We start from the raw sequence: 110571 nt of genomic DNA, 5'->3' as shown, positions 1-110571 counted from the left end.
CTTTGTTCTGTAATTCCAAGTAAAAACTTCGAGCGACAAAGTTGTGGAGAAAATAATGAAATTATTTTTTATAACCACTCAAAGGTTCCCAGAAATATTACTTCCATGCATTTGGAGTTTCTTTTTAACCCGAACCACGTGCGAAGTAAGGAGACGTTGTCTGGCCATCTTGAGCTGGCTCACCGCAGCATTCCGGCTAATCACCACCAAGTTTTCGAGTTGTTATTTTATTTCCATTCAGTAAAAATATTAACTTCATGCAGTTTGTTATAATAGAATTGAAATTACTTAAATTTAATAATTGACAATTATTTCCAATGCTGCTGTTGTGAGCAACATTAGTGCTGTCGCAAATACACGTTGTTTTTGTTTACATTACTGTCGACATTAATACTGAAATGAAGATCACCTTTCAGTTTCCAACGTACACATAAATTCATAGACACCATATTAACCTTTGAAAGGCTTTCCAACACGTGACAAAATATGGGGCTTCAAGATAGAAATATGACATGCCTTGCTTGAGTCATTCACGTCTTATCAGTTCACGTGGGCCATAACTCATTTGTTTGTTTGGGTTGCAACTTGAATCTAACCCATGTGCCAGGTTCCCCTTACTTGAGTGAGAGATCTGCTTTGGTCTGTTTAGACTTTTTTCCTCTCTCGAAAAAGTGTTTTCAGTTGTGTGAGCGCTCAGTGATTTTTACTTTTTTAAGTGATTTCTGAAGTGTCATATTCGTGCATTACGCTCGCGTGTGTAGTGATCGCAAGGATCATGGTAAAAAGGGTAACTGTAACGTTCACAGTATAATATTAATATTTACATATAATTATCATTATATATACAAAATATGTAACACCTTCGTTGTGAAGGAAGGTCATCATTTCCCGGCGACATGAGCTAGCGCTGTATTGGCAACACTGTGCGGTTTCTCCATAAGCGCCATTGTGTCTTCTGAATGTGAAAACGACGACTAGCTGAGGGAATTTTTGGTTGAGCCTTGGGACTAGCTGGGTGGATGTTTTGCAAAAAAAATATTGCAAGCTAGAGGAATACCACCCCTGGATTTTACCCTCACTTCGAGCACGGATTCTCAAAATAAATGCCTGTATTTATTTAAGTCCTATAGTAATTTTCTCGAAGGAGTTTCATGGTGGAAGAAACAGGGTGCTGATCCATCATCACCAGATCCAGTGGCAGTGCCAAACTTTCTACTGTGAGTGGGAGGCTGTCAAAGATATGGATGAGCCACATCTGAAAGAGAATGTGTATTGGTAATTGCATTGCACGTGATAAATAATAGAAAGCTTAAATATTGGAGTGGAAATTACACAAATTCAAATGTTGCCTGTGAAAATGTGGTATGAATGTCAGAACTCCATTATCCAGGGATTAGTAGACTGCTGCTCCAAAACCAGAGATCCTGGTCTCGAATCTTGTATCCGAGTTAGAGTTTAAAGTCCACTTTATGCACACATGAAGACTAAAATTGGTAAACGCTGTAAGTCCCACAATAATTCAAACACCGTTTTCCACGTTGAACTGTGAAATGTGCCATGCTTTATAATGTGGTAAACGTGAAGCGTGGCTGGTAGCCCTCTAAGTAGTTCAAAGGGTTTCTAAAGAGGCACTAGTGTGAACGTTCTTATGGGCTGATGTGCTGAATGGTGCGATTTCCCAACACTTTTGCTTTTGGCACTTAAACGTTTACCACTTTTAGTCTTCACTTATTGAGACTGGACCTACAGTTTGAAGTGAGATCCAAGCCACTATGTACCTCCACCAGGTATTAAATCTGGAACCCCTTGATTACAAGAGAGAGCGTTACCATTACACCATTGGGGTCTTACGGGCTTCAATATGTGATGCTTAAAAAGCCGATGACGTCAAAGGATTAGTCCTATGTTTTGGTGAAATACAGGGTTATTCAGTAGCCCTTTAACACCCCCTATAAAATGTAAAGGAGTTGTGCTGAGTACAATTAATAGTGATAGAAACTGGTTAGATTCAGGAGGAACCATAGTTCTGTGTATCAAGCCAAGTCATGACTTCGTTCAATTTTAACAGACAATTTCACAAATATATATTGTGGATAATTTTGTATCTTTGTACTCAATGTGAATAGCGGGCCTCCCCGATGATGGAGTGGTAGCATCGTTGCCTTGTAATCAAGGGGTTCCAGATTGAATACCCGGTGGAGGCACATAGTGGTTCGGATCCTACTTTAAAACTGTAGGTCCAGTCTCGATTATCCTTAATGTACATAAAGTGGACTTAAAACACCAACTAACTCAATCAATGTGAACGTTGGATATTATATTCTTCTTTTGTATAATATTTCTGTGAGAATCCAAGATCTTTATGATTATTGCGATGTAGTTAATGAAATATGTATGTAAAAAATGTGTACTTTTGCCACAAACCAGCATTTAAGGTCTCTGGAAATGTAGAAGGAAAATCTGTAGACAAGTTCGTATTTGCTGGATTTTCATCTTACAAGGGGATAATATAATTATCAACTTATGTGTCAGTGAATATAAAGTTATATATGCTCAGCAACTATCAGTTCAATGGATTAAGGAGTATACTCTCGAATTTGTAATCAGGTCCAAGTTTAGATTGCAGGGTAATTTTACATGCCACAATGAAATGAGCACTGTTATTTCTCAAACTTACAGCCTATCCTGAAAAACAACTTGCATCATGCATTGCCTCTCGATTTTTACCACTACCTGACTTGTGTACCGAAGAGGTATATAAATTATAGGGAGAAGTGAGACCCATAGGTGTAATTGCCAGGTGCAAAATGAAGGGGGGGAGGACGACTCATACATAAAATTTTCACCCTAGCAAGGTGGTTTTTGGCACCATTCTATTTTTCCGCTCTGCCACACACGCACGCATACACACAACCACCTTTCACCCAGGAGTGCCCACAGGGGGACTATGGTGCAGACTTCGATATCGAGATTCTTGGAGGGGATTTTTTCCCTTTCAAATAATATAAAAGTCAACATTTTATATTTTTTTCTTCTAAAATATATCCAAAAATTTTACACCTTAAAATGCACTATATTTAATCCATTAGATGAAGAAAAGAAAGTACTTAGGGGCATGGGTGCTCACAGGGGGTCCACCTAAATTTGGGGGGGGAGCATTATTATGATGAAAATTTGACGTGAACAATTTAGCATTGCTGTACAAATAGCAATTTGTAGAATTCCAAGGGAATTGTAAAGGGTAATATGTATTATCGGAAAGGGGGTGGGGAGGGAAATATCCAACTTTTAAATATTAGACCTCAAATTGTTACGTAGCCAATGGGACCAACTCATGTAAACGGTTTGCCGAGGTGGAACAAAGATGGCAGCACAAGGTGTGTAAGATTGAAGATTAACACGAGACAAGTGAATGGCAGTGTAAATAAGTGCAGAGTAGTTTTGAAAGATGAACAACAATAGAATCCATTATAAGAGGATGAAGGAAAGAGATAGAAACAATAAATTAATGTAAATACTTAATAAATTAACTGGTTCCCATATGTAAATATACTGGAAAACTAAAGAAGTGAAAACATTGATACAAATTCGTGTCTTTTAACAGATCTCGAATCTGTTAGCTTGATTTACCATTTCCCTTGGTGGAAATTTTGATTCATACCAGTGGCGGCATGTTCCAGTCGCGAACCATATTACCTTTGGTTGCACGTCCCAGCCATTGCACCTACTTGGATGTGTGTTTCAATCATCCAGCACCAAGTATACACCTTGTTGGACTTATTTTTAGTGTTGGCATGTTCCAGCCGTTGCCTCAAGGGAGGAGAATAGAAATAGACGGTGTAGATATCAACTCTTACCCTCGAACTCGTAACCCTCTGAGACTTGGTGCGAATGAAGAAAAAGTTAGGTGTTACTAGTTGTTGTGAAAAAAGGACTTAGTGAAGAAAGGAAACCTACATATAAAAATACCAAATGGATCGGCATAAAGGATGCACGTTCGAGGGATTGCATAAGAGTCCAGAAGGAAGTCCAGTTCCAGATTTTCCACAAAGAAGGAAGTCCAGATCCAGATTCCCACAAAGAAGGAAGTCGAGATCCAGAGTCCCACCAAGAAGGAAGTCCAGATCCAGATTCCCACAAAGAAGGAAGTCCAGAAAGAAGCCCATAACTGAATTCCCACAAAGAAGGAAGTCTGGAAGGAAATATAGATGAAAGAAGATTATACGAATTAGAAAGAAGAAATAAATTCGTAAAACATACATTAAGATGAAAATTGAATGTAAATAAGAATCAGAGAAATACGTAGCTCATTATGTAAATAACCAAATCCATGTATCCTTGTCTAGATAATATAAACGTTTAAACGTCTCCATTGGAAGGCTTACTGTCTGGTTTTGTTCTCTTACAAGAACCGTACCCTGAAGATATTTTAGCCGTGGTTTAATATTAAGGTTAATGCACCCTGCACAAATAGAGGTAGCATAAAATAATTGGCGACCAACCTTTGAGGCTTGAGAATTAGGAACCAGACAGTGAGAAGAAAAAGAATAATTGAAAATGGAGCATAAAGATAAAGTTGAGATTGAGAATGCAGAAGCTACAATGAAGGAATTTGGAGAAATAAAGGAAAACGTTCAGCTGCTGCGAAGAGGGAGGAAACAAGGAAGAAATTATCCTGTGTAGTACATGTAAGGAGATGAAACATTGGATAAATGAAGGAGTCAGAAAGGAGAAATACATAAGGTTAATTGATAGAGGAGAAAGTTATACATGTAAGAGTTGTAAGAAAGATAGAGGAAAAGGAAGAGAAAATGAAGGAAAAACGAAACAAAATAGAATTGTTTCAAAAAATGTCAATGCAAATGGAAGTAAGTAGCAGGAGATTAGAAGGAAAATTCGAAGAAAGTAAGAAGAAACTAAAAGATATGATAGAAGAAGGAAGAAGAGAAAGTAAAGAAATGTACATAAGAATAGCAAATGCCTGTGAAGACAACAAAAGAGTTTTGGAGAAGAGAATTAATGAAACAAACCTGATGATCGAAGATGAAGTGGTAAAACTCGTAAAGGAAAGTAAACGTCTCGAAGAAGTCCATGGAAAATTGGATGTAACCAATAAGAAAACAATCAGTTTGACAAGGAAAACCATGGAAAATAAATGTCGGATAGAAGTGGTAACTTTCAAAATTGATGAAGTAGAAAACAAGATGAGGAAAACTAGTTTGATATTAGAAAAGGAAAATCTCGATATAAATAATAATATTGAAAAGAAAGTGTTGAGACTTAGAGAGGAAAACACATGACAGAGTTGCGAAGTCCAGGACTAATTGGAAGCAAACAACAATAAAACACTCCATCTTGAGAAGGAAATTGTCGAAAATGTCTCCATACTAAATGTAATCGCAGCTAAACTAAACAAAAGGGAAAATAGATAAAATGGCGAACGGAAGCGGGGCAAAATTGAATGATACAGCTTTCAGAACAAATAAAATAGAAAAGAAAGTGGAAGAAATAGAGGAGAAGTTAGGAAAGCTATTGGCTCAAGAAAAGGTGGCGAGACTTAGTTTTCAAAACAGTGACCAAGATGAGACTCATTTCAAGAGATAAAGGATGAGAGTTCTAGCGATGAATCTACAACAGAAGAAGAGGAGGAATATAAAGATCTCTAACAACGAAAGAAGAGAAAAGGGAAGAGCAGTGAACTTGTAAGCAATAACGAAAGATTCATAGATATATTAGATAAGGAATACCAAGGGAGTGAAAAATATAAAACTAGAATACCTAGACCCCAAGAATTGCAGTGCCTACCGAAGTTTAACGGGAACATATCAGAGAAGTGTCCAAAGAAATTCCTGAAGGAACTCACTACAAACGTCCGACTCATGAGGATTCCAGAACATCCTGATCCTAAGCCTCATAGAAACATGTTTCGAGCAGTCTGCAGTGGGATGGTATCAACTAAATCAGCACAAGTTCAGAAATTTCAAAGAATTTAGCAGAAAATTTCTGAATTATTACTGCAGTGAGGACACAAAAGAAAGGCAGTTAGAAGCTTTAAAGAGGAAATATGTAGATTGGTCCAAAATAGACAGCCTAGAAGAACATACATGGGAGACGTTAAGGAGTTTTAAAAATCTGAAGGAAGGATGCAGCGAAGAAGAACTGGTTAAACAAGCTGTGCAAACATTGCCTTTAAGAATACAGAGAGCTATAGCAGGAGCGAAGATAAAACAAGGAAATGACTTGATAGATTACCTGAGGACTGAAGACATATTGAGTAGAACCCAGAACTCGTGGGACAAAGAAAGGAACGACAGAGAAAGGAGACCTTATGGGAAGAGACAGCATATACAGAAGGTTGTTTCACGTTGATGGTAACGATTTCGATCACCAAGGAGCAGCACGTAGGCACAGCACAGAGCAGCCAGAGCCAGTAGGACGAAAGTACTGTGTGTTGACTTTCAAAGACGATGGTTGGTGTGTGAGTGAGTGTTTATATGGCACCAAAAATTCCAGTCTTTTGGGAGGGGTACATTTGTGCCCTTTCCGACGTTGGTTATAGTTATAGCCAGATAATTAAACAGTGCCACATGAAAGCATTCCATGTGTCAAAGAAGGGCATCAATGCAGTGTTGAATCGCCATTAAGCTTGCACCGTACCTGTTGCTGGAACCAGTCAAAGTGGGCCTCGGACATATCGGAAGCCCATGCGTTCCTCCGATGTTGTGCGGAAAGTGAGATCCTTGGTGCGATGTGAAAACCCTGCAACGCAAAGAGTGATTGCACAGGTAGTGCAATGTTTCCCTGCAACTGTGAATCGCATCATAGCCCAAGATTTACAACTTGTGCGGAAGCACAAGGCTCAAGTTCATAAGTTGCGTGCCTCACATGTCCAGAAGAGAAAGAACAACAGTCGGAAGCTCTACGAACGCCATCTGGCAGGGGACCGCTGGAAGTATGTGGTGTCTCTGGATGAAGCATGAGTGTATCTGTTGGGATGTGGTAAAAAAAGGCCATCTACTATCGTCCACGTGATGCAAGAAGTCAATCTGAGTGGGTACGTGAATGTGCTGAATGTTTTCCACGCGGGTTCATGGTTGTTGGTGGTTACTGCCATAACGGCAAACTTCCACTGCACAGAGTGGAAAAAAAGGCTAAAATAAATGCAGCATATTACCAGACGAATATTTTGGAGCCACTTTACAGACATGATATTCCTTTTGTCTATGGCAGCGACACATCTCGTGTTGTCATCCACCAGGACAAGGCTTCCAGTCATACTGCAAAGTTCACGCAGATATACATGGATCGGATGGCACGTGAAACGGGCATTCATGCAATCCCCTTTACAGACATCCCCCGATGCCTCTTCCATGAATTTTTGTGGGTTTCCGTTGTTGAAACGAGCCTTGGGAAGCAGACGGTCCCGCACAATTGAGGGTCTTTGGAAAGCTTGTCAGGAGGAATATGATCGTTTGGACCAATGTGTTCTTCAACGCAGTCTCCTCCAATGGAAACTCCGCTGCAGGGCCATTGATGCAAGTCAGGGGTATCACGTGGAGCACCACCGCTCGTGACGTCACGGTTTTTCTTAAGATGAGGTGGGTTCTAACTTTGTTACCATGGACGTGAAACGACCATCTGTAGAAGATGAGAGTCGTCAGGAGCCTAAGTTTCGAAGACAGGAATTTGGTGTGAAGCATGTGGAAATAAACGACACACAACGACACAGAGAAAGAAGAAAGTCAGGAGGAAATTACAATAACTATGAGAGGTATCATGAGTCTGCAGAAGAGAGGACAGATAGAAGATATCAAAGTTCATGGAGAAACTATAGAGGTCGTAATAACTTTAGACGATATGGCAGAGGAGGAAACCCAAGATTGAGAAATGAGCGAGATGAGAGTCAATACCAGGGACATACCTCGAATGAAGAAGATGAAAGACAAAATGCACCATTGGAAGAAGACAGAAACGAAGGAATAGAGCTGACGAGGAATTACTTTAACGACGAAAGAAGGTTTCCGGAAGATTGCAGGAAGAAGATCGCCGAAACCCACCAGATAGAATGGCAAACAGATGAAAATATAGTAATATCGTTAAACTGTAAATAGAAGAAATTATAGTTGATCAAAGAATCTATATAGATAAAACAGATTTTGTTCAAAGAGGAAAGTATATGTTGAGAAGTTAAATAGAGGCCAAAAAATTATTCAGATACAAGATTCACAAGCTCACATGAAGACATCGGAGAAGGATAAGATTAAGATTAGTCATCGCCGTAAAAAAAAGGGAATGTGAAATCATAGGAACTGTTGATGGGAAGATGAATCTCCAAGGAATAAGTTTCACTGATGATTGTCAAAAAGCTGGATGGTAATGCCAATGGTGGAACAACGTTTTGAGAGAAGTAGGCTGGACATGATCTACGTTAAAGAAAGGAAGGCAAGAAGACAATTAATGTAAATTAACATGCTACGTGTTCCTATGAAAAAGAAATTATGAAGCGAAATAAATAAAAATGTTCATTAAAAATGAGAATCTTATATGTATAAGAGAAGAGTAACATATGAGTTATAGAAATGAACAGTGAAAATGAAAGATAATTATAATGCATATGTCAATGATACATAAAATGAAGATGATGCACGCAAGAATGTCCTTGAAGTCAGGGACGTCGTTAGGGGGGCACTGGTCCCGGGAAACTGTTCTGTATTTGCTGGAAATTTTACTTTGATGACAAATATTGCAAAATAATTCTTCAGTAAATTTTGCTTGCAGTTTGAAACACTTCTTCAAATTTCAGTAGCACAAACCCAAGCAAGGTATTTCTTTCCTACTTCCCTGTTTCTTGCTTGTTGAACACAAACAGATGTATTGGGAGGGGATGCAGTTAATGGTTTTGTGGTCCGCCCCCATCAGTGAAGTCTGAGACCTATTGAAAATGCACTTTTCCTCCCTGCTGCACACCAGATCCAGGATCCCCCCAAAACCCGCACATTCTCTTCATCTGGCCCTGTACTGGTACCATGGGCGCCGAAAAGACTATACAAACCGGAAGAATTAGCTACAGGTGGCTTAAACTTTCTGCGTTAATTATTTTATGATTCAGAAAAGATATCCCCATGCGTTTCAAATTCCAAGAACAGAATTCTAATGCTTGTCCCTTTTTCGGCGCGGGAATGAATGACATAGCGGTTCTTCTCACATGCACTCAACCCTCCTGCTAATGAGCTGCCCTGCAAAGGAGGGAAAGGCCATTTTCTGAAAATTCGGAGAAACATCGAAGGGGCCGGTTCATCTGTTGATTTGGTGGACAGTTGATATCTGTCAGATAGTTTGAAGTAGGATTTGTGGTCCGAGCGGTGTAAACTTCTGTAAACGCGAGAAGATAGCATCACAGAGTGTTTGTTATCTCGTTTTCCTATATCGCGAATAAAATGTCGAATGAGAAGCTGCCAGATTGTCTTCCTCTGGAAACAAAGGATCGGATCGACTGATCGACCAAATATCCAACATATTGGCATTCTAAAAGAGAGTCTGACTACCACACATGATCCTGGGTTCGACTCGCAGTGTGATTGATCTCATGTATAATGAAGAATAAACCACGTTTCAATTAAGGAAGGACACTAGGTATGTAGCAATTGTTTTTACAGCCATCTGCATGCTCTATAAGTATTATGTTACAAAATTTGTATATATTTCTGACTTTCTGTGATTTTTCTTCATTTAGCCTCCACCTGCAAATGCGGAAGCTGCTGCTGCTTAGGTGGCTAGACATACAAATATAATTAATCCCTAGTCATACAGCGAATAATACAGTGCGTCCATTTCGATCTTCAGCCGAGAGATCGGGAGAAGCGTGGTGGGCGGCGCTGACGGAGATGCCGACATTTGCGGCCTGTAATGCCCGCATATTTTTATGGACATATGACATTTATATAAATATTGCAAAACGAGCACTAACCTGTATTATAATTCATCATCTGTAATTCATCCAAGTTCTGCCCTTATATACACAAAAAATACGCTTTAGAAACGATGTTAAGAGCCACAGATAATAAACATTTTAATCATAGTTTTGACCAGTAACGTCCTGCTTAAGTTTATATCCTTGAAAGAGTTTTGTGTCGATGGGGATCGTTTGGAGGTTTCGAATGTGCAACACTGTATCAAGATTACACTGCAGACGAAACCGTTAAAAGTCAATGGTTTTCGTGAGCTTGCTTGCAATCCGAAATCTCCGAGCTCGAGTTTTTTGTTCTTTCGCGACTAGATGAAGACAGAGCTGTGAATATAGTGGCGAGTAGATGTAAACCAAGAGCGTGTTAATTTCGTACTGTGCGCAATAATGTTATTCTTGGTTTAATGCCGTTACTTGTTTGTGTTATTGCAGTGTGTATGTGTGTAGTGTCAGTGAGACGATTGGAATGCCAGCCGCAAGGTTGACGTTACGAGTGGGGGGGGGGGGGGCTGATAAGTTCTCGGCCCGACCCAGAAGAACTTTAGCTACAGGCACGAAAGTTTTAGGCTATTCAACGTATTCTCCCCGAAGGTCTACACACTTGGCACTTTGTTGCTCCAACTTCTCTAACCCCTCCAAAAAAAAAAAAAAAGATTTCTGCTGGTCTGCAAAAACTGGTCGGCAGCTGCTATAACCTCGTTATCACTTCTAGATTTCTGTCCTTTCAGAACTTTTTTCAGTCTAGGGAAGAGATAATAATCATAGGGCGCAAGGCCTGGTGAGTAAGGTGGGTGGTCAATGCACTGAAACCCTAGGTCCTTCAGAAAATCCATTGTTCTTCCAGAGTCTTGTGAACGGGAGGATTGTCCTGCAGAAACAATACATTACTTCTCAATTTTCTCCGGCGCTTTTCTTTAATAGCGTCCTTTAACTTAGCCATAAAACTGCAGTAATCCTCTGATGTTAAGGTTTGTCCCTTTGGAAGGTAGTCTGATAACAAAACACCATCCTTATTCCAGAATATTGAGGCAAGCAGACCTGCGGACCTCTGTGCTTTGAATTTCTTTGGCCTGGGAGATCCTGAGTGGCGCCACTCGTATGATTGCTGTTTGGTCTTAGGATCAAAGTAGTGGAACCAACTTTCATTCTGGGTAACAAGCCGATTCAAAAAATCGTCCTTAGAGTTCGCAAAATACCGCTAAATCACCTGAGAAGATGCCACACGTTTGCGTTTCTCATCGGCGTTCAAACGTTTAAGCACCCATTTCGCGGAAAGTTTGTGCATGTCCAACTGATCATGGATTATTGACCAGATACGTTCTTTGGTTATGTGCAAGGTCTCAGCTATCGCTTGAAGACAAATTAGTTTGTTACTCAAAATCAGGTCATGAACCTCATCCACTTTTTCCAGAGTTGACACTGACACTGGCCTCCCACACCTTTCACCATCTTCTGTGGAAAAATCACCACGCTTAAAGTTTGAGCACCATTTCTTCTCAGTGGAGTGTGAGGGGCAATGTACACCCAATATGTCTAGCATGCAACCGTGGATTTCCTTCGGCGACTTCTGTTACACGAAAAAGAACTTCATGACACCTCGCAACTCCTTCTTGGTAAATTCCACATTTGGCTGCACCATGCTTCAATCAATGGCTTGTAAAGGAAAAACCGTTAGTGATACGATCATCCCAGGTGGCACTTAAACTTCCAAAAGTTCAATGGTTCAAATGCAATGCATGATTTCAGGATGACATGTGCGGAAGGGGGTCAGGCCGAGAACTTATCAGCCCCCCCCCCCCCCTCGTAGAACAAAGAATTGTTATGTTTGACACTTACGTGACTCGTGTCGAGACGTGTGTAGGCAATTTGTACAGAAATTCCCAGGCGTTTCACCTCCACATAGAGACACGGTTAGACATCTTGTCCTTAAATTATGAGAAACTGGATCGTTAAATTGTAAAACACCTAAGCAAAAACGACGGATTCTAATCGAAGCAAAACTCGATGAAATTGGTGCAGCGTTAGAACGTTCTCCAAACAAACCTCTACGCCGTGTTTCACAGGAGATGGGCGTGTCAAAATCATCAGCACATACAGCCACTAAGCTACTAAAATTAAAACCGTACAGAGTTTCTATAGTGCAAGAATTATGGCCCCCTGACAACGTAAGTAGAGTAAATTTCCGTAATTGGGTTTTGCAGAATATTGTAGATGGTATTGTTGATCCACAGTTAACATTTTTTTCGGATGAGGCATGGTTTCACTTGCGCGGTCATGTTTGTTCACAGAACAATAGATACTGGAGCACTGAAAATCTCCGAATAATACACGAAGTTCAGTTACATGATGCAAAAATTGATGTGTGGTGTGCTGTAAGTGGAAAAAGAATAATAGGGCCTATATTTTTTGAAGACCCAATAAATTCAGTGAGGTACCGCACACAAATACTCCCGCCGTTTTTTCAGTTGTTATCAGATAATGAGAGAGAATATGGGTATTTTCAACAAGATTCGGCCACAGTCCATACCGCCGCTGATTCTTTGGACGCTATAGGGGAGGTGTTTGATGACAGAATAATTTCTAGAGGTTTATGGCCTTCACGTTCGCCAGATCTTACGTATGTGACTTTTATTTGTGGGGAACCTTCAAAAATAGAGTCTACCGAAATAACCCTCATAGCATCGACTAAAAGACAATATAAGGGCAGAACTTGGAAGAATTACGGAATAAGAACTTTTGCGTGTGTATCGAAATTTAATCAAACGATAGCAGAAATGTGTGAATGTAGGTGGACATCAATTTGAACAACTCTTATAACACAGGTTAGCGCTCGTTTTGCAATATTTATATAAATGTCTGGATATGTCCATAAAAATAAGCGGGCATTACAGGCCGCAAATGTCGGCATCTCCGTCAGCGCCGCCCGCCACGCTTCTCCCGACCTCTCGGCTGAAGATCGAAATGGACGCACGGTACTTATAATATAATCATGAGTTATGGAGAAGCAAATAACTTATCAAGCATTTTCTGTTTCTATTTGTTGTGAAGTGGTTAGCAAGGTGTATTACGATGCCAGGGGTCCCGGACAGGGCGTGTGTGTTATGATGGTCCTCTCATCAATTTCACATCACTCATTTTCATCTTCATCTTCACGATTAGCCAAAAAGTGTCAGAAAAGCGAAGTAAAATAAACCAAATTAATCATTTATATATTTATATATTACGTCGCTTTTCTACTTCTTGGGTTAAATGCGACGATGAGGATGAATGATGAGCCGAAGGAATGGCGATGGGACAGACATGATACAAACATACCTGTCCAATGTCCGAACCTTTGACCTCTGATTTCGTAGCGTGTTATACTCAGTGGTTACACTCAGTGGAATTCTTAGGAAGAAAATCTGTAAAAGTAGGGTGAAAAGAAGCAAAGTTGTACGATGCATAAAAAGCCATGTTTAGTTCTTCTAAAACTTTCCAATTATCGAGTTCGTGTTTTAAGGCCACTGTATGCACAGTAAGGCTAATCGGGGATCCGAACCACTATGTGCCTCCACCGGGTATCGAACCCGGGACCCTTTGATTGCAGTGGCGTCGCGTGCTGTTCACATACGGGTGTTCACAATATTTTTTTTATACTGATTGGAGATTTACTACTCTCCTTTGTAACTTCATCTTCAATATTGAACAAGTAAGAATAACAGTTCAACTTATTTTCAACAATTTCCCCCCAAAATCACGCTATATCTGAAGTAATACAATACTTTTTTATTCAATTAACACCCTTTTAATTACGTTATTTACAATTACTGATGGCTAGTGCAAACTAATTAGTATAACATGCAATCTCAGGTATGTACAACGCAAGATTATCATACTTCGCAATCTACTATCTATTACAGCGACCATATGTTAACCAACGACATTCATTCAGCATTGAAAGCATGTGCATCGTTAGCGGGACAGAGAGGAGGACGCGTCCAGTCCAGAAAAAAAAATGTATATAGTATAAGATATTTGGGTATTGTACAGAATGTCCCCTCGCCCCGCCCACAAGAACTCAGTTGTGATGCTTGTGATTGAAGTATCAGTCAATGTGACATTGCTTGTATTCCTTCTTTCCTAGTGTTTCGTATTTTTCCTCCTAGCCATGGTTCAGAGAGAGATTGATTTTCGACCATTTAAAGAAAGGATTCCCAAACTTGTTTGCTTCACGGCTCCCTTTGTTTTTTCAAGACTTTACCGCGGCGCCCAAAATGTATCCCTCTCTAACACTTGCAACGCTCAGTTACTTGTAAGATTGCTTGTCTTAAGTTAAAAATTAAACACGTATTTCAAATTCAGAAACATTTTATATGTAAAAAAAAAGTACTAAATAAGCAGATATTTGAAATATTCATAGCATTGACTAACGATTCAGTGAAAATATCGGAACATTTCGTAACGCCCCTGTAAGCTAATCACGGTGCTCCAGGGCGCCGCGGCACACACTTTGGGAACCACTGATTTAAAGCGTGTAGTAACATCTGTTCGTCGTTGTCATTAACATATTTACTAGTCGTCGCTTGTAATCGAGGGGTTCCGGTTCGAAACCCGGTCGAGGCACACAGTGGTTCGGATCCCACTTAAAACTGTACCTCCAGTCCCGATTAGCCTTACTGTGCATAAAGTGGACTTAAAGCACCAAATCAATCAATCAAACATATTTACCATCCTTGATCTTATACATTGCACGAAACGAATCGTTCCAATCCAGATGCAGTCTCTTTTGAAGGGAGTCGCATGTGCAAATGGTAACAAACGCCCAGGATGTGTCCTGTGTTTGTCCATGAATTGCCGCCTCCAAATAATAAACAAGGAAGACAAAATTGCGCGTTCACAACGTTGCACCCACATAACCAATTGTACTTCGTGTACTAGTAATTTTTGAATGTTCTTTTAATAACGCATTTGGGAGTACTTACCTCTTGTACAATGTAGAGGTCCAGCTGGTGAGGGCCCATCCTTTTTACTTCAGTTCGTTCTGCTTCGCTCAATCGCGAAAATGACTTTTCTTTCAAACTCCTAACAGTATTCATAGTGTACAAAACACAACACAACACTACACTACACACACACGGCACAACACACACGCACGTCTGAAATCCAGTGCCCATAAATTCTCCCAACCGCTTGTCAATAGATATCTTGCTCTCGACATCGACACTAACCGCCCTTTACCCGTTGCCGCCAAAGAGCATAGGCTTTTTTGTTGCCCCGAAAACCTAAAGGTACTTGATCTTTCCAAAACAAACGTGATCCCTTGCAGTTCTTCCACAACAGCAGTGTTGCCAACAATTGAAACGCAGAAGTTTCTAAATCTTCAACATGCGCTAATTAAAAATCGCTGAATCAAATTTGCTGGTGAAAAATACTAAATGTAGTTTTAAAAAATGCTGTGCGGAACAACTTACACCAGGTTTATTGAATGTATGTGCGTTTATATGTACATTAAAAATGCATTTAATTTCAATTGTGATAATTTAAATGCATATATTATTTCAACTTTCTAACTTCAAAAAAGAAAATATATGTGTAGCAAAAATACAGCTCTAGTTTTCTGAAAGTTATATTTTGTTCTTTACAATAAGCATATTCTAATAACGTAGATAATAGTAAAAATGATTTTCTAATATCAATTGATAACTTTTTTCGGTAACAACTACAGTGTGTCCCACGAACGGCCCAACTGGGAATTAAGAGTGGCGTTACTTTGTAACCGAAACCTGTACATACATAAGTCATACACCAAATGTTAGCCCTGTCCAAGTAGATATTTTTAAACATAGAAACAACAAACGGGGTGCAGTGTTGCCAAATGTAAGTGAAAGTGTAAATTTATTTCTCCACAAAGCATGGAAAATTGCATGTCAAACATTCGTACGGAAATTTGGACGTCAATTTCCACGTTGGGTAGGTGGACTATTTCGCCATCTATAGTTCAGAGAAGAAAACCGATCGTTTTCGCGTATAGCCAATCCTGAAATGCCTCGTAAAGGCGTACCGGTCCAAATGGGTGTTTTAAAAAAATTATGAGGTACAGTGGCAACAAAAGGTGTGTTTAGTGATGGTCTATGACATGGAAATACTGGAAACAGGAAAAAAAGAAAATGAAAATTATGGTGAAAAAAGTGTTACTTACCTACTCCTGGCAACCATGCAATGCGATAAGAGCGCCCACCGAACGAGAACAAAAGAATCAGTTAGTTGTGTACTCAGAACTGTTTGAGCCGTGCATTTCGCATTGTTCGTAGGGGAAGATTAGAATTGTTCTGTGAAATGAAGTACTCTTTGGAAGAGAGAGTGTTCATTGTGGAACATTATTTTTGTTCAAAATCGTACGCTAGTGTAAAAACTGTGTTTCGCGAGAAATATCCGAATAACAGTGTTCCAGAAAATTCGACTATATATCGACTTGTTTCCAGATTTCGTGAAACAGGATCAGTTAATGACAAACCCTACCACAGACAACCACCAGTTTTGACACAAGGTGTGCTGCAGGATGTGGAGCAGAGAATATCACAATCTCCCAGGAAATCTGTTCGTAAACTTGCTGCACAGTCAGGTGTATCAAAAACAACAACTCACCGAGCGTTAAAACAATTGCACCTACGTGCATATAAGGTACAGGCTGTGCAAGAACTGAAGGAAGCAGACAAAGGTGCACGTGTAAGATACTGCCAGTGGTTTAGAAATTTTATTAGAGTAGGGGAATCCCTGCCGCATTCATTTTCGACACGCGATTTGTGCATCATTCGCTAGCCCAGGTGTGTTTTCTTTGGGGATATCGTGCCGCATCTTCTTTATGAGTACTATTTGTCGGCATATGGAGGTGTGAAGTCCATTTTCACACGATTTCGGCATCCTCTAGCTCTGACACGGTGCGTCATTCGACAAAATTCCATTTACATTTTCGCCTTCATTTCACTTGGCGATTCACCTCCTCCGCGTTGTAAACGGAATTTTGCACCACCCTGTATATATATATATATATATATATATATATATATATATATATATATATATATATACACACACACACACACACACACACATATATATATACATATATATATATATAATGTATGTATACAGTATAGGACTATATGGTGTATAAATAGTTTGTTAATTTATAATAGTTTGATAGAAAAAGACTAATATTTGTCGATAAGAAAAGAGTTGAGTGTTACCGAAACTATAGAAATAGAGCATCTTAAGAGAAACAAATGAGTTCCTGAAAAGAAGCAAAGAAATAGAAGCCAAACGAAGACGATGTGAAGGCTAAATAGAGTATGTGAAATGGAGAGCTGTGTAAACATAGGGCGCGTTCCGAAAGTATTAACGAAACGAACGAAAGTAACTGGCCTCGTGAACATGGTGAAACCAGTTATTTTACAGACTTATGGGACGCTCTAGACGAAAGCGCAGGAGCAGCGTTTTGTTTAGAGAAAGTTTCCTTATAGCATCCAGCGGAAGGCATGTCCTTCTGGCAGAAATAAACTCTGCTGCGAACACTGTTACTCATTTCAATCACATTGTAAGAAGAGTTAAGGCACACTCATCTTGCGCATGTTGCTTCATATCACTCTCTGTTAAAATTATAATACATTTTCCGAACTAGTGCAGTTTGAAGTCATCATACACGCGCATTGTCTGCAGGCAGCAGACGATTCTCACCGAACAAACCAGCCTCCTGGTCCGTGCGTTTGGTGCATCTCGTTCTTTCACGAGACGCACGGAATGCGACTTTTGGGACAGCATAATAAACCTCACGAAACGCACGGAAGCACTTATGAGACAGCCAGTTACCATAACTCGTGTAACGCGTTACACCCATGCGACTTTCGGAACGGGCCCAGGGAGCTTTTTGAATCCAATGTGAAGATTGATGAAGATCAAAGAATAGTTGAAGGAAAGAAGAAATTTAGAAGGAAGATTTAAATATAGATGTACGTACGTGTAAATTAGGAAGAATATTTTTTTCTATCTCCATATATACAGGGTGTCCCAGAAGTCTTTCCCTGATTACAAACTTTATTCATATCCGCTATATGCCATGTAGAGATGTGAAAGTGGTGCCAAAATATTGGAAAGCTAACCAAGTTTTTTGTTCCAGGTTTTAGTAACGTGGCTGTAGTGTAGCAGTGTCAGTGCCCAGAAAACCGGAATAGTGGAATTTCATAAAACCCCCAAAAATTTCAAAGGCACGTACGTATCTCTGCCCCTAATTGAGCTAGAGTGGAAGCGATTACAGATTCGGAATATGCACGTCAAGACCTTTCAATAGATTATATGGAAGGGAAAGGTCTACGATCTCATGCAGATTCCATTGATTTTTTATTTATTTATTTTTTTATTTATTTTTTGGCGAAAATTTAAAATCACCATATTGAGCTAGGAGGATGGTTGATAGCTCGTTGGACTCGGAATCAAATCCTCTTTCCGATTCTACAATACAAAAATGGGGGTTTCCATTTAAAATTTCACAGTTGCCCCCCGCGCCACTCCCAGGGGCCGGGGGTGGGGAATCAAGTGTGATATCATTGAATAGCTTTCTTTCACTTATTAAACATGTATTTTTTCGTTTTCCGATTCGATGTGTATTCCTCACGATATGTGACCGTTTCGGGACTTGTGGACCACCCGGTATAACGAAGGTGATTCTGTACTGAGAGCGAAGCATTTAATTATCATAGGCAAAAATAACACGGAAAACTCAGATGAAACTAATGTATACGCACTTGTTCTTCAAAGCAGTGCTGTTTCATCTGCACCTCGGTTGTAAATGGGGCTCTCAGAAATGATTTGAAAATAAAGCAATTCACCTGTATTGCAAAGCTTGGGCAGGAGAAAAATGTAAACCTGCCGTTGCAGTTCTTTCCCCAAAGAGGCATGCTGGTTTAATAACAACACAGGATAATAGTAATAATAATTAATAACAACAACATTTTCATTGAGGCTATTTTCAGTCTTTACTGAAAATTGACTTCCTGAATGAAAGAGCAACATTAGCATGTCAATTTCTTTTTTCTGACTTACCTTTATGATTACACACATTAATTAATTCTCAAACTATTTTCATCTTCGCACTCAATCGACTTGCACCTGTTCCAAATTACATGCATAATACATTGTTTTCGAAAAAAATGTTATATTCATAAAGAACAAATTAAAACTTACTTTCATTGTAATATAATCATCTATCGGAAAATATAGTGAAAGGACTAGTGCATTCTTCGTAATTTGCTTGCCACATTTCAGTTATGCCAATCTTGTCAAACAGTTTTGATTTCCCTGATTGATTTACAAATTTCATTTTGTTGATTCCACAGGATGGAAAACACATGTAAGCTTTTCACTTGTCCTGGTCCACAAAACGATTTAGAGCAAAAAACTGAACAGTAGACGTTACTTTTTCGCATGTTCCCCATGCTTTGAACGGCTTTAACACAGTGAAGCTCAGCGAAGTGTCCTACGTGGAGTGGTTCCTGAAAATCTCACCAGATAGCATATCGGATAATTTTAATCGCGAATAGTTGCATTACAAAACATGAACTACATTCTTGATATTGATTAATAAGATCAGTTCTTAAAATATAATGCTTAGTTTTGAATTTGAATTTGAATTTAAAATTGTGGGTGCGTCAGCACTAAGGCTATTTTGCACCCGTCCAGGGACATCGTTAGGGGGGGGGGGCCTGGGGGGGCTTTGGCCCCGGCAGTTGTAACTCTGGCCCCCGCAAACAAGATTTTGATCGATTAAAAATTATCCTAAATTAATACTACATATTATTTTCTGGTAAATTTGTAGCAGAGTTGGAAACACTGTTCCGAAGAAAATCTTCGGAAGCAAATGTAGGACAGCAAAATCCCACCCTTTCGTTGCTTACCAGTTTATAACCAAAGGCATAAAATGCTTTGAGGTTATTACCCTTGCCCTACCCTAAGTTTGTGAAAACCTTTTGCCTTTTGTTGCAAATGACCCTTCCGTTACAGATGGAATCAAAGACTCCGCCGAGGCCGAGCGGTCAACAGTAGGGGTCGAGCGACATATGGAGAGAGTTCTCCAGTACTGACATTGTTCTAAGATTTAAAATTGCTCCTTGCTTCAGCTTCAGAGCCACAGATTAGCTTTGTGTTCTTGCTTGCGAGCAAGGTCTGCTATCGGGTTGCTACCGTCACTGTGTTTTTATTCGTGTGTGGGAAGAGTTCTAGCGTTGTTGTGCATTTCCATTTTGAATGGATAAATTTATCAAAACTGGATATTTTAAAACTATCTCAAAACATGTGGAACATGACGACAATGAAGATGATGTTGATCCAAGTTCTGACGTTCCAAAGTTAGGCAAAAACAAGTGAATGTACTAATGTGAAAATAATTACTGATCTTGGTGTAGATAATCCTAGGCAACCACTTTTGCAAAACTATCCAAATACTACGTTCGGAAAGCGAAAGCGATTATTTCAAAAATACTGGTTTGCATCTGCGCCGTGGCTAGAATATAGTGTGGAACTTGACGCATGCTTTTGTTTTCCATGCCGTAAATTTGGCACAGATTCAGGATATGCAGAATCAAGTTTGAGGAAAATAGGGATTCGCAACTGGAAGAAACCATGTGAAAAAATTAAGGAAAACGGAGGAACGTCCTATCATCTAAAATGCCTGGAATTGTGGGCGAATTACAAGGTGAGTACCAATCAGTTTTGTAAAACAATTATATGTGTGTGTGTGTGTGTGTTCCTAGTTTAACTTAAATAATGAAATATGTATATGTCTGTATATCGAGTGTTCAAATTGAAAAAATGCTGAGGAGAAAAGTCATATCAGCTTCCCTTCTCAAATTTTGAGATTTGTACCTAAAACATACGGACTGATGGTTCAAAGTAAATAACACAAATTTTCCAATTAATGTACAAGAGTTCAGTAATCACTGATCTCGTCTCAGTGGACTTTTAATTCATATCAGAATTATTTTTCTTAGAGGAAGGCAAATTAATCCGGAAATATTTTCTCATCAAATACATATTGTAATTTGCAAACCAACAACAGTATTAATTTTAATGTAAAATTCAGTACAGAAACTGACAATTTATATGATGATATTAATGTAATATTTACTTGAAGTTGAAAGAAATGATTACGTCAAATTCTTAGCAATAGCAAAATATGATCGAGAATATTTAAGAGGAAAATTCTTTACCTGGTCAGGAGTTAAATTAAAAATTTCAATTTGAACACTGGATGCACTTTGATTTTCGTTTCCTGATTTTACATTACTTTACTGACACTTCTGGCTAATGTCAAAGATATGCAACGGTGATACAAGAAATTAATGCATGGACAGTAACAAAAAGAGCGCCTGCCTCTCCAGGCGAGGACATCGCGTAGCGGTAATGTTGTCACCATATAATTAAGAGGTCCTGGCCTGGGTTCGATATCTAGTGGACGCACATAGTGGTTTGAATCCAACTTTAAACTGTACGTCCAGTCCCGATTGGCCTATCTGTGCATGAAGAGGACTTAATACAAAAACTCACGGACTCGAACTTAGATCAATTTGGGACAAAATCGTAATTCGGTAGCTAACGTGCTCAGCCACTGAGGCGGCTAGAATTCAATAGGTTTTCATTTTGGCTATTTTACCTTTTTTCCTACCTCGTAGGTTAATTTTTAGAAGTCGATGTGGATGGATGAATGATGGACGGATGGAAAGGTGATGGGAGCATAGACAAAGAGAATGAGTCACCAATGGCTGGTGGAGGTTTGAACATGGGATCTCTGATTCCGTAGCCCTTTACGCTTACCACTCCGCCACGAACACTGGAATAAATGAAATAAGTAATGCCATTGTTTAGAATGGATGTCGGGGAGAGTGGAAGCCTATCTAATAACAATGTACACTAATGCATTGTTGGCATTGCCAGCAGATGTTAACGGTCTACCGATACCTCACACAACGAAGAAATAATCTTTACCTATATTTGCATTGTTTTAAAAAAAATATATAGCACTGACGAACGAAAGAACAAAGCTAATCTCTATGGTCTAGACCAGGAATTTCCAAACTTTTTCGTTTCGCCGCGCCATTAGTGTTTCAAGATTTTTCCACGGCGTCCAAATCAGAATGTAGGCATATCTAATACTTGCTTTGATTGATTGATTGATTGAATTGATGTTTTAAGTCCATTTCATGCACAATAAGGCTAATCGGAACTGGACCTACAGTTTAAAGTGGGATCCGAACCACTATGTGCCTGCACCGGGTAACGAACCCGTGACCCCTTTATTACAAGGTGGCAACTCTAACACTACGCCACCGGGGAGGCCCTATCTAACACTTGTAACGCTCTGTTAGTGTGTATAGGTTGCTTTCCTTAAGTTAAAAAATAAACATATATTTCAAATTCAGAAACATTTTTTATGTAAAATGTTCTAAATAAGAACATGTATTTGGAACAATCATATCAATGACTGAATTTTAGTGAAAATATTGGAACATCTCGCGGCGGCCCCGTACGCCTACCAGGGCGTCCCAGGGCGCCGCGACGCACACTTTGGGAACCACTGGTCTAGAGATTACAATTTCTGTAAAACTGAGTCCGAGGTTTGAATCCTGAAGGAGATATTATTTTCTTTCACTATTACAATAACTGATCCCATTGTCGTCGTAATCAAAAATAGTTTAAAGTCCATTTTATGCTCAAATAGATTAATTGGAACTGGATTTATAATTTAAATTTGACTCCGACCCATTGTGCAATGTGTCTCCATCGGGACTTGAACCTGGCACTCTTTGGTTACAAGGCAACGTGGTAAACCACACCGAGGAGGTCCGCCGTGGTAAATATGCAATATAAAGCAAAAACATGAATTTATTCTTGAGAATGTTAAAAAACAACAACAACAAGAAACAGAACATTTGAGTCGCCAATAATATTCTGCATATTACATATCATAATTGTGATGGCGATTTGTGAGTTTTCCTTCATTAATTGCCATTCATTTGATTTGATTTGATTTGTTGTTTTAAGTCCACTTTATGCACAGTAAGGCTAATTGGGACTGGACCTACTGTTTAAAGTGGGATCCGAACCACTTGTGCCTCCACCGGGTAATTGCCATTCATGATCGTCAACATTGCGATTAACTAAAAGTAACAAAAAATCGGCACAATATTTAAAAAAATATAATATACGTAGAATAAAAAAAATAGGTGTGAAACTGAAAAATAAAGGTAATAACAAGTTGATATTTACTAACTATTTTTTGTGCTTTTTGAAGTTGTCAAATTTTGTCATTTTTGGCGCCAATTTATCTGTCTATTTAGCATGCTTTGTGGCTATTATAAACCCGCTCCCTACTGATAACACGAACTCAAGACAGAAATAAACAAAGTGTGAAAACACCTACTTCAGTGTCTTTGTGCATGATACTTGCACAAACCATCAACGTCGTTTTGCGAGAATGCAGGGTGCAAGTTAAGAGGTGCACAATTTTCGAAATTGGCGCAAAAAAAGTGGCACGCATCTATTTTTCCTACTACATCTCGAGGCACTGGTGTACACATGGGGGAACTGATGCGGCTATAACTCTCCCGAAATTTCTGTCTTTGAACAACTTTCAAAAGGAAGCTTAAAAGTTGTTAATTATGAAATATGTTATACTGTCTCTCCCCCTCCCCTCTGAAAAAAAAACCTGCACACGTTAGTGTCTAGAGGAGAGTTACAAATCACTCGCATAATTTAAAGTGCTGTTTGCGCTGGAATACTACTAAATGTGCTAGAATTTAAATTTGACAATAATTTCAATGTTAAAAGCGTCATTATTAGTATTATTATTATTATTATTAATGTTTTTATAACGTCCTATTATTGTTATAATTACGTCCCTGCCTAAATTCACAGCCAGAAATAAGATTGATTGATTGAGTTGTTTTAAGACCACTTTGTGCACAGTAAGGTTAATCGGGACTGGACCTATAGTTTCAAGTGGGATCCGAACCACTATGTGCCTCCACCGGGTATCGAACCCGGGACCCCTTAATTACAAGGGAACGACGGTACCACTGCGCCATCGGGAAGGTCCAGAAATTAGAATAAAACGCGATCTTCTTTCTTCAGGAAAGCAACATCTTGACAGGCGGCCCTAAGACCAGCACAAAGCTTGAATGGAGACAATACAACAAGCTTGTTCAACAAATGTTGGCGAGATGGTTGCGGACAACCAAAGGCGGCACTGCGTCCCAAATACTCTCTGAACTGCCCGTCATAAAATGTTCCTGCGAGACCTATTTCTAATCTGTGGTCGTCACTGTATGACTAGACCCCTTTGTGTCGAACCTGACAAATTGCAGGGAGCGGTCTTTCATGACATTCAAATGGCAGGGAAGACTTATCCCAGGGTTGAGTTATTGTACCCCTGCTGTTTCAGTGCACCGTTTCTGTAAGGCAATACGCAAATACGGTTAAATTTTCCCTTCCCCAGTAAACCTTTGTTTTCGATTCATTCGGCTAGATTTTGCTTCTATCCAGGGTGCCAAGTACCAGAACAGTCCAATGACCTCGCTGCCTTCGAGCAAGCAATAACTTTAGTGAGGAGGCAGGAGGGCTTTGGGGGAGGGAGGCGGGGCAGATGCAAGAGGACGAAGAAAATGTAGCAGTATTTGTTATTGCCTGTTTGAAAGAATGAAAGGTATGAAATTAGTAATATTATTCTTGTTCGCTTCGCTTTCAATATAAGCGTTTCTCATAAGTAACAAGTTATAATTGTTACCCCAAAAAACTGTGTATATGTGTGCGTGTATGTAATATGATTTGTTAATGATGACGTACTGGATACCAAATAATGAAAAAAGTAAAGTAATGTGCTCCCCTGTGCTTTTCGCTATGCCATGAAAGCGTATAGGGGTGTGTAGTTAGGGCTCCACACTTTCTTGATCACGGCCGAAGGTGGAGGTGATGTGATCAATCAGCACCACGTCCCTGGCCTCGTTTACCTGCCAGAGTTTCCTCCATGTACCCACTTTATACGTACGACGCTGGGTGGGCACCGGAGCCGCTCGAACAGGTGAAAAAAAAAATCCCGGTATCCTCCAGAATGAATAGGAAAGATCCTACACATAATAATATATCAGTTTAGCACTTCCACAGGGGATATAGTTTCGATAAAAAAAGAAGAGGTTGTCATTGAGACAAGCAGAAAGTAAAATACATTAAGGAAAACTGTAAAGTAATAGTTTAATAGTAATTACATAAATTGATTTGCTTCCTGAAAATTGTTGAACTCTAATTTTTATTTGACCTCCAGTATTCACATATACGTATATTATATACACTTCTTAGTAGTTTAATATACCAATGCACTATATATGTAGCAATATTATAATGTAATATAATATTATATATATATATATATATATATATATATATATATATATATCTGTGTGTATGTGTGTGTACATTACACACACAGAGTTATTTACCTTTACTGTCTGGAAATATTTACATAGGAACAAATTTCAGATTTGGCCCCCCCGAACTGATCAACCTAGCTACGTCCCTGCACCCGTCACATTATACGGGTTCCAGCCAGTGGCGTCTCCTGACCCTGAATAGTGTTGCCCACGAGACGAGACGAGACGAGACTTTGGTCTGTCCCGTCCCGTCTCGTGAAAATGCTGTCTCGTCTCGAAAATATTCGTTTGTCCCGTCTCGTGTCCCGTCTCGAAGGGTTCTGTCCCGTCTCGTCTCGTCCCGTCTCGTTTTGTCTCGTCTCGTCTCGTAAAAGTGACCCGGGATATCATGCCAACAAAAGTCAAAAGTAGCAGAAACACGAAATATTTTTCCGGAAAGTGGGATAAAGCTCCAAATATTTTATCCATTGCGTGGTGAGAATAAATAAGGTTCGTTAATCATGAGGACATTAATATTAAAAATGCAGTTTGTTGGTTACTGATTGCTAGGTATATTATGAAATCTACCTTGTGGTTTTTCTGGCTTCCATACAAGAGTGCTCTTTTCATTACTGCTATACCTTTTGGAAGTTTTGAAATGTTTTCCATTATTTCTCATTATTATAAGTAGTAGTGTACATAAATCTTCATTGATACTGTCATTCAAAGCCGTATGATCGCAATAAAATCCTTGTTCGGCATAAAAAAGTAACCCTCGATTATGCTAAAGAAATATATTTTTGTTTACCTAGAGCAAGGCCCCAGGAGGATGCAAGAAACCGTTCCTGCAAAAGCGTATGTTGTACGAAGCGAAGAAACGTGACAAAACCAACACGTATGGAAGGCAAACCTGCATATATTTTATATCGCACATTTACAGAGCCGTGCCTGCTGAAGTTATAAAAATCCCAACTTCAATGATTCTTTTAGACATGCTATAGTTGAAAAAAATATGTTTAGATGCACCAAAAGTGCATCATTATCAGATTATACATATAACGTGTTATTGGAATCAACATATTTGTGTATATTGGGTGCCTCCCCGATTACGTAGTAATAACGTCGAGGTCTTGTAATCAAGGGTCCCCGCGTTCGATACCCAATGGAGGCACAAAGTGGATCGGATCACACTTTAAACTGTAGGTCGGTTCGCGATTTAGCCTATTTGTGAATCAAGTGGACTTGAAACCCAATATCAACCTTAAGAATAGTAGAACTCACTAATTCACCCGCAGCTAAGTCAAATTTCACATATCCCTCTTCATCCTCGTTCATAGACTTCCTGCAATACTCTTGTGCATGTTGGTTGCATCCCACCAGGTGCGAGAAATGTGAAGAGTTATTCTTTCCCTGTACTGCGTTATTTCTTTTCATAAGAGTAAGGCTAAATTCTCGTTTTATCTGAACTTTTAAAGAATGTGCAAAATACGTCTCTATCTTTAAACAACCACCCTTTCTCATGTATGTGTAAAATAATCCCACTCTGTCTCAGAAAACCTCTTCCTACGATCAAATGAAGGAAACAAGTCTCAAGTCTCAACAATTATAATTTTTTGCTTAAATTTCCTATAATTTATACAAACAGTAGCACACATCACGTCCTTTGGTGCAACACTGTCAACAGCTAATGTTACTTTCCTCGTCCTAATAAATTTACTTCCAACCAGTGACGGCGCCAGGGAAATGTGACTGGGGGGGCGGAAGGCTGGCAACAAAATATTGTAAGGGGGCAGTCACATTAAAACGCCCGAAAACACTACACATATATAATAATACTTATAATAATAATTATAATTATAATTATAATAATACTAATAATTATTATTATTATTATATTCATGTATGGTGTTTTGTGTTTGTCTTTTATTTAGAGTGGACGTTTACTGCCTAAATTTACTTCTTGATTACGAGTTTATCTCCACATGATTCGTTTTAATAAAGACATTAATTCTCTTTTATTGATAAGTTGCGTTGTCTCTAGTGGCCTATTTCAGTATTGGAAGACATTCATAATTTTATAATTCATCGTCTGTCTTGAGATGAAACTACTGATATAAATATTTTAGTTATAAGATAATAATATAAATGACGAAAAAATGCTTCGAAGAGTTTAATTTTCTTGCAAAATAAACGTGACGTTGGAAGAAATGAATCTTCTTAAGTATTAGAAACAATGTGAGGCACTTCTCCTGTAGGAGAATTCTGCTCTATGTGCATTGGAGAACACATTACCCACCTTTGGTACGTCCAGGACTTGACATTTTTTTCTCAATGGCAAGAACAGCCAAATGAGGCAGTTTGCATCCAGCATCCTGTTTCGAGCAAGCCTTTTCAAAGATTTTAAGGACAACCATCTTCGTAATGCTGAAGAGTTTTGGGCAAAATTTGTGTTTCACCTTTCAGGGAAATGTTATCACAGGATAAAAAAATCAGACAAAGGTTACAGTATCTCATAATTCAAGAACTATTCTGACCCTGGCATTACTTACTCTCACTCTACCACTCCAACGTACGTCTGTGCTACACAATTACAGGCACCTATGGGGTTCGTGGGAAGAAGTTCTTCGATTTTGATATGTACGAGAAAGAGCGAACCTGCATCCAATGATTGAAGAGTGGCAAATCCTAATAAGCATTCTTTTACCTGCCCGCGATATGTTTTGAATCGAATTTTAAGTGTAATTTGCATTTTAAGGTTCACGTTCAATACATTTCCAAATAATATCCCCTCATTAGCTTCAAGAGTATCGAAGAAATTCCCTTTCTTACGGTTTCCTCAGACTCATCATCTCGAAATTCAAGTCCCTGAATAGTAAGAAACCGCGATGAATCCACAACAACTGACATGGAGTGTCGGGTTTTCTTCGATCACCTTTGATCCTGGGTTCGATACCCAGCGGAGGCACTTTAAACTGTAGGTCCAATCCCGATTGGCTTTTCTGTGTATAAAGTGGACTTAAAACACCAAATCAACCAACCAACCAAATCTTGAATCAACTTTGAATGTCTTTTAATAATTAGCGTTGTTACTAACGACCACGATTAGAATAATTTGCGCGTACTACAGATGATGTCTTGTGGTCCTGAAAATATTCGTGATGTTTTAAAACCATCCACATTCAACACTTTTTCCCAGTTCTTAAGACTGGTTAAAACTTAGGTTAATCTCGGCTATTACAGGACATAAATGAATGAGAAATCACCTATGCCCAGGTCGGCGCTCGAATCTTGAACGAAAGTCACATACACATAGCTATATATACACTAAACAGATTACAGTAATATTTGTTAATCAAGTTGGTATTATAAGCAGGAAAGTGATATCATGCAGAATACACCACTTTGAAAAGGTGAAAATCGTCATACTCTTATAAATGAACTCTCTTATTATTCGATATTTAATTAACTTCAGTTGGAGGGCACGGGGGGGGGGGGTGGCGAAGTGTCTGACATGGGGCGTCCCCCTGCCCCTCCTCTGGCGTCGTCACTGCTTCCAATCCTCTAATAACTTCGCTGCTGATAGCCTCACCTTCGAAATGGAAGCTTGTGTGTTGGCGAATAATACAAAGCACTTGTGTTCACTGTCCCTCTTTCATTCAAAGTCTTCCGTTTTCCTTTTCAGCTTTTCCTGCAAAACTTCCTGTCAGCAAGCAAAGCAAATTACAGAATTTTTATTGCCCCTCCCTTGCATCAACCTTCATTCCTACTTTAGGCCTGGATTTATGGCACTTACCCGCTACTGCAGGTCAACCTCGCCCCTATGTTTGGTGTTTACCCCCTGAAGCAACGGTGTCCATTGTTCAAAGCGAAACCTCTGTCAGTGAGGAACGGCGAGAAATAGTCTCAGAATACACCCTGGCCGTAAACAGGCTCCCGCCACCCTGACATTGGTGTCAGCTTCCCTCTGAAGTTTGATAAAACTACTTTGTGAAATTTGTTTAGTAACGATTGAAAATGTAGACAGTAGATACTACATGTATTTTGCTCATAAACTTGAAGGCTAAATTCACAGAATAAAAAGAACAGCTGCAACATTCCTTCATCTGATTTACACAAAGGCTAATCGGGACTGGACCCACACTTTAAAGTGGGATTCAAATCACTATGTTCCTTCACCGGGTATCGAACCCGGCACCCCTTGATTACAAGGTGACGACGCTACCACTGTACCATCGGGGAGTCCCCATAGAACAACGTTTCCTTCTACGACGATTATACAGAACTTAGTGCACTTCCTTCATTTGAAATCTATAATATATCAGGCTCAGTATTTCGTTATTACAATCCAAGGAATAGTATTCTCCTTAAATAAGAAATAAATAAATGAAAAAAAGCATTGGAAATAATCTTCAAACGGACGTAAAAAAATCGAATCAAACCACCTGTAGAATGCCTGAGGGAAACAACAAGAATTTTCTCAACAAAGACATTTCCGAAATTTCCATAACATTCTAAAAATTTTGCAACCCGTGCAAATAATCACGTGGTAAAATCTTGTCATGGTTCCCTGTAAACACTAAAATCACCAAATTACTTCTTTCCATATTTCCCGTATTTTCTCCTCCTCTTTAGCTCTCAGCTGTTCGGAGTGGGATAATGCAAGATTATTATCTCTTTCTCTTAGTCTTGCTAATATCTTGGACTCCTTAATAACTTTCCCAACAACTCATCAATTTGCACTGCCATGTTTCCCACAATGTTTTTCCTACTTCCTAATAACATTCACTTCTGTACACCCTTTGATGTAAAAATTAAATAATAATAATAAACCCTATTCGTTGGTCCGTTTATCTTTCCAACCTATAGAGCTGAGACTATGTTTACAAGATAAATCTCGGACTCAGATACCCCACGATCTTTTGGCCCCTCCTTCCACCTTTTCTACCTGCCCTTTTACTAGATGTTATTCAGAATTGTATTAGTATCTGGAGAACTATCGTAACATAAAATTATTAACCTGGAATGTATTGAAAAATAAAAATGGGGAGTAACCCTGTGTTTCGAAAGAGTATTGAAAATAAGTTTCGGTATTCATTCATTCATTCCTCTCTCTAGAATAGTCTTCTTTTGACTTAACACGCACTTATCAACGTTTCTAATTGAAATACCTTTTTCCAAGCAAACAAGTATTTGCAACTGATTAAATATTTTGCTTTTATTTTTTCGAGACATTCGAGACGAGACGAGACTTTTCAAAAGCCGTCCCGTCCCGTGAGCAACACTAACCCTGAACTTCAAGCGTTGGCGAAGAAGGAATGTTAACCCCTCCCCCTCTCATTTCTGTGAGCCAATATTACAAATTTTCTCCGTACCTTTTTGGTGTAAATTTATAAATATTTAGAAAGCATTAAATTACATAAATTATTTTAAATGAAGTAAATACTTCATTTAAAGTATTAATGTATTTGAAGGATAAGGAGAAAATTAATATGTTCAATACTTCGCATACAATTAATTTTTAAAGCACGAGTTTGCAACCAGAGGGGTTGGTGGAACCTATCACCCCTAAAAAACACCGTGGACATAAGAATGAACCTTTCATTGCAAAATCGCTAAAATGCACATTTCCGGTTTTTCCCCTTACCCTTCATTTATCCTTCCAAAAAGTAAATTTTGAAAAATCAACTGCTCATTACTTATAGTTACTTGAATTCCAGCTCTATTCTTCTTTCTTTAGAGAGAAATGCGCTGATCACCGCCTCATAAAATTTGGATTTATCCCCTTCTCGCAGCTTAGAAAGTAATTCTTTCTCGATGGAGATTAAGACTTAAATTCGTCATCCGGTTCTGAGTTTGAGTAGAGCGGCAGAATGTGTGGCTCCTCTTCAGTGATGAGAACGATCTCTCGACAGATGACGTCGTGGAAGGAATTGTTGCGATCAACACTGCTAATTTATATATTTCCGTAAACTCACCCACTAGATTCGTGTCCAGTAGATAATTTACAATCTCAATTGGTGTTTTCTCTGATCCTTCAGTGGAAGCATACCAAACATAAAGTTCATTCTTCTGCAGTTTCGTTAAATTAAACACTGCCATAAATTTCCTACAATTTATGTACGAGATGGTGAGGAAAGTTTTCTCTTTTATTCAAGTAGCCCCGTTTTGTGGGATTTAGTAAATCAAAATATTGCAATTTTTCAAATGATGCGAATCTAATTGTTATTTGGTTGCTGATATTATCAATGATTTCAAAGTAAAGTCTCCGGCAGTGGTCTTTCTGTGATTCGTTGTTCAGTCGCCTCCTTTTCATTTCAACAACCTCTTCCTCTTCTACTGCACCAGTTATAGAATTCCATAATGTTTCGAAATTCTCACTTTCCTTTTTCAGCTGTTGTTGAAATTCAGTTATTTTATTACTGCAATACAAAATATCAACATTTTTAGACTGCAATATACTGAATAATACGTCTGAAAAGGCAAGCAAGTTGGATAAAGCCTTTTTTAAAAATATATTTTCGAAATCCTTCAGGAAGCTAGAAAATCCTCTTGGCGTCATTGCAGTCAAATGATCGAAGTCTCCACTTTCACTAACATGTTCCAAAAACATAAGCAGTGCTTCTCTGTTGTCATTGACTGTCCACACTAGCCTAGAGGTAAAATTTCATCTGGTAGGAGCTAATGACGGGAGCTTTCTGGACATGAAAGCAGAAAGTTCGTGTAACCTCTTTGGAGAATGAGATTTAAGTGATTTAAGACCACAAAAGAACACCTTAAGCTCTTTGTTACATTCTAACGATTGTTGCAGCACCAAGTTCATGACATGAACATAACAATGCGTAAAAAAAGCTTTCGGATAATTTTCCAAAACTTTACTTTGAAGGCCATTCAAATGACCACTCAATACAGAATATCCATCGTATGTCTGGGCAATTAATTTATCCCCACACTTATATTTATCCATTATTTAAGTCACGTGACTAAAAAGAGCTCCTGCAGTTTTATCGGCGCTCCATGAAATCCAAGAAATCTTTCAATGGCTTTTTTCTGTGAGGCCGAGAAAAAACGTAACACTGTTGACACCTGAGATTTTTTGCTAATGTCTGATGTTTCATCGACCATGATAGCCACAAAGTCTGTGTTTTGAATTTCATTGTAGATTTCATCTCTCAGAACATCCGAAACTGAATTTATTAAATCATTTTGAATGCCTGCCGAAGTACCGCGAAAAACTGTAGAATTTAATAAATGTTATTTTAATGAGGGATTAAACTCGGCACTTGCAATAAGGAATTCCATGTAATTGCCCTTATTTAGAGATGCTACATTTTCCTCGTGGCCTCGGAATGGCAGTTCTTGCTTTGCTAAATAGCAGACGGCGTTAATCAACCTCTTTAATATTTCCCTGTTCTCTTTTACTTTTTCATTGTGTAGCTCTATTTCAGCTTTTCGTTGAGTATCCAAAAGAACGTCAATTCTAGTAGGAGTGGCAACAAAACTAGAAACTATAAAGATGCAATTCAGACTCGTTGTGTTTTCTCACTGCAGTATTGACTCACTATCTTTATAGTTTCTTTAAATTCTATTGAGATGATTCAAATCCGCATACCCTTCATAATTCCCAACACCTTTTTTTAGTCTAGAATAATAAACATGTCCCAACAGTAAAATTTATTCACCACATCACACCCGCAAAGCCAGTCTGAAATTTCATAGAGTTCTTTTCGAAAATGTCTCTCAAAACCTTTTCCAGCACAACTTTTTCCTTCAACACATGTTGACATCGTGAGATTCGGAGATGGTCGACTATTGTCAATCACTTGTTTCTTCTCTGAATACGAAAGCGAAGAAAATTAATTATTTAAATACTTTTGCACAACACTTTCACTATTCTCCATCTTAAAATAATCACATCACTTCACACCACACGTTTAAAAAATAATGCACAACAATCACGAGCAAAACAACGCGGAACGCGGGGCGAATGAAAGCCAAATCGTTGGGAACAAATACAACGCCTTGAGAAGGTAACCATGCTGGTGGGTGGCAGGGTGCGCATGCGCTGTCATGCTATGTTTTGGCAGTGGTAAGACGTTGTATTTCCTCTTCAACGCCCTGCCCGTCACGGACCGATCTGCCTGCCTGACAACCACTGCGCGCTGCGCCGCGTTCGAAAACTACCGGGCGCTCGAGACTGACAATTGAAAAAAAAACGCTCAAAATCGTAATTTATAAAAGTACAGATACTTTCTTCTTTATTTCATTTTCCTTTGGCCGTTGACACACGACTTACACACCCAGAGAAATCGCCACTGGTTCCAGCCCCTTATCGTTACACATAACAACTCTAACGTTGCATAACTAAAATCATAAAATATTAAAATCTTCTGACTTTCGTTAAAAGCTGAGGCTGTAAAGGAGCACTCAGTACGAATAAGGACAAAACACAGGACAACACAAACAAAATTATACTGGCCATGGGGCCAGTCGCCAGAGCCTCGTTGGTCTGCAGTCCAGGGTGTACTACGTGGAAGTGAGGTTGTCTATTGGGTGCACTACGTGGAAGGAGCACCCCTTACACCCCTATAATGCTTAGTGTTTGTTTTGTTTGATGTATGTACTTTTATTAGCAATATTATTGTATTACTGATTTCCTATATGCTGTAATAGTTGTACTAAGTGAACTTCATATAGTAGTAACATCTTGCACGTTAACCGATAAAACAGAAAAATAAAAATAAATAATATCATATTCCTTTGCATTTCTAACATCTTGTCGCAGGACAATTTTACTTTAACAAGTAACATTTGCACTGAAGATAGAATCCATGTAATTATTGCTATGGATTACTAAAATAATTATATTTACCCGAAGGAGAGTGGGTGTGTTCTTTGAAGGAGGGACCGTATTAAATTCTCGCCATGAGCTTAGGAATTTCTAGCTAAGGTTCTGTAATGTCTCGTGAAACAATAATTGAATCGGTGACACGGCTGCAGCATGTTATTTGGTTTGCCCAGGTTGAATTTTTTAAAGTTGTGTAATAATTTGTGTTAAATACTCAAATTGTGGGTTTTATAAATATCATGAATTTTATTCTCCATTCACAAACACTGTTTAAATGCTTGTTTATATAATTTAATTTATTGCATTTAACCAATGTTCTAGCTTTCCGTTATTTCGAAAATTGAACAATTAAAAATTATATGGACAGTTTAATATGGAATTGTATTCAAATAAACATAAATTATTACGTATTCGAGTCCTGGCCTGGGCATGAATGTTTGAGAGTGTCATTTCATCATATAATCACTCATCCCCATCTTCGCAAATTAGCCAAAAGTGGCACAAGAAGCGAAGTGAAATGAAGCAAATCAATCAATCATCCAAGCTATTAGGATTGGAGGGGGACTAAGGCGTGATTCACATCTACGCTCAAGCAACACTCGGGTCACTCTCCCCTAACGCTCCGCTCACAGTCAGGGGGTATATCCACACTAGCGTAACATACAATTGTAAAAAGCAAAGTGTTAACATACAATTGTAAAAAGCAAAGTGTTTCTTTTTTAAAATCTAATATCTGTAAAATAGGGGGAAACTGATAATTTTAATATAAAACAATTATGTTCATTTTATATGTACTATATTGTAATGGACAAAAAAAGGCATAAAAGCTGTTAGGTTCAAAATAAAGGAATGAATGAATGAATACGAGGGGGTATCGTAAAGTTTTGACAATCACCATGAAGTTTTTTAGCTATAAGCGTGAATTTTTGTCATTAAACGTATTAAACCCTATGTAGCTAATAGTGCAAAAACCAAGTGATTGTGTTTTTTTTTGTTTCTTCAGAAATCGCATGAGTTAAGAGGAAAGTGTGAGATGGATAAAATTGAAGCCCGAAGTGTGATAAAGTTCCTTCATTTGAAGGGGAATAATGCCCGGCAGATCCATGTTGAAATGAAAGCTGTCTATGGCGATGATTGCCCATCATATGAGACTATTGCGAGGTGGAAAACGAATTTACAAACTGGCCACATTTCACTGACAGACGAGCCAAGAAGTGGGAGACCGTCATGCACAGACGTTGCTGTCAATGTGAAGAAAGTGGAGTGTCTTGTCCTGGAAGATCGACGTGCAACCATTCAAACAATAATGAACGAAACGGAGCTTAGTTATAGTAGTGTCTCAAAAATAATTCACGAAGAATTGCACATGACAAAGGTGTCTGCACGCTGGGTTCCACGCTTGCTGACTCCTTTCAAAAACGCACACGGTGCGACCTTTCCAGGCGGATGTTAACCCTTTTGGAGCAGGATGAAGATGATTTCTTTGGTCGTCTGGTAACCATGGACGAATGTTGGGTCTACCAGAACGATTCAGAAACCAAAACCATGAGCAAGGAGTGGAAGCACTCCCATTCCCCCCACCCAAGAAGGCAAAGGTGCAGAAGTCGGCAGGGAAGGAAAGGCAATGTGGCTATGAAATCTTGCCGCATCCACCCTATTCTCCCGATCTCGGACCAAGTGACTTTTTCTTATTCCCTGAAATGAAAACTCGTTGCGGGGTCCGCGATTTGACACCACAGATGACGTCGTTATGGAGGTTGAGCTATGGTTTTCGTCGCAATCTAGGGAGTTCTACAACGAGGGCCTTCGGAAGGTCAAGAAACGATGGGAGAAATGTGTGTCTATGGGTGGTTACTATGTAGAGAATCCAAAGTCCCTCAATATAAAACACCAATTCTAGCTCGTTTAGAACAGGGTGATTGTCAAAACTTTACGATACCCCCTCGTACGTATCCTCTGCAACGGGGCTAAGGACTGCTACTGAACCGTATCAAACGTTCACATCAACGATCGAGCTTCGCAAAGTCAAGCTTCGCCCCCTCACGCTCCGGTCAAATATTCTTTCCATCCGCGCGACCGGACCCCGAGCTGAGCGCGAGCGAATGAATCTTGACCGGAGCGCAAGGTGTGAATGTTTCTCTTTAAAAATCATTGAAAAATTCGACAACAGAACTTCTGTCGTCTGCTTCTATTGACATCAAATGGTGTAACCACGCTTACAACAGAGGAACGTGCAGAACCGAAGCACGGAATTTTTGGCTAGAAGTCTGCAGGTTATCTTGAGGGTTATCGCCAACTGAGACGCCGGAAGCGAAACTGTTCCGTTCTGTTGCCGTGTCTCAGTGCGCGTCAACCTTAACACGGTTTTTGTCAGCTGTTGAAAGCTTGAAAACTCCATCTCACAATCAACGAGGAGACGCTTACTAGCGACATTGCGGCAGAATTGAAAACTCTGTGGGATACATCATCTTGATTGTCATTACAAGGTGATGATCGGTCTAGAACATGTTTTTTCACTAGGAAGAGCAATGACATAGAGAAAAAGTTTAGGCCACTCTATTATTTCAGTATTTTACTTTTGACTGAAATAAGGCGAGTAAAGTTGCTAATTAACATCTTCATTTTGTTTAGAAACACACAGTGTGTTTATTAAAACGTGTATGCTGACAAAAATATTTGATCGTGTAACAAGACTTATGCTTTATAGCATGTTGACGCTGATTCATGATAAAATTCCTTTCTTAAAACTCGTACATTTGTGGTATCATATCGAAAAATCTTACGCCTGTACGTTTTCCTGATAACCTAAACAGAAAAAAAGTTATGTTGTTGAATTAATACATGTTGTGTTAGTCTTCGCATTAGTATGCGTTTTGTGTATATATTTGTCAGGACATAATTACAGTTTTAGTTGGAATTGTATAAAGATGTTTGGAAACTGAACACAAGTAGTTTCTATACCCATAAATCGAAATTAAAAATAAATAAATTTTATAGTGAAAATTTCTGTTCTATGGGGAAGGATGAGTTTTCCAGTTTTCCATCCACATTGTTTAAAACAGGAATAATGGTAGCAAAGCGGTGCAGAAGGATGCTTTTCAGCTCTGCACACTCAACCTTCATCACAATAATAGTAATAATACAAAAAAGGAAAAAATGTATTAGATCAGTAGTAGATATTAAAATAAGGGTTCTTACGTAACCGAATGGCCACCTTTGGAAAGCGAGAGAAGAACAAAATTGGAATACGCATTTATTAGAACTATATCTTTCCGATGTTGTTAGTTACACATCACACGTCTCGTAGTACCTTTCAGATTCCCTAAAAAAAAAAATTAGAGAGAGAAGTGAGATCCATAACTTGGCGGAGACAAAAGGTGCACTTCCCACCGAATTTAAAGTCTATTAACATTTGTAAGTTGGGGTATCTTTGTTAACCTGCTGGGACCTGAGGAGCAATGAAATAAGGAGCATTTTCTATGATTTCGAAAATGTAACAGTTAGGTAGCAAAGAGTTTTCGGTGCTCTTTTTATGGGATGGAAAACTTTTCGATTCCGCCCTCCCAAAGATAAGTCTCAAGTTCGATTCTACCCCCTCCCCTTCCCCAAAGTTACGTCTCAAGTTGCGCAGTAAATTTCGTCGTATGAGAACCAGAGAACGTATCTCAAAAATGAAATTTTCAGTCGTGTTTAACGTATCTTATCTGAAGATTTCTATTTGGAGCAAGATCGACGTATCTCCACTTCTAATCTTAAGCTGGCCGACCCCGTGGCGGAGAGGTTATCACATCGCGCTCCAATGCCAAGGGTCCCGGTTCAAATCCCGGCCTGGGTATGGATGTTTGTGAGTGTTCATTCATCATATCATCATTCATCCCCATCTTGGCAAATTAGCCAAAAGTGGCCCAAAAGCGAAGTGAAATAAAGCAAATCAATCAATCAATCAATCTAATCCTTGCAGTTAGGTGGAGTCACGTATCTCCAATTTACTGACTCTTTTTAAGTCAGACATATTCCTGTCCTGTAAATTTGATAAATTAGAGTTACGTCCGTCTGGTTCTCACACGACGATTTGTTGTATATACTGATCTCAAGTTGGCAGAGAATGCTGGTGCGTAACTTTAAATGAGTTTGTAAGCCAGAGTTGCACGCGGGAGGGTGTTGTGTAAGTTTTGACTTAGATTTTCAAATATGCTTTTATTACTTTGCAGATTGACAATGGAATCGTTTATTACCCAAGGACGAGCGAACTTTAACCATATCGCAAATGCACCTTTGGAATTCACAGTAATTGTTGCAGCAGCAATTATATGCACTACAATAATAATATGTACTCCTCTTACTATAAAAAGATACATATCAAGTTTACAGACATCAGGTAAGAATAGTTAAATATAAACATTATTACTGAGTCTGCAATGAAGTAGATAGTTCGACCTAAGATAATTATATTCCACGCCTGGTGCATGCATCTAAACGGGCTGCTTTATATGCGACATGAAGTAATAATAAACTATTATTATGATATGATAGGTGCTAACAGTATAATTGAACATATATTTAGAAAGTTTGGCCAGCTGATCTTGTTATGACTTTGGCTCAATATCAACATACATGACTGAATGTAAATCAACGAAATGCCAGTTTCAATTTCAGAACGGATTTTTTTTTCTAATACGTCGACTCGCAATGGAAGTTTTTTCGATTACCCTATATACCAATTATAAAATATTACATATCGTCAATAAACTGGAGAAATACTATGAATATTTCACGATCGAGATTTGACCAAGTAATTAATTTTATTATTCATGAAATTGTAGGCTACAAAAGATTCGCTGCGCTTGTAATAGTTCTATTACATCACATGAAGTGGTGGATATATTTGTGAGAAAGGTGTTTTTCTCAAATTATTTTTTCGTTTTCCAGTGCGTTTAATTTTCATCATTTCTTCACGGGGTAAATAAATCCTAAGAATTATTGTTGCACTTATGGTGTACATACCATAAACTTCTAATCGACTGGCAGAAAATTCATTTCCTGCTGGTGTACGTGAAGCAAATGAATCCAGATCTACATGAAAGGAAGAAACTGAGCTTCAACATTGCACATCCGGGGAAAGAAAGTCATATGATCTTGCTATTCTTGCCTACATGATATGGCTGCTCTATTGGGTTTGATCTAATCATCATTCATCTCATTGTTGCTACCAGCTTTAACAAAAGGCGTAGAGAAGTGGCAACACATTGCATTTTTAAGGCTGCAATTCATTCCTATTGCCAGCGTTAAATTGAGGAGACAGAAAAGCAATGGAAAAGAATGATGTGATCGTGATGCACTTATTAACTCCGAAGGGTTATAAATGCGTCTGTTGTGCGTAAACTCTTGTGCTTTTACGTACAAGGTCATCAGAGAGATGCGGCGATGACAAAGCAAAATAATAAAAATATTGCTTTTTAAATATTTTAGGGAAGAAGAAAAATAAATCAGAATATTCGCATATGAGCGAAATTAGTCAAGTAACACCATTAAACAGCTACATAGAAATACGCAAGAGATTCGCTAAGTTTAGCGCATCGAAAGGAGAGCCCAGTTCTACACCCCTTTCCCCCGTGCGCAACCGTCCCGCTGCGTTTCCGTTGAGTGCATTGGTGTCAGGTGGGCCAGCTCATCGCAGCAGGTCTGCGAATCCAAGGTCCTTCGACCGCTTTTTCCCTGCTTTTCAAGGTCTGGTCATGAGATACCTTTTTTTTCCAGCCTCCTTGTTTACAAAACACGGCAGGGTTTCTGTGACATCAAGATGAAACTTCTCATAATGTCCAGCACTGTAAAGCATGCAACGCTCTTGTTTTTTTAAGAGAAAAAAACATATTGGAGAGCATCGCAACGCAACTTACACAGAATACAAGATGAAAGTAATAGTGCATAGAAAAAATATAAGTAAGCAAAAGCATAAATTTCCCCACGGTTAGTGCTAGAAAGAACTGAAAGAAAAAGCAGTTCTGGATCCATTCTATTTTCTTCATAGTATTTCTTCTTTTAATTTTTTTGGATTCTGCGGTTCAAATATCGAATTTTTTGGGGAAAAAATGTTCTTGGTTTACAAAACACGAAGTACTTCCTGCTGTTTGTGTTTACTATGCTTACAAATGACAAGATTGATCAAGATTTTTGTTCTCGAGGTGATAAGACACTTACTCAAACAGAACCTTTTCCCTAACATATCTTACTTTCACACCAGGGATGGCCAAAAATATCAGGGTTCCGGAAAATCTAAAAATCTCGATTCAAAAATTCTACTACCCATTTTCGGAAGCAATTTTTTTTTTTAAGAATAGATTTAGCCATCTCTACTTCACACGTCATGTACGAACACTATCATCATCATTATCAATGTAGGAATGCCCCCTTCCCCTCCCCCTTCCTGGGTTGAAAGATTGACCCTGACGTTTGGCAAGTCTTGCGATGACTACGTAAAAATGTCACGCTTCGCCACTGAAGGTCATCCATGACATGCCGCTCAGGTTTCTTTGGTGACGACTGGAGAAGGCATGAAGCTTTCTGAAGCGCGGGAAACAGCATATGAATCTGGGGGATGGATTTTCCCCATTGGCAGTTTCTTTCCTCTTCCCTGGTAACAAGTTGGTAACAAGTGTTACTTAATATAGGCTTCCTCCAGCGAAAACACAGGACCCTGGGACTATTTATCGCCGACTGTGGAAGACTATAAAATCTTGCAGAGACGCGTTTTTTAAACATTCTCTGCGGAATTAAACCAATATCCTGCTTTTCTTAATTTTTACTGTTACCGCAGGTAACAACGCGCCCCTGGGCATTAGGCATAACTTTGTTGGCTTCCCGCCATTAAGTCACGTGGACGCTGTTTCCAATGTACTCACCCCGTCTGCGGTTTTGGCGGAAAGACCTCTTACCCTACACGTCTTGTTAGAACCATGTGTTTCAGGACCCACTTAAAATCGTAGGTTCAGTCTCGTTTACTTTATTTGTACAGTCACCTACAATAAAAATGGGACACCTAGATCCTGAAATACAAGGTGTTATGTGTGTTGCCTAACTCTAAGGCGACAAGTGGATTTTAATAGCAAATTTTCAATGACAACTTCTACCACAGCCGTAGATTTAGGCATAACACATTGCAGGGAAGGAGTATTTCAGGATCTTGGTGTCCCGTTTTTATTGCCAGTGATTGTACATTAACTCGAGTTAAAACAAATCTGCACGCAAAATTGACGGACAAAACTTTTTAAGTTGTTATTATCATCATCATCACCACCATGTACATCCGAAAGGGGACTAGAAGGGGCGTGCTCTCTGGGAAATGAATGCCAGTATAAAATTACATATGTATTTTAAACATATCACTTCTTTTTTGACACGGAATTTGTGTTAATTATTAAGGCACTGATAATTACAAGTAGGACTGGTACAAGTCGTCACAGGAAGTAACTTTGATTTGAACTGAAGAAGTGTTCTGGGGGAAATTCCTCGATTGTCCCCTTGGAAAAATTCCTTCAGCCCTTCCCTTTAGGAAAAATTTAGCAGACATCTGTGATGATGATTGCTATTGTTTACTTCCCTTGACCTAACCATACAGATTTAACATCACAATCCCAAAATTTTAATGATACTGATTCCATTCTTCTCAATGTGCTGACCATGCTTCACCATGCATAAAAGCCACTCAGCAGACCTTGAACATTAATGGGGGGGGGGGGAGAAATGATGGGTATATACAAAAATATGTTGAAACAAGGAGTGAGAAGAAAAATCAAAGTGTTCACCACATATGAATTAAGCTTCAAGCAAAACAAACTCATGATTAGGGCATCAAGGAAAGGAGCTGACACACAAGAGCATGTACGTATTTGATTTTAATACTAATGGTCACAATTGTACAGTTTTTGCAGCTCAAGCATATCGGAAACTTTAAGTTAAGCAATTTCAAATTCAACAGAGTTCATATAGATATATGTTACACACACAGATATAAAAGCCATCTACAAAGGAATGATTGGCTTAATTATTGAGCATACTTAGGATATCAACTGGTCTCATTGCAGCCTCGTCATGCAAGCTGACCTTTTTCTGAAATTCCTGAACACCTATTGAGCAGAATTAAATATCTAATAATAGCTAAATATAACCATTCTCTTAATTTTTTAAAAATAGATTTGGAGAAGAAGGGCTTTCCTGGAGGATGGCATACACCAAAGGACATCAATAAACTCACTCAAGAAGAAATAATTCAAGAAATGCATTTGACTGCTAGTGTAAGTAAATATGCAAACAAATTTCTTTCAGGATACCTCTACATTTCTCATTATGTGATATGTCTACGAGATTTTTCACTCAACCCAGAGAAAAACATATCTAAGACTGAAAATTCTGTTTATAATTGTTAACCCTCCGTCATCCGCATCCTTATTGCAGCACAAATGTCCCGCGTGCGGCACTCAATGCCTGCTCATCAAAACCAAGGTTTGTTATGTGAATTATTGATGCAAATTGCAAAAGGTGCAAGCGCCTCTATGTTTTTGTGGGAGTAGTGTAGGTAAGTTACCTAGTGCTTTCCCGACAATTATTGCGCTGGTAAGGAAAAATAATTCAAAATTTTTAAAATGCTGAGGGTCAATAAGTAGGGCTCGGAAGTTGATGAAAAACCATATTTTTTCTGATCCTTGAAAACAATGCTACACCTGATATCAGTTCGTTTCCCTTCAGTTAGAATTAGAAAACAGTGCTATTGTTTTGCATTTTCCAGCCTCTTTTAGCTTTTAGATCATTTTTCAGTATTTTTTGAAGTTTTTGTTGCAACACTCTATTACAGTGCCTTGAATAATGTAGTGTGGAAAACGGCACTGTTCTGGCATCTCTGGCTGGTTCCACTCGAATATGATACCGCTAGAGGAACTGGTGTCGGTACACCTGCATGGCATTCGTCTGCTTATAATGGAAGTAAATGAAGTTTTCGCTGCAACGTCTGATTCTTTTACATGAAGCATTTCTACGAATGTGATAATTGCTATGATATTTGGTACAGTGGCCGCGAAGATATTAACGAACATTCTAGACAGTCGACCACGTCCTGTTATCATCATACTTTTGTTAATAATACGGGAGAAAAAATACGCGTGGAATGCTCTTGGCAACTAAATTTTTGTGTATAAATTAGGTTCATTATTATTACCATCATCATCATTTCTTTTAAAGATATACACACTGAAGCATTTGTATTTTTGATATTTACTGTCTCTTTTCTTCCACTTTAAACTAATCGCAGCGATGATGATAATGATGATTGCATGAAACGACAAGGGGAACCCCACAAAAATTTCTTAGTGCCATCGACATGAGTGTAAGGAAACTTTCAGACCAATGGGACAAGCAACATGGGATGATCACACTGTCACAATAGTGACACACACTTCCAGACTGTAAAATAGCATTCATTGCACATGAGGTTCCAAGCAATATGTGTCGCGTGTCGCTTTGATATGAAAGTTGCCTTGGACCGAAGGACCTGTGTCGCTTTGGTGTGAAATCCTCATATCGTTTGTCACGTGTCGCTTTGGTGTAAAATATCCTTGAGGAAACGGTGCAGTCAGAGCTTGTCCCCCTACGGTTCGAAAGGCTGCATTGATTACGGACTGCTCGCTTCCAAGCGACACTTGTGATTTGTCATCTTGGTATGAAATATCTCTCAAGATAATATTTATATTCTAATAACATAGAAAAATAAAACTCTAGTACACAATCGAACACCTGACGTCCGGAATCACTTTGCGATGTTTCTTCTTGCATTATGCATGCTATTTATTTATTAATTTTATTTTACTTTTCTTTTCAAATTAATGCCATTTCGTGACTGCAAATCACTCCACAAATATAACTGTTTCCATCAATTCGCGTACCGCATTTCAAGACAAACAAATCTCCACAATATATTCCAAAAACTAACTAAGCCGCATTACAGTCATAAGAAAATTAGCAGTCATACTGATCGTACTGCCATCTACGTTGTCATCCATCTCGGGAACTAGTTTCTTGGGTCGTTTTCCACACTACGTTAGTCAAGGCACTGTAACTCTATAAACCAAATCAATCAATCCATGTTTTTATGTATATAGTTTGTTTCATTTTCTGTGCATGTTAGCCTTGTAATATTTAAACTCTTGTAGTGTTATTATTATTGGTTCTCATGTTCTCACTGGTTTCTAAACCGTGTGAAACTTTGAGTTGAGTTTTAAGTATACTTTATGCATAGAAAGGCTACTCAGGATTAGACCTACAGTTTTAAAGTGGGATCCAAGCCACTGTATGTTTGCAGTGGATATTGAACCCAGGTCCTATGACATATGTAGTCTTATCAGTACAAAAACCATTGATTCCACTGGGCTACATTCCCAGATTATATGTATATGTATGTATGTTTCAATCCATGTCATTATGATTCAACCAATTCCAATTCCATGTAATTCACAGAATTGATCTTTGCAAACAAAGTACACTGAACATGAGTATACAATAACATGTAATTATCTCTTTAGAAATGTCATTAAATGGCATAGAAGTGTTCCTGTGTAGCTAAAATGGTTAGCATTCTTGCCTTTGGTGTGTGGTCCCAGGTTTGATTCATGGTGAGAGCCACTTAAATTTCGATATTAACCCAGTGTCATAAGGACAATTGGGGCTACTTGAAAAAGAAGAGGTAGTGGACTCTGGTCGCAAATGTCAGAAACCAGCAGCAACAGGACTCGGATGTGCTGATCACATGCCAACCAATGAAAAAGCTGCTCTGGCAGGCCCTGGCCCTTAGAGATATGTTGCATCATGGAGTTTATGGTATAGAAGAGTTCCTTGCACATGATGTTCTTTTGAATCAGGATGTTATTGATCTGAGGGAAAATTTGTTTTTGTATTTGTCGTCTTTAATTTTTTTTTATTGTGTGAATGTGTAATTATACAGTGGATAACTATAAGCTCTAATTTGCAATGCAAGTCGTTATGTGTTCATGTGATCTCATGATGCGTTCTCCATAGGTAGAAATATGTAATGCCAGAGGTGTGGCATGCATGTAACCGGTGTTACTGCAGGTAACAGCAAAATGTAAAGAAATTAAAAAGTTTTTTCAATAAAAAACAACATTGTTAAATACGTTAACCGGCAGTGTTGCAGTCGAGTATATATTGCAGAGGACATTTTTTCTGCAGCCGACAGAAGAGAAGAGGCAGGCCGTTCCGCTACCCTCAAGATAACAATAGGAAAGGGCACCAATGCAAGGGAAGAGCGGGGAAATACTTAGAGGGAAGTGTGCTACGGGGTTATTCATATGCCTGTTTAGGGGCCCAGTTGCTAGTCCAGCCTACCGGATCAGCAAGTGTTGTCACATTGGATTTCCATAAAAGAGCTAAATCCTGCCTAAAAGGGGGATACTATTTCTCTGAAGCAACTAGAGCTAGACTGCAAAGCCAAAACTGGACTTAACTACAACTGAGACTGTTGACGTAATAGATGAAAAGATAAGTACTTGATGTGATTCGGACAAACCTTGCTCCAAAAAAACTAAGTTGGCAACAGTAGTACGTACATCTGGACTTCTCTTCCACCGTTGAAGGAGGGGAATTCTGTCATCTGCTCACCGCACAAACATCAAACTGATCCGAATGTGTGGTTATTCTTCCCCTTTCCACCTCTTTGCAAAGAAACAGAGATGGTTGACAAGGCTCTACTACTATTCACTGGATTTTTGCAGTAACTCTCTCATGAGTGGTAGTTCTTTCTAGGAGTGATTGTGGCTAAATTACTGAGTGGATTGAAAAAAAAAAGAACGAAATGAACAAAAATCTAGATCAAAGGTATTTGGGGGGGGGGGGGTAGGGTGGAGATGATAACGTCTGATGGCCGGTAATACTTTTGAAAATATCACGCCACACCACCGTGTAATGCAATGTAGTACACAGAATGAAAATAAAATACAATACAATACATTATAACATGGCAGCAGAAACATATGGTATTTAATAACCAATTAAACAAAGACAGATGCATGTGAAATGAAATACTCCGCATTAAATATAATCTTAAAGTGAATTTTCAATAAAGTCCAAATTGGTGGTACAAAAGTTGTGGCTAATATTTATTATTCTCTTGTCTTCTTTTCACAGAAATGTGACGACAAAATGTATGCAGACTATTGCAAGCAACTTGTAGAACATTGTCCCCAAGCAGTAAATGAGCCAATTCCACCTTATGGATTCACACCATTTCTGGTAAGTGTGATATTATGCTTCATGTATCATGGCCAATATCAATAATTACATTTGGTAAGTGCCGACTTTCATTGACATGTTCCATTTCGGACCCCCCCCCCCCCCCAAAGTTAGACCATTTTGAGAAATACTGCTCTAGACCACAGATGCCAACAGAATTCTTGTTTGCAGTATTATGAGGTACTCAATTGAAATTCACCCTTTCAACTGCCATTTCTGGATCTTCACTCTCCAAAACTAGTACTGGGAACGAGGTGACTCTTCAATGCATTTGGTCACTAGAGCAGCTACAAATGGTTATTTGAAAATGCATGACTTACACCCTGTGCTATCATAATTTGAAAATATATAGATTATGAATGGATTCATTTGAAAGTTTTGCTAATATAAATAAAGAATCTGTATAAAACTTTGACAATACCTGATAAAGTTCTCATATTGGTTACAAATGTTCCATGAAGAACTTGTGACTTCCTCACTGGCAGGTAACTGAAATAAGTTTTACCTCAAAAAAAATGAAATAGTGTAGCCTTGATAATCAGTGTGCATGAATTATACTTTACTCTGATATCCATTTAAAAAAGCAAGAAAATGACAGAATTTGGCACCAAATAAAAGGCTATTTATAGAAATATCAGATCTGTAATAGTGTCAGTAATTTTACCAATGAATTTATATATTGATATCCCTAAATTAACAGATATCAAGAGAATACTATTTAATTTGTCCCTTATATAAATATGTAAGAGCACAGTGATTTAAGTTGTATCAGTCATTATAAAGTAAATTGAATGATGATCCTTGTTCAAAACCATGGAAATATTGTATACAAATTATCAGGCAGAAGTATAAATAAATAACATTTTGAATGTTCATATTATGCCTGAGCTGACAACGATACTGGTGTCAGTATCGGCCAATGCTAGATGTATTTGTATGTATTTTGGTTACTTTGCATCACTTTACTGCCACTTTAGCTAATAACAACAAGAAGGATGAGTAATGGTTGCATGAAATTGATGAGGGTATACTCACAAAGAACACCCATGCCCAAGCAAGAACTTGAAAGTATGCCACTTAATTATGTAAGAAAAAATAAACCCAGTTATTGCATTTCCATTAAAAAATACATGTAAGTATTTGGACAAATAACTTTTCCCTTCAGATTCAAACTGATTCAGGACATAAATAAAACAAAACACAATATATAGAACAAATACCTAAAAATGCACAAAACATGTATGTGGTGAAGTAACTTTATGAATTGACATATACATATTTTTTTAAAAAATCTGCTATTTATACTTGCTTGTAATAAAATATTCCTGAGTTTATAATTAATGAACAATTTATTTGTCTCATATGATTAATATGACATGAATTTATATCAAATATATTTTCCTATTTCAGAGAGCTTGTTGGAGTGGAAATGCTGATGTTGTAACCTTTATGCTGCAGAGAGGTTGGTGGTTTAATAAAATTAGTCCACATATGATTACAAATTATCACATATTGTAATAGATTTGGAGTAATTGTAATTACTTATACAGTGGACTCTTTTTTTAATTCGGGACACGAAAAAAGTTTGAAATATCCAAAATTCGAATTAACAAAAGCATCACATCATTAAAGATGACCGACTTCAAGGGTCATTGAATTACCCAAGGTCGAATTAAAGAGAGTCCTCTGTATTTTAAGATACCAATCCTAAAGACGAAGTGCTTTTTTCCAATCAATCTCATGTCCAAGTTTGTTCTGACTTCTAGGTAGGGCATATTTTTCAAAAACAATTGTAAAACACACAGTCTTTTATGTTTCCTCCTCCACAGATAAAATATGTGGGGTCCTTAGAGTAAAACATTGTTGAGAATACTATAACCTATGTAGGCATTGATGTTGCCAGAGGATAGGCAGGACGTAAAAATTGTTAGCTAACCACATTCCCAGTAAAAAAACTTATGATGCCTTGAAACATAACAGTTCCTACAACATGCATTAAGTTATTTGTATTTTCTTCAATTCCTCTCATTTTTCCTACAAAGGATCACTTGTTGGACAGAAATAACAATAATAAAGATTTTTATGTTTATGCATACCAATCAGTGCTTGCAGCGGGGATATCTATTCCCTCAGATAGGAGCACAAGTTCAACAGAGCACCCCCTCCCTCCCAATTGTCTCTCTGCCATCACGTTAAACCATAGCAATATTTCTCCAGCTGAACTCTGAGCAAACAGCCCCCTCCCTGACCTAACAATTTCCACTTCAAAGGGTGATACTAATGATTAGAGCTTGGATTTGTATGTAATTACATATTCCATTCCTTTCTAGATACATACCTTGAACAGGAAAATGTCAACGAATTATATAACTGACATTATTTTACATAAGTTTTATGTTACATATTTGCTAAGTTACTTCACATAAAACAACATATTTCGGTGATTTTTCCTATCTTGATCATTTTCCCTATATTTTCGATCTCTGAAACATGATGAAAATTTGTAATGTCATATTTTCTAATCAACGAGATGCATAGTGCTTACAGTCACCTACAATTTACTGGTAAGTCAAAAGACAAGCTGAACCACCCCCCAAAAAATCACGGGAACTATTATTTATCGTAAGATGCTGGAGTTTCTCCCCCCCCCCACCCTTTCTGGTTACATATTTTCATTCCGTTTTTAGGTTTATGCAAAGCACCTAGAACAAGAAAGCTACTTTCCTGTATGTTACACAATATGTTCCCCTGTACAAAAAGTACAAAAGTAGATATGTATTTTCATTTGATTGTTCTTTCTGATCGATGGTAGTGTAGGGCAGCTGAAAACATGAAAAAGTACCTAGTGGTTCACTCTGTACACAAGTAAGTCCTGTATGCATTAATTATTCCAGAATCTGCTCCTACATTTGCATGTTGTACAATAATTTGTGATGTGAAAAGTGATTAATAGTTGATAAAATTGGTTTCTTAAATATGTACACGTTGATGTGCTTTATTGAGTTTATAAATCGGATACAAATTTTCATTTGAAAAACTTATGTCCTTAAAATTATGTTGAATATGTTCAAATAAAATAAATATTTAGCAGAATTCTTGAAAATGCTTGGAACACGATTATTACTAATATTACATATTCTTCGATACTACACATTTAGCTACCTATTCTTTTCATAATACATATTTAGGTACATATTTTATCAATTGTTGTTACATATTTATGTACATATTTTGTACTTTGATATTACATAAAAATCTGGGATCTATTAATGATTTCTAATCAGTGGCATGCATTTTACAGCTATTAGCTGCGGTAACAGTAAAATAATAAAAAAAAATCACAAAGTTGGTTACCCATCATGAATTGCCGGCTTCCATAGTTGAAAGACTATACATATATGAAGAGTTAAATTCATGCGATTTGTTTTATACCCACAGGTGCAGATTTTGCAAAACGGACTACTGATGGCGATTCTGCTTTCTATCTAGCAGTTCACGGAGCAGCTGAATTCACACAGTCATGGGATCCTAGCTGTGTAAATGTTTTATACAATACAGGTAAGGTGTTTCAGTATAAAGCAAAAAATGATTAAAATTAGGTATTAAATATGCACCCCAAAGTATTTGTATCTCCCTTGAGCTTTTGTTAGTACTATCTTGGCAACCTTTACGTTTCATGTGTTGAACTTATTTTAGTGCGTGTAAAGAATGAATTGGAATGTATTACGCATGAAACACATGGACATAAAAATAGGTGACTGGGCAGAATTGAGCTGCTCCCACATGTGGGAAAAGCAAAATGAGAGCAGGAAAAAACATCACTGGTTCTCGTGCACTGTGTGGTAACATCAACTGGGCTGCATTGTCTAGTTAGAGCATCAGACCAATCTCTCTCCAGGGCACTTTCGAGTACCATTCGATTCACAGTTGGTGATCATATGAATTGAAAGTTTATTACAGGCCCCAGAAATGGAGTCCCATATGTACAAATCGGACTGCTCTTGAACCTTCGAACACACAAGATTGTACTCAGACGTGGCAACAGCGCAAACTTATGCCACCTGCCTAATTTCATGGCCGTGCATTTAGTGCCAAACTGCATCATATATTGCCTACAATACACAAAACCACCACATTCAGATAAACTAGCTTATGACTCACAGAAGATGTATTATAAGTTACTGAAATGTTATATGAAAATTATGGCTCAACCAAGACCTATTGTTTTCCATGCAAATGCTGCATCATTAAGCTACCAAGCTATAAGATACGTGGCCCAAGAAAATTTCATCACAACAGCAGGTGAAGGTCATCCTTTTGTGAAATCAGACTCCTTCGTGCAGAATAACTACGTCATGCAGATATCATATTACTAATTCACAAGCCTTTAGTGCCATGTAATAGCCATCCACTGTATTGAATATTAATAGCAAAGGACAAATCCAAGCTAACCCCCTGTGTAATTGTATTTTATGTTTCAATATGATAATACCCCCCCCCCCCTTCTTACAAAAAATCATGCAAACAGCCCTTTGAGGGCCAAGGCCTTCCAAGCATTTTTTTTCGTTGAGTGATGCGTTGTCAAGACATCAAGTCCCATCGCTCCTATTTTCTGGTTTCGAGATTGGGGTACAATACTATTGCTTTCAAGTAGATCTCCAATTGTCCTCATGATGCTGAATCAACACCAAAATTTTGGAATTCCCACTAGTGATCAAAGCTGGAACTGCTCGCACCAAAGACAACAGCGTTAACCATATGGCTATTCAGGTGCTCTACATGGGATCTGATATCTTTTTTAAAAAAATCTGTGGAAATGCACTCAAGTTGGTCCACTTATCTGTTGAATTTTGTGTGTAATGGAGTACATTGCCACTGTATGAACCCCCTTGAGCATTTTTAAAACAGTGATAACACCTAGAATGAAATTTGCTCCCCATTTAAATAATGATTAATCTTTCAAAGGGGAAAGCCATTGAACTTGAATTGCTTTCTCCTGAAAACAATATTATTATAATTTTCATGTGTTTTGGCTGACATTTTCTAAAGGTTAAATATTCTTACTGATGCACTGCACTTGTAATCTGAATGCTGTGATCCATAAAGCACAACTGAAAAAAAAAACATATGGGATGTATGAATTGAACATGCACTGAGTAACTTCATGGCAAGATGCATTATTGTAGTTTACACACATTTCCAATCATTGGTCTTTTAATGTGTAACATTCTATTTAAATATCCCCATTTAAATTGCAGTAGACGGGTACACAAACACCCACTATTCAGCACTTTATATCACTTCTCAAAATAAAATTGTAATATGACCGCCAACAGATATTTGAGGTAGGATGTCACTTTGCTTACTTGGATTTCTACCTATGAAACACTTTACAAATACAATATGTGTAAGCAAGAAACACAAGTTCTTACGAAATAATTTTGTAATTTTAAAGAAGTATTACATCATCATAAAAATTATGACAATTTTTCACAGTAAATACACTATTCATAATGTCAATAATAATAATAATGGTTATTCAAAATATTCCAGGATATGAAAGTCTTAATCAGAACATCAATATAACATTAAAAAACTTCTTACGTTCCATGCCAGGAACATTTTGACGACGAATCAAGAGATGGATTTGAAAGCTTGGACAAACTTTTAAGTGTCTCTTATTGTGCGGTTTAGAATCAATATCAGATGTGTATGATGTTACTAAATCTATTTTTCAGGTTGTGATATAAACATACAAAACTACCATGGATTCACTCCCCTCCATCTTGCAGCACGCAAAGGGCACTTTGATCTTGTGCGGTGGCTATTGTTGCATGGAGCCGACCCTTACAAAGAAACGAAATGTGGATTACGTCCTGTTGACATGGCCAAAGAAGAAGGTAATGTACGCAGACATGTTGCCCGAACACGTGTGATCAGTAACGTGTTCATTTTTACATTCATTATTTATGCATTAAATTAGAGTGCAAATTAACTGGGACGATGCTGGGATTTTCCATCCACATCCCCTGCAAGACCCAAGCTAACTCCAGCACCAAAATAAATTTTCATTTCTGGCCGGGATGATTTTATTTATTTGTGGCAATAATAAGTACCATAACACATGAAAGTAAAGTGTTGGGTGTTCACTTAGGAAATGCATGAATTTTATGTTTTATTATCAAGTTTTACTAGTCTTAATGCTCTTCTAAACCAAGAATTACAGAGACGTATATTTGGGGCTATCTAGGCTATCTGCAAAGCCCAGACTCGGTGAATAAAATACAGAAAAAAATATTTATCGGAAAATGTGCATAAAATTGTTCATTTCAATAAGATGAACCTGATTTCTTAGAGGAGTTGGGTTGGAAACATTGCCTGCTTTCTTTGAATTCGCAAGATGGCTGGCCCAGATCCGGCAGGCAACTCAACGAGCATGCTTGACAGGGCTACCACAAAGATCACCCGATCAATGCTGCAAACCAATTTTTCCCACCATGTAATTTCCCCAGGATCGGGGAATTGTGGAGCCAAACTGTTACAGGAGAGAGAACAGGGTTGCATATGGTGGGGGGGAAAGCCCTCTGAACAGTCTCGGTCAATGTTGCAAACCAATTTTTCCCAGAAATGGGGAATTTTGAAGCCAAATTATCACAGGCAAGGGGAAAGTGTGGCATATAGCAGGGACAAGATCATGATTGAACGCTTGCAGAGGAGTTGAAAAAGAGGTCGTTGACCTTCAAACAACTAGAGATGCAGTGGGGAGTAAAAAATTGTTGGCTGACTGGGAATGGTTTATGAGTGCATCTAAAAATTGCCGAAATGACAAGGACCAGTTCTAGTAGAGATCATGTCGAGTGGTCTTGGTGCGTGCAATTTATTTAGAGGCAGCATGTGAATAGAGTAGTGAGTGGATTGTATTTTTGTGAATGATATATGCTGCATTGTGTAGTGAACTGAAATGAGGGACATAATTAACAAGCTGTCTATTCGGATTATGAATGACGATAAGCTCCAAATCGTTGTGGATTTTTCTTGTATGTCCACTTTATGAACAGATAAGCTAATGGGGATCGGACCTACAGTTAAAGTGGTATCTAAACCACCATGTATTGAACCCAGGACCCCTTAGTTTCAAGGCAACGACGTTACCACTGCGCCAACAAGGAGTACCCGAACTTAAAATCGTGAAAATAGGTAGGTTGAAATTTTACTTTTATTCTCGTATGTAGGCCTACATAATATTTCACAATATGGGCCTCTTATTTATGCAAATAAGAATGAAATTCTTGAAATCCTTTCCTTACTGACAGTGTAATTTCCATGTTTTATTTATGAGGTATATATTTTTAATCTCAGTCACATCACTTCAACCTGCCACCCCAAATGAGTTAAAAAAACAAAAACAGCCCCACCAGCAAATTTTTGCCCATTCAGACACTATGATATGGTGCGATAGCCAAGGTTCTTAACCTAGTATACGCCACTGGAGAATTATGTTGCTGGCTTACTAAGTGCAAACTTGTCAACTAAAGTGGACAGTCATTTGTTTCTTCCTCTCACTTCCCTTCAGTCACCCATGCCATATTCTCCCATGTTATCCAGTTTACCATCAGTAAACCAACTTTTTTCAATTATATAGAAATTGCTGCAAATTTGAAGTTTTCTGACTTCTGTTTTTGTTTCACTTGTATATGGCTGCATTGGTGTTTCATTTCTATTATATGAAATTAATATATAATAAATATCTATGATCAATAAGAATTGTTGCAGTAAAGAGGTCAAATTTTCAGAATATGCCACTGGTTGCAACATTCATTGCAGTCGAATGTGTTCGGGAACAGGACATTGTCCTGTGTTTTGCATGCAGGTGTAACAAACATGTGCTTTACATACATATTACTACATATATGTACATTTACAGAGGTGAGCAGCCTAATTCTGACAGGCTCTCACAGTATCTGAACATTGTTCATAACATTCATCCCCAAAGAAATTAGCAATTATTCTTCTAATTATATAATTATGGTCCTACCAAAGTCACCTATGGCCAGCTTAGTTTTTTTTTTTTTTTTAGTTTTTTTGAAAGGTCTATGTTTACTGGGTGTCAAAACCTTGCCACTGCCTTCCCCTCTTTTCTGATTTTCTTGATAAAACTCTGATTTCTGCTTTCTGCACTGCATACTTTGTAGCTTGTTTTACATAATAGCTCCATTTCCTTAATTCATTGTATTAGTTGTCTACTTTTACTCTGTTCGGGTTTTCTTTCACAATGGTATAAAAATCGAATGAAGATGACGACAACACAGCATTACATCATCCACTCACCCACCAGCACAGTAATAGGAGCTGGCTAAGCGAGGAGGAATGTGCGGTGTATTGATTTTCTCACCTAACCTAACATAGCTTGGCATACTACGAAACCCCTAGGTTGAAACCCTGGGTAAGGCATCATCAATTCAGCATCCATCCTCATCATCACAATTAACTTAGATACAAAATAACCAAAAACCTTTCCAAAGGATCACGATAGAGTGATCCATGGGACCACTTACGTTCGCTCAAACTCGTTCGAATCTCCCACGCTTGAACGTACCGCACTCATAGTAGAATGATTGGCATCATTCCGTATTTCAGAGTCTAATAAGCAGCACTGTCAACCTAAAACCCATACATGGAAGGAAACCACTCTACACAATTACAATTCTAAATCTAATCTAATCATATTATTACGTAAGACTCAAATACAAAACATATGAAAGTATGCAATATCTACAGACTGAAACGTAAAATGAATACACATGCTGACAGCCCTGCCTAAGCAATTACAAATAATGTATCGCTGTGCAACAAGTTCATGTACATCATTGTTTACTTACTGAAAAGGATAATCATATTCTGCGAAATAATAAAATGCAGTTATAACATTCAATCGAACATCATTTTAATATGACAATAATCGTAGAAACATAAAATGTCATCCTAGGCAGTTTGAGCCCATAATCATCTATTTCATTTTCACATATTTTGGTAAGATATACGAAACTGCATTTTAACATGGAGATGATGACTATGTTCACTTATTTTTCAATTTCACTTCGTCTTTTACTTCATGATCTATATTTGAGGGCCCACTACCATAGACAAAGAATGGAAATACGTGTACGAGAGTTCGAGTGTAATTCGAGTGGAAGACCTATCAATTCTGTATGCCATCTAGCATTGCCCATGTGAACTATTTGCTGCTCGAGCGAAAAATGCTCATTGCAGTACTCTACAACATGATGTCACTAAACACTTGGAGTACCAAAATTAATGTAGTACGTTTAAGTGGACAGTAGCTACTTTTATTATTATGAAGTATTAAAATTTTCTAATTGATCTAATGCATTCCCTCTCTCTTTTCTTTTTTACAGGTCATCACTTGGCATATTCTTTCCTAAGCATTAATGTTGGCAACTCTTCATCAAAGAAATCACAAGCCACACCAATTCCTCCAAATGGTACATCAATTCCTAAACTGGCTAAAACACATTAACCCTAAGAAAATAAATTATATGTGAGCAAAAAATTAAATTTGAATATGTATAACTTTGATTTTCTTATCAGTGAACGTAGATTTTTTTTATCCCAGATATTAAGTATGATAAAGTAATGGTAAATATTTTACTATGTATGGTTCATTTGCACATGTTTGAAATGTATGTAGAGCTTATTGATTTGCAATATTATTATTCTCTGTTATATAATAAAAAGTAAGTAAATGTATGTAGCACATGTAATATAGTTACATATTTCTGTGATACATTATATTGTTGCAATTGACTTCCAAAAAAAATGTTTGAAGTATTAAATGTTTAAGTTTACAGACAGGAGCTGCTATTTGCAAGCTGTTAATGAATTTTATTCATCCTCACTCATAATGTTATTTAATTTGTGCAATATTTTCTACTTTCTATTATAAACAATATTGTAAATATTAATAGAACTTGAGCTTAGTTCTCAATATGTGATTTTATAAATCATTTGTTTAAATGTGTGTTACTTTTATCTTCAATATATATTAGAAAATAAAAATGACATTTCAGTTATATGTTCAATAAGTGGTTTGACTAGACCACACACCTTAGTTGTCAATACGGACAAGGGTTTCCTCTGATGTAGCTTATCAATTGTTTCCCTAACCCACAAGGAGTAATATAATTGTTAAAATAATTACAACTAGTTCAATGTTTATTAATTTGTTCATTTTTTAATGCAGAATTTCTCCCATTCATTTATTCAAATATCATGTAGGTATATTTAAATATTATTGTTTTGTTGAACAGAATTTCATGTTCCAATAGTCTAGATATTTGATCAACTTCCTTTTGCATGAGCTGATACCAATCACAGAGCCTAAATATCACGGTAATTATGCAAAATTTGCATTAATTTTACATGGTTAGGAGAAATGTATTTTGTGATTACATGATCACCTCATGTGAGATTGCGAATATTTTAAATCAAAACTAGTAGATTCCTATGATGTAGTTGCAAATGGAAACTTTATATATTAAAATTTGCAAATATTGTGAACTACTTTCAATTGTTACAATTTTCAAGTACTGACACAAGTTCAGAGTGGTTTCGACCCAGCACTAATGAACACCAATTTACAGCAAAGAAATAGAAATTCAAATGGTAAAAACAACAATCGTGTTATTGCAATCATATGACCAGTATTTATTTCCTATCTTGTAATACAAGCAAAAGTGTACATAATATGCAAGTCTCGTTTGTCAATACACCTGCTTTAACTTTGATACATAAATGTCATGGGCCTCGCCCTGTCGTTTCACTGAGAGAGTCAGCAATTGTTAAATCATATGGCTTACTCTAGAAATAGTATACAATTTCCTAACTTTTCACAACAATTGCATCTTTAGAATTTTAATCAAACCTGCAGCAATCAAGTTTAACCTAAAAAAAACTGTCAGTTCAGATCTTTTAAATGTGTTGCAATGTATCATGTAGAAAATTGATACCTAATTAGACAGTTCACAATATGTACAGTTCCTGTGTTTACCTTATTGTCTGTTACTAACTTAACAGAAATGTTTATAATTTATCTCTAAGCATATATGTCCTTATTTTACTTTCTTACGACACTACTGATATATTACAAATCAAAATAAAACAGAACAAAATCAACTGAATTGTCAAATATTTTTTTTTTTATGAAGTAGCAACAATGTAAGTAAATACAGTATACATTTGTACTTCGTCATTGCTAAAAAAGCACACTTTTGTCAGTTTGACACAAAGAAAATTAATGGTAACTGTTACAACTCTCAGAAATTACAGATGACACTTACCATCAACAACGAAATTTAAAGGCTCCATATTTCATTGTAGTCCATTATGTGCCCTTTTCCAAGAGTTAAGGACACATACATGCATCGTCTCACAAAAAGAAATTCAATGTATGAAAACAAGTCATAACCCAAAATTGAACCAAGCCAATGAATTTTCAAATTATCTATTACTACCCAAGTAACTGTTGTTACTCTGACAACAGGAAAGGACCATGCAATTGCTCTTACTTGTTTCTCCAACACAAATGTTCTATCTTACTTGAAGGAACATCACTTTTGTTCTAGAAAAATATAATATGAAAATATAAATTTTGAAATCTCTCGCTTTTGGAATGTACAAATTGTGATTGATACTAAACTTTGCATATGCACTAAATGATTAATAATGCACTACTACTGTGAGGCATATAATATATAATCGCACACTTAACGGAATATGCAAAACTAAATAAGAAGCATGAAAGCTTTTCATATCACAGACATTGTACTTCAAACAACTGCTACTTTATTATAAAGAAAAATCCCCTGTAACACATGGTGGTATTTAAGCTAAGTTAACATTCTCAAATCCATCCTACATTTTCCATGGGTTACTCAAAGTGAACTGCAATTATTTATCCCATGTCACAATTTTTTTGTCATTCCAAACATAAGCTCCTCGTGGCTTATCAACATTTGGTGGTAATAAGGCAAGGTACAATGGTGCTTCGGCACCTAGAATTCAAGAAAAAAATAGTGAAATACAAGAAAAAATTAAATTATGAATTTCCTTAAATGCTAACTTTAACAATAATTTCAATAAACAGCCCACTGTACATAAGATCATTATCCCTTAAATCAGAGACATATATTCTAGGTTACCTGCAAAGTCCAGGCTCAGAAGAGAAGAAAAATCGATCGGGAAATGTGCATAAAATTGTTCATTTCAATAACATGACGATGGCATTTCAGGAGTTGGCTCACTTATTTGTTACGAGTTGGCAATATTGCCTGCTTTCTTTGAAATTCGCGAAATGTAAAAAAAAAGCACGCAAGGGGTCTCGTGAGTTTAACATGGCAGTCATCTAGCATGAATGTCGTCAGTGTTTCTAACCCCTTGTTCCCAGCGTGGAATCTTCACAGGAATGCGTAATTTTGGGGCGAGGAAAGGAGAAGAGGGTTGCTTACGACAGGGAAATCACCCCTCTGGGCCAAGCATACTACTTGCGGACAATTAGGACAAGAGGGAGAGGCCACTGACCTCTTCATACAACCAGAGTAGTTACAAGGGTGAGGGGAAGTTGTGGAGTTTGTTGGCTGTCCGATTATGGTTTATGCTTATGACCGCACCTAAAAATAACCGAACTGACAAAGGACAGAGGTACTCTTGTTCTGTAGTTCAAGTGGAATCGCGTTGTGTTTATTTCCTTGGTACATGGAACATTTTTCTTTCAATTCAAGGCAAGTCGCTGTGTAATGTGGGGAGTGAGTGTGTGGATTATATTTTTGTGAATGATATGTGGTGTGTTGTGTAGTGAACTATATGAATGACATAATTAAGGTTTTACTCGGCTTATGTAGATAAGCTTTAAATCGTTGTTGAATTTCTATTTAGTCCACTTTGTGCACAGAGAGAGAACAGGACCTACAGTTTAATGTGGGACCCGAATCACTATGTGCCTCCACCAGGTATCAAACCTGGGACCCCTTTGTTTCAAGGTGATGACGTTGCCACTACGCCAACCAGGAGGGCCAAAGCTTCAACTCATGATGATATGTAGGTCTCAGACACTCCAAAAGAAGTATACAAGGTAAGAAGTTTATTATATATTTCATTCTCCCATCTAGTCTACATAAATATTTCACAATATCATAGGGATGGGCCGATATGAAATTTTGGCCGATACCGATAAAGTAACGATATAAAATTTACCGATACCGATAACTGATATTCTACCGATCCCATATAAAATTAGAAATGGTCCTTGAAGAACCTGAAAGGTTCACTGACCTCCTTAATAAATGTGTGTTTTGAGGTGACTGCAGTGAAAAAGAAATTGCATATTTAGACATTTACTTGTTTAGAAATTAGGGCATGGAGATTATCCATAAAAATTACAACAAAATGGCAGAATTTCCCACTAAATTATCAGATATTTATCGATATATCGGATCGGTAAAATAATCGGTAATTTTACCGATAAACCGATACACCGATATGCCTATATCGGCTGATACCGATAGAGTACCGATTAATCTGTCCCATCCCTACAATATCACATAACTTCAAAAATCAGGAAAAATTAAGAAGAACCCCACTCCCTCCCCACAATCATTTTTTTGTCCATTCGAACATTATGGCATAGCGAGATAGCCGATTCTGTACCCAGTATACGCTCAGGCCCGTTTTACACAATAAGACCTTGATGTCAAGCGTATTTTTAATGGGAAGTTTAAAATTACACAATGTTTATAAAAAAAACAACATTATATCTTGGTAAGTGTGAATGCTAGAATTACAAATTTTAGTTATTTTTTTTATTCAGGACAGATTAGTCCACAAGCCCATGGTCGAAAAAATCTTTCTCCATCTTTAACTTCTCGAACCCCTTGCGCACTTGCTGCTGACAAGTGCGCAATTTTTTTCTGAGAAAAAAAGTTCTAATGTAAAAGCCACTTGCCAAATATAGCCAGAACTATATAAAATTTACTAATTACAAGGTGTACAACTTTGCTTCCGCCGTTTTTCCCCAAAAATATGACGCTGTAATGAAAAACATTGCTTACCCAGGCATTATTCAAAGTATTGTCCATCGCTGGCCACTACTTTCTCCCATCTTTCGGGCAGTGTACGAATGCCGCGTCTAAAAAAATGTTCATCTTTGGAGGCGATCCACGAATTGATCCACTTTTTGACTTTTTCATAAGATCGGAAGTGTTGGTCAGCCAGTTCATGAGCCATTGATCTAAACAGGTGATAATCAGAGGGAGCGATGTCTGGAGAATAAGGTGGGTGGGGTAGGACGTCCCATCTTAATGTTTCCAAGTACGTTTTCACCACTTTGGCAACGTGGGGTCGTGCGTTGTCATGCTGAATCATACCCATGGCTTTCAGACGTTTTGAAATGGCTTGCTGTGTCACTCCCAATGATCGTGCCAATTCTTCTTGAGTTTGACGCGAGTCTTCACTCAGCAATGTCTCCAATTCTGCATCTTCGAAAACTTTCTGTCTTCCACCACTATGCCGGTCTTCGACGTTAAAGTCACCGTTCTTGAAGCGTTGAAATCACTCACGACAGGTTCTCTCACTTATAGCATCCTCACCATACGTAGTGGAGAGCATTCGATGAGCCTCAGCCGCAGTTTTCTTCATATTGAAACAAAAAAGTAGAACCTCCCGCAAATGGCGAGAATTTGGCTCGTACACTGACATTTTCAATCGCGAACAACTTCACGATGCACACACCGCTCAACTAATGTTTGAATGGGGTTATCTTGACAGAGGTCCAAGCTAACTGCGTGACGTCTGCGATCTGCTTCTTTCGACCGCTACTTCCTGTTGTTGCCACCTGTCGGAAAATGGCGGAAGCAAAGTTGTACACCTTGTACTTAATTACTAATAGGATACCTCAAGGCTCGTGTAGCACCCAAAATATGTATCTCTGAACATTATCTGAATCACAATATGCTCCAAAAAACGGGGGTTGATTTATATGTCACATCCTGGTGTTAACAACCTTACCTAAATTTGATACACATATCACATCCCGGTATTTAAGAGTTAAATGACCAATATCTAGGTTAACAGTGAAATCTGTGCTGAAATGAAAGCCAAGGTCTGACAAATAATTTTCTTGTTTGGAAACTTGGGGACACTGCGCTGTTTAATATCCACTAGAGTCTAAATTTCTTTGGCTATGCTAATGCTCAGTATGAATGATACCGGACTAAATAACTGTTAACACAAATTTAGTTTAAGAAAGAACTGGGAATTTAGAAAATATAAGGAATATGATACAATGGATATTTTATATTTGTAAAAAGCATAACATAACAACAGCAGAAAAAATTGTAGACAATCTTACCAATCCACTAATACTGTATGCAGTAGAGTACTGATTTATCTACACATCTCCCTCAGATTTCCTCAAAGCCCCCTAAATGTTTTCATGAAAACCCAATTAATATGAACTCATACCCACAGATGGTTGATTGATTGATTTGGTTTATTTTACTTCACTTTTCTGCCACTTTTGGCTAATCACGAAGATACGGACAAGCGATGATCTCACAATTTGAGCCTGGGACTCTTGACACCATAGTGTACCCCCAGATGGGAAATTCGGGATAAACCCCTGTCTGGGAGTCATTTTTAGAGCCAAAACAACCATAAGATGTTTTTTGTGGAAAATATCAGGAGATATGTTGGATAAATAAACAGTGGATAAAATATAAACTGAGCTCTACTTCATAGATGCTAACTACACTGTAAATTCACAGTAAACATTAACATGCAAGTCTTAATTTTAAGTCAACTTTATGCACAGATAGGCTAATCAGGACTAGCCCTACAGCTTAAAGTGGAATCCAAACAACTCTGTACCCCCACCGGGTACCCTTTGATTACAAGATAATGACATTAGCACTACGCCATCAGGGAGGCCAACATTAACATGTGCACATTATCTAAAAACACAGAGTGAGCAGGAGCAATACTTATCCTCCTTGTGTATTATTAATCATTTCATTAGCCAATAGAAATTACCTTGTTCAATTGTTAGTGGTCCCTTGTGGCTTGTCATGTCTGTGTCCACATAGCCTGGATGAACGGCATTCACAACCAGATCTTCCCTTGGGTCAGCATCAAAGGCTCTCTGCTGCATGAAAGATAAGGCACTCACGCCAACCTTCGACACTGCATATGTACTGTTTGGCCACCCGTGCTTCCTGTGATCTCCTGCTTTTGCATGTCTGCAGATTCAATTAAAGTGTTAATACCCATTTTTCAAATATAAATCTCTAAAACTACATATTACTTAATTTTAGTGTTGGTAAAGGTCCTTGTAAAAAATATGTTCAAAACAATACAAAATAGCATGATAAAAAGTAGAGCATTGAAGTGCACATTTTGCAAACATTATTATGAAATGTTAGTGGCAATGAGGAAACAAATAATTAGATTACTATGCTGTTGAACAGCTCTTTGAGGGTCACTAGATGATAATGCAAAAATTTGTCCCAATTAATGCCTAGTCGTGTTAATTTTACAGTGATCAGCATCAGCATGAAATAATGTACACGATGTCCACAAATATTCTTTATAGTTACAAGCAGGCTGTAGATGATCACGTGTCAATGATATCTCCAGATCCCAGATGGGTCATTCCATGTCAAATCGACCAATTTCAGAAAAAGTTTCCAGGTCATGGTTTTTTTGATTTGGATGAAATTTGGCATGAAGGTTCAATCATTTCTGGAAGGCTTGTATTCCAAATATTAGGTTCCTCCGAGAAATAGTTCTAGAGTTATAGCCTGTGCAAAGGTGGTGCACAACAGAAAATGTGATCCAAATATAAGAAATGAGCATCAGAGCTAACTTCAGGACTCAGGAACTATTGATCACAGCCTAGTGATATTTACACACCAAACAAACCTCTCACCAAGGAACACGTGTATTGATGCAAAATACCCTCAGCAAATAAAATACCCCAAAATATGCCTTAAAAAGCCTTACGTGTCAAAAAATGCATATTTTATGTGCCTGCTGTTACAACTGAAATCCAACCAGGAAGGTGGCATTAATTTTTCTAGTAACCCTGATGTGAGATCAGTATGCACATATTATGTCGTCTCCATATATATCACCCAATCCATATTATATGTGGTTGAATATGCAAGAAATTGAAAAATCACTGGAAAATGGTGGATTTTTGAAATGGTGTAGCACAAAAGGGACAAGAGATATCCAAGCAAAGTTGCATACACTACGTAATTAGACCTTCCTCCAATGTGTGTCAAAATTTCAACTTGTTATTGCAAGGCACTAGTGCACAGTAAAGGCAGACCCTTAAACGCACAGCGTGTTTGTAGTGGGAAGTTTAAAATTGCCCAAGGTTTTAAATGAAGATTTATATCTCCATAACTATGAATGCTAGAGTTACAAATTATAGCTTGTTTCTTTCAATACAGTATCAGCTACATGCCTATTCTTGAAAAAATCCAATTTGTACTAACTAAATAGAAGAAGAAGACGAGAGTTAACAATCTTGTTTTTTTCTTTACAAAATTCAATTTCGTCGGGCCCCCACGTAGGCAACGCCAGGACGTGTGGGTCGAAAACAGTTCCTGCATATTGCATGATATGTATTTCATTCTCGTAGCATTAATTGTGCACTTACTGATGATACTTTCGTTGAAAAATATTTTCTAATATAAAAGCCGTGCTTTTTAACGGGAAATTCAAAATTCCAAAAATTGTTATCTCGGAAATGATGAATCCTAGAGTTAAAACTTTTATCTAGTTTTCTTCCGTACACACTAGACAATACGCCCATGGTCGAATAAACTCAATTTTCATTTATCAAGCAGAAGAATAAGACAAAAGTTAAATAAAACTATATTTTTAAGAAATTTAAATTTCATCAGGCCCCCACGTAGGCAACGCTGGAACGTGATGGTTTGAAACGGAACCTGCATTCTCGTGGCAAGAATTGCGGACTTGCTTCTGATACTTTCGGTGAAAAAATATAATTTTTAATGTAAAGGCAGTAAATTTTTTTCGGGGGAAATTGCACCCCCCCCCACCCCAAATATATTCAGAAACAAATTGAACTTTACTAAATACTAATAGGATGCTTAAGCCTCTTTGTGTAGCACTCAAGACATGTATCTGTGAACATTGACTGAGTCGTAGTATGCTCCAAAAGTCAAAAAAACCAAATGTGACATATTTCACGTCTCGGCATTTATGGTTTATAAACATGTATTGGGACAGATGTCCAATTTTCTATAACAACCACAAAAGGGCTTTAACCTCGCACAAAATCACTAGAAAGGAAGTAGATATTTACAGTTCTTTAGACATACATTAACAGGGTGAATTGAAAATCATAGGACACCCTTTGATTTCAGAAAAGGAATGGATAATTAAATATCCGAATACCACAGATAAAAAGGTGTGACAGAACTTTCCTTCCAAGATAGAACTCCAACATAGCTACCATACTGAAATTCGCCATCTTGGGTTCATATTAGTTCTTTTCAAAAGGGAAGGTTGTCATTATGATGTACAAATCAGGCAAGGATTTTTCTCCCTCAGAAATTTATTTCCGCAATCCACTGCCATATGTGGTGTGTTTAAATGTTATTATTTTGTTTCATCTCGCTAGGACATGAATATGTCTGACATCAGTCGAATGGGATTCAACTGATCGCTAATTCCTTCTGTTTCCCAGCTGCCAGATGAAAATGTGAGCAGTATTTCTCCAAAGGACCACGTGTTATGCATCTATGTGATGTGTTCAGGATGCTACTTCTTGTGTGGTTGAGCACAGAGCATAATGCACTCGTTATGCACCCGCACAAGAATATCTGGAAATATTATGTTACTGGTCTCCAGGGTGCGTTCCTGCAAGTGATCTTTGTCATGGATTTTCATATTTCAGATGTTCCACAGTTAAAAGGCAGGGGGTTAGGTCGGGTGATCTGGATGTCCATTCCTCTGGACAATGCCAACCAATCCAATGACCAGGTAATTCATATCGACACATTGATGAAAATTTGATCCACACTATGGTGGAACTTCATTATGTTGGAAATAACAGGGGAAACTGCCATCTCCACCAAGAATTGAAGAGAAGACTGTCTCCTGCAGCATTTCCAGCTAGCGTTATGCATTTAGGGTGAATATGGGTGCCGCGAGGACCATCTGCAGCAAGGAATCCTGGAGGCCTACCACATAATTCACTTATCCAGATGTTTTTGTGCATAACGACTAGAAAGTACCTTCAACGAGCATAATGGTAATATACTGAACATACAAAATAGTAGCACATCATGTGGTCACTTGGATGTAGTTGTTTCAAATTTTTGAGTTAATAACTTTTGTACCACACAACATATGGCAAAACAAATCTAATTGCAGAAATCACATTCTGTGGTGAAAAAAATGGCCCGATTTGATATATTATATGTGAGTCACATATGACATGTAACCCTTTCCAATTGAAAAAAAAAATCAAAACCAAGATACATAAGATCAGTGGCGAAGCGTCGAGTTCCTAGCAGGGTAGGCACAAAAGTGCGATAATTTCCATTAGTTGCTTAAATCTGTAAAAAGAAAGTGAGAGGGGGGGGGGGGCCTATGTCATGAAGAGTGGTTCAATGTCTCTCCAGGCCCCTTCTTTACTTATCAGTGGCGTGACATTCTCAAAAGTGTTGTTACCGGCCATCAGTACGATAATTATGTCTTAGATGTTCTCCTCTCGCCCACCAGATGTCATCGATCTAGATTTTTGTTCATTTTTTTATTTGTTTGTATTTTTTCAATCCCTGATTTATGCACACACCTCCAGAAAGAACTACCAATCATGAGACATCGCGAAAATCCAACGAATAGTGCTCGAGCTCTGTTGTTAATTAATTCTTCATCACTTTTTTTTTCTAAATTTATTTATTTATTTGCAATTGAGGTGAAAAGGGCTAGAAGAACCCCATAATTTTCAGGTCAGTCTGACGTTTTAGCCGTGAACAGATGACAAAATTCCGCACTTCAGCGACTGTCAGTTTGGTAGGTACATTCTACTGCTGCCAACTTAGTTCTTTTTAGCAAGACTTCCTCGCACCGAGGAAAACAACATTGTTATCTGTTGCCTAACTAAAGGAATGGTTGTAGTTAATTCCAGTCTTGGCTTTCTAGATAAATGAATTTCTGACACCTGTATGTGCAAGGAAACATAATTTAAATTTTGAATATTTTCGTCTCATTTGTTCTACTCTAAGCTAATCGTGACGATGAGAATGTATGGAGAATGAACTAAAGATGATCAGGAAACATTGACATGACCACAATTAGTTCACCTGGCTTCGTAACGTGTTAGGATGAAGACTACGGGGATTTCAAGAAAAAACATAAGTAAAGGTGACCTCTCTCATTCAGTGTGTATACTTCGCATCTTAGTTTGTTCTACCCCTTGTGTAAGTAGACACCTTTACGTGATAATAGAACATAGGATCCTTGTTTGGGACCCGGCAACCCGACAGGTTACTATGTAACATATAAACAGGTTATAATAAATGTAGTTGCTTGAGAGAATAGAATCCCAATTTTTAGGTGCAATTTAGCTCTTTTCTGCCAATCCAATGTGACAACACTGGCCTGTTCCGCCAGACCTGAAACAGACATGGCCCGCACAATAACTCCATAACACTCTTTGTCCTAAACCCAAAAAAAAGTCTCCCATGCATTGTACTCTCATAGCCCGCCCTCTTCTCTTGTTATCCCTTCAGGGTAAATGAAACTGCCTACCTCTTCACTTGTGTCGACTGCATAAAAAAAATGTCTGCTTGTAATTTCTATTCGACGACAGTGTTAACGCATTAAATAACGTTTCAACAACAATTTTTTTAAATATTTTGCTGTCACTTGCCACTGCTACTTGCAAAGGAAAATATAGTTGAAAACATTTTAGAAATGATTGTTATAAGAAGGAAACATGAAAGACCAAAAGTGGGTCCTACCTTACCGATGATTACATCTTCACTCAATTAAGAACTAGATTGTTCTTGCATTTCAGTCCAGCACTTTCTTGCATAAATCTGATCGCTGCAAACGACACGAATCACAAACAAAGCTCTACCGCCACGAACTATGCGCTCCAAGCCACGGTCCCTTTTAGCATCCTGGAGCAGGAGGCAAGTTTTCACAGACAGGGAACAAAGGAGGGAATCCCCATTCACGATAAAAAATAAATTATTCTATTTTCAGTGAAAGTAAAACTACTTTGTAAATATAAGGCGTAGCTAGCATTTTAATTTACATAACTTGGTATGAAGACTTACTTTACAAATATAAGTTCTTTAGACTTTCTGTTTACGCTACAGTGTTGGGTGAATCGACAAGACCATCAGCTCTCTGACCAGAAAACGAAGTCAGAACTACAGTACTCCGTCATTTTCAATTTCACTTACACTTGTCGATGAAAGGAAGGAAAACCTAAGTTTCGTACAAAATATGGAGAATGTACAATGAAATAGAAATCTCTCTGCACGAACACAGGCTAATGTTTATATAAAATGCTGGTACACCAGAAATTTCCAACCCTGGCGGAAATGCAGTGTTGCTGATATTCTGTTCGTCCTAGTGGGTAACACCGCGAGGCCGGCCTCACGAGCACGTTATAAGCATACGTACAGAACTCGTAAGATTAGGCTTCCCGCATATACGACCGTCTACGACAGAATGTGAAGAGAAGAGGCCCCAGCAAATGTGCCTCACTCCGTAGAAAGTTCGTATACTGGACAGGGTTAGAATATTTTTGTAATTATCATAAATGAAAATTCCAAACTTTTCCATTGCATTACATATGTTTTGACGAAATACGTAAATACACCCTTAAAAGAGTAATGGCGTGGGTAGGCCCGGCCTCCTGGCCTCATAGGATGCTTCGCCACTGCATAAGATAGCAGATTTCAATATGGGGGCTATGTTGCAGTTCTATCTTGGAAGGTAGGTCCTATTACACCTTTTTACCTACGGTACTCGAATATTTAATTATCCATTCCTTTTCTGAAATGAAAAGGTGTCCTATGATTTTCAATTCTCCCTGTTACTGTATGTCTAAAGAACTGTAAATAATCGCCAACTTCCTTTCTAGTGATTTTGTGCAAGGTTAAAGGCCAATTTTGTGGTTGTTACAGAAAAGTGGTCATCTGCTCCAATACATGTTTTTAAACCATAAACGCCAAGACGTGAAATATGTCACTCTTTTTTTTTTTTTTTTTTGAGCATACTACGACTCAGTCAATGTTCACAGATACATGTCTTGAGTGCTACACAAAGAGGCTTAAGCATCCTATTAGTATTTAGTAAAGTTCAATTTGATTCTGAATATATTTGGGGTGGGGGGTGCAATTTCCCCCCAAAAAAATTTACTGCCTTTACATTAAAAATTTTATTTTTCTCTGAAAGTATCAGAAGCAAGTCCACAATTCTTGCCACAAGAAACACATATCCGGCAATATGCAGGTTCCGTTTCAAACCATCACGTTCCGCTGTTGCCTACGTGGGGGCCTGATGAAATATAAATTTCGAAAAATTTAGTTTTATTTAACTTTCGTCTCATTCTTCTACTTGATAAATGAAAATTAAGTTTATTCGACCATGGGCATATTGTTTAGTGTGTATGGAAGAAAACGAGATAAAAGTTTTAACTCTGGGATTCATAGTTTCCGAGATAACAATTTTTAGAATTTGAATTTCCCGTTAAAAAGCACGGCTTTTCTATTAGAAAACATTTTTCTACGAAAGTATCATCAGTAAGTGCACAATTAATGCTACGAGAATGAAATACATATCAGGCAATACGCAGGAAATGTTTTGGACCCACACGTCTTGGCATTGCCTACATGGGGGCCCGACGAAATTGAATTTTGTAAAGAAAAAATAAGTTTTATTAACTTTCGTCTTCTTCTTCTTCTTATATTTAATTTAGTTAGTACAAATTGAATTTTTTCAAGAATAGGCATGTAGCTGAGACTGTATTGAAAGAAACAAGCTATAATCTGTAACTCTAGCATTCATAGTTACGGAGATATAAATCTTCATTTAAAACCTTGGGCAATTTTAAACTTCCCACTGAAAACGTGCTGGGCGTTTAAGGGTCTACCTTTACTGTGCACTAGTGCCTTGCAATAACAAGTTGAAATTTTGACACACATTGGAGAAAGGTCTAATTACGTAGTGTATGCAACTTTGCTAGGATATCTCTTGTCCCTTTTGTGCTACACCATTTAAAAAATCCACCATTTTCCAGTGATTTTTCAATTTCTTGCATATTCAACCACATATAATATGGATTGGGTGATATATATGGAGACGACATAATATGTGCATACTGAGCTCACATCAGGGTTACTAGAAAAATTAATGCCACCTTCCTGGTTGGATTTCAGTTGTAACAGCAGGCACACAAAATATGCATTTTTTGACACGTAAGGCTTTTTAAGGCATATTTTGGGGTATTTTATTTGCTAACGTAAAGAAACTGAGGGTATTTTGATATTTACAGTATAGAAAGTATAAAAAACTTACATGACGTGAGTGAGTATAATAGTCGTAACACTCCTTGGAGACGACGTTTCGCGAAGCTTTCAGTATATAAAATACTTTGTCATATATGTAAAAATAAATCCAGGATTAGGTAAAAAAAAAAAAAAGGGTATTGGGATATAGAATTTAAAATTACATGACGTTAAAAGTGCCATGTAGGCTAAAAGATAATTCTAAAAGAATGGTGTACCAATACTACCATATAGAATGAATGACTACTGTAGTGTACCAGTGCTACATCCCTTCCAATGTGAACTCCACAGATTCCGAAGCAGCACGAGTCACTTCCGGCGTGACAAGGAATTTAACAGACTCTTCTCTGTTTTTCCTCATCGTTTAAACATTTTGATCCATGCCTCATCCAAGTTACCACGTATTTTGATGCAATACATATGTTCCTTGGTGAGAGGTTTGTTTGGTGTGTAAATATCACTAGGCTGTGATCAATAGTTCCAAAGTTATTGAGTCCTGAAGTTAACTCTGAGGCTCATTTCTCATATTTGGATCACATTTTCTGTTGCGTACCACCTTCTTCCACAGGCTTGTAATGACCTGGACATTACACTGTGGTTCTTTGTGGTTTAGTTGAAATGTTGTGTTTGTTCACTTTTTAATTTGCCAAATATTAATGACGTCATAGACAACTAGTGTCAGATGGACAGATAAACTACTCTTGAAGTACCAGGACCTGGCAACATTGAACAAACTGAGAGATTTATCAACAAGCAAAAATCACGATAACAACGGGTTAATAGTGGCAGAAAAATGTCGAAATAATTATAATATGTGGTTTAAAGTTCATTTGATTGCTGTAAGTGTGTGTTTTCAAAAATATACCTTACATTAAGGTGAAGTAGTAAGTTTTCATTTCCACGCTTTGTGATCGCTGGAGTCTTTTGACACGACATGAGGAGCAAAGGGAAAACTCCAGGTTAGACTGAAACGTACGTAACAGGCTATAACTCTAAAACTATTTCTCGGAGGAACCTAATATTTGGAATACAAGCCTTCCAGACATGTTTGAACCTTCATGCCAAATTTCATCCAAAATCAATAAACCATGACCTGGAGGCCTTGGTTGATATGACGTGGAATGACCCAGATGTCATTCTCCGTGGCAGTGTTTTATCACAGCATGCTACACCAACAGGAGCCTGGGTTTGAACCTTGGACCATGTGTCCTTTGTGAGTGTCCCTTCATCAATTTCACATTATCAACACTCATCCTCATGGTTGCAATTAGACAAGAGTGGCTAAATAGCACAAATAAAACTGCAATCAAAGACTAGCTCAAACACTTGCTTATCTCATAGATTCCATTCTCGTAGAGATTCAACTACACATCACTGTAGTAATTGGTTCATTCTGATGAATCTGGAGTTCATGTAGTATGTGGGAATATCACTTTAGTATCTTCCACACAATAAAACTGGCATAAGACTGTATCTGTGAGATAAGAGGGCATTTGAGTTAGTCTCTCTGAAGATCCCAAATTCATGGACATATTACTATAGACAGTGATACTACGATATGTATTAACAATAATACCTTACAAACTGCTTCATTAGATCACAAAGCTCTTCTTCTGTTAAATTAGGATCTGCAAATGTTTTCCTCAGTTCACTGGCAGCAGGTTCATCCCCAGCTATTTTTGTAAGCTTTCCTTCTGAACTTGATACATTTACTACACGAGCATTGGGCCTCAAAATCGGGAACAGAGTACGACAAACAGCCAATAAGTCGAAGAAATTCACACGGATTGTGTTCTCGGCTTGTTCCCCAAATGGTTCAGTAGCAGCATTCTGTAATCAAAATAACAAGAAATTACAATAAAAATACCTCACACACTTCATCAAAATTACTTTCATTTTGCAGTTGATTTTGTACATTATTCATAAGCCTTCGAGAAGTATTTATTTAGATGGCAATGACAAGACAGATAGACTGCAATCTGGAAACAATGATCATGCTCTGGAGGGAGGACATCTCATTGCAAGCGAAAGTAAAGTACTTCCCTTTGCTTTGCATCACACCATGAAGGAGTATAAGGGGTGTGGAGTTAGGGGGCCACACTTTCTTGATCACAGCCAAAGGTGGGGGTGATGTGATCAGCACCATGTCCCTGGCTGCCTTTACCCCCAGAGTTTCCTCCAGGTACCCACTTTATATGAAGCTGGGTGGGAGCCGGAGCCACTTGAACAGGTGGAAAAAATCTCTGTTGTTCTCCACCAGGGATCAAACCCGGTTCTCTCACATGGTAGTCTGATGCCCTAACGACTGAGATTTTTGCCATTGCAAGCATAAACTTCATAATCTAAATGGAACAAAAGTAAAAGGAAATTTTCAAATGTCAGGTTTGAACTCTGTCAGCAACATGACAAACATAATGATGGTATATTAAGGCGAAGAGTGACAGTTTCGAACCAGGTATGCATTTATTACAATATTGTCAGAATGGGAAGAAAAAAAAAAATTGGAATCTGATGTCAAGGATTTGACTAATGTTTGGTATACACGTTTCCATGGACGTCCGCAAGGGGGGGCAGGGGGGGGCCATGGCCCCCCCCTGGAAATTGACCAAATTGCTCTTCAGAAACTTGCATTTTCAATTAAATTTTGTGCTAGATATTTTTCATCAATTAAATATTTTTCCATTCATCCCTATTGTCACGTTAATCTAGAAAGATAAGAAATGAGATAAATTGACAAACTTACAAAAATAATCGGTCTATATGCATTACCGTATTGAATGAGAAATGTTCCGATGAATATGCAAAGTAACACGAGTTTTGAGTGATTTTTTTAGTGTGTCTATGGAGATACTTTAACATGAATTGTAAGTACGTAAAGCAGAAAGTTCAACAATTAATTCTACATTCATTTTAGTGTATTTTTCGTAGGAAAATAAAATGTTTTAAATTAAATGGGTAGATTGCCTAAAATATTCCTGCCTAAGTTTGTTAATTAAAATATTTGGTTTAGAAATATATTTCATCCACACAAATTATGAAAGGCAGCAAGATTTCTATTCTCTGTAAGGTTCATCATGCACCCACCTCCCCCACATTCCACGACAACTGGACTGGTCCGAAGAGGGTTGCTTGTCTTTTCCTGCTTCTAAATTTGGCACCGGGGTGAAAGTTGAGTTTTGTTCTTTCCTTTGTCGTGTCACTTCAGAGTGGTTCGAGTTCGTGACAAGTGCGTGTAGTTGTGCTTGATTTGGTGCAGTTTTGGAAGGCAGTGCCAGTGCTTTTTGTAAGACAATAGAAATGGACATTAGGAAATTTTTCAAACGTCCGAGAACAGAGTCAACAAATAACATTGTTGGTACATTGGGTTCTTCGAGGGAAAATGTAACAGCTAACGCCGTCTGTGTCAAGGAAAGTGTGTGTGGAGGGGAGAGTGACAAGTGTGTGACCTCAACAGAAGGGAGTGAATTACTACTAAACAGTGCAATATCTTCTGTTGATAGCATAAGCTGTAAGTATGATGTAGGGCGATATTTGATAATATCTTCTCACAGTGAATTAAATGACAGCGATAAAATGAAGTTAATAGCTGAACCATGGGCACCAAGTTCTTCGTACGACTTTCGCGGTGATTTGGCTGAGGGACAAAAGCGTCCGTTTTTGTTCAAGTGGCTTGAACAGTACAGTTCTTGGCTTGTGTACTCTGCAAAAGAGAGAGGTGCCTTGTGTCGACACTGTGTTGTATTCAGACCAAGACTCCATCGAGGAGTCCAAGGTGTCTTTATTGTGAGGGCATTTGCAAAATTTAAAGATATTCACGAAGCGTGTAAAAATCACATGGCATCTGAGTGGCATAAGGAAGCTGTAGAACGCTCCCAGAATTTTGCGGAAACAATGAACAGTAAGCAGGGCAGATTGATTCGGCTGTTGCTGATCAAATTAAATCAAACAGGGAGAAACTGTTTCCAATTGTATCTTCAATCATCTTCTGTGCCACACATGACCTACCACTGCGAGGAAACTCTTCTAACGCTGGTGTTCTACACGATTTGCTTGAATTTAGAGTCGAATGTGGTGATGTCGTTTTAGATGAACATTTAAAAACGGCAAATGTGAATGCAAAGTACACTTCAGTTCGCACGCAGAATAAAATAATACAAATTGGTGGTCAAGTTTTGAGAGAGCAGTTACTTCGGGAAGTGAATACATCTTGTGCCTTTTCTGTGTTAGCCGACGAAACAGCAGACATTTCTGGAACAGAACAGCTTTCCCTTGGACTTCGGTTTGTGGATGAGAACGACCTAAAAGTGCGTGAAGAATTTATTGGATTTGTGCCGCTTGACGAACTACATGCTGAAGCAGTAGCAGGAACTATTCTGTCTTATCTATCCAAGTGGGGTGTTGACATGTCCAAGTGTGTAGGTTTAGGTTTTGATGGGTGTTCCGTAATGTCCGGGAGGATAAATGGTGTGAGGAAAATTATTCAGGACAAATATCCTCATGCTTTATATTTCCACTGTGCTTCTCATAGACTTAATCTTGCAATTAATGATCTCAATGATGTCAGTGAAATACGAAATACATGCGGAACTGTAAAAGAAGTAATTAACTTTTTCCGTGAAAGCACTTTGAGACGGAAGCTGGTCCCCAACATTCCGATGCTATCGGATACTAGATGGTCGTCAAAATACAAAAGCATTCGTCTCTTTGCAGAAAACTTCACTGTAATTATTGAGGCACTAGAGCAGCTTAGTAACAATGGAAATTCAAAAACAAAACACAGGGCTCACCATCTGTTGTGTGTTGCAACAACCCCTGTTTTCATTGTAACTTTGAAAATTGTAGCAATGTACAGTGGTGCTTTAGAACCAATCACATATATTCTCCAGAGTGTGTCCATTGATATCAACGCAGTTCGGAATCATCTGAAGGAGCTTGTGGAAGTTTTTGTTAAGCACAGACGTGAAGCAGAACAGCAGTTTGAAAACATTCTGCAACAAACACAGGAAATAGCAGCTAGCGTTAATGTTGAGATAACCATTCCACGACAAGCAGTTCGACAGTCACACAGAGCAAACCATGCAGCTACATCGCCAGAAGTTTATTACCGGGTAGCAATTTATATTCCATATTTGGACTCACTCATTTCATCATTACGCACACGGTTTTCAGACAGAAATGATGTAAGCTACAATCTCCTGCAGCTACATCCTCAAAATATGAAAACTTTATCCGCCAGTGAATTTAATAGAATTATTGCAGAAATTCAGGAATTTTATCATTTGGACAATTTTGTGAACGAAGCAAAATGCTGGTATGAACAAGGGAATGCCAAAGACAAAATTGAATACATTGACATTTTGGAACAAACAAAGCTTTTTTACCCTGCTGTTTCAAAGGCCGTAAATATTGCTATGTCACTGCCAGCCACAACTTGTACAGTGGAAAGGTCATTCAGCACATTGAGGCGTGTGAAAACTTGGTTACGTGCAACGATGTGCAATGACAGGCTCGACGGCCTGTGTATGATGAGTGTCCATCGTAGCAAGATACAAAAGGATAAGGAAGCATTTGTTGCAAATGTAATAACAGCATTTGCTAAGGAATCACCAAGGAGATTGCAGTTTCTTTTTCAAGACTAAGGTAAGAATAGTGATTTTAATATCTTCATTAAAATAGAAATAACTTCTACTTTCAATGTTATATAATAATTGCTATTATTGCACTGTCTGTTTGCAATAAATGGAATCTTTATTGTCTACTAAAGATAACATTCAATAAATGGAGAAACAGAAATTAGCGTACAAGGGGGGGGAAATTGGGCCATAACCCCCCCCTTTCAATTGTTAAACATTTTCTGAGCACGTAATTGGCTGGATTGGCATGGATTTGGCTTGGATTTAAAAATATCGAATCTCCCAGCTCTTGCCCCCCCTGCGTAAAATCCTGCGGACGCCCATGCACGTTTCTTATCTGAAATATTGAAAATACAGGGCTGGGCATGGTCTCATTTTAAAGCTTATGAAGCGAGCTTTGATTTGATATACAACATGCTTGGTTTTTTGCGAAAAACAAATTTTGAAAGTGTTTTCAAAATTTTATTTTACAATTTCCAAAAAAGGAAATTTAAAAAAATTTACACATATTAGTACACATCTACTGAAGGTTCAGTCAAAATTTCAAGGTGGTATCTCTTTGGTATCATATGAAAAGTTAATTCCTTTCAAGACCATGCGATGATTTAAGTTAACATATTTTACACACCTAACCACATTATAAATACACAAGCATACATACCAAGAAACTGTTTAGTGATACAGAAAGTCTTTCTTTGATAAAATGCATGATGCTTGTGTCATCTCCTCTTGCTTCAGCTGGTATGCTCTACTGGTGGCTGTTACAGGGTCCACTTTGCAAAGGACTGCGTGTCTTGGGATTTTAAGAACATCTGGTCTCTTTGGATTATTAAATGGCTGTGCTGGACCACAAGGATGCAAGAAAGACACCTGCACTTCATGTTCTACATCATCTTTCAAAAGTACACATCCCACACACCAATTGGCATCATACGCACATGCTACAAAACCAGTGATGTGTTCAAAGGGTACATTTTCAACATCTGCATTAACTTTAACACAATGTACAAAAGTTTCTTCAGATGCAGAAAACACTTTAGTCTCCACTTTTTCTGTGCTTACTGGTATGAATGCATGAAACCTCTCGAGTCCCGGTTACAGCTACAGCTTCACCAAACCGTGTCTGTAAAAGTATCTCTTCTTCCAAATATTCGTCATTTGTCACATAAAAGAAAGTTATTGATGTGCTGGACCACAATATGGCATGGTGCTAAGCACAGGGGAGCGCTTTACCTTTTTTTTTATTGATGGAATGTTCTCTTTTCCCCACTCAAATAGCTTCATCTTTATCACCTTCTGAATTAAAAAGGGATTGGGTATAAGTATTTCTTATTTTCTTTATCTTTTCTCTGCAATACCATTTCGAAATCTTTAGTTTCTTCTTACTCACTGGAGACTCACCAAGAGAGATCAAAGAGGCATTCAAGTAGCTGAACCCTATATCAACATCCATATATTCTGATTCTTGGTTACTGCAACTAGGACCAGCATTATGAGGGGGTGCTGATAAGTCCTTAGCTTTGCCCCTTCCCATTTTTCTATTTTAAGAATTCTTTTTTGTTTGAAAGCTACATGTTTCTATATGTTTGTTACCAAAAATCAAATCAGTGGTACTAATGGTACTTGCCATCCGTATGAAGGTTTTTTTTTAAAAATGAAGACACTAATAAAGCAAGCTTCAAACAATTCACAGCACAGAAGTTAACTGAGATGTACAATCACTGACAGCTACACCACAACTGATCCAGTTGGACAAATAAGCGTAAGATAAGCAGGAATAAACAAGTCACTGCAGGAAAGGGATGACTCACACTTGAGCTTGAACTAACTCTCACTCATGATACCAAAGAGATACCACCTTTAAATTTTGACTGAAATTTCAGTAGATGTGTACTAATATGTGTAAAATTTTTGTAAATTTCTTTTTTGGAAACTGTAAAATAAATTTTGGAAAAACTTTCAAAAATTTGTTTTTCGCAAAAAACCAAGCATGTTGTATATCAACATAATCATCTCTTCATAAACTTTAAAATGAGACCATGCCCAACCCTGTAGTTGAAACAGGTATCATGCAAATTGTATTTAAAGTTTCAGTAGTGAGCGGTTTTTGGGCAATTTTGTAAATTTTCAAATTTTAATAACTCAAAAACCGACAACATGAAAAATAATAAAAATAATGTTTTCTATATTTCAGATAAAAGAACATTTATACCAAAATTTATCCAAATCCATGACATCAAAGGTTTATGCGCTGGTTGATTTGACATGGAATTAATTACCCTATGGCTAATCAAATGGAAATTTATACTTATCCTAACACAAACAAAATCTTGAACCTGTCATGTTCCCGCTGATGTGTTTTTCTGCACCATCGAAAGTTTGAAATTCCCAAGAGAACAAGTAAAATATATAATACTCCCATAAGTGTAATGTTAAGTTTTCTTCCTCTCCTATAACCATCCAGCACACAGACCTCTCACATCCCAGCTCACTGCGAGAGAAAGGTTGGTGGGGGGGAGAAGTTTCAGGTCCATGCATCTGGCTGGACGTGGAAATTGTTCCTCATGCCCCTTCAACTTTGTTAAAGCTAATGTTTATTAAGTTTTCTTAACTTCATGCTACTTAAGAAATGAAAAAAACAAAGTGAAACAACTTACCTTGTATGCAATTGCAGCATTATTTACAAGAACATCAATGCCTCCATGCTTCTCCTTCATAAAGTCTCGGAATCGATCGATGCTGGCTTGGTCATCAACATCCAATTGATGAAATTCTGCCTTCAGATCCAACTGCACATGTGGACACACACAAGGAAACAGATAATGTACTAAGAACCAGTGTTTTAAAAGGATATTATTTTTCTTACATAATAAATAACTGTGACAGTGCAGCCAGGGTATCTACTCACCAAGGTTATTAATAAACATATAAAATATAGAATCCCAAATAACCAAGTTGTAGAATATTCACGCCACATGTATAGGTAAAATAAGAAGGGAAACTGAACAGTAATTTACAATTAGGTAGGGGGAGGGAAGCTAGTAAGTATAGCCATTACTAATAGCCATGTATTAACTAATGATAACATAATATGTGATGTGAAATATGTAATTATACATAGTAAAATTTAGTAATATATTACTCCAGGTAACCATCCACGAAACCTCTTCAAAAAAGAAGACCACTTATTGTAGTAGATTTCTACATGATAAAAGTTCAAATCATAACTCCTTTCCTAGAGCATTTAATGCAAATTACTACTCTAAGTACCAGTAATGCTTAATATATAAAACTGAAGTATAGTTTGTCCAAATCAAATTTAAAACTTAACTTCTTTGCTTATAGAAAGTTTCTTATTGTTATTCAACTAAAAATTAAAATCAAGTATAAATATTTTGCAGAATTCAAACCTAGTACAAGCCAATGTACACCCTTGTGCAAATTAATTGAAACAAAGCATGTTTTCTACATTACTCGTAATCGTGTACTCAAAACAAACACGGAAAGTTAGTTAGATCATTTGTTTTGTTGGCTGATGCAATCATTACGTCAGGTTACTGTATTGCATCAGATTTGAGAATCCTGTCTGATCGCTGTAGTGATCATTGACTGATGCAATCATGACGTAAGCAACTGCAGTATTGCATCAGATTTTAGAAACATCACCAGATGTGATTCGACCGTAGGTCGAGATGGATGTGACACCTAGGAAACGCACGAAGATCGTAACTTTGCACGAACATACAGCTAAAACGTATAGAGAGATCACGTCAGTGGTTGGTGTGAGTTTGGCAACTGTCAGTCGTGTCATCAAATTGCACGAGGAAACCGGATCGGTTTCTCCTAAACGTAAAGGAAAGTGTGGACGTAAGAAGAAAACAACTCCTAGAGATGATGCTTACTTGCTTCGACAAAGCAAAAAGGATCCCTGCAAAATGAGTGAAGCACTGAAAATGGATTTGCAGGAGAAAGGAATCAAAATTAGTTCCTCTACAGTTCGCAGGTGCCTTATTCCGGTCGGACGAAAAACCAGTAGACCTGTCAAGAAACAGCTTTTAATGACAACAATGAAACGAAATCGGTATAAATGGGCAAAAAAGTATAAGGAATGGACGAAAGACCAGTGGCAAAAAGTCCTATTCACCAACTAAAGCCATTTCTTTATACAGGGTCAGCGAAGTCAGCATGTTCGAAGGTCACGAGGAGAGAATCTTCGTGATTGCCACATCGATCAGTCTGTCAAGCACCCACAAGATAAGATGTTTTGGGGATGTTTCAGTTACTATGGTGCCGGAAGCCTGCATCCAATAGAAGGAACGTGCGCTCGCAACAAAATATTGAGGTTCTACGAAAGTGTGCTATTCCAGAGCTGAAAACGAGGTATCCTGACGGTACTGGGATATTGCAGCAGGACCTAGCCCCCTGTTACACATCGAAAGTGGTGAAGAAATTCATGACAGAGCAACAAATACAGGTACTTGATTGGCCAGGGAATTCTACGGACGTAAATCCCATTGAGAATTTGTGGGCTATATGCAAAAGTCGCCTCCCTACTGTGGACTGTACGACTGTACGACTCATTTAGGAGCTCATTCAAGTGTGGTACAGGGATCCAAAAATCAACAGTGACTGTTCGAAACTAGTAGACTCCATGCCAAACCGTGTTCAAATGCTGCTTAAAAATAGAGCGCTCCTAGTGGCATGCAGGGAATCGACAGGAACCAGAAGCCAGCCCAGCAGTGAAGCAACAGCTTCCAAGTGACTGGTCTGCCACCGAAATTTATAGAACCTTCATAAGCAAGTCTCGTGGAAAAAGTTACAAACTTGTTTACATATTTATTATACAACTGCGTATTTTATTTCACAAACATTAAAAACTCAGAGAGTTTGAATAGACAGTTGTAATGTAAGAGTTTCACATTTCTGGTTAGAACAGTGACCTTTACAAAAGAGTTTCATGCATACTATTAACTTTTGATAAATAGTTGTGAAATAAAGTGTAAAATTTTACTGCTAGTGTTGATGTGCAATCAAAGCAATTTGAAGTTGAACACAAACTATACCTCTTTCAGCTTGGCAACTGCAGCCTGACCTCTTTCCACATCCCTTGCAGTCAGGTAAACGATACCATCGTACTTCTCGCAAAGACCTTTAACTATTCCATACCCAATTCCTTTGTTGCCTCCAGTTACCTAAAAGAACAAAAGAAACAACAAAAAAATATTGAAGAATTATTTTTTATGCATTTTTTTAATTGAAGAATTATTTTTTATGCATCAAATAAAACTTTAATGAATATAAATAATTCATGAACTCATTATCAACAAGACATTAAAACATATCAAAGAACTACTACATAAAATATATGATGCTGATGACTGTCTGTAAACCCTCGAGAAAATAGAAAATTTTGCACTGTTTACGAAAATTGTGTTTAATACGAATGCATTTTTTTTTTGTTCTTGCTTGTGAAGATGTGTTATATCTAGACCTCGGATTTTAGGTTTTTAACCTGTTTTTTTCCTTTCGAGGTAAATAAGAAATAACAAGTTATGTCAGAGTTTCATTAAAAAAGGCAGCAACACTAAGTTTTATAGTGCCTAAAATAACCTATTTTGCTTGTTACAACCTATTTTAGGTTCATGTGCCTAAATTAAACCTTTTTTTTAGGTTTTTATACATTTCTTTAGGATTTACAGGAGTTATATTTCACAGAGGTATTTACTCGGTTTGGTGACAAAAATATCAATGACTGGCATGTTTGAAACATATTTTCTGTCGATTTCTCTCCCTCCAAATCGGTGATGTTTTTAAAAACTTTAAACAAAACAAAATGTCTGAGTCCACTGTTACCTGTTCACAGTGGTGGCGATTAGAGGGGCAGTTCCCTCTTACTGTTGGCCTCCGTACTATGGACTTTTAATGCTAAGCCTTGTCTACTAAGAGAAAGTAAGCTGTCCTTGCCACCCAATCGCCTCTACTGCCTCCACAGTTCAAAGTCCAAACTTCTGATCCATGTGGTCTTGCTCACTTTTGTGTCAGTTCGATGTTCTGTGGCATTCACGCCTTCCGAAGTAACGTTTCAGCATTCAAATTTGTACCCTTGACTATGTATCTGTTGAAAGATAATTTTCAGCATATAAAATGATCCTCACAGACAAAAGACGAAGTTTGACTGTGGATAACATGAAAGAAGATTCAGGGTGATGATAAAATTCAAGGCAGGCAAACTTTCCAAAAATTCAAGGGCATAAGCAACGGCTATTCCAACCTTACGTATTATCGACTCTCATCACTCTCACTCTCTCTCTCTCTCTCTCTCTCTCTCTCTCACACACACACACACACACACACACACACACACACACACACACACACACACACACACACACACACACACACACACACAAATATACGGGTATTAACAATACAAAGGATCTGTGTGATTCCAATGTACCCAAAAATTTACCTAATCAACTTCAAGATGTCTTATCTTGCAATAATCTTCAGTCTTGTTAGATGTTCTGCAAACTACACTAGCAAAGTAAACGGATTGAGAAAATTCGGTTTCATTTTTTGTTGTTTTGTACCTAATAAATTTGTTTATGATTCTTGACAAATTTTGATTTCAATGATTGTAATAATCAGTATTTTTCAAGAATTTTGTACCATTTTAAGTTTCTTGGAACCTACTTCAGGATTTTTCGAGCATAATTTAAGATTTTTATAACCTATTTTATGATTTTTAGTACCTAATTTAGTATTTTTAGAGCCTGTTTTAGGAACCTAAAAATCCGAGGTCTAGTTATATCGTAGTAATGAATGGTTTTATGTGGTACTATTTATCATGTCATGGTGTTGTTGCTGATAGTAATTTTACATTTTTCTTAAGTTAGGAATGTTAGATAATGCTGTTTGAATTTCTATGAGTTTTTTGGCTTTGTGTGTGTCAATACAATGATATTTTGTTGATGAAAACCTGTGAAAGTGCTCCATGACATGACTAATTGGACAAACATGGGCCATGTGGATACCAATGCATTAAGAATTTCCCTGCACTACATAGCAGGAAGTGAACATTTTTCAAGTATGAAGTTTTATTTGCTTAGGATGTTGAATTTGTTTTCAAGTACACTTTATGCATAGATAGGCTAATCGGGTATGGACCTGGGATATGAACCACTGTGCAATGTGACTCCACCAGAAAATGAACTCAGGACCCTCATTTGCTTAGGAGTGTTAGGTTTCATAGTGTTAGGATGAGGAGCCACAACCACGATTTTTTGTCTGGGGAGGGGGGGGGGCAAGTACCATGATAAACGTACCATCAATAATAACAACAACAAAAACAATAATAATAACAATAATATTATTATTAGTAGTTGCAGTAGTAGTATTATCAAAGACGTTATTATTGTAAATTACGTAAAAAAGGTGTAGAGGTAGGTGCTGTAGCATTTGTGTTGGAACAAACGATTTGAAATATTTTTTCAAAACGTTTAATTTCACATTAATAATGGAACACAAACACAGAAAACTGTATTTTTGAAAGACAGGAAATGAATGATAAATGCATTCCGATTCGAATATAATTATTTTTTACCAACAGCAAAAATTATATAAATTGTCTCTCAAATGTGCACACTCCTTTTTCCCCAAACAATTGTTCATGCAAGACAAAATCAATAAAGTCAAGTCTTTCTTCTCACTCTTGGAATTTACAATACATTACAGAATAAAATCATACATTGCGAACACAGCGAGCAAGAAAATTTTTAGATCCAATTTTTTGCAAACTTGAAACAATATTGACTTAATAGGGTGCAAATAATTTCACGGGATGCCATGGCATTCTCTCTCTAGATAATCGTTTCTCAACCTATGGGGCATTTGGTGGGTCATGAAGTTGGGCTTGAAAATGTATTTACAGTCTTAAAAACCTATTGTAAGGCTTAGGTGCCGAATGATCTACATTTTAGATTGTTCAGCACCCAGGCCCAACCTCCTCCGGCTGCTAGCTACGACTCTGAACTTGATTACACTGAGAAAAGGAGGCAGTGCGACCGAAGCGAGCAAGAAGATTCTATGAAATGTATTTCTATTTGCATAAAATTTGAAAATGTGGGGTGCAATTGCCCCTCTGTGTCCCTTGCAGGTGTCCTTGGCATTCAATATTTGCCCTCCCTAGAATCCATTTCCGTCCAAGGTTGGGGGGGGGGGGCAATGCCCTCCCTCTGTGGTTGCACCACTGTTAGAATGTCCACATGTTTTTAGGATTTGTGTGTGTGCAGGCAACAATATTTAATTCCAGGAAATCTGTCAATTAAATAAAAAGTTGAAATTTTTGAGGGTGCATACTTGGCCACCAGTGGCGCATTCTGAAAATCTGACCTGGTTTACCGCAACAATTCTCATTTATTGTATATATTTAATATAATAAATTAGATATAATAGAAATAAAACACCAATGCAGGCATGCAAGTAAAACAAAAACAGAAATCGGATCAACTTCAAATTTTCCGGCAATTTCTAAACACCTGAAAAAAGTTGGTTCACTGCCAGTAACCCTAGGCAACATGGGAGAATACACCACTGTTGGTCACTGTCACCACCTATATACTTATGATGAACAACATACAACACATCTAATTTTAAAATCACTACATCTTTTATAAAAGATATCTTTATTTATTTATTTATTTACTCAGAGTTTCAGATACAGTCTCATTTTACACTGAAACAACATAAAGTAGAAACAAAGATAACAAAACATAAAAACAATAACAAGATGGATAGATTTACACGTTCTTGGTCAGTGATGTACAAAAATTACTTTCTGGAACAAAAATATCTACATCCAGGGGAAGTTTGTTGTAGATTTCTGGCAGCCTGTAAAACAAGGAGCGTTGTAGAAGGGATAGCCTAGTGGTTGGGTTGTGGAAGAGTTGCAGGTTGCACGTTTGCTTTTGGGGTACCCTAAGTGTAAATTCACTGATTAGGAGATCAGTTCTGATTTTGCCATTTATTACCTTGTATAAAAATTTCATGTCAGCTAGATCACGACAAAAGGATAAAGAGTGAATATTCAGAGCAGCCATGGTGTCTGATTTGGATACATGTCGGAAAGAAGGTATTTTATTTATTGAGAAAATTCCAGATACAGCACAGGTGGCAATTTTACACTGAAATTGTCAACAATGAAAATGCAATAATAATAATAAGCAAAAAGATATTAAAAAATAATATTAAAAGTAACAAAATAACACAAAGAGAATAGCAAATTGACAAAAAAAATAAGCAAAAGATGGCACTATTTGATATTATTTACAAACATTTCTTCTAATAGAAGACCGAAAGGCAAACTCGGAGGAAAATATATCGATTCTTGATGGGAGGTCATTGTATTGTGTGGCAAGTCTGTAAAAGAGGGATCTTTTTTGAATTTGTAGTCTAGGTTTCTTTGTATAAAATAATCTTGTTGCGAGTTGTGCGCATAGGTACTCGAAAGTGGAATTCCTCAAAGAGTGTGTTGCGGCAGATTTTGCCATTCACAATTTTGTATAAATAACTGAAATCATTCTGCAAATGTCGCTGATAAGCAGTTTGTAGGTTTAGAATAGACAAGAGATGTGGAGATGAAAAATTGCATAATGAGGGAACCCTGTATCGAACTATAGCTAGGAAGAAGTGAAAAACTGAATCGATTCTAGAAAGTTGAGTGGAACACGCCATGGACCAGACAGGAGAGCAGTATTCTATTATTGGGGAAATGAATGATTTGAAGTATAAGGTAAGGGCTGAGATGTCAGTAATTTCAGTGAAACGATACAGTAAACCTAAGAGACGCATGGCCTTTTTTGTTGTGCCTGTTATATGTTCTTTAAATGTGAGTTTTTGGTCGAAAACAATGCCTAGGTTTTTGTGAGAGGATACTGCTTGGATGTTATAGCCAGGCACGGAATAAGATGACTTTAACAGGTTCTTCTTGAAAAAGATGGTGAGAGTAGTACACTTTTCAGGATGTAATGTAAGGTCCCATGTTAGACACCAGGAAGTAAATGTTGTTATGTCATTCTGAAGAAGATGAGTATCGTTGGAAGTGGAGATTTCTCTGAAAATTTTACAGTTATTTGCAAAAAGAAGGTAATTGCTAGAGGGAGCTGTGAGATGGTCGGCAAGGTCGTCGACGAATAATATGAATAAGAGAGGTCCTAGAACACTGCCCTGTGGAACTCTAGAGAGGACAGGAAGAAAGTTAGATACGGTTCCTAGAAGAACAACATGTTCTTGGCGATTGCTAAGGTAATCTGTGAAAAGGGTTAGAAATTTGCCATGATTGTTAAATCTATTGCATAATGTGTGAATCAGAAGACGGTGACTAACGGTATGAAAGGCTTTGGCCAGATCAAAGTATATTACATCTAATTGTGAATTATTTGAAATACATTTCATAGCATGTGAGAGAAAAACCGACAGGTTTGTAAGACAGGAGCTACCAGGAAGAAAACCATGTTGGTTTGAGCTAAAGTAAAGAGAAACAAATTTATACAGTCTGTCTATGGCAAACAATGGCAATAAAATAATAATATATTTTTAATTTAGTAATTTGTTTTTACTTTTAATAACATTATAAATATGTATATCGTATAATTGGTATGTATGTTTCTGGGGAGGAGGTTTGTAGATTAAGATCTTTCTCCCCCCCCCCCAACCAGTCTTAAATCATTTTGCACCCTGCCTAGAGCCTTTAGAACAGAAGTCAGTTCTGCGCCACCGAGGTGGAAGCTTTGGAATAATCAACTCCATGGTGAAAATGCCACCTGATGTTCAATACCTGCCGAGTGGATTATATCTTTGGATAACACCTGCTCAGCGCAAAGAGTCCAATTGTCTTTATCGTGCCGACCTTAGTGGACGAATGATTAGCTCAGCACGCTACGATGCCAGGATTCCCAGGTTCGAGTCCAGGCTTGGGTATGGGTGTTCTATGTGAGTTCTATGTTTGGTCTACGGGTTCATATCCACTATTCAAAGCACCTCTTCATACATACTAAACGGAAATCCTCATCCGGCACTTGAGGGATCATTTGATTTTGTGCATTTTCACCTGATTATGATCTTTCAGGTAGATCGTTTCCGGTTGGCTAATCGTTTGCTTTTACAGTCCTAAGAGGTACAGTGAGGACCTGAGGTGAAGCTAAGACATAATACTGTCATTTGGGTATAATCGCACCACTAGTCAGCATGGAGGTTCCAAGGATTTTTTCCAGGGAGGGGCAAGCAAGGTAATTATTTTCCAGGTGGGAACAAAGGAGGCACATTTTTCCCCATAATAGTGATGCCCCCTCGAAAAACACTATTTCAGTCTGAAATTACCATGTTTCTTCAACTAATTTATAATAATGAAGATGAATTACTGTAACTGACATGAAATTATGTGTGAAATATAAAAGTTTCAGGTGGATATTCATTTTCCAGGAGAGCGTGGCCCCCTTGCCCCTTCCCTTCCAGACGTACATGCTAGTCAGTCTCCACCTATTAGAACCATAGCATTTTTTTTATCCTGTAAAATCCAGTTGATTTGTCTGTAGCCCCCACACAACAACAAAAAAAAAAAAAATTATCAGCAGGTAAACACCTTACCATTATTTTCACTCAGTCCTTTCTGCTTCTAAATAATATTTTATTTTTCATTTCTCAAAACCCACATTGAGAACAACAGAATTTACTCGCTATTATTCTTGAGAGGAACCTTATGTAGCCAATAGTTTCATAAAGCATTAACGAATATTACGCAAATATTCAAGGAAACATGAAAAAATAAGCAGATATCCAGATGTAAATAAAATAATAAAAACGTTATTGTTATTTCTATTTTGCTTACGTCGCTTTTCTAACTTTTGTGATATTTGCGATGATGATGATGAAGCGATGGAACAAATACAAATGCATATTTGCTTGGAATTCGAACCTACGACAATTTGCGTCATACCTCCACCACGGAGGTCAATTATTATCATCATCATTATTATTATGTCATGTGATCAACCAGCATAAATATGTAACACAAGCTTGGACAAACATAAAATACCCGGGTTCAGTACAGTTACACGAAATATTTCATTTTCCAGCAGAAGAAACTTCCTGGCTCTGGCAATTGACCATTCATTCCAAAGAAGGATTCTGATTCTTGACCATTTGGCGGTGATAACACAGCTCTCTGAGGAAGGGTCGAGGAACAGTCCATTTCCCTCCGGCTATTTCAAGGCTACGGCAAACACAGATTTTGCGGACATATGAATTTGCGGCCGGCATTGTTGGCGTGACAATTATACTTTCTTATATTATCTGCATTAGGAAAGTGATAAAATACAGTTTTACTTAGCTATACTACTTTTGTTATCTCGCCAAATTTTAAAGTTAATTGCTCTCCTCTTTCTTCTCACTAATAGAAACAATCAAATTTTCTTGCTTGGCGGTCACGTAATTTCTTGTTTTATGTTGACAACACAACACTCGCGAGATTTGACAAACTTTTAGCTAGCAGAAGCTGTCCAACTCAAATATCCTTCTGCACGCTGGAAGTTCCAAGCAGTGTCGTAGGTGGCAGCACAATTTGCCGTGATAAAAATACGTTGCAGGTCTGGAATGTTAATATAATTGCACAATAATATGCAACCTTGCAAGTAAGAAAAGTATAGCAATAGCAGCATAAATGTTTCCTCTTGTGATCTGCGTTGTCGTTTTTTTTAATATTCTTCTTGTGAAATAAGAAAATTAAGAGGAAAGATGTGAGAGCTGTATTTTGTGATTTATTATTATTTTGTGCTTAATGTAATTATACAATCTATAATTGAGGAACGAGTATACACACGGACGAGTACGAAGAACAACTCCCTAAAGCAGAATATCGAAATTCAATTTCAGAGCTTTACAATCACGGTAGCAATTTACCATGTAAATGAATGGGACGAATTTTCAAGATGGCGGCCGTAGTCTATCCCCTTAAGTGGTAGCTATAATATGATAATTAAAAGTGATTTCTCATCTATGATAATACCTAGGTCCTTTTGAGTGGAAACTTTTTGGATTGGATTGTTCTCAATAGTGTAAGCAGACACCACTTTGTTCTTTTTTTAGGGAAAAAGTAAGGAAATAGCATTTCTGAGGGTTTAATTCTAAAGAGCATTTTGCACGTCATGATGCGATGAGATCTCCTTCAAGAGTTTACAATCATCTGCAAACAAAAGTATATTGATCGGGAGGGAGGACAAATTTTCAGGTAGGTCATCCATGTACAGAAGGAATAGGAGTGGGCCTAAGACACTCCCCTGAGGAACTCCAGACAAAATGGGAAGAATGTTAGAAGAGGTACCTGAGAGAACAACACGTTATTCACGCTCATGGAGGTAGTCCTGCAGTAGAGATAAATTTTCCATGGATGTTAAATCTGGATGATAATTTATGTAGAAGAAATTTATGATTAATTTTGTCAAAGGCTTTCGAAATATCCAAATATATAGTGTCAAGTTGGGAGTTATTATTAATAGCTCTGGCTCGCATGCAAAGTAAGACGGAAAGATTTGTTAGGCAAGAGCTGCCTGGAAGAAGACCATGTTGGGCTGTATTGATATACGGTGACGTAAACTGAAGTAACCTGTTTTTGATGATTTTTTCACAATTGATAGTGGCGATAGAAGTGAGATTGGTCTATAGGATTTTACATATTTTTTATCTTCAGTTTTGTGAATAGGCACAATGTTGGCCATTTGAAGTTTTTCGGAAACACACCCACAGAGAAACATTTGTTGAGTAAGGCAGACAGGGGAAGGGCCAAGGAGTCGGCAGTTTTACGCAGGAATATTGTGAGGATTTCATCTGGACCTAGGGACCAGTGGAGGGGCAATGAAGCGAAAAGGTATTTTACTTCCTCGGGGGACGTTTTGATTGAAGATAGTGTGTGAGGGCAGACAGAATTTAAGTGGGGGGAGAGGGTCGGAAACTGAGAGAGGGGAGAAGTTCTCATGAAAAAAAGCATTGAAAAGTTAGACTCTTTCTTCTCCACTAACAATATCAGTATTATGAACAATTTCCTTAGGTATACGTGGGCTTTGTTTTCATGTGAAGAATCTCTTTGGGTTTGTAGTGCATTCGGTTATTATGTTATTTATATGTTCATTATATTTTTTTTAGTAGGAATTTTGAGTGACGTCTGATGTCACAGTAGGTACCGTGAGTGTGAACATTAGGGTGCTGCTTCCATAGGTATCAAGCCTGTTCTTTATTTTTTAACACAAAGAGAACTTCTCTGTCGAAGCAGATGGGGTATTTGGTAGATCTCGGTCTTGCAGTGGGCACAAAGTCTTTTATCGTGGCATGCAGAATTTCAACAAAGTTCTCAACGGCTTCGTTCACTTCCTCTTCCATCAACAAAAACCAAGGGTAGGTGTTGAGCGCACGCTGGATGACATTCCATGGAGCTTATCACCATAGGTGGTGAGGGGGTTGGTTCCACTTGGTGGATTCCTTGTCTTTCTTCATGGTAGGCAGATGCGTTGTGATTTCAAGTGAGTCATGATCGGAGGATAGAAGATTTTTTTCCAAGAGTTACCTGCATATCAGGCAGGGTTGCCAGTCATAGTCAAGGTTGCTGTCACCACGTGTTTTATGCATGTTGAACTGGTTCAACCCAATTCCTTGAATGAATGTATCAATCAACCACTGACCATTTTGACAGTTTATAGTTTCTGTATCACCAAATAGCATAATATCACCACTTGTCATTGCTGCTAATACAGAATACCTGCAGGCTTCGAGGATGGAAATGGGAGAGTTCTTATGTGGGTGATAATATGATCCAAAGAGCAGTTTTTTTGTTTTTTTGAATATTGAGTTCTATAAAAATAATTTCACAGTCCTTGATTAGGTCTCTTCGTATTTTGCAATTCCATTTAACATTAACGCAGATCATCACTCCTCCACCACGATGACTTGCATGGTCATTTCTAAATAAATTGAAATGATTTATAAATGGAAATTCACTATCCATCACCGTGTCATTTAGCCAAGTCTCGGTGAAAACTAAACAGTCATACTGTAATAGCTCGCTTAAGTGAATGTCACAATCAGAAAATTCGTTTTTATACTTTGCACATTCTGGTAATACACGGAAAAAACAGTAACGCTTCCTTGGAAGGGTCCCGGATTAACATGGATATCACCGCACAAGAGCACGAGGCACAAGAGGTGAAAGTAACCAACAGTGGATGGCTTACCTCGCAGTCGTTGGTCCTCAGGCATCCATAGTCCCATCATGGCTGTAGTCAGGCCAGAAGAAGTTCCAACGGCCGGAAATAGAGAGTTCCTATTTCCTATTTTCCACGTCACAATGAGCCACCATTGATACAAGTTACTTCAGACATCTGATTCACACGTACGTGGTATTGAAAAACACAAATGAAGCACAACACCAAGCAAATAACACCACAATTTGCAGAGCAAAGAAACACGCTCCCAGTACTATCTGCCATCTTGGCCTACTATATCTGTAAATGATTAATTGATCTGCTTTATTTTACTTCGCTTTTTGTGCCACCTTTTTGTGCCAACCAGATATCTGTAAAATGACACTCAGAACACAGATGGAAGGGTCACGAGACAATATACAACAACCTCACAAAGAATTATACTGGCTATGAATATGCAGTTCTTGGGTGCACTACATGTGTTCCTTCAATGGTCAACCCTGGGATAAAAACCAAATAAACAAGAACTGAAAATGTTAAAGCCCTACCTTAGTTGAGTAACAAAGGACAATGACATGGGTGGAGGGAGGGAGGGACGGAGAAAGAGAGAGATGAGCCCGAGGATACAAAAACCTACATGGAAATGTGGAGGGGGAGGGGATAGTAAGTTAAACCTTGCATCTTTGTCAAGTATGATGTGCAGAAAGTAAGAGATGAATGTACATACCACAGCTGTCTTCACTGGCATTGTATTACAGTTGGATCCACAAAAATGAAGAAGTTTTATAGCTCCCTCTGCTTCTAATCAGCCCACTCAGTCTTGCCTGAAAAGCAATTAAAATGTTAATTGAAATTTATTATACATGAATAGGTTCTAAAGACAAGTGCCCTGTGGGTCATTCCATGTCAAATCAACCAATTTTTAAAAAAATGGTTGCATGACCATTTTAGAAAAATTTCATTTTTAGTACATACGTTTGTACATGTTTCTAGATATCAAAACCAATGTTCAAAAAAATTTATTGTCTTTAGTTCTCCTGGGGCAGCCATTTTTCCAACATGGCGCATGGCTGTTTTTGCTCATGTAGCAGTATACAGAAACCTTAATATCTCAAAAACCATTAAAGCTAGAGACCTGCAACAAAATTCATTTTGTAGCTAATGAAGTAGGGTGGATGTTCCTATACTTGGTAACAGACTTGGAAAACCATATTCCAGTAGTCAGCCAGCCTTTGTGTGAAAGGCGGTGGCATCTGGTGAAGAAGGAATGAACCATCCAGTGGAGCTGTTTGTGTTACTGATGCAAGCACGTTTCTTTTCTAACGAAAAAAATAACAACAGCAACTGTGATAACAAATAGGTAACAAGGTTATTTAGTGAAGAATTACCAAATATTTTGTTTGTAGTTGTGTTAGAAGGAATAAGGATTTGTTTCAAAGACATTTTAAGTTGTATTTTAATGTCTGTACGTCGACAGGGAGGAATGCCGAGTACAGGGTTGTGAATTCTGGCTTCCTGCCAGTGGTCAGCCACCTTGGTTGGCTCGTTGGGACTATCTTACCATGTTCTGGACGTAGAACAGTAATCCCTGTAACATGGTTCTGTTTAAAATGCCATGAGACAAATCCTTCCAGTGGGCAGCCCCCATATCACGAAAGTGGCTGACTACTGGTGCCAGCTTATCCTGTAGTCAGCCCCCTCTGCTGAAGAAGGAAAATCACAGGCATTTAAAAATTCTAGCTATTATAAAGTGCCTCTTTCACCTGTCGCAATAAGTGCATTGATAAGCAGGTTGTTTATTTGGTATGAGCACATATTAAAATAAGAAAAATACATTGAAATTGTAAGCTGGAAGTTGTAGTCATATTATAATTAGCCTACAGGTAACTGAATGAGGGGAGTAGGTCAACAATAATTTGCTTTTCATGCTTTTCCATTGATTCACATGTTATAAAGCAGAGCAGGCCCGTAGCCAGGGTGTAGGGGAGTAGGGAAGGCCTTACCGACTGAGCCACCAAGGCTGTAGACTACACAAACTGTGTGCAGAATGCTTTGGAGCAGATGTCTTTGACCACAAACTTACAAGAAGGTAATACATATTCAAGTGAAACCAACAAGAGATGAATGTGAAGTTGCAATTTTTGTAATTAAACACTTCCAAGCTAGACTTGAGAGAAGAGGCATTGATGTGGCAGCAGTTGTTGAAGAAATCAGCAATGCAACAGTAACTTCAGGAGAAAATGAAACTACGTGCGTTTCAACAGACTCTGTTGGGCTGTGTTCAGTCAGAAATGCATGAGGTTCTCCCTGTTCCACCAGATGATGCAGACAGCCTTTCTGCTGATAATCAGATTGATTCTGACTTGGGAAATCTTGCGCCTGGAATGTATCAAGGAACTAACTACCAGTGGACTTCTGGAGCCTACTTTTGATCTGACACACAGTGAATCAGGAATAGGTAGTTACTCTTCCAACAGTTTCTCCACCAAAAACCAGTTCCCTTTCCCCAGTAGCTAATTCTTCAGGTGGAGCAGTATAGTGCCTACCACCAACTGTTTCTTCCTCACCAGAAACGACAGGACATTCTCAAGCAACAGTTTCCCCACGAGAAACAAGACTTCCCCCATCAGCAGCAACCACTGGGATGCATGAATCTCTCTCTCCACCTCCAACAACAGTGTGCCCATTAGACACAACTCCATCATCAACAGTCCCTTCACCAGGATGATTTGACAGCCATCTGTTTTGGCCTGGTCTTATAAGAAGAAAGGAACCAAATGACAGAAAAAAAGAAAAAAATTCCACATGCAATATTGTCAGAGGCATGGAGAAAACATGTGGCAGAAAAGTTAGAAATAAAGAAGAAAACTGAAGAAGAAAAGACCATGCGGAATGACAAGACAAAACTGGAAAGTTCAAAGACAAAATCTCAAAAGAGACACCGACCTGGCCCATCTAACAGTAGCACTGGAGAAAGGAAAGTCAGTCATGAAAAATGTGCACTGTGTGATGAAGATTTAATAAGTGATCGAAGATGATGATCTTAAAAAGATTGGTTGTAATTACTGCATTCGCTGGTTTCACCTGAAATGTACAGAGCTGTGTAACTTGCCTTATAGAGATGTATCTCAGCAAGGGTTTGCCTGCCCAGAGTGTGCTTAGTTGGGCCAAATAATGAATGGTTCTCACAAAAGTATTTTTTCTTTCATAAAACCTATACTAGGGCCTATCCTTAATGTTAAAAAAACAACAGTCTGTGTGAAGTCAGGTGTTCTTAATGTCACCCACAATTATACCTATTTAATGTTACTAGGCATACATAATGTTACTTACATGATAAGTTAACCTTCATTTTTAAATATATACTCTCTTAAAAAGTTTTATGCATGTAAAAACAGCTTTGTGAAACAATATCTGACCTGGGGCAACCTATATTATCCTTGTGCAGTTGCAGGCTGACTACTAGTGTTGACCATGGCTGACTTCTGAATTTCAGTGGCTGAATACTGGGATTTTTGCTCTCTTTACAATGTGAGTTTAATTGCTATATTTTGTAGTTTATTTGTGCTATAATAAATACTGCAGACATAAAACTGCAATTCTCCATTTTATTTACATCCTGATTACTAGAAAATGTACTGGGATTTTTATTCACGCGAAATCACTGAAATAAAAATTTCTCTTAAAGGGCTGACTACTGGCAAAATCACCCAATACTTCCTATGATATTCAGGTATGTTTTGCTTGAAATTGCATCGTAAGTATGAAAATTATGGTGGAAAATAGGGTAACAATAGTTAAAATATTGCATTTTTAAGACCGATTTTTTTTAATGAAGGGGTGTAGTCTAAGGCTTGATTTTTTTTTTGATGTGTAGACCTACCTGCAGGGAGTCTGTAAATAAAATATCAGAGCTTAGAAATGCACCCCCTTTTCACAGCATGGGCTCAAACATGGCCCTTCATTGAATTTTGACAATTTTTGGGGTTAAATATCTCAGATGGATCCCTTTTAAAAATTCTGAAATTTGGCACATAGGAAGCCTTTCATGAACCTAACTCACAGTAAAAATTTCAACTTTTAGATTCAACTCGTTTTGGTCAATATGAGGTAACGTATGTTACCTAATTTCTGATGTTGCAAAGTAAGGTTAAACTACATTCCATACTTAGAATAATTAAGTCTTTTCTTTTTCTTTTTTTTAAATTTGGGTTAAATAAAGGCTCAGAAAATATAGTAACATAAGGTTTTATTACTTGACTTACCATAAATTGAAATTACATGGTATGACAATTGAAAATATGCGAAATTTCATTGCAAAAGGTTTGATTTCTTATTAGGTACCCACGACCAGTAGGTATTGTCAGCTCCAAAATTGAGCTTCCCCCATATTTTTACCAATGTAGCAGTACATGCAGCTTAAGATAGGCAGTGGCATGCCCAGGAATTTCGAAAGGGAGGGGAGGGGGGTTACATATACTTTTTTAGTATACAGCCCTTTGTTTGCCACATTATCCTGCCTTTGACGTAATTGTTTATGGAAATCTAGGCCAAAGGTATTGGGTTATGACCCCCACCAACCCCTCCTTGGGCACTCCACTGAAAGTAGACTATTTATTTTGGAGTGTCAAAGCTGGTAGAATATATTATCTTTTGTTTCCTTTATTTTCCACTTTTGTTTTTCTTCCAAGAAAAGACATTCGTTGAAATAGATGTGAGTCATGCACAGCAGAAGATTCAGAGACATGTTTTGAATGGATGTGAGGCAAGCCTGGAATTGATCTGTGCGTGTACAATCTCTGCTGTCATTCTTCCTTTGCCTAATGTGCCGAGAGTAGTGACTTGTGAATGTTCGTTATCTGTGACAGGAAATGGAGAGGACTGTCATAAATACCCTTTTGGTAAGGTTCCCAAAGACCTAACAAATCTTAACAAAGTCAGTGAAAATGATAACACTTCTTAGGTCAAGACTACAGGTGTATGGCTTAGAGACAATATGCAAATACCATTAAATATAGCTTTTTATATGGTAAAGTATGTTGTGATCTTCAGAAGTACCACTTAAAGAAAAGGTTAAGTAAGGTGAGGTAAAAAAAAGTGTCAAGAAAGCCTTATACCAGTTAAATCAATATATGATATGTTGGAGTAAAAGTTTCATATGTGGAGAAAGTGACTCACTTAAATGCCAGAATTGAAATCATGTCTTTGTGCCAAGCCAAGGAAAACTAAAGGAAATGCATGAAGTCTGTTCTGTTTTTTTATGCATCTCCTGTTTCAAAACTGAGGAGGCTGATTGCAGAAAAACAATAAAGTGATTTTGCTCGAAAAACTATTCACATCCAACAAGGAGTGCAAAGGAAACTGAAAAGTTGCTTTTCACTAAGTATTAAAACTGAAGAAAAGGAAAGCAAGTGTGACAATCCTTTGCATGGCCAGTACAATCATATAATTGAAATTATAAGAAGAAAAATGTAAATGAGCATAAAACTAATGTTGAAAAGGTCAGAATCATCAGTTTGATTGCTACCACTTGGTCAAGAAAAAATATGTGATGAACTTAAGGTTTCTGATAATTTACTTAGGAACTTAGTGAAAGAACAAAGAATCCTGCCTGATTTAACTAAGAGAATGAATAGGAAACTGGAGCTGACAACACCAACTGGTCATGGGTACCTAATAAATCAAACCTTTTGCAATGAAATTTTGCAGATTTTCAATTGTCATACCTTGTAATTTCAAATTATGGTAAGTCAAGTATTAAAACCTTATGTTACTATATTTTCTGAGCATTCATTTAACCCAAATTTTAAAAAAGAAAAGACTTCATTATTCTAAGTATAGAATGTAGTTTAACCTTACTTTGCAACATCAGAAATTAGGTAACATACGTTACCTCATATTGACCAAAACGAGTTGAATCTAAAAGTTGAGATTTTTACTGTGAGTTAGGTTCATGAAAGGCTTCCTATGTGGCAAATTTCAGAATTTTTAAAGGGGACCCATCTGAGATAATTGTCAAAATTCAATGAATGGTCATGTTTGAGCCCATGCTGTAAAAAAGGGGTGCATTTCTAAGTGCTGATATTTTATTTACAGACACCCTGCAGGTAGGTCTACACATGAAAAAAAAATCAAGCCTTAGACTAAACCCCTTCATTAAAAAAATCGGGCTTAAAAATGCAATTTTTTAACTATTGTTACCCTATTTTCCACCATAATTTTCGTACTTACGATGCAATTTCAAGCAAAACATACCTGAATATCATAGGAAGTATACTTCATTAGCTACAAAATGAATTTTGTTTCAGGTCTCTAGCTTTAATGGTTTTTGAGATATTAAGGTTTCTGTATACTGCTACATGAGCAAAAACAGCCATGCGCCATGTTGGAAAAATAGCTGCCCCAGGAGAACTAAAGACAATAAATTTTTTTGAACATTGGTTTTGATATCTAGAAACATGTACAAACGTATGTACTAAAAATGATTTTTTTCTAAAATGGTCATGCAACCACCATTGGACGGTTTGGCATGGAATGACCCCTGTGCTTTAATTCAACAGTTTCACTCCCTTCAAAATAATTAACTGGGAAAGAGTGTCACTTAGACCACAATATGGCTGATTGATATAAGTGCTTGATACACACCATTCTTGCCTCATTCGTAACATGAACAACTATCAGAAATCATAAAGTCTAACTTGCATTTGCACCACCCTAGATTTAAAATATTGGACAAATTCCTTATGTTACTAATCATTCCCCTTTTGTTACATACTGTGCATGTCCAGTTGGCCTTGCATCTGAAAGTCACATCAACTAGGGCAGATACTGGTGCCCTGTATCTCTACACATCCTATGAACTTTTATGGCACCATGCAATGCACAGAGGTGGGCTTCACCTTCTTAATATCCACAGGATATAATCTGGATATTGGATTATTTATCCACACAACAAAGGGCCTATTCCGAAAGTGGCACAAGTTTAACGTATTAGAGTTATGGTAGCTGCCTGTTCCATAAGTGCTTCCATGCATTTTGTACGGTTCATTATACTGTCCCAAAAGTCACATTCTGCCCATCTCGTGCAAGAACGAGATTCACCAAACGCATGGGCCAGGAGGCTGGTTTGTTTGGTGAGAATCGTCTGCTGCTTGCAGACAACATGCCTTCCGCTGGACACCATGCAGAAAATTTCTATAAACAAAATGCTGCGCCTGTGCTTTCGTCTAGAGCATCCCATAAGTCTGAAAAGTAATTGGTTCAGGTTCACGAGGCCAGTTACTTTCGTTCATTTCGTTAAGACTTTTGGAACGCACCCAAAGATAGCATGGAATATTGAATTATCAGGTGAAGTATGTTCTGTGAGCCCATGGCAATATGGCAAATGATGTATGCTGTTTCAGAATGACAGTATCTACAAATAAATACCATGCATGGCTGTTCGTTATTGGAAACTAATTTTTGTTTTATGTTTACAGGTAGTGAGTCTTATGTTTCTGAAGAAAAAGAAACAATAAAAATGAAATGAAACTTACATGTAAATCATGCAGAGTTAATCATAAGAGTTATACTACAAGAAAACACGGCATGCATATATTATTGTATGTGCATGAGCCACCGTGGTCCACTAAGTAGGGTGTTTGTCATGTGGGAGACGAAGGTCTCAAGATTTACTGTGATCATACACCAACATGGAAGTGGAAAATTTTGCATTGCTATGAGTGTTACGATTTACTGCTGCTTGAATTTTCACAGTTCTAGTGTGTGTGTGTGTATGTCAATACAATAACATTTTGTTTAAAAAAAACTGAAAATTCTCCAGGATATGAAAATTGGAAGAATGAAACCCATGTTTGATCCCAGGCAGGGGAGAACCAGGATTTTTTCCACCTGTTCAAGTAGATCCAGCGCCCACCCAGTGTCGCATAAAGCACCTAGTTCGCTGCACTTTTTGACACTCGGTGTAGTGCAGGTGTACCCCAGTGTCAGGCTGGAGAAAGGAAATGACGTTCCACCAAGTAGACGAATAGCGGAGTTCAAGTTCAGAAGATTCAACAAATGCCTGTCTGCTGCTTTAAATGTTCATTTGATTAGTTAGCACCTACCACGAGACCATACACCACAAGCTACACCGATGCAGAACACAGTGCAAACACCAAATACACTACCTGACATGAAATCGACAAAGTAGACGAGTCGGTGTTGCATTGTGTAACCAACTAGACAGTTCAGTGCAAAGACAGTCAAAAAGTGCAGCAAACTAGATGGGGCTAATTGGTACCTGGAGGAAGCTCAAGAGGGGGGGGGGTAAAGGCAGCCAGGGGCATGGTGCTGTCACATCACCCCTCCCCCCACCTTTGGCCATGATCAAGACAGTGTGGGGCATAACTAAACACCCCCAATAAGCCTTCATGGTGTGGTGCAAAGCACAGGGGAGCACTTTACCTTTTTTTTTACTTTTATCCTAGTCTCACAGATATTGATGCATTCCCAATATCTTTTCCGTCCATGCAACTACACAGTGGGGTAAAATAAAAGGTAGCCGAAACATGGAAATGAGATACGACTTCGGCTACCTTTATTTTGCTCCACCCTGTACATAGTAGGAAATGCATAGTTTTCAAGGTATGTATGTACATTTCATGACAATGGTATTTTTTTTTAGATTCAATTGGCTTTATTTACTTCCAAGTATTAGTAAATATACATTTTTGTTTGGTTACAAATATCAGGTTTAAAACTATAAGAATAGGATTACCAGATGTCCTCTTTTACCCAGACTTGTCCTATTTATGAGGTCCTAAGAATGGTCTGGGCAGGTCTTTAGGAAAATAGAGAAATGTCCTTGTTTTGGGGGTATAGACAACTGCAGCAACTTCAAGATTCATAACAAAATTTTATATTTGTAAATAATTTTGAATATTGTTTCAGTGTTCAATTTCAAAGTAAGGAAATACAACATTTTCAGTTGCAAAAGCAAAGACAACAAACAAGGTGGTGAAATACTACATACATAAATTTTAATTGTACAAAAGTTTCTGACCTGAAACACTGCATTAATATTCTCGTAATCGGTAATGTAAGTGTTTAGTTGTATAAATTATATTTTCTTGCTATGCCATTAATATAGTTGTCGAGTACTTAGTAATGTACTCTTTTTGAAAGTTTGTCATGTAGTAACTCTATATAAGAATATGGCCCAGGGTCCCATTTGTTTTTATTGTGATTTCATTACAATATGTATGCAATTTTTACATGGTTTGATTTCGATTTACGTCTGTTAACACCCACTGCGGACTTTTAGTGATTACTTAAGCCAAAATGTTTGGAGAATTTTGTTCAATACATGCTTTTGTAGTGAGAATAGGTGGGTCACGTTTAGATTTATTTCATTAAAATAAATATCACTAAATTCTTTCTTTAAAACATGATTCTAAAATACTTCTACATTCATCCCCACTGTCTACTGTCGTTTCTATCAACAGAGAATGGTTCGATACCCGATGGAGGCACATAGTGGTTCGGATCTCACTTTAAACTTTGGCCCAGTCCCAATTGGCCTTACTGTGCATAAAGTGAACTTAAAACCCCAATTCAATCAATCAACAGAGAATGCCTCATCCATGAAGAACATGCATACTAGCAAAAGGTGATTTTAAAGTTGTTTTTTCCAACATAAATAACTTTTTTTTCAAATCCAAATAGTGCTCATTACTTGTTCAAATATCGTGTGTCAATGATTGCCAAAATTCTACGTTAAGTAGCATTTCTGCTACAATAATTTGAAAAAAATCATAAAATAATTGGAACAGTTACCAACAATAGCATTATTTTATGTGTGTGTGTGCATATACGGTTCAAGTTCCTTCTGTTCTTTACGATTTTATCATGCTACAAATGCAATTTTAACATGGTTCGATTTGATTGGCTTTATTTTACTTCACTTCTTGTGCATCTTCTGGCTAATTTGTGAAGATGGGGATGAGTGATGATATAACGAATGGACACTCGCAAACATCCATGCCCAGGCCAGGATTTGAACCCGGGACCCCTGGCGTCAGAGCATGATACGCAAACCACTCCACCACGGGGGCCGGCAGTTCAATTTCGATTTACTTCTGTTAACACAGTTATTGGAGTTTAAGATATTGTTCAATATATGCTTTCGTAGTTAGGTTGGACAGGTCAGGTTTGGTTCTCTTAGCATTAACATAAAGTCCCTAAATGCATTCTACAAAGGTTCCGATTTACTTCTCCATAAATTTCCACTAGTCTATGATACTTACAGTCGCTTGTCAATGGAAAATATGGAACGAGTTTACAATACCAGACCACTCTCCAATTTCTATGAAATTTCCCCTACTCACTAATTGTGAACTCCTAATCACGAATTTGCATATGTAATAATTGGCGGTCAAGGTATAGACAAGATATAGACAAGGTATTGTTCTCTTAGCTAAAATATTAATTTTTCTTTGTATTTATGCTAATGGAACCTAACCTAACAGGCCTAACCTAACCTCGTAGGCATTCCTCGTCTGACGTCAGCAAGATTGTTGTGCGTAAAGGAAGACTATTAACGAATTGCGAAAGAAAGATGGTTCTGAATTGCTGTGTATGGACAATCACCGTGGTAAATTGCAAGGTTCTTTTACATGTTCGACACGTAAATGTACAATTTTAACAAGTGACCACCAAATATGAACTACAGATACGTTATCAGGACACCGAAATTAGTAAGCAGGCGAAATTTCATAGAAATTGGAGAGAAGTCCGGTACTGTAAACTCATGCCGAAAATACATTATTCATGTGAAGCACGCATACTTGCATAAGGTAATTTTTAAGTTGTTTTTTCAACATAAGTGGTACCAGTTAGATATAGTGAAAACACATTTAACTAATTTATTTCCGAATTATTTACATTTGTACTTACCGTATATGCATAGCGGAACATTTTTCAACTTGGGATTATGTTTTTTTCACTGAAAAAAGCGTAATTTTTCACATTACAAGTATTTATTGGTCGTTGCTAATTTGCTTTCGCTACACACAATATGGTGGGAAAATCTTGACTCACATTGTATATCGTCAGCTGATATGCAGTGTTTCCAAACTTATTAACCGAAAAATGCCGCACAAACTATTCACAAAAGGTTTTTAAGCAAAAATTGATCCACAAACCATTCAAGGAAAGTTAGGTTAGGCAAACAGAAAATTAAATTGGGAAAAAAAAATGCTCACACATCATCTTGTAAAACTACCGCGTGGTTGCTACACTAACACTTATTAAGGCGAAGAGGGACAATTACGCACCAGGCATGCATTTATTCCAATATTGTCGGAATGAGCAATGCTACTAAAAAGATCTCCGGCAGAAATGAAGAGTATGAATTTCTCCCCATGTGGCAAGTGGAAGCGGTTTCCTAAGTTGATTATTAAGCCTTATACGATTTTTGAAAAATATGATGAATTAGTATTTACCGAATCCCATGTATTCCTTATGGGACATCAACTTCAACTTCAAGTTACGGCTCATCAAATGGGAGTTTCGACTTTTCCTACTGCTATGACATAGTTCTACGTGTCCTTTTTCCGTCCATGTACTTTTCTACGTCATCGGATGTTTGATATTCCCGAGAGAACGAATAAAATAATGGTCCCATACGCCTAGTGCATTTCTCCTTGCCTCCTACGGCCATCCTGGCAGTGTTGCCAAACCTGATGTGCATAATAGAGCTAAATTTCACCATTAATATAGCTAAAGAGGACTTTCAAGGAGCTAGATTAACGAAGGCTGCATAAAGTGCCTACTAGGGTAATTTTAGTTGTCAGAGGGGTGGGGGTGCTGCTATTACCGTTAGCTTTAAAGTGATGGCAATTTATTCTTTCTTAGTTTTCACCACCTAGATTTGGCGACATCACCCATCTCAATAATCCAATGATGTTAATATAAAATCGAAAATAAAGGGTTCCCGGATAACAAAATTGTCATCTTCATCTTAGCCACAGCGCTATATATAAAAATACATGGGGAGGAAACAAAAGGTGGGTGACGCAGCCTATAGCTATACGAATATCACGTCACGTGCAAAATGTACACTCATGGCAAAAGTTGGTATTTTTGGGCCGGAGCCAGTGGTGGGATCATGGTGGGGCAGAGGGCGGGTGCCACAGTTCATAGTCAAACGAGTGCACGAAAGAGCCAGATTTGGCTCCAAAAGAGTGAAGTTGGCAACAGTGATCAGCAGCTGCCCCAGCGAGAAAGACCAAGGGGAAATTGTCCCTCCTCGCCTTAACCGAAAAATGATGGTTTTTAGGCTAACATCGATCCACAAACCATTCCCGGAAGGTTAGGTTAGGTTTAGTCCAGTTAGGTTAGTGCAGTGTTGCAACCTCGTTCACTGGAAAATACCTACTTTCATGCCTGGATTTGAAATTATGCTAATACCTCGCAAACCATTGACGTTAGCCTCACAAACCATTGACGTTAGCCCAACAAACCATTTTCCATAAGGTTCGGTTAGGTTAAGTTAGGTTAGGCAAGCATAGTTAAAAAAAATATAAAAAAATTAAAAATACTCGACACGTCATGTTCAAGTGAAAACACGAGTTTGAAACATTTACTACGGGGAACATTGTGCTCTCAAGCAGAAAGCAAATGGCGGCAGCAGAAACAGCGTGTCGGACAGAGATTTTCGCAGAAAACAACATGTATTTGCATTAAAATGGATCAAAACTACATTCACGAACTTCCACAACGCTACAGAAAATGATTTCCGTAAGTACTTTCTCCTGTAAATTTGAAGAAATCCGTCACCCCTATGCTATAATGTTACCGAAATCTGTTTTCACTATATCTAACTGTTACCATAACTTTCTTTCGGGCCAAGTTCCCTTTGTTTCATTGCAATTTCATCATGTTACGAATGCAATTTTAACATGGTTCGATTTCGATTTACTTCTGTTAACACATACTGCGGAGTTTTACCGCTTACTTAAGATTTTGTTCAATATATGCTTTTGTGGTTAGGTTAGGTGGTCAGGTTTCGTTCTCCTAGCTTAGTTAAAGCTTAATAAAGTCCCTAAATGCATTCTATTTACTTCTACATTCATTCCCACTAGTCTACGATATTGACTGTCACTTGTCATCAGAGAATGAATAACTTGTCAATGGGAAGCATGCATGCTTGCATAAGGTAATTTTTAAGGTTTTTTTTCAACATAAATAACCTTATTTTCGAATCCAAACAGTGATCGTTACTTCAAGGAATGTTCATATTTTGTGTGACATTGATTGCCAAAATACTAGGATAATTAGTCGTTCTGCTAGGAGGACTTGAAAAAATATCATAAAACAATCGGAACCGTTACCCGGCGAGAAATTGATGGAGATCACATCACTTCTGGTATGGCGGAGAAAAAGAGATAGCTTTACTTTCTTTGCATGAGAAAGACGAATGGGTATATTCTTAGCTATAACCCCCCCCCCTTTCCAGTGCCAGTGTGGTGTTCAACCAGAAAAAAAATGTTTGAAGTTTTAACACTAAAACAAGAGAAGATAATTATCATGAAGGAACGATTGAAAAATACACAAACATAACGCAATAAATATTAAAAAAGGTAAAGTGCAATAAATAGTCTTAGAACGAATGATCAGATATCTTATCACGAAATAATGCTACAAAATCATTCAATGTTACCTCAAAAACCACGAATTATAATATTACGTCTCCCGATGTTTCAACAAAAAATAACATGCATTTATTCCTAATAACCTTCAAAAAGACGTATTTCGCCCCGCAGTGTTGCCACAATCTGACAGCACAATTTTCCTTTTCAGGGAAAAAAAATCCCTTTTCGGGTTAAGGCAGGCGGTTGACCCCCCTATACTTTCACTTAGAAATGTACTGAATGGAATCTTATGACCGTTATTAAACAATATTGATAAAAATCTGATATTCTCCGGACACCTATAACTTCTTAGTTTTGTCAATTTTTGACATTTGTACAGTGGGATCCATGAGTATTACCGTGCAAATTGTCCATGACCATTTTCATTAATTTTTTCTCTTACATCCTCTGTGTTTTTAAGCGATGGATTTTTGTGTGTCCTGGTGCTGAACTTGTCAACAGCTTGTTTTGAGTTTTCTTTTAATTCTTGAAGCTCTTATTGGGTCAAATAAAATGCACGAGCATGGTGATGGACAATTTGCAAGGTAATACTCATGGATCCCACTGTACTTACCTATCTGCTTCGCGGAACATTCTTTAAGGTGTATTCACGTTTTTCGTCCCAGAATCGGTGGGAGATTTAAACTAAAAAAATATTTGGTAACACTTTACTATACCTGAGACGGATTGTCCGTATATGCTAAATTGAACGAAAGGAATGCTAATGAAACCAAACCTAACAGGCCTAACCTAACCTAGTAAGCATACCTCGTCCCCGTGATGGTTTGTGGGGCTATCGTGAATTTTTGGGCTAACGTCAATGGTTTTTCTGGCTCAAGGAACGATCAACGGTAAGCTATCGCCATGTTGTGTGTGGAAATAAACAAGAACAGTAAGTACTCGTAAATGTAAGAAATATACATTACTTTGCTAACAAATTCAATTATTTCACCTAAATAAGTGTTCCGGAATGCAGAATAGTACGTTAGCAATGTAAAAAAGTGCGAAAGAAATGATTCCCAGGTGTCTCAAGTATAGTAAAGTAGTACCAAATATTTTTGTTTGAAATTTTTGAGTCCAAATTTCCCACCGATTCCGGGCTCCGGTCCCAACTCCGCTCCGCTCCGGCTCCCCGGCTTTATTTATAGAGTCCCTGTTAAAGGCATGTTAGAAATTGGCCGGAGTCACCTGCCCCCAAATGAGCCCCAAACTTTTAAATTTGAAGAAATCCGTTACATCACACAAAACACCTTCGTTAGACAATGTTACTGGAACTTATTACCATAAGTAGCTTCTTCTGTAAAAATGAAGAAATCTGTCCGCGGAATATCAGATTAGTACCACAATATTATGCTCTTTAAAAAATTAAGTATTTCGAAGCCGACGAAAGTTCCAAGTAACTATACATAGGGGGGAGGAAACTGTTCCCATGAAATTGAAATATTTCTTGTTATTGACACTCACACACAGGCTCGTAGCTAGAGGGGGATGGGGGGCAACTGCCCCCCTGAAATTCTCACTAATGTTTAAGATTATATCATGTGTTACTCTAGCAACATAACAAAGACACTAATTGATTTTGTGATTTATTAGAGTGTATGGGATGACGTATAATGTCGTATCAGGATTGGGGGAGGGGCAATTCCCTTCCAGATTCAAACTTCGGGAAATGATTTCACAATTTTCAGTATCTAGAACAGTTGTGACATTTTGACAGTGGTCGGAAGTAGCGCGCTACTTGTAGCGTCGCTACTGTAGCTAGCTACAAAATTTGTAGCTGTAGCTGTAGCGGCGCTACATTTTTTAAAATTGTAGTTGTAGCTGTAGCGAAGCTACAAAATTCCTGTACTTGTAGCGAAAATTTTGCTACAGCTACATTTTTCTCAGCATTTTGAGGTAATTTTTGAAAGTGGCAACGGCGTTAAAAATAAACGACAATATTGCTTACTTTTGCAAGAGACTCAAAAAGACAAAGTCCATTACATGGAAATACAGAAAATCTATATTATAAACATCTTTATATCGCAGGTTATAAATATCTGCGTAATTGATTTCATTAGCATCTGAATAATTCTAATATCCAGATAACTAACTGGCATATATGAATATATTCTGGCTAATAGCCATTTCTTTTATCTGGATCACTATTTTGTGGAGAATCATGCCTCATTTGCTACACCGCCAGGAAAAAATGCTCCGTTTGCGCCACCCCTGGAACAAATCATGTGGATATCGATGGTGTAACAGACAGCAAAATATCGATAATTACTGTGTAAAACACAACTTACAGTGCAAAAACGAGCAATCCATTTTCTACTAATCTGACAAAGCAATAGTGCCAGCAATCAATGGTTCAGTACGTTAAGAGCATTGATCATTGTAAGTATATAGGATCACACCGGCAAGAAATTATTGTTACAAGAACGATAATGTTTCTGAAATTACAATTATTTTCGTCATAATGTTTGTTCGCAAATTTTAAAATTACAATATGGTTAGAACATTCGGATTTGCACATCAATTTCCTCAATATATTTTATCATATTGTAAAAGAACGTACGAGTTATTGACTTTCCTGCAGAAATGACAATTTTCTTTTGTTAAAATACACAGTTTTCAAATTTATGTATTTTTCATACGTTTGCGTCCCTTTTCTGTAACTTTTTCTAACCATGGCAATGAGGATGCATTGTTTATTTAGTTATGCTCTTATCTATGGCCGTTTTCTGCCACTTTTGGCTAATTGTGAGAATGAGGAAGAATGATGAACGATGAGCAGAGTAGGGAATGTAGGAGCAGGAGGATCCCAACCTCCCAACTAGGCGTCTTTCCTAGTATTTGTTTTGAGTCCACTTTATGCACAGATCAGCTGATCGAGACTGATACGAACCACCATGTGTCCTCCACAGGGTATCGAACCTGGGCCCTTTGAATACAATGTGACAATTACAATTTCCACTGTGTCTTCGGGGAAGCATTTCCAACATATAAACTTACGTAAAGCATTGCTTCACCTGTTTCTCATTTATACCATTAGAAGCATCATCCAGCTATCCTCAAGGACAGTGCTCGAAAAATTTTCTTCAAAGCTAGGCGCCAACTCTGAAAATCAGCGTCAGGAAACCACCTACTAGCAATTGTACATAGCTACTACAGATTGTTTCAAAAGTCACGCGACCCAAACTTTGAAAATGTATATCATGAAAACGTAAGAGATATTTACACCTGGTTTTCTGCACTAAACTGATCACTGGGTTAATAAATTTATTTTAGCATTTATCCAAATAAAGGCAATTACATTATTTGAGAAAACATTCTTAATTTGAAGAGAACATCTGAGAATTGATTTTCAACAATAAATACCAACTCTTGACAATTCGTGGGATCATTTGTTCGTGTTTGACTTATCGTAAAACTGTTGCTTTGTGAGGTACAGCAGAAGCAGGATATTTTTCTTTTGAAAACTTATTGCACCTGAGTGTAAGAATTAGTAGTAAAATACTCTTCAGCAAAGCACACGCGCTGCTCCAATGTATACGCCATGCTGAATCAATTAAAAAAACAAGCACTGTAGCGGCGAAAGTGAGCGAAGAAAATTTAGGATAAGCAGGGGGCAGTCTAGAATTCTCCCAAGAGTTCAATTTCGGCACAAAATCTTCATTTATGATTTTCCATGTAAATGTATGGCCAATACTTAGGCACATGTTGCATGCGTCTGTTGACAATATTTCGACCTGCTTGTGTTGCGATCTATGGAGATATGTCCCAAAAATGTCACTTTTTCACTCAAACCATAAAATCGTCAGTCAAAAATCCATCAAATATTGCGCATGACCAATATTGGTCGTAAATGATAGATTGACATGTTATCAGTCATTAGACATCTAATTATGACCCTTCGATAATTTCTTAGATATTTTTCTCACTCAAAAGTTCATTTCTGGAAAAATTTTAACCCTGCCTTCCGGCAGTTATTAATTTATCTGACTTTTTGTATGGCGTAAACTGATAATTTTATGCAATAATGCAATGAAAAATATCTCAATGGATGAGGCTTTATAAAGCAGAAAACCCGGTGTAAATATATATCTCTTACGGTTTTCATTATATACATTAACAAAATTTGGGTTGTACGACTTTTGAAACATTCTGTATAGGAAGCTGAGCATCACGGTATTCAAAACATCGCTAAATCATTTGAGAAAGCAGGAAATGGGCGACAAAGAGTAAGAAATTGTTACCGAATCTATGGAATGTTCACAACGTTGATAAAAAAAATAATAATTGCTAACTTACGCTGTACTGCAATTTGAACTTAGAATCTTCAAAATTTCGTACATATTACAGCAAAGGTCACAGTCGCCAGGCTGAAATTTTTAGTCGCCATGGCAACCTGGCGACCGGAATTTTTCGAGTCCTGCTCAAGGATCGGCAAATATCCGCCATCCCCCAAATAACATTCTGTTTAAGTTAAGAAGATTAAATTGATATATATATATATATATCACATTTTTATCTTATTCCCATTTTGCGCAACACGTTATAGTTTATTTCGATACATGTGATATTCTTCCAATTAATTTTAAAAAGAAGTCTGTCACATAAATATTTTTGATATGACAATAAGATCAACACAGATACGTGTAAGACCTAGTTTTTTGAACTGATATGCCAGTTACAAAGGTACCTTATTGTCAAACACTTTAGTAAAAATATGTAACTGAAGTAACACTGCTATAAAAATTATAGAATGAAGGGAAATATGGTAATAAATAACAGAATCTATTTTTCAGTACTTAAAACTATCATACTAAGGCTTATTTTGAATAGTCATATGGTTGTTTTAAGTTTTTAATACAGAAGTAGCGCAAAAGTAGCGAAGTAGCGAGTAGCGAACAGGAATAGCGTAGCGAGCTACTTTCTGGTAAATGTAGTTGTAGCTGTAGCGAAGCTACATTTTGAAAAAGTAGCTGTAGTTGTAGCGAAGCTACTTATAAAATGTAGCGTTCTAATCACTGCATTTTGAGTAGTCTTGCATTAATGGTGCCGAATGTGTTCGGATGTTTTTCTCTTGGATGTGTTGCTATGAACTTGGAACTGCTTAAATTTTTGTTTCCCAAGTCTACCTTTTGGCAATAGTGATTCATGTGGTACAGGAAGGGAGTGGATATTATAATTTTGTTACTTAGCGTTGCTTTTCTGCCACTTCTATCTAATCGCAACAATGAAGGATGTCGTGAAATTGATGAAGAGACACTCACAGACAGTGCCGCAACCACAGGGGGCAGCGGTCATATCCCCCCCCCCCCGACCTTGGACTGAAGTTCATTCTAGGGGAAGCAAACATTGAAGTAAAGAAACAAGACTAGGAGAATCTAAATAGCAGGACAATTGGATACTCATGATGGAATTAGTTTTTACGTGTTACTTGCAATTTTCTTACAGACGGCCAAGGATACTTGCAAGGGGCACAGAGGGGCAATGCCCCCCCCCCAACCTCGATTTCAAATTTTATACAAATAAAAATACATTTCGTAAAATTTTCTTGCTCGCTTCGCTCGCAATTTCTCCTATTCTTATAGTCCAAGTTCAGAGCCATGGCTATGGGGCGGCGGGAGTTGGCCATCGGAGCCAAACTATCTATATGAAAGAAAAATGTTAAAGAAAATGCCATTGCGCTCCATAAAATTATTTGCACCCTATTAAAACAATTTATTTCTATGAGACTTAATATGAAATATTAATGATGACACTGTAATCCAAGAAGTCATCGATAAATCAAGGGATTCCTATTTGTTTGTCAGGTGTCGAAACATGTATTTCAACTACAATATAATACAATTCACACAATTTTTT

General features: G+C 37.7%; 2 protein-coding genes across 3 annotated transcripts; one reads left to right on the top strand and one right to left on the bottom strand.

The window, feature by feature from the left end:
* Nucleotides 1-36734: 36734 nt before the first annotated feature.
* On the top strand, nucleotides 36735-56740 carry LOC145987190 (alpha-latrocrustotoxin-Lt1a-like). The gene is made up of 8 exons (XM_083121705.1): nucleotides 36735-36829; nucleotides 38449-38615; nucleotides 42428-42528; nucleotides 46424-46528; nucleotides 47939-47990; nucleotides 49967-50086; nucleotides 52267-52428; nucleotides 55945-56740. Exons 2-8 carry the CDS (start codon nucleotides 38456-38458, stop codon nucleotides 56064-56066), a joined length of 822 nt encoding a protein of 273 aa, XP_082977831.1. The 5' UTR covers nucleotides 36735-36829; nucleotides 38449-38455; the 3' UTR covers nucleotides 56067-56740.
* Nucleotides 56741-56840: 100 nt separating this feature from the next.
* Nucleotides 56841-104881, bottom strand: LOC145986564 (carbonyl reductase [NADPH] 1-like). Of its 2 annotated transcripts, none has more exons than XM_083120721.1 (7): nucleotides 104416-104440; nucleotides 91770-91866; nucleotides 80861-80989; nucleotides 78455-78586; nucleotides 71741-71994; nucleotides 62630-62835; nucleotides 56841-58599 (listed from the first exon to the last, which is right to left on the bottom strand). In XM_083120721.1, the coding sequence occupies exons 2-7, from the start codon at nucleotides 91788-91790 to the stop codon at nucleotides 58496-58498; spliced, it is 846 nt and encodes a 281-aa protein (XP_082976847.1). In that variant the 5' UTR covers nucleotides 91791-91866; nucleotides 104416-104440; the 3' UTR covers nucleotides 56841-58495. The 2 variants fall into 2 exon arrangements, with proteins under 2 accessions (XP_082976847.1, XP_082976846.1); XM_083120720.1 differs by lacking the exon at nucleotides 104416-104440 and adding an exon at nucleotides 104745-104881 and having other exon boundaries at nucleotides 56842-58599.
* Nucleotides 104882-110571: the final 5690 nt, after the last annotated feature.

Source organism: Lepisma saccharinum, chromosome 4, assembly GCF_977018435.1.
Source record: "Lepisma saccharinum chromosome 4, izLepSacc3.1, whole genome shotgun sequence".
NCBI lineage: Eukaryota > Metazoa > Arthropoda > Insecta > Zygentoma > Lepismatidae > Lepisma > Lepisma saccharinum.
This window is presented reverse-complemented; position numbering and strand designations above follow the sequence as displayed.

Excerpts from the sequence above, each read along its gene's own strand:
- LOC145986564 (XM_083120720.1), bottom strand. The coding sequence starts at position 91,790 with ATGCCAGTGAAGACAGCTGTG. Across the intron at positions 71,995-78,454 it reads ATGCTGCAATTGCATACAAG|AATGCTGCTACTGAACCATT; the intron begins GTAAGTTGTTTC and ends TTTTGATTACAG. Across the intron at positions 58,600-62,629 it reads ACCACTAACAATTGAACAAG|GTGCCGAAGCACCATTGTAC; the intron begins GTAATTTCTATT and ends CTTGAATTCTAG.
- LOC145987190 (XM_083121705.1), top strand. The coding sequence starts at position 38,456 with ATGGAATCGTTTATTACCCAAGGACGAGCGAACTTTAACCATATCGCA. Across the intron at positions 50,087-52,266 it reads AAATGTTTTATACAATACAG|GTTGTGATATAAACATACAA; the intron begins GTAAGGTGTTTC and ends TCTATTTTTCAG. Across the intron at positions 52,429-55,944 it reads TGACATGGCCAAAGAAGAAG|GTCATCACTTGGCATATTCT; the intron begins GTAATGTACGCA and ends TCTTTTTTACAG.